The 144,179-nt window shown below is 42.6% G+C and overlaps 6 protein-coding genes and 1 pseudogene across 10 annotated transcripts in view; 4 read left to right on the top strand and 3 right to left on the bottom strand.

The window, feature by feature from the left end:
* slka (STE20-like kinase a) overlaps nucleotides 1-24,181 on the bottom strand; it is a 30,626-nt gene extending 6,445 nt beyond the window's left edge. The window contains exons 1-13 of one of the 3 annotated variants that reach the window (XM_053621562.1): nucleotides 23,193-24,181; nucleotides 15,088-15,252; nucleotides 12,256-12,304; nucleotides 11,171-11,320; nucleotides 10,735-10,807; nucleotides 10,367-10,561; nucleotides 8,713-8,794; nucleotides 8,507-8,635; nucleotides 7,228-8,388; nucleotides 7,017-7,147; nucleotides 6,473-6,596; nucleotides 5,866-6,045; nucleotides 3,795-3,887 (exon numbers count right to left, since the gene is read on the bottom strand). In XM_053621562.1, coding sequence (XP_053477537.1) covers nucleotides 3,795-3,887; nucleotides 5,866-6,045; nucleotides 6,473-6,596; nucleotides 7,017-7,147; nucleotides 7,228-8,388; nucleotides 8,507-8,635; nucleotides 8,713-8,794; nucleotides 10,367-10,561; nucleotides 10,735-10,807; nucleotides 11,171-11,320; nucleotides 12,256-12,304; nucleotides 15,088-15,252; nucleotides 23,193-23,342 — 2,682 coding nt within the window. In that variant the 5' untranslated portion in view covers nucleotides 23,343-24,181. Of the gene's footprint in view, nucleotides 1-1,570; nucleotides 1,643-3,794; nucleotides 3,888-5,865; nucleotides 6,046-6,472; nucleotides 6,597-7,016; nucleotides 7,148-7,227; nucleotides 8,389-8,506; nucleotides 8,636-8,712; nucleotides 8,795-10,366; nucleotides 10,562-10,734; nucleotides 10,808-11,170; nucleotides 11,321-12,255; nucleotides 12,305-15,087; nucleotides 15,253-23,192 lie in introns of all 3 variants that reach the window. The other 2 variants (XM_053621563.1, XM_053621564.1) reach the window with 2 other exon arrangements.
* A 1,410-nt stretch (nucleotides 24,182-25,591) lies between these two features.
* Nucleotides 25,592-27,611, top strand: si:ch211-223p8.8 (dual specificity protein phosphatase 13A family protein). Of its 2 annotated transcripts, XM_053621567.1 has the most exons (4): nucleotides 25,592-25,985; nucleotides 26,074-26,159; nucleotides 26,261-26,291; nucleotides 26,413-26,801. In XM_053621567.1, the coding sequence occupies exons 1-4, from the start codon at nucleotides 25,834-25,836 to the stop codon at nucleotides 26,435-26,437; spliced, it is 294 nt and encodes a 97-aa protein (XP_053477542.1). In that variant the 5' UTR covers nucleotides 25,592-25,833; the 3' UTR covers nucleotides 26,438-26,801. The 2 variants fall into 2 exon arrangements, with proteins under 2 accessions (XP_053477542.1, XP_053477541.1); XM_053621566.1 differs by having other exon boundaries at nucleotides 26,074-26,291; nucleotides 26,741-27,611.
* A 382-nt stretch (nucleotides 27,612-27,993) lies between these two features.
* Nucleotides 27,994-32,695, top strand: zgc:153981 (dual specificity protein phosphatase family protein). The gene is made up of 3 exons (XM_053621559.1): nucleotides 27,994-28,473; nucleotides 28,721-28,938; nucleotides 30,735-32,695. Exons 1-3 carry the CDS (start codon nucleotides 28,349-28,351, stop codon nucleotides 30,944-30,946), a joined length of 555 nt encoding a protein of 184 aa, XP_053477534.1. The 5' UTR covers nucleotides 27,994-28,348; the 3' UTR covers nucleotides 30,947-32,695.
* A 2,183-nt stretch (nucleotides 32,696-34,878) lies between these two features.
* On the top strand, nucleotides 34,879-37,966 carry dusp13a (dual specificity phosphatase 13a). Its single transcript, XM_053621560.1, has 3 exons — nucleotides 34,879-36,235; nucleotides 36,804-36,932; nucleotides 37,319-37,966. Coding segments are annotated over exons 1-3 (357 nt in total). The 5' UTR covers nucleotides 34,879-36,233; the 3' UTR covers nucleotides 37,545-37,966.
* Nucleotides 37,967-44,001: 6,035 nt separating this feature from the next.
* Nucleotides 44,002-61,659, top strand: LOC128605802 (dual specificity phosphatase 29-like; annotated as a pseudogene).
* Nucleotides 61,660-61,865: 206 nt separating this feature from the next.
* kat6b (K(lysine) acetyltransferase 6B) lies at nucleotides 61,866-102,072 on the bottom strand. The gene is given in 19 exon segments (XM_053621557.1): nucleotides 61,866-64,065; nucleotides 64,067-64,170; nucleotides 64,173-65,767; nucleotides 65,883-66,177; nucleotides 68,827-69,048; nucleotides 69,814-69,973; nucleotides 70,200-70,431; nucleotides 71,088-71,181; nucleotides 71,462-71,623; nucleotides 72,312-72,453; nucleotides 72,544-72,650; nucleotides 72,746-72,867; nucleotides 73,150-74,072; nucleotides 75,486-75,618; nucleotides 76,143-76,224; nucleotides 76,332-76,447; nucleotides 77,311-77,419; nucleotides 93,535-94,405; nucleotides 101,297-102,072. Coding segments are annotated over 18 exon segments (6,165 nt in total). The 5' UTR covers nucleotides 94,156-94,405; nucleotides 101,297-102,072; the 3' UTR covers nucleotides 61,866-63,119.
* A 9,777-nt stretch (nucleotides 102,073-111,849) lies between these two features.
* The window catches only part of adka (adenosine kinase a), a 154,589-nt gene continuing 122,259 nt past the window's right edge, over nucleotides 111,850-144,179 (bottom strand). For both annotated transcript variants that reach the window (XM_053621555.1, XM_053621556.1), the window contains exons 8-11: nucleotides 131,658-131,693; nucleotides 125,909-126,023; nucleotides 114,972-115,058; nucleotides 111,850-112,566 (exon numbers count right to left, since the gene is read on the bottom strand). In XM_053621555.1, the coding sequence (XP_053477530.1) occupies nucleotides 112,442-112,566; nucleotides 114,972-115,058; nucleotides 125,909-126,023; nucleotides 131,658-131,693 (363 nt within the window). In that variant the 3' untranslated portion in view covers nucleotides 111,850-112,441. The remainder of the gene's footprint in view (nucleotides 112,567-114,971; nucleotides 115,059-125,908; nucleotides 126,024-131,657; nucleotides 131,694-144,179) is intronic.

Raw genomic sequence — 144,179 nt, 5'->3', positions numbered from 1 at the left:
ATGTAAGCCTAATATAATGAAACAGTAGGGTTGAAAGCTATTAGATCCAGCAGCTGAGACCAAATGCAATGTTATGTTCTTAATAGGTCATTAGGTTTGCTTATCTATCAAATGCATATTTATCATAATGAGCTTTCATGTTGAGCTCTCATGTTAATTGTAGTAAATTTAAATTACGTGCTTTCTTCATCTGCACAGTGGCTTAGTGGTTAGTTCGGCTTTCGAATCCCACCTCCACCCTGTGTGCATGGAGTTTGCATGTTCTCCTTGTGCGTCTGAGGTTTCCTCCAGGCACTCTGGTTTCCTACACGAGGAAACCCTGGTTCCACCCCCTGACTGCTATTTCCAAATTGTCCATAGTGTGTGAATGTGTGTGCGCGATTGTGCCCTGCAATAGGTTGACAGCCCATCCAGGGTGCCCCCACCTTGTGCCCAGAGTACCCCGAGATACCCTGTGTAGTACAAGCAGTACGGAAAATGGATGGATGTTTCTTTATCCATGAATTGGAGCCATGTAACCTTACAGCTTGTGCTGCATAGCTCAAGTAAAACGATACACTGAATGAAATCAGGCAAAACAGGACGTGGATTCAAAACATTCTGGAGTTTGTAGGCGAGACATAAATAATAAGATAGTGGATAACAGAGCAGAAAAATAACATTATTAATCGGTAACAGACATTACAAATTAACGTTTTTGTTACGGAACAAATAAGGATGACTTATGGGTTTTTGTTTTCTTTCCTCAGAACGGTTCAGAGCCCTGGTTAAAACACAGGTCTACATTAAGATAGAGCATAAAGTATTTTATCTGAAAATACTACTCTCAATAAATCATTTAGTTAAACATTACTCTTTTATCTAAACTCTCCACCAAACATTGCATTGCAAAAGTACATATAACCACAATGAGAGAATGTTTTAGTGTTGTTACCCTACAATACAAGTCCTACTGTAACCACAGTGATGATCAGCTTTTCAATTTGTGAACACACAGCCCAGCGGCACAGATAAAAACAGTGAGAGTGAAATATACAGGAACTCGAATACATCTGGAGTAAATAACAAAGCACAGTATGTTGTATTCAAAGAGAGACACTGCACCATAACACAACAGCGACAGCACTCCAAAAAACAAGAGCACCACCCAGCTCACATGTGCCATCTCCAGCCTAATGCCGTACTAATGTGCCACTGGTTGGAATTCATGTGCAAGTGTGCAACATTCCTTGCTTAACACAAACCAGTTAGATTGTTGACTAGGGTGTGGAGCCCTAACAAAATGCCTACGCTTTTTGTGAGAGGAACACATATTACATAATAATTTTGTTTATTAATTGCTTTAAGCAAATATCACTACAATAAGGGAATACATTATATAATTGTAATATCTTTCTAAAATATATTTCTAAAAGCCATGTCAGTGGATGTTTGCAGTTTTGTAGTGGCCTATACATCAGTTATTCAGTTAAATAAATGACTTTCTCGAGCAAGACGCTTAAATGTTTGGTGGTAGGCAGGCACATATGAGCAGGGGGGTTGGACAGGGAGAAGAAGGGGCAAAACTTACATCCTGCATCTGAGCGTTGAACAGAGCACATGAGGACAACTGAAAAGACTGTATCATAACCTGGGCCACACCCTGTGGAGCGAAACACAATGCACTCTACCACGTCAGGGACAAGTCACTCACACAGTTGTGGCATGTTACCACCCTCCAAAACCCACACACGCATACTTTCAGATTCTCACACTCTCTTTCTCAGCTGCTGGTGGCTTAAGGTTCTGGGTTAACAATGTAAAACTGTCAGGTAGAATCAGTAAACAAGGATCTTCAAGGCTAACAGAGAAAAAGCTTGTTAAGCCATAAATGAGTTTGAAAGTCAGCAGGTGCTCGCCGGGCTGTTTCTTCATTAAAAGAGCCACAATGTCCTTCACATGCTTGTGGAATTGAAGCAAAAGAGCAACAATAGTAATATTTAGTAAGTACAAATTAGTCTGTTAAAACCTGGTCAGTTGATCTCGGACATCTGTTTGCTCCAAGAAGAGAGAAAGAAGAGATTTTGAATAGTATCATTTTATAGTATCAACATGCTGCATATGGAAACAGGCTCTGTTAATGGTGGAGTCTCGCTTTATATCATGTCTGTGTTACCTTCTGGCTCTCACTCTTAGTTATGCGGTCATAGAACAGTTGATAACTTCAGTTTGATACAGTGCTGTTTTTGTGTACATCTCATAATAAATTGTTTCATAAATGAAAACAAAATCTAAGATAAAACAAAGGCAACCTGAGTAAACACAAAATGAAGTTTTTAAATGAAAATGTTATTTATTGAAGCAGTTAAAAAAGTTTAAGTAGTTACCCAATTCTAACTGGGCCTGTGTGAAAACGTGGCAAGCAGCAGACCTTCTACAGTTCCTTCAAGAGCACAGCAACTACTCATCCAGGAAGTCACAAAAGAGCCAAGGACAACATCGAAGGACCTACAGGCCTCTCTTGCATCAATAAATATCACTGCTCATGACTCCACTATCAGAAAGACACTGGGAAAAAATGGCATCCATGGAAGAGTGGCGAGGTGAAAACCACTGCTAACCCAGAAGAACATTAAGGCTCGTCTGAATTTTGCCAAAACACACCTTGATGATCCTCAAACCTTTTCTGAGAATGTTCGAGGAGTTGAAAGTGGAACTGTTTGGAAGGCAGGGGACCTGTTACATCTGGCGTAGACCATACACAGAATTCCACAAAAAGGGCCCGAGCAACTTGCAATAGCTGAGGGAAACACAAATTCTGCTCTCTACCAGAAAATCCTAAAGGAGAAATGTCCAGTCTTCGGTCTGTAAGTTGAAACTCAAGCACAACTGGATTATGCAGCAAGACAATGATCCAAAGCAGTAAGTCTAGGAATAAGTCCACATCTGAATGGCTCAAAAAATGCTAAATTCAATTTCTGGAGTGGCCTAGTCAAAGACAAATTGAGATGCTGTGGTAGGACCATAAACAGGCAGTTCATGCTCAAAAACCCTCCAATGTGGCTAAAATTCCACCACAAAGACTGATCTATAGTTATCAGAAGTGTTTGGTTGCAGTTAGTGCTGCTAAAGGTGGCACAACCAGATTTTAAGTTTAAGGGGCAATTAGTCTTTCACATGGGTGATAGGTGTTGAGTAACTTTTTTTTTGCTTCAATAAAAAAATTATTAATTAATTAAAAACTGTATTATGTGTTTACTCAGGTTGCCTTTGTTTTATGTTGTATTTCGTTTGAAGATAACTTTTTAGTATGATCTGTACAGAAAAACTGAAGAAATCAATCACTTTTTCACAGCACTGTATCAACTCTAATGATGCTCATACTTAAGTTCATTTTAACACAATTTGCATGACTTGACTCTATAATATACAGCTATTGGAAAAACGCTTTATAATCGCACTGTCCGGTGTCACCCAGTAGAGGATGGGTTCCCTTATGAGTCATATTCCTCTTGTTTTTCCTTGCCAATGGAGACAATGCCCATTGTTCAAAGCGCAATACAAATAAAATTGAATTGAAGCTTATGTTTACAAATGGGAACAAGTTTATAATACAAGCCAGTGAGCTAAATAACCACAGAAACAAGGAACAGTATGGTTTACTATTGTCTGTTATGCCCTTTGTAACCAATGAATTCTCAAATGAAGTTACCTTTCAAAACTTGTTAATTGCTGAATTCAAAAGCTTGTTCTGTCTGTATAAGATACACATAAAAACACATGTAACGAGCATGTGATGACATACGAGTCTTTACCTCTTCATGCTGAACAACAACGAGGTCTTCCTTTAAGCGTTTCTTAAGCTCTTTTCTCATGTGTTTGGGGGATTCGCCGATCTCCTGTTTGACCTACAGTGTACGAGTATGCAGATGGTTGGGAATTTTGCTGTGTTGAGCACTGAGCACAGCTGATATTATGTATTAGTGGCAGGTCATGCAGTAATAAAGTTTACCAGTGTGATGATTAGTACCACTGAAGCGCTAACCAGAATCAAGCATCTCATGGATGATTTAGTACAGATTTATATTTGAATGGAGATGTCCCAGAAACCTAAAGAGGCAGTTCTCTGACTGGTAAGTTGATTCTGTTAACAAGAAATGGATTAGATACCAGAGTATGTATAAATCAGACACCGTGGTAGAAATCAGATGAGTAGCAGAAAAAGAATAAACAAAGTTTTAAGAATAAGAGAAGGTTTTGTATGTACTGTTTAACCGTTACCCCAACTATGTTATTGGAAACACTTGAAATCTCTAAAATGATGCACACTGCAATAGAAATGAAATTATATTAATCATTTATACAAGGAAGGAAAGGGGGAGTGGTACCCAGTACTCTCCAGTTGTGAAGGTAGCCAATTGAGTCTTGTTGAAACCTTAGCAGGCAGATTTTTGCATCCAGAACCTTAATCAAAGTTGTAGGACACATCTCTGCACTTTTATTGCATTTTTACTTGGCACGAGAACCCTTTTTTCATGACTGGCTCAATTGCTGCCTTTGCAGTTATTCTACAACAGAACAGACAACAGAACCAGTCAATTATCACAAAAGGGTCCTGAGGTTAATGAGACAGCATTTACTCACTGAAGGAAATGGGCTGCTACAAAATGTGAAATATAGTAGTGTGTTACTGGGTTTATTGGCAAAATATAGTCTAGTGCGACAGAATTCATATTCCCCAATATACAATTTCACAATACTGTTTAGTGAGCACCATGCTAGAGATTGTTATAAATTCTAAACAGAAACTTCATCTATTATAATTATATCAAAGTGAGGGGGGTGGGACGGAGGATTTTACTATTAAACCATGAACCAGCTGAAGCCCTCCACCACAGCACCAAGTCCCACACTTGCACATTCACACAATCAACATCATTAGTAATATTTATACATTAATAAATATGTACAAGGTTAACAAAACACATTAAACATTCCAAATACTGTTTATACTTTGTAGATGACTAAAGCCTAAATCATCTTTTACACTGCTACAATAATCTGTAAATATGAAATACCACTCAAGCTGAACATAGTGCACTGCAGTTAACTGCCATATCTGATTAAAGAATGGCCATGCAGATGGAACGGAAGTTCAAATATCAGCTTAAAAGTGCAAGCAGAGCACCAGCACTAACAGTAGATAAAACTTAAGGCTTACATTTTTTCCAACTGGGTTAATTTAACACAATTTTAGCATCATGCCAAGGCTATGGTGGGGCGAAAAAAATAGTGCATGCATGAACCAGATGGAAAAACCACCAATGGGTTTATAATAAAAACACCTTTAAATATTTTTCAGATAAAGCCAGGAACCATTTTCAGAAAGAAAACTTTCCCTCTAGATGATGAGCATGAATAAATGAAAATGCAGAAAAAGTTATAGAAAAATGATAGCGTAGTTAAATTCAAAACTGAGGAACAGTTTATGATGATAGTTTAGGCTAAAAGTTGGAGCAGAACAGAGCCAAAGTGTAAAATGACTAAAGAGAATCAGCATTTTGTTCTGGCTGAATAAAGTAAAAACACAAAGACGAATGCCAAAAAAAATAAGCAAGATGACCTTGAAGACAGTTTCAAAAGCAGCTGCAATAAGCAGTCCCTGTGATCTGAAACAAAGCTGCAAATCTATATTTATTGTAGAAACATCCTATGTATGCAGCTTTTGTGAGGGTCACACACCGCAATAAAGAATGTAGAAAAAGCTAATATATGCAGCACAGCCCCTCCACCATACAAAAGCAGACCAATATGGCAATAATTTTTTAGCATAACTCTACACTGACATGTTTATAGTATTAAATATGACTATGCTCTCCTGCTCACCTCTTTCTTGCGATTCTTTAGCATGTTCTGGAATTTGGAAAGCTCCTTGTCTTGCTCAGATTTGATCCTCTTGGCTTCATCCCTCAGACGATTGGTGTGGTCTTGTTCTATACGCTCAACAGACTGCTTCTGCTGCTTCTCTAGGTTCTCCACCTCTTGGTCATACTGACGCTTCTTTCCCTAAGACAGAGAAAGAGAGAGAGAGAGAGAGAGAGAGAGAGAAAGAGAGAGAGAAAGAGAGAGAGTACACTAAACTAAAAGCCAGTACCTTCCAGGTAACCCGAAGCTCTCCGAATTGTGCCTCTTGTATAACTGAGGTCACCTGACAGTCTGTACTTCCAAATGAAATTGTTCAGAATATTTTTTTTAAAACCTCTGAGTGAAGTACCCTCACTCCTCCGACATCATTTGATGTGTAAATTTAAAAAAAAAACAACTATCTTTTCTTTAATTGCAGTGTCACAAACTCCAATACTGCTGCAGTGCCCAGTCCTGATTCTACACTTATGAAGGGAAAACACTGAATGCTATAAACGTTCACAATTTTATGTTAATGATCCTGTTGCAAACTAACTAATATGTACTGTAAAGATATGAAGACACTAACGGTCATCTCCTGCTCAAAGCGCCGGAACAGTTGCTCTTTCTGTTGCTGCAGCTTATTGCTGAGTTGTTGATGGGCTCTTTGCTCCTCCTTCTGTAGAAGCCTCAACTCCCGCAGTTCCTGACGCCTACAACAGCACAAGACATCGTGTCACTTAACGCAACACGGTGCAAAGCTAAAACAAGCCAAAACACACAACACTACTAAATCTAAAAAATCAGCCAAGCACTGACAACACAGAGACAATGATATAAAGAACTTATGACAGTCCCACATGAGGACAAAGCCCCAACCAAATGAATGGAAAAAGTTTGGATCAGTAACTGAACAAATCCACAATGGAAAATACACAGTCACCCAGACAGGAGAAAGTGCTTAATTTTCTGGAAATGTAGAATCATGTGAAATATCAGGCATCATGCATATATAATACTTGACAACATTCAGTTCTGTACTATTCACTCTTGGTTAATATGAATTAAAAATATAAATGTAAAAAAATTCCCAGATGCTTAATAACTGTGATAGAGGTCACTTAAAATATTACCTTAAAAACCGCAGTTCTTCGTTCTTGGTGTCATTATCAGTAACTATCTTCGAAGTGGTGACACTGACCTCCACCCCATCCACCATAAACTTGCGTGTCTTTTTCAGAGTCTTCTTCTGGCATTTGGCATCCTGTGTAAGTACAACCTCCTGAACATGAGCAATTTTATAAAAGGTGAATAATCAATCAGGGTGCATTGTGATCTTCTTACCTGTACAGAAATCGATCCCTCTTTACTTCTGGAGAGGAAGCTGGAGATAGAAAGGTTCATGTCAATGCTGTTGGTATCTGCTGCAGAGCTGCTTCCTGAATCCGAATCCTTCTCAATATCAGGTCTGATTGCCACAGCTCTATTCTGGTCTACCTCATCCTTTGTAGCTGCTTCAGGAGATGTAGCTTGGTCACTGTTTGGTTCTCGGGTTTCCTTTGACATATGGTCTACCTCGTCCTTTTCTCCATTAATGATAATGACAGGTGACACATCCACAGAGGTCTTACTTTCATTCACCATTTCCTCGGTCTCAGCAGGAATATCTTTCACAACTTTACTGGTCACTGACTCAGTTTCGTTTTCCACTTGTATAGACTCCTTAGCATCTACTTCAGATCTAGGTTGGTCCTCTTCGGCTTCTGGTTGTAGCTTCTTTTCTTCCACCTCCTCTTTCTTTTTCTCCTGTGCAGGCAGATCAACACCAGTTTCTTCACCCACTTTCTCCTGCTGCACATCCTCTTTCCTCTTCTCAGTCTCTCCTTCAGTCTCAACCACGTTCTTTGTCTTTCCTGTGTCTTCCACACACACCTCAGCCTGTTCGGTAACAGCTTCTTCAGGTTCGGTTATTTCGACAGGTTCGGTACATTCCTCTGCTAAGAGTTTTGGCTCCACTTCCTCTTTCTTCTCCAACTGATGATCTTTTTGTTCATCCACCATTTTCTTTTCCTCCTCACAGATCTCAGTAGGTTCCTTCGTCCTAATCTGCTCCTTCTCCTCTTCTCCAGTCTCTTCACTGACGGTCACGGTCTTCTGGACAAGATCTTTCTGGGTCTCTGGAACGTCAGGAATCTTCTCCTCAGCAGCACTTTCTGAAGTCTGGATTTCTTCCTGGCTTGACACACTCTTGTCTCCAGCAGGCGAGTCTTTAGGACTGAGGTCGGCCATTGCAGCTGCCTTTCTGCTCGCTCCCTCTGCATGGTGAGGCTCAGAGAAATCCAGAACCACAGCTGAGCTCCTCTTACTATCATCAGCTGTTTTGGGTTTTGCCTGTGGCTCAGCATTCTCAGTGACTGATTCCAGCGTAGACGCATTCTCAGAAAGCTTCTCGTCCTCTAAGCTGCCAGTGCTGATTTCAGACAGCGCACGCTTATGTCCCCGCACCTCCAAAGAAATGCACAAAGAAATGATGATAAAATTGTTGTGAATAGTATTCTACATAAGAGACAAGGCATTAAATGCACCAGACAATAACTGTTTACTAGTTAACGAATACACATACCAGTGGGTCCGTCTCCTCTTCTTCCTCTTCTTCTTTGCCTTCCTCAATCTCCTCAAACACTTCTGCTTTAGCCTCAGCAATCAGCTCACGCAGAGGTTTGTTATCAGTTACACTTAAAACAAACGGATGCTGAAATAAAACAAGAGAAAATATTATGCCCTGTTTTATTATTTAAGGGCTCTTTTGATGCTTTAGGGATAAGCTACCTGCAGGAGTTGTGTCGCGCTCCATCTATGGTCTACATTCTTATCCAGAGCTTTCTTCAGGAAATCACTGAACTCTGGAGACCTGTTCGATGCAACAAGGAATCAAATCAAATCAAAATGCATGTCTGAACTAAAGAATACCCAAATACTTCATGAAAAAACACAACAATCAAGTGAGCTCTGTGCACTTTCATGCTCCCCATATGGAGATGCTCTGGGTGGGCGACTGCTGAACTGATTCATCATTACTCATTTCAGCTGCCTGCACACATAATTATGTCAGAGATTCAATGATCTTTTTTCTTTTTAAAAATCATAATTTTTTTTAAAAGAAAAGGAAAAAAAAAACTACTTGTTGGCTAATGCAACACTGATATTACTATAATAGTTGACTAAAAGGCTCTGGCAAATGAATACATGTGCAATATTTGTACAGCAAAAAAGAAACGCCCTCTCACATTCAACTGCTTTTATTTCCAGTAATAAAAGGTTACATGTAATTTTCCACTGCAAGGACGATCAGCTGTCCTTCCTGTCTCCCTGTAGCACTGTCTTAGGCGTCTTACATGACAGACATTGCAGTCTATTGCTCTGGCCACATCTGCAGTCCTCATGCCTCCCTGCAGCAGGCCTATGGAATGTTCACGCAGGTGAGTAGGAACCCTAGGCATCTTTCTTCTGGTGATTTTCAGAGTCAGTAGAAAGGCCTCTTTAGTGTCCCAAGTTATTCTAACCGTGACCTTAATTACCTACCGCCTGTAAACTGTTAGTGTTTTAAGGACTGTTCCACAGGTGCATGTGCAATATTTGTTTATGGGTCACTATTAGCATGAACAACATTTTTTAAGCCAAGTGTGTTCCACAAGTCCTGAAAAGTGAAGCCAAAACGTTTTGATCGCCCCAGGTGGCTGGATGCAGTATAGGTCATAAACCCCGCCCTCTCCATGTAATCTAACGGCACCCGAGATAGTTTCTGTCATTTTAGGTAGTTTTTATCAGGCTGGTGTAAGTTCAACTGTTCGTTTTTTTAAATAAGTTTGATTTTAGTTAGATATTTGATGATAAAAATGGGGATGTGACATCATGATTGACAGCTTTGATTGACAGCTTCTCTGAGTAGTCATGGAGGCACCAACTGACTTTTTTCAGGATATTCGCAGGGAGACTGGAGCTTTAACTTTCATTTCTACATTTCCATAACTGTTTATTTCACACTGACATAATGAATTGAAAAAATTCAGGGGTGTGTGTTTGCAATTGATTCTGCGGGAGTGTGGGCAGGACTTTGATAGCACGGCTCCACTTCACGCTCACTACTGCGCAAACTCGGGCTCTAAGATGTCAGTGCCATATTGGGACATTAGCGGCTTCAGTTTTCTACAATGGAAGGGTGTGAAGGTGCTTCGTCTATGGTTTAAACCTTTTCCAATAAAGACCTGTAAAGGTTATTTGGATTTAAATTACAGTCTCCTCAAAAAGGGACATTTCTTTTCTTTTGCTGAGATATATATATATATATATATATATATATATATATATATATATATATATATATGTGTGTGTGTGTGTGTGTGTGTGTGTGTGTGTGTGTGTGTGTGTGTGTGTGTGTGTGTGTGTGTGTGAAAAAATCATTGCTGTGATTCTGCAGCCATACCATCGGGAGGGCTGCATGAGTGTAGGTGGCTCAGACTTGGCTATTTTGAGCAGGACTCTCATAGGGTTCATCTCGTGATTGGGCGGCTCAATCTGTGCCAACTCTATCAATGTGACCCCAAGGGACCAGATGTCCGCTTTGTAGTCATATGGTCTGTCTTTTGATGTCTCACACATCACCACTTCAGGGGCCATCCTACAAACAAAAAAGAGAATGCACAGGAAGAAAAAAAAAATAAGACTAACTAATGTCTTAACAAAGATTTTTTAAATGGTCTTGTGTCCTTGGCATTACCACTCCTCTGTTTAAAACATAAACCATATTCAAAAAAATATTTGTCTTGGAGTTTTCCAGAACAGATGACTAACCAGTATGGAGTCCCAATGAAAGAGTCTCTTCTTTGTAGAGTCCTAGTGTTTTTCGCAGACACTCCAAAGTCAGCTAAGTGGAGACATTGACCCACATTAGAGATACATGTTTGACGACAGGTAAACTGGAGGCAACAAGACTTAAGAAAGAAACCTTTTTCAGAAGATGCTGTTGTATTAAATTTAATGATCATTGTCCAATGAATATTAATCTCTCATTGAAGCCTATATATATATATATATATATATATATATATATATATATATATATATATATATATATATACACACACACACACACACACACACATACACACACATACACACACATATATATATATATATATATATATATATATATATATGCGCTCAGCAGAACCCTAATAATTTATAAGCGTGAACACAGATGGGGAAAAGAAAAAAAAAAAACCCTCACCCAACTTGACATCGCCATCTGCAGAAACCAGAATGTTTCCAGCTTTCAGGTCTCTGTGGATGATCTTATTCTCATGAAGATAAGACAGTGCATCTAGGGTCTGTTTACACACTACACGGATCTGTGGCTCGGTCAGTGGCCGCTCCAGCTCTGGATTCATGTGCACAAAAATATACATTTTATTTTATACAGTTCAATATAATTTTAGATACTTATAAAAAGGGTTCATAAAAACTGCTTTTCTAGGAATTCATGAAGATATCCTGTTAGGGAAAATACTTAATGATCATGCTATTTCTGAGGTTTAACCTAATTTACCAGCTGAAGCAACGCCGACTCCTAGGCTGAAGTGTCTAGATTAACTGAACAAGAGGTTGGTTTGTTTTGAATCTGGAACCTCATATAGGTTTTTGACTACAAAAAAATACTTTTTCTTTTATATTTTGTTTATAAGTCGAATTATCATCTTTTATAATAGTCTGTTGCCCTTGGGTAGCTGATAACACTGCACCCTTGTGAAGGATCTTTCAGGTGAAAGATGAAGAAGGGGGGGATATGAAAAACATAAAAGCATAAGACAAAATGCTGTATGTTTAATTAATTGTGCAATCTGACCTCTGATGTGTATAATTCTTTTTTAAATAATGACCATAATTTACTGCAATACATTGCAGACTTCAGACACGGCAAAGAAATGACTTAATTTAAAATAAGAACATGATCCATTAAATGTGTGGCTGATTGTGATTGCAATGCTTCTGAGAGGCATAAGGAACAATCTGTCTTTCCATTTTTCAAGTATAATATACTTCCAAAACATTTAGTGGAATTTTGTGAAAGCCTGTGCACGAGGCTTTAGGAACATGTCCAAATAATACAGCAGAAAAAGGCTGAATTGCACTCCTTGAAACAGCAACTGCAATAATTACATGCTTAGACCTCAGTGCTGAAGTGAGCTTAGCCTACTGTGTGGCACTGAGGTTCAGTGGAATGGAGCATAATTTATTTGAGAGTACAGTTTAAATGATTCAACAGTTCTGAAATGTCTTTTTACCCTGGTATGAAACAAAGAAAATAAAACTCACCCAGCATGACAGCATCGACCGCACCTCCTGCACAAAACTCAATAAGTATCTATAAACAGAAGGAGCAAAAAGAAACTTTATTACAACCCAAAAAAGTTGGAAGAGTATGGAAAATGCAAAAAAACAAAAAAAAGTCATTTGAAAATTCACCCTGTACTGTATTGAAAACACATTATTTGATGTTTTACTTTATGAATTAAATTTATTCTTGAAAATATACACTCATTTCATCTGATAACTACAACACACTCCAAAAAAGTCGGGACAGTTGACTGTTTACCACTGTGTAGCATGATCTTTTCTTTTAATAACACTTAAGTGTTTGGGAATGAATAAACCAGTTGGTTAAGTTTAGCAAGCGAAATTTTCCCTCATTCATCTATTATGCATTTCTTCAGCTGCGCAATTGTACAGGGCCTTCGTTGCCTTATTTTGCGCTTCATAATGCGCCACTAATTCTCACTCGGAGACAGGTCAGGACTGCAGGCAGGCCATGCTAGCACCCGAACTCTCTGCTTACACAACCATGCGGTTGTAATCCGGGCAGAATGTGGTTTGTCGTTGTCCTGCTCTGGATGGCAGCAAATGTTGCTCCAAAATGTGTACATATCTTTCTGCATTAATGTTGCCCTCACAGATGTACAAGTTACCCATGCCATGGGCACTAACACACCCCCATACCATGATGGACACTGTCTTTTGGACCTGACGCTGATAACAGCTTGGATGGTCCTTTTCCCCTTTGGCCCGGAGAACATGACGGCTGTTTTGTCCAAAAACTATTTGAAATGTCGACTCGTCGGACCACAAAATACGATTCCACTGTGCTACTGTCCATATCAGATGAGAACGAGCCCAGAGAAGTTGGCGGCGCTTCTGGACAGTGTTGATGTATGGCTTCTTCTTTGCATAGTAAAGCCTTAACTTGCGTTTGTGTATGCAGCGGCAAATGGTGTTGATGACAAAGATTTACCAAAGTATTCCCGAGCCCACGTCAGGATATCCATTACAGACTCATGACGGTTTTTAAGACAGTGACGTCTGAGGGATCGGAGAACGCGCATTCAGAAGTGGTTTTCAGCCTTGCCCTTTACGCACAGAGATTTCACCGGATTCCTTGAATTGTTTAATTACATTGTGCACTGTAGAAGGTGAAATGCCCCAAATCCTACTGATTTGTCTTTGGGGAATGTTGTTCTCAATGTCTTGGATTATTCGCTGATGCATCTGTTGACAAATTGGCGAGCCTCGACCCATCCTTGCTCTTGAAGGACTGGGCTTTTTTGGAGGCTTCTTATATACTATGATTAAGACGACTGCTTCACCTGTTTCACATCACCTTCTTATTTCAACTTGTCGCATCGCTATTAATCCTAACCCGCCCCATCCCAAATTTTTGGAACGCGCTGCATGCATCAAATTCATAAAATACTTTTATCTTCAAAAAACTACACAGTTGATTATGTAAAACATCAAATAGCTTGTCTTTGTATGTTTTTTGTTTAAATATAAGTCAAAATACATTTACAAATGACTCCTCTTTTGTTTTTATTAGCATTTCCCATACTGTCCCAACATTTTTGGAACTGGGGTTGTACAAAATCAACGGTGATACATACACTTCCCAATGATTAATTCATCTAATCAGGAAAAAAAAATTTTTATAACAGCCACAAATGAATTACAAATACTAAAAAGATTTTGACAAAATAGGTGCTTACAATCATAGACATAGTCAGAGAAAATGCCCAGATTTCAATCCAGATTTAATGCATTCCAAAATCTAACACATTCAGACAGATCAGGTCCTCTGGTGATTAACTGAGACAGCTACTATTCAATTATGCACCATTATATGGAATTGCGGTCATTTGCAAGGTATAAAATTGCAAACTTTTGAAAAAGCTTTGTAATTTAAACCATTATGTCATTCTGCCAATGGGCTTCAAATGGTATGAACAAAATCAATATAAATTGTGTATTATGTTCCTTTAGTATGAACCAGAATGAAAAGGAAATAGGGAGAACTGTTGGCCTGATTGGCTACAAAACTATCACAATTTACAAATCAGTTAAATATTATTGTTTTTCCCCCCGCTTTGAGGCTTATACGCAGTACAACTGACCAGCTCACAAGAGTGCAGATTTTGCTCATGGTTTCATTAATATTTTAAATCGTTCTCACGGATACTGAATGCTATGGGAACCATTTTTCAGTGCACTTAAAGCTTTTAACAGCTGAGTGACTTGAGATCCTTCTCCAAGTTTTAAGTAAACATGACAGTGTTTATGGGAGTCGTGGATTAATCTCCTCTGAAAACCCTGCAGAAGCAAACTGGACTGGTGTATAACTAATTCATGAGCACTTTCTTTGCTCATTTGTAATGGTATATTATCCTCCTGTATATACCGAGCATAGAGGGGGCGCCATCTGAAACCACCTGCACCTAATTGCTTTGGGAGTTCTGAGGCAGAATGAAAAAGATCCACACATGAATGTTTTGAGAGCAGTTAAAACCAAACTGAAAGACCATCACCCACAAAGAGCGAATTAAGCAGCAATATGCATAAAAATGCAAATTCAAGAAAGAAGTAAACAGCATGATGAGCTCACTTATTGATTACTTATTGACTGAGGATTTCTGCATAGTGAAAACTGCTGTAAAGTTCTCTACTCTTAAATCACATCTAACGTTAAGTAACAAGGCTTTCCACTTCCTCCGCATCTTGAAGCACGTGCACATTTAAATGTGTCTGTATTTATATACACAGCTCACATAACTTGCGCATAATCACTCAAACAGACTTCATCTCAAAACGAGAGCGACTTACCCATAATTTGCTCTCAAAGTAGAACGCATCAAGCAGCTTGACTATGTACTGATGGTCACAGGAAGCAAGGATATCTATCTCAACCATGTAGTCTTCCAGCTCCTCCTCTGTCTTGGTGTCAATCACTTTAGCAGCTGCAAGTGCGCCTGTTTGTTTGTTCTGAGCCTGAAACAAAAGGGAGGGATGGTTCAATAGACTGCAAAGAAGACCAAAAACGTGTAAATAATCTAAACGTGTCAACTGCATAACAATACAGAACACAGGAGGAATCTGTCATTAAGAACAAAAAACAGGTAATTAAAAGTAAGCTTCAAACATACAGTATATCAATTAATAGCATGTAGATCTTTGGTACTACAAATATTTTATGCGTTACACTGCAATATAGGTGCATGTGCAAAGTTACTTATAATTACATACGTTCTTATTGACTCAGAAGCTCACCAGGTGATTCACAGGCTTATTTACTCATTCCTTTATTTACAGTCTATATTTATGCTTCTGTTTATAATTTTACAATTAATGTGACTAAGGAACAGTCTAGTCTGCGTCTGATTGAAAGATTTTTCATCTATAACTCTATTATAGCTTCAATTATTGTTTGCGTTGTTTAAGGCATATGGTTAGTTTAGTTTTTATCCTTCACGGCCTTTATAACAAGGAAAATGTCAATGGGATATTTTGCTTCATCTGACCTACCTTAATATGTATCCACATCAACTGATCTTTAAATTTAATCAACCTGTAGTGTTTCCCACTGGAACTAAAATCGTCAGGGCTATCTTAACATATTTTTAAGTTGAATTTAAAAGTGTGTTTCAAAAAAAAAAAAAATATGCTGCTCAATTGTATATAGTTTTGCTCATTAAGTGTTCTAATAGTGTAGAAAACGTAGCGCTTAAATGTGGAGTGAACCAGAAATCTACAAAAACCTGTTACTGAATGACCATACAAACAACTCAGAATAACAGTGAATAAATGAAAAATAATAATAAATTAGAAAACCCTACATATTCATATATTTTTGGGCTAAAATGTAAAGCTATGAAAGAATTTACAGTCGTGATTTGCTTTTTCCATGGCTCTCCAAGATAAGGTGTATTTTATAGTAAGTCGCTGCTTCAAACAAGTTCTAAATCAATAACAATACGCAAGACATGATCTTTCATGGTGTGACTGATATCAAAGACTTTGCAGCATGGAGTCAACAACATATCTATGCTTAAATAAAAAGATTTAAATCACCACATCTACAGTTGCAATCACAATTATTCAACCCCCATTGCAAATCCCCTTGCAATCCCATTGCAACCCCCATTGCAGAAGTCCTGGAAGATCCTTCAGGGCCATCACAGTCACCTGACAAGAACCCCATAGAAAATCTCTGGTGGGATTTGAAGGCGGCGGTTACAGCACGCAAACCCAAGAATATTACTGAACTGGAGGCCATTGCTCATGAGGAATGGGTTAAGATTCCTCAGGAATGCTGCAAGAAGCTAGGCATCTCATTTGCAGCAGGTCAGAAAAACAAAAGGGTGCTCTACTAAGTACTAAAGATGCTTGGCATGAAGGGGTTGAATAATTTTGAAATGGGAGAAATCATTATAAGTTGCATTTTCAGCTGAATTTGGGAAACCACTTGAAGCATTCATTGTGTTGAATTATTTCAATTGTTTTTGTTTGATTTGTTCATTGCAAACAGCTGAAAGTCTGTAAATTTTTACAATAAACCTGATTTGCAATGGGGGTTGAATAATTTTGATTGCCACTGTATTTGATCATATTTGCAGGATCATATTTACTGACTCTTAAGCCTAGGTATTTAAAAAAAAAGAAAAAAAAGAAAGAAAGAAAAAAAAAACAACAGGTGAAAATAAGCACAGACCTCTAAGGGTTAATCTAAATAGCAAGCATAACATCTCCTAATATTAGAGCACTTAATCATTGGACTGTAAGGGTTAAACATGCAGCGAACCACAAACTTACTATTAGTCTGACTTTGTCAATTTAAATGTATATTAAAGGTACAGCAGTGTCACCACCCCAGCAACAAGGAAATGTACAGTTTGGGACTGAGATTGTTGTACACAGAAATTCAATTCAATTTCAATTAAATTTTATTTGTATAGCGCTTTTTACAATGGACATTGTCTCAAAAAAGCTTTACAGAAACATATAAACACAGGATACAGATTTTAAGTGTGTGGATTAATCCCAATTGAGCAAGCCGGTGGTGACAGTGACTTTGTCTCTGTAACTGCTGCGGGTTTAAAATAGCATCAATGTTCAAAAAAGCAGAACAAAAAAAGCAGAAACAAGGCAGAATTACCTCATCAAGAGGTGTGGCACAAAACTGTTTGAGAAAGCACTAGTGACCTCACTGTACACACTGTGTTTGAGCACAGACTAATCATCTATGCTCGTATATTCATTTCACTCCAGTCAAGTGAAGATTGATTTCAGAGTCAGTTCATGTACAGTCTCTGATAAAGAGTGTGTACCTTCAGCAGTATGTTATAGCACATCTATTTTAATGGGAGGAGTGACACAATTCCAATCAGTAGTTCCTACACAGCTGGAAGTGCCAAGCCTATTTTGGAAAGAGCTTCAAGTGTAATGTTTATGGATACGAAAAACACAGAGCAGTGGACAGAGAAAGGAACAAGGGAAGTGTGTGTGGCTCAGACTTTCTATTTACACAAAGCTTTTCGTCATACATTCTCACACTGCTTTTCTTTGTACTAGCCAACACCTCTCCCTTCAGTAATCTTTAAGGAAACGGATGCAGCTTTTACGCAACTTAAAAGCCGACCTAACACAATATTCTGAACACAGACTGCATACAGCATGTACAGTATACAGTACTGTGCAAAGGTCTTAGGCACCCTTTTTATATATATATATATATATATATATATATATATATATATATATATATATATATATATATATATACATACACACACACATACATACATACAAGCTTTGTTATAGATTTTTATTTTACAACTTCTACATTATTGAGTCAGTACAAAAACATTTTAGATTTCCAAACATTAGTTTTCCAGCACAAAATTGACAGGAAAATGTTTGTATATCAGTAAAGAAACCAGCATATTAAGTACTAGGAGACACTTTTCACACAAAAACCATAATGAAGGCTGCTGGATTTTGCTGCAAAAATAAGTCAAAGTCTCCAGAAGAAGAGTATATGGTTCTGCAAGATGCTCAATAAAACTTACAGCTCATTTCATTATTCATTCATCAACCTGCACTAATTCTACCTGAGACCACTTTTTTTTTTAAGCAAAGGGTCAACACACCAAATATTACCTTTGCTTCATGTATTACTGTTTACTGCTCTTTATAGTGTTTTTTTTAAATGGAGAAATATTTCATTTCATTATTTTGAAGGCATCTTTGCTCTACAGCATTTTTTTTTGCATGTGCCTAAGACTTTTGCACAGTACTGTACATCAGCTAATTTTCTGAATATCGTTAGGTTAATAAGGATAGTATTTGCACTGCCACTACACTTTAAGGCTGTTTCACCTAAGACAACATCCAACATAAGATACTAATGTTAAACATCCATCATCATGATAGCGATTACAGCAGCCTGTTCGCTTTGAAACTGATTCAGTGTTTCAGCTAGCCTAGTTCTGAGCCTACTCAAAGCCTGGTGTTTGCATTGAGGGTGGGAATGTCATAAGGAAAAATCCTCTGGTGTGACACATGCTTACAGTGTTCTCTCACACCCATCCACCTCGCTCTGCTCTGATGTAAAGAGTATGGAAAGGGACACTTGCTGAGAAGCCTCCTCCACTGATCCATCTGCTGAATCACTATGTGCATGTTCACACTTGACTACACCTTTATATGAAGATGAAACATTAAAACAGAGTGAGTGAGTTAGAAGCTGTAATGTAAGAGTATCCTACTGAACGTTGTTAAAATCCCTCGTGAGGATCACACTAAAGCAATGGCAAACTAACTGAATCAGAAATTAACCACCAGCTGCTTCCTCAAGGTTTTTTTTTCCCCCGCCAGCTGGTTTGGAGACTCGTATACAACTGGTTAACAAAATGTATTAAAGTTAAAGGCTGTGTCTGAAATTGTTCCTTCACTCACTCATTCAGTCATTATTTACTATATAGACCAGAGGTATTCAACTAAAATTTGTAAAGGCCCAATGACACAAAATTAGGGCTGGGCGATACATCGATATAATATCGATATATGAGACATTATCATGTGACACACTTTTCTGAGATATCGCTTTTTTCTATGTTTTTAATAATTACAAATTAAACCGTACTGAACAGATGCTGTTGATTTGATGCAATTTTTTTAACTTCGTTGTCCTTGTAGGCATTAAAGAAAAGTATCTTCAAACTCAGTTTAATGTTTTTTTGTTTCTTTTACTACTGTATTGCAGACTGTTTGTTATCTAAATTATTTTTCGTGATATGCACCGTGTATCGTATAAATGTCCTCAAGTCCAGCCCTACACAAAATTCCTTGCTTACAAAAGGTCCACATAAGTAACTAACACGACTGAATGGTGACAACAGCTGTCTTTTAAAGCTTAACCTTTAGTGATTAGTTCTTGGCTATGAACAGACCAATCAAAGTTACTACTTTCGAGGAGAATAAATGCATGCTTCTCATCATTTGCCCTTTTAACATTCTGCCTTCACAGTCAAGATAACAATATCATTATATTGCCAGTAATGATATGCCATAGCCATATCATTACTTCACTAATCAGAACAGAGAGGGTAAATAAAAGGAAAAATCTAATAAAATCTGTGATAACGCTTCCCATTCTGAATGAACGTCCAGTAGTGAGTCTCTGGTCCAATAACCTGAAATTTGGCTAAATTATTTACATAAATGTAAGTGATTGGATAAACTGCATCAAAGGATCTTCTACAGAAGCTACCATGATTGATGTTTAGAATCAGTGAACAATGGCCAGTATTCAGTTATACCTGCTTAAATATTGGGTTTTTTGGCTCTGTATCAGGCTCGTAATCCTCCAGTTCACAACCCCTGATATACAGTGTTCTATATGGAGGCAACCATGAGGAAGACACTGGGCTGAATCACTTATGGTGATTTTCCACTGCGCGTTGCAACTCGACTCTGCTCGTTTTTTTGGGGCTGTCCAATGTGGATAGTACCCGGTACTTTTTTTTAGCACCACCTCGGTCGAGGTTCCAAGCGAGCCGAAACGATACTAAATGTGAGCTGAGGGAGTAAGGATTCTCCTTAACGAGTGGTTCTGTATTGTACCTGAATAAATGTGTGTCATTTAACATACTTTGCGTATGGTAATATTCTAATAATAGAAAATTCTGTATCATTTATCTCATTACAGATAAAATGACAACAAAGGTTTCTGTCTTAGATTTTTACATCTCGCTTGTTACAGATTTCCAAACAGGCATTTATTGAAGTCACTCCTGTCGTGACTGAATCGAGCTTAATCATATCGAGCACTACGTCGGTTCTACAACGCTGTTATTCTACATCCTTGACAGGGTCCATGTTCAGTGTACAGGAAAGGTGTTTGGAATACGGCCTGACCGTGTATTTGTACAAGGCTTTGATAATACAACATTATTCCTGCATGAAGGCGAGTGGAAGATGGCACCTACGTCGAGGCAGCACTAAACTGCAGTGGAAAAGCAAGCTCAGAAAAGTAAAGCGAGTCGAGTCGTACCGTGCAGTGGAAAAGTGGCTTTACTAGCAAGTCCACCAGAAACATATCATCATCGTTATTTAAAAAGATCTGAAGTTACGGTAAATCACATAGTAACAGGAAACCACAAAAATATACAAGGATTAAAAGTGATAAGTCTCAGTATTACATACCACACTAATAAGTACCTGATGACTTTAGAGACGGTTAAGCAACATTCTGATTGATATTTATATACATAGTTGCATGCTATAGTGTAATTTTATAGTATAATTTCAAGCTAAGGGAAATCTCTACGCATTGTGGTACTTAGTGAGCAAGTAGCATGTACAGGCTGTACACCGGATTTATAGTGCATTATGGGTAATAATATAGTGCACTATCCAGGAAATATGATTTCCACTGAGAAGTTAGACATCACTAGATAAAGTGCACTATTTGGTGAATAGGTATCAGATCCAGACAACAAAAATTCACCCTCTGGTCTTGGTTTTAAAAAATAAACAGGAACACCCCAGCCAACCATATGGCAAATGTGTAATGCATGCCACGATAAGGTGCAGTAACAAGACGATCTCCCTGAGAGTACTGACTCTGTATAACTGAGATTTAAACTGAACTGTCTTTATGACCACATTATGACCAATAAATTATCATGATTATTATTTCACCCATTATTATGCAGCCCACAAGTTTTTCACTTGAACGCGTATGGTTAGTTCATTTTTTAAAATCCATTACACACTGCAGCGCTTATCTTTAGAAGGCGAGATGTTAGTGGGAAAGTTTGCTTTCTCTGACCTCCTTTAATACATATCTACATACTTACGGTATCACCTCAATTTATATTTATCTGGAATCTAACACTTTGGTGACTAAGTGTTGTAATAGTGTAGGAAATGTGCTTAAATGTAGTGTGAACCAGAAATCCTACATGGCTTTAAACATACAGAGAACCACAAACCGTTAACTAGTTTGAATGTGCAAATAACCGCAATGGCGCTGCACGCTTAAAATAGCATCAGTGTCCAAAAAGGCAGAAGAACAAGAAAAAGAAAAAACAAGAGGCGTGGCACAAACCTGTGTGGTCTTTATGACCCTATGATCACAAGTTCACTTGTACCACGTATCGTACTACAGATCCAACTGTTTTGTCTGGTAGTACAGTTGGACCCTTGTCAATAGTCTTTTGTGTCTTACACATATAATAGGGGATTATAATGCTGGCAGCCTATTACATTAATGAATGCAGGAGTCATCAATACCAGTCCTGGAGAGCCAGAGTCCAGACTCGCTGGTGATTTCGAAACACACCCAGCTCCCACTTTTTCAATACAAGTCCAGTATCAGAACCCTGCATACGCAATGCTGATCTCAGAAAGCTTTGGCTGTCAGATTGTGCACAATGTTACAGGTACAAAGGTGACAATTTGAGCTAAATCCAATCAGATTGTGATCACATCTCAGGATCACACGGATCTCCTTTGAACAGTGGACTAGTTCAACAAACAGACTTCATATAAAACCATAATGAACTTTCCTTTGCTTTCACACTATCCGTTGTCACCCAGATGAGGATGGGATCCCTTCTGAGTCTGGTTCCTCACAAGGTTTCTTCCTCATATCATCTTAGGGAGTTATTCCTTGCCACTGTCGCCACCGGCTTGCTCAATTGGGATTAATCCACACACTTAAAATCTGTATCCTGTGTTTATATGTTTCTGTAAAGCTGCTTTGAGACAATGTCCATTGTAAAAAGCGCTATACAAATAAAACTTAATTGAAATTGAATTGAATTTCTGTGTTCAACAATCTCAGTCCCAAACTGTACATTTCCTTGTTGCTGGGGTGGTGACACTGCTGTACCTTTAATATACATTTAACTTGAAATCCTGTCTATTATTCAAGGTGCATAACTGGACATTAAAGCTTTATACACCGCATGCACCTTTCCAAGTAAAAGATTCCAGGTACACAACACGTACCAACCCAGTGACAAGGGAAAGTAGTGTGGTACCTTCGTTTCTGAAAGTGTAACAAGCCCATTGTTAAACTGGATGTCTTTGTCCAGGGTATTCACCAATTCACTGCTCTGGACTCTGTTCCTCCAGGACGGGAATTAAGGATCCCTGCATGAGGCTGACATATGATCAAAATAATAAACAAGCTTGCAAACTCCTCCACAAATCCTGTGCAAGACTATGCAGTGAGTCAGAATGATCAACAGATCCAGACGCAAAGACAAAAATAAATAAATAAATAAATAAATGACAAACGTCATGGCAAAACTGAGTTGAGCAGGCTTGACCAAAACACTCGTGTGGTTGGAAAGAAGGGGCTAGGTGGTGTCGGTCTCTAATGCACAACTGACAACACAAACACAATCTGCCATCTTTACCTTGTAGACCTTCCCGAAGGCTCCATCTCCGAGCTCTCCCACAATCTCCCACACTTCCTCCGGATTCACGTCTCGATGGACGTGCTCGTACTGCTTCTTCTTTTTGTCCATGCCAAGCTTAAATATCTTCCGCAGGTTGAAAAACGACATCTTTACCGCTCGAGAAACTGTGAAATAAATAAATAACTAAAACTAACCCTATCAGCCACCGACTTTAATTCAACTAAGTTTGCTAACTAGCTTTTCCCACGCATTTAATAATAATAATTATAATTGTTATTATTATACGGCAGTTAAAAGCACAAGAGTAATCTCTACTTTATGTTGGATGTGCCGGAAATTACTAGCCTACTGAGAACTGAGCAATAAACTGTGTATGCTCTAAACATAAACATGTCCATAACGGTACTGGAGAATAAGTCGACCGTAGATACAAAATAGTAGTCCTCTCCTTTAGTTAGCTCTTCTGGCGCTCCTTCTGTTTATTTTCTCGGGTTTAGCAGTCAAATGAGAGCTGGTCCTTCTTCAAGAAAATCAGCTTTTAAAAGAAATATCGCTTCAGCTCGTCAGAGAGTAGGTGAGAAAATCAATAAAACTGTCTATTCATCCAACAAATATTAGGAGTCCAAACAGAAGTAAACGGAAGCTGAAGTCCAAACTCCTCGGAAAGCTGCTAGCTTAGCTTACAGGCTCAATGCATACAAACGGTCACGGCCCAGCCGCTCGCTCGCTCGCGCGCGCTCTCTCTCTCTCTCTCTCTCTCTCGCTCGCTCAAGCCTGTTCCTGTTTAAAGAAAGAAAAGAAAACAGGCCTAAAACAAGAACCCGCACTACTCTACCCTATTGCCCGGCAGAACAGGTTGTTGTATCGTGTTTAAATTGTCCGGCCTCGTTTACAGAAAAGCTCATTCTGTTTACGTCCAACTTCTGAAAAAAGATGAGGAGCCGTCGCTGGATGGAGAAGGCGCTTGCACAACGATGATTTAGAAAGAGTGTGCGCATGCGTACTGCAGCCGAACAGTGACGCGCTAGTTTAACAGGAACTAGAGCTGTTCAAGTGAACAGTACGTAATTGAATGTTGTGAGGAGGGGAAAACAATCTGTAAAAGTATTATCAATCAGTGCCAAAACTTAATATCTGTAAAAATGGGGGGTTACAAAAAAACTAATAAGTGTTGAATTTTCTCAATAAAGTCTGATCGAAAACAGTAATGTGATAGATCTATAGACTATATATAACTTACATATATATACACATATAGATAGATAGATAGATAGTAGTAGTAATAGTAGTAGTAGTAGTAGTAGTGGTAGTAATGGTAGTAGTAGTAATAGTAATAGTAGTAGTAGTAGTAGTAGTAGTAAACCCAGGCCTGCATTCTGCGATCTTTAAAAATAAATAAAAGTGGTTTGGTATAAAATCAAATAAACAGATCATACTCCAAGCATTGAAGGAAGGCAATTTCAAATTTGGGAGTCCATATGATACATATTACTGTCCTCATTCATACATTAGTACAAGTACACCATTTCATACTTTTCTTTTGGGTGTAAAGTTCTAGCCAGTTGCACTGACTTACAGCGGAAACGACTGTAGACTAATAACATTAAAAAATCATCAAATAAAGATGTTGCGACAGATTTTCATAAACAGAGTTATGTCCACTGTTCATCATACTGCGTGCTGAGTTTTATAAGCAGTGTGGTTGAATGAATTTGACAGGATTTGAAAACAAAGTGATGGGATTGGACTGGAATAGTCACTTTTCCTATAGAGAGAAAGAAAGAGAGAACACATAAATATGTGGTACAACAGGAATGCTAAATTAGTCACTGCCCATCTAGCTCATCCCCTAAACATCTTTCTCCTATTGTGAGGTTCCACCCAAAACCAGGCTATAACACGCTTTACTGTTCGAATTTTAATAATAATTTAGAAGAATTAAATGTGTTTTTTGTTTGTTTGTTTGTTTGTTTTTACAAATATTTGCTTAACTTTTTTTGGCCTACACTCAATAACAGCTCTTTTCCAGACATAGCTGGTCCCTTGTGGTTCGGTGTAGGTTTTAACACATTCTTTCTGATGTTTTGTAATGATTCAGAAGTACATCACGTAACTGCAATGATACACTTTCTCTTGCCAAAACACACACACACACACACACACACACACACACACACACACAATGTACTTTAAGCAGTTCCATCAGTGTCTGATTAAATATATAAAACTTTATTTAAAGTCCCATCCTCGGTGTTCCCATGACAGGTTCCAGATCTGCTGCAACCCTGACCAAGATAAAGCGGTTAATGATGTTAAATAAATGAATGAGCTTCACACACATTTTTTTCATTGTTATAATTACTTAAAGAACTTAGATCAGATCACAATGCCTTCTGGGCTCATTCCACTACTGAAGTCTAAAGACATGTTGAGATAATACAGTAACGTAACAATCATTAAGATGGAGATAGTGATTGTCCCAAAGGAAAATGGTCAAGGGAAGTCGATAAGGGCATGTTCAAAACAGTCTGAGAACGTAGGCTTGGATGAAATGCAAATACAGTGACATCTACTGGAGACTAGGAGTTAATACAGTGATTACACACCTGGGCATGTCATTCAGTGAGCCAACACAAAGATGGTGGATTCTCCTAAAAGCACAAACGAAAACAGTATTTCCAGTCTATGTGACTCTCCTACTGTTAAGCAGCTGGAGGAAATCCTGCACAGAGGTCAGTTATCATGTAACCATGTCGATGAAGTGTGGCCCAGTCTGTTTCTGGGAGACATGTAAGTCTGTTTATGTTTATTATATATTACTAAAGCTTGCATTATCAATAATCTCTTATTGTATAATATATTTCTGACCTTTCTACAGGTACATGTCTCATGACAGATATGGCCTCTGGAGACTTGGTATTACTCATGTTCTGAATGCTGCTCATGGGAAAATATGTTGCAAAGGTAGTGATGATTTCTATGGTACCACAGTGCAATACTATGGTGTAGCAGCTAATGACCTGCCTACATTTGATATTTCACCTTTCTTCTACCCTTCTGCACAGTATATTCATCATGCTCTCAGCACTCCCAGAGGTACAACACACTCATTTGTCTGTCATACCACATTGTGGTATTTTAATGTGGTAAATTCTGTAATGTCACCATATAAAAATTTAATGAACGCATACTAATATTCTCATTCCTGTTTGTTCAGTTCTGTGGATTGCAACGTATTATGAATTTCTTATTTGCATACTTTTGAGCTTTTGAAATTGTTAATAATGATTTAATAAATTGATCGTTTATATGCTCTGTGGAAAATATCGTCTTCTGAATTTTGCACCTACACAACCTTTGTTCCTTTAAATATCTGGATGCTTTGTAGTTTCCATGTTTTGGAGAATTGATGCAGGATAAATTCATATTTACTTGTATAGACTTTGTATCAGTTTATTCCGCTTTTAATATCCTGTGTAAACTGTTCGAGCTACAAAGACAGTTATCAACTCATTTTCTAATATTTAATATCACTTTTTCCTCAGCCAAAGTCTTTGTGCACTGTGCTGTTGGTGTAAGTCGTTCTGCTGCCCTGGTCTTGGCTTATTTAATGATCTATCACAACTACACCTTAGTGGATGCTATCCTGAAAGTTAAAGAGAAGAGGTGGATTTTTCCAAATCGAGGATTTCTCCAGCATCTTATAAATCTGGATTCTGAACTAAAGAGTGAATCTCAACGTGACTGTCCTGTGCATGGAGAAAACTAATGACAAATGTATTAGTACATGTAAAACAGAGAATAGGCAAAGATGCTTGAACAGACATATGACAGCATGTAGAATAAGTATATTATTTTTGTCAAAAATCAGCACTTAATAAATATATACACTATATGGTCAAAAGTATGTTGACCATCACACCCACATGTGGCCCTTCCTCAAACTGTTGCTACAAAGTTGGAAGCACACAATTGTACCAAATATCTTTGTATGCTGTAGCATTACAGTTTCCCTTCACTGAAACTAAGGGGCCCAAACCTGTTCCAGCATGGCAGTGCACCTGTGCACAAAGTGAGCTCTATGAAGACATGCTTTGCCAAGGTTGAAGTGGAAGAACTCAAGTAGTCCTAACCCCAACCCTCCTGAACACCTTTGGGATGAATTGGAATACCGACTGAACCCCAGACCTCCTCACTCAACATCAGTACCTGATCTTGTGGCTGAATAAGCAAATCCCTACAGACATGCTCTACAATCTAGTGTAAAGCCTTCCTACAAGAGTGGAGCTTAAATATAAATATATGAGCTGAATATATTAATATATAAAATCTGAGATAAATCAGTGTTTTTTATGCGTTTCTAACATTCATTTATTTGTTTGTTTATGTATTTATGAATTTATTTACTTATATTGTAAAATTATAATTTTGTGGTATTTATTGCCGTTTAGCGTCTTAATAACATGTTGATGCAGTACCACCTATAGCCACTGGGGGGCTGCAGGTCACTGGTTCAAGTCTGATCTCATCGCTGTGCCTAAACGAAAAATATCATTATCATACCTAATTATCATAGAAATATGGTTATAATAAAATAAATGAATACATGAATGAATTAAACAGTAGCCTAAAAATACAAAAATATGTTTTTTATTAAATAAATCAATAATTCAGAATTAAATCTTTACAAAAAATAAGCAGAAATGATAAACCCATGCATATAAATAATTATAAAAAAACAAAGCCAAAATGCATTCATACAGCAGTTGTGTGATTTTCCTACTGTATGAATCAGCTCTGTGTTACAGCACAGCTTTGTACAGCAGGCTGTAATCATAATAATAACAATAGTGCTGTGATGTTAGAAATAGGGCAGGACACTCTCAGCACCAGGAGAGGGCGATGGAGAAATGAGCAGTGATGTGTGGGGTAAACAGTGCCTCTGCCTTGTCTCTGACCGCCTTGTTCTGCTCTGTGGAGTCTGATTATATATAACTTAAGTGTGTCGGATGACTGAGTTGGATACAGAGAGAGCTGCACCTGCTCGCGCCCGTCACACTGTTGCAGCACGCGCAGCTCGAGATCCCGCTGTTACAGCGCCTGCGGTCTATTTAGACCTTATCCACTGGTTTTAACCGCTAATTCAGAGAGAGATGACATCCCAGAAACATAAACAAGGACTCGCTGAAATCAGAGCGCTGGAGAATATTCTGGACGGATGCAAACTTGAGCTCAGCGCCGTCGATGAAGTCTGGCCGAACTTGTACATCGGCAATGTGTAAGTGTTACATAACTGATGTATTTCAATATCAGTCTAATAAAAACACTCTTATAGTTACCGTTTATATGATCCTTACACTCATACCACTTAGACCGAAATAACACAAGAACATGTCTATTGCTTCTGATTTATTTTTGTGTTTTGAAACATAAAGCAGGTTATATCTGCACACACAGTTGTGATGTGTGATACTCTGGGTGAAGCTGAGACTCAATGTAGACTAAATGTTTTCTCTTTTTTCCAGAGCTTTCGCTCAAAACAGAAGTGCTTTAAAGAAGCTGGGCATCACCCACATCCTGAACGCAGCCCATGCCAAACAGGGCAGTATAGGAGACGAGAGTTATTACGGTACTGAGTTTGTTTATCACGGTATACCAGCGGAAGACTCAGGCAAGTTTGACATCAGCGTGCACTTCCGGTCAGCGTCTGACTTTATTCACAAAGCCCTCAAGAAGAAAAACGGTATGAAGTCTTTCCACTGTGGATTTTTATTTTATTTTATTTTATTTTATTTTATTTTATTTTTGCTTAAGGAAAAACAGCCACTGTTTTCCTAAGGACCAAAAAGTGCAACTTTTGGGTCTTAGGTGATTTGATTATTATTGACTAGCATAACACATATAGTACAGATATAGTACTAATTACTATTACAGATTAGACAGATATAGTACTAATTACTATTACAGATTAGACAGATATAGTACTAATTACTAGTACAGATTAGACAGATATAGTACTAATTACTATTACAGATTAGACAGATATAGTACTAATTACTAGTACAGATTAGACAGATATAGTACTAATTACTAGTACAGATTGGACAGATATAGAACTAATTACTATTACAGCTTGGACAGATATAGTACTGATTACTAGTACAGATTGGACAGATATAGTACTAATTATCAGTACAGATTGGACAGATACAGTACTGATAACTATTACAGATTGGATAGATATAGTACTAATTTCTGTTACAGATTGGACAGATATAGTACTGATAACTATTACAGATTAGACAGATATAGTACTAATTTCTATTACAGATTGGACAGATATTGTACTAATTACCAGTACAGATTGGACAGATATAGTACTAATTACCAGTACAGTTTGGACAGATATAGTACTAATTACCAGTACAGATTGTGCATGTCTTGGACATATACAGTGGGGTCCAAAAGTCTAAGGCCACATTGAAAATCTGTGATTTTTTTTCTATTTAAAATTGGAAATAAACAGAAGGTTTTAGTATTTTTAAATATTTAAAAACAAAGAAAGTAAATGTTCAGTAAATGTTGAATATCTTGAACAACAATTTTTCTAGGCTATTTAAATGTAAGCAAATTTGTGATAATGACCATGTTAACTGCTTTGTACACAAGATAACATTTTCCTGATGTCTAATCTTTTCTATTGAAGCATTTGAACTAAAACAGATCATAAGGTTTGTGGAGTCCATGCCAGCTCGAGTGCACACTGTCATTAAAGCAAAAAAAGGGACGTGCCAAATACTAAGAAATTCTGTAATGTACCCTCAAAGGTACAACCTTGGTCTTTATGATGTACTTTCACTCTAAAATTGCTGAGTTCACAGTAACCCAATTTTAGTCCATTTCCAAACCCCAGAGCTGAATACAACATGGACTAACCTAGCATGGTTTGTTTTGGTTACTGTGTTGATTTATTTATTTTTTTAACTCAAATTGTGGGTAAAGATGGGCATTTTTATATAGCTAGAAGTGACACTAATAGTTGTTTAGCAGCCCAAAATAAAGTAAGGTGACCTTAAATATAATTATTTAACAATTTAATATAATGTTAAACATGTTCTTAGAAAAATACCAATTTATGTTAGCTGGTGTACTTTTTGTCAGCAAGCTAAAACCAACTGCTAACAAAAACATACATTTCTCTTGAAACTTGAAGCAGTGTGCTGTTCTCCAGGTCCCCAGTTTCTCATTATCAACCCAATTTGGGTCACATTGGCCCAACTGCCTGCCCCAACAAGATGAACCCAGCAACTGAGTTGTAAAAATAACCCAGCATTTTTTTTATAGTGTTCAATTATATTCCTCTACAGATACATTTCTCTAGGGCACTTCTAGAGCGATATAGACTTTAAGTGAACATTATGTATGTAACTTGTTACTGTTTTAATTATACAGATAGAAAACACATTTGATGATGGTTTTCAAGACACATTTCGTGTTTGCTTGTTTTTACTACTTCCACTGTGTTTATTTTACCCACAGGAAAAGTGCTTGTGCATTGCATTATGGGAATGAGCCGCTCGTCTACTTTAGTCTTGTCCTACTTAATGTTACATCAGCGTCTCACTCTCCGTGCTGCCATCCAACAAGTCATCCAGAGGAGACCGATTTACCCTAACAGGAACTTTCTGGGCCTCCTGCTTGAGCTTGACACACAGCTGCAGAGAAAACGAACGATGTGTCCAATTCTCTGACAGCACAACACTGTCACAAACTTTACAATGTGTGTTGTGACAAAGACTATTCTTTTAAAATTGTTTTTTAGTAAAATAAATAAAAAATAAATAATAATTCCTACACTATGTACAAATAGGATTATTGCAATTTTTAAATATCTAAATGAAAATCCATGTGGATATGCGCATATACTTGTATGTGTACATGTGTACTTACATACATATATGTGCAGTACATGTTTTATATATTTCTCATCTCCTTGCATGTGAATCTAAAAAAAACAAACAGGCTGGATATTTCAGTACATGACAACACAGCCATGACCACTGACCAGGTCTTATTCTTAACAGCAGTTATATTTATAGCAGAACAGATGTAATGGCGTAATGACCTGTGTGTCCCTGTAATTCCTGGATCATGATCCTCTCTGCCATCTAATCTTCAAACCCACCAATAGAAATAATCAATTTGAAAAAAAAAGTGAAAAGAAGAGTGCCTTCAGGCTGGCTGGCAACGGTCTGGGATGTTAAGACTATAGCTCCCCTGTTTAAGCGCCAACTGTGGAATTGTGCATTCTGCTTCCTGATGAGGAGATGTTCGAACCATCTTCAGTAACTGCTTTTATCCTGGTCTGAGATGGATCTGGAGTCTATCCTGGGAACAGTGGGCATGAGGACATGATGCAGGAATACACTCCATATAGGAGGCCAGTCCACCACAGAGTCACACACACATATTCACAAATAGGGGCAATTTAGAAACACTCACTGAAAAATTCACTTTATTGGCATGTTTTTTGGAGAAACCCAGAAGAAACATACATGGACATAGGGAGAACATGCATAGAAACTTTAAACCAAGCTCAGGATCAAACTGAGGACCCTGGAGCTGTGAGGAGAAGATAAGGCTGATCAGTGTGTTACCAAGATGTCCTTATTCGAGAGAGGTGGATTTTATTCAAGCATGTACAATGGACACTAAATTATTAGCGACAGGCTGTGGTGGTAAAGCATGACAAAATAAAGTCATTATATACATTATACATCATCATGCACATCGTTAAGGACATATACATTGTGGTTGTGTAATTATCCTCAATTTATTTATTTGCCATTACTCGGATCATTAGGGATTCTAAAACAGCGGTATTCAATCTTCTCTGCAAAGAGCCGTCGTGGCTCCAAGCTTTCATTCGAACCAAATGGGATTCTCAAAATAGTCATTTGAGGACCAAGCTCAACTGATTAAATGGGTGGAACCAGGAGTGTTTCTGCTTTTCTGAAAGGAAACCTTGAGCCACACCGTCCGTTTGCAGAGAAATCTGAAGATCCATTCTCTATAGACTTGTACATGAAATGCAGATAAGGATCGATTATTGTTGTACTTTATATTATAATCATGTAATTGATTTGAAATATTTTATATATACTTTGTCAATGAACTACATTCTTGAAACGATGTGTTTAGGGTTAATTGATGTGATTTCATCTATTTCAGTGAATTCAGTTAACAGTCGTATTTTGAGGTGGGGTGTATGCAATTTTGAAAAACAACTGTGAACCCATTTCTAAGATCAATATTTTGAACTGATATGTGATGGATGAATGAATTAAATGTTGATTAATACTCTTAAAGAGTAACAGTTTAAAAATGTCATTGAGTTGTTAGATGTAACAGAACTTTCTAACAGAATAATGACTGTTTCCAAAGGAGGACAAATTGCTACTATTGTACAAACCAAGCGAATAAAGGTTGTTTACACAGTCTGAGACTGAAATATCATTTGTAAAATAAAGTAATTTTATGAGGAATATGATTCGGCCGTCTTTGTTGTTAGGATTAAGCCCCAGAGCTCTCACATGCCTGTTTTCCTGACAGTGTAATATTTTGCTTCATAATGGGAGCACATTAATAAGCTATTAGAGTCAACATCAAGGTGGAAGAAAGACTCCATAATATATTTAACACAGACACTCATATCCTGTTGGATTCATGCTGTTTGCGAAATGATCCTTGCAAGAAAGAACGGCCTCAAACAGGGTCGATAATGAAATTAGTTCTTCCTGTTGGAGACATTGACTCCATTCTGGAGTCCATCACCAGGCCTGCAGTAATCCTCAGGAGAAATATGTGTCCTAATGGGCTTTTATAATCTGCTCCCCTGAGGACTCTAATCCACAGGCGGATGACACAATATGAAGCAGGAATGAACACTCGCTTAAGTGGGATTTTCAGCACCATGAATTACTTACCATGGAGTATTTGTGAGTTTAAATGCTGGATTGATACAGCTCTCTGGATTTCATGCAGTATAATATCCAGTGATGTAGGAAATCTGCATTGCAAAAAGATTGATTGATTCTTATTTGACATCTCATTAGATATTTTCTTTCTGTACTTAGTGGCTATTTTGGCGCAGATATGTGTTGTTCATTGAAGTTTGCTTTTCAGTTGTAATTAGAACAGATGCTTATTGTTTATCTATCATGAGCAGAATATATCCTGGCATCTCTGATGGCCGAAAGGTCGTGACATTCCTTAAATCCAGTGGTCATTACATATTAAAATGATAACAGTCTTGACCACAGCTCCTTGTGCTACTGTATATCTGCAGCAGAGGGCGGCGCGTCTCTATAAACCAGATGTGAGTGGCATCTCCTTTACAATATCTACAAGGTCTTGTGAGTGGCTGGTGATTATTATTTCCTCCTTTAAACTTTCAGGATCTATTAGTGTGTTCAGTCACAGTCTACACACCTTTGCTATTCATTTCATTGTAGTTTCTGACAAATCTATAGTAATTACTAAATAACGTTTTATAACCCTGAATGACTTCTCAATATTTAGAATCAATACATGGACTTTTTTTTTAGTTTAAACATCTTTTATTAACATACTAGTGAGATATTTTCACATTATGTTTCCCACATTACCCACAGTGTCATTCCACTACAGATAGTGGTGCCAGTGGAAATTCATCTCTATCCTAATGAGACCAATGCGGCAGTGCTTTAGTATTTCATTCTGTCCAGCTCTCTCACCTCCTCATCTGTGCACTCTGCTCAATCACATAATGTTTCAAAAGCTTCACCTTTCATGCTAACGCCATCATGCTCATCATCTCATAGATTGCTAGCAAGCCAGGCCTAGTCTCTGCTGTTACTCTGGTGGAGTCCCCACTATTTCTAAGTTGAATTTTTCATTTATATGACATGGAATATCACAGGAAAATGGTGACTGGGAAAAGAAGCTCTTAGGTTTTTAGTAGCTAACAGTGAAACGTGACTATTATCCATTATGTTTGAGATCAGTGAAAATAGTTTTTTTCTCCTATGAACACCCATTGTTGCTGCTCTAGCATGTCAGAGCAACACAACCACACAATTCTCTCATGAATAGCAAAAATGCATTACTAACCAACAAATTAGCAGCATTATCGCTAAGCACTTTATTTCAATATTAACATAGCTAATGTGTTTCAAGTTGGAGTATTCCTTTATGTGTACTGAAACTAATTGCAAAACCAGCAGCATTCAGAAGCAGCAGGTATATGTTTGCCTTGATTCCCACCATGCTTCTGGAGTGTGATGGGGTAATATTAAGCAGAATCAGAAGATGCAAGCCAAGAAGCCAGACACACACCAGTCCTCGGATACACATCTCCTTCGGGGAACATCCGACTTCCTGATTAGTCGCCTGGCATTCAGTGCATTCTGATAAATCATAGTAGAGGCAGAGAAGTAGGGAAGTGAGGAGAAGACAGTAACTGCACTGAGGCATCATCTCACTGTATCCCAGGCCAAGTTTTCCTCCCTGGCCTGCCTGCATAGGGAACAGAAGACACTAAAAGGACACTGATCATGGAATTAATCTCCCTTGAGTACTTCTGGCAACGATTTAACTGCTTTAGCTCCTTTTTGATCCGGAGAAAGCAAATGTTTGAATGTCACGTTTTTCTATATTACAACATAGATGTTTACTGAGGCACAAAATCATGCAGCTATGAATAACATTTTTTTTTAACATTATATTCATCTTCAGTAAACTCTTTATCCTGGTCAGGATCACGGATCCGGAGCCTATCCTGGGAACACTGGGCATGAGGTAGGAATACACCCTGGCTGTGATGCCAGTTCATCATCCACACACATGTTTATACACTCTTTCACACCTATTAGCAATGGAGAGTGTCCAATCCACCTACTGGCATGTTTTGGAGGTGGGAGGAAAGTGGAGAACATGGAGGAAACCCACGCAGACATGCAAAACTCCATACAGACAGTAACCCGAGCTCAGGATCATTGAAGTGACCCTGGAAATGTGAGACGACAATGCTAAGTGCTGCACCATGCCATCCTTTAATTATAATTTCATAATAATTTACTATTTTTAATAAGTTGCTCTGCTGCCCTCTGCTGATAGTGAGTTCTATTTCCAGACTGTCACGGTGCAATAATACTGTAGATACACATCAGTAGCATCAGCCATTAAGATAAGTGAGCCTATAAATGCTTCCTATGGGTGTAATGGATAATTACCACTTTGATAAAGTGTGTGTATACACACACACAGCTGCTATATATGGCAAGGGCTCAAATAATAAATAAATGGAAAGATAGTACAGTTAGCATAGGCAACTGTTTAACATATCGTGTTACAGTCAAAGCAGATCCTGAACAGAAACAGGTTGGTGTGGCTTTCACACCCAGGCTGTTAATTCCCTTTTATTGACTTCATAAAGTTGTAATTACTGCAGACCTTCAAGCCTCCTGCACTGGCAGACAAAGCTGCTCGTGGTAACAGCAGGTGAAAAACACAGCTGTTAATGAGAACTATTTATCCCAACTGCTTGATTTGGGGAACCCTGCAATAACACAAGGAAAAATAAAGGCGTAAAAATGACTAATGCATGGCCCCAAACATTACACACAAACATCCTCATAAAGCTCGAGAGCAACCAGAGCTCAGACAGACAGTTTGGCAGCAAGAGAAGTTCTACTGTACATATTTTGCACATATTCATGATCACAGAAATGCTCACACAGAGCTTTACAGGCTAACACTAACACCACTGAATAAAGTCAGAAAGAGAAAGAGCACTTACAAGGTTTCTAAAATCAAACCAGGCTACCCGCTAAGAACTGCAAGGGGCTTTTGTTGCCAGTGAGGTTTATAATTATCCACCATTTAAAAAAGGAAGCAGCCTCCAGAGGCATATCTGCGGACTGGCTGTCGACGACGTCCCTGACCAAGGAGAAAAGAACTGACGACCTGAGAGAGGAGAAAAGAGACCGGAGCTGAAAAATGTAAGTTCACTCAGGTTGAGAATTTTTCAGCTCCAGAAAACTTTTAAAGAGGCCAAGCTATATGAAACGCATGCATTTTTATTTTGGCATCCACGTTTTTCCTCTCCACACAAGCTGTAAACGCGATCCGAATATGACCACAGTCGATGAATCTTGAGTGGTATGAGCTCCCGGAAAAAAAGCGATCTCGATTCTTTGAAGACTTTGAAGCTGTTGAGAACTGAGTGTCACCAAACACTCAGCCTCTTAGAAACAGACATGTTTCACAAGCCTTGGCCTCAGGTGGGCTTAACCAGTCTGAAAATGGTAGTTGAATGAAAATGTGCTTTAGTGGAAAATCAAGAATGCTAGCAGGTAGACAGGAGGCCAAACAGGGCAATGTAGCCTGTCCTGTTACTTGGGAAATAACTCATGCTGCCATTAGGTGCAACATACAACTTTATCACAGTAAATTTAACCAATGCCTCTTGTACACATACTCAATAAATCTTTGAATCCATTAATATTAAAACTCTAAAACATTAAAAGCCCAAATGGAAATATAAATCAATGTATGTTTTTATACTAGGTCGTCTCTTAAGGAGCTCTGCGAATATGAAACACCATCCGTTGCTGAACTGCAGGACTTCCTGTTGGGTGACAGGCACCCCACTGGACATATCAACCAAGTGTGGCCCAATGTGTACATTGGCAATGAGTACGTACCAGGCAGCAGGCCGACCATTCATAAGGCAAATTCATGGAGTAACAGGCTGAGTACACAGCTGAATACATGTGTGTTTAGTGTCACATAGGGCTATGAGTCAGCTGCTTTACAGAGATGTTTGCACTTGTAGAAGATTAGCTCCCAGTTCACTCCTTCTTAAGATGTTGAAAAATGAACACGACCAAAGCATCAGTATAAAACTATTGAGTCATGAGGGTAGAGTAAAAGTAAGTGTGGTGTTGCAGTACAGTCCTTTGCTACTAGAAGTAAAGTCAGTAAAGTAAATTATTGACCATTCCAAATCTGTCTTTTTTTTTTTTTTTTTTTAAAAAAAAAAAGCTCTCCCACTGGAAATTAAGTTTGTATTTTGTCTGCAGAGTTGCAGCCCGTGACAAGTCAATGCTGTACAGTATGGGGATCACCCACATAGTCAATGCAGCCAGCGGCCCCCCTCATGTAAACACTGGACCTCGCTTCTACAGAGACATGGCTGTAGATTATTATGGGGTGGAGGCAGATGATTCTACAGACTTCAACATAAGCGTTTTCTTCTATCCAGCAGCAAGATTTATAGGCGCCGCATTGTCCAATAAAGGCAAGTGACACATTAAGACATAAAACAGGTAACAGTTGATCCCTAGTGAATCCTAAATGATTTCAAATGAATTTCCAATTCAGGTGTCACATCACCTTTTCACACCCTAGATAAAACGATTTTATTTACTACTGACAAACTCTTCCATTTCAGGGAAAGTGTTTGTGCATTGCTTGATGGGGGTCAGCCGCTCTGCCTCGCTCGTCTTGGCCTTTCTTATGATCTGTGAAGAGTTGACCTTAAAGGAGGCAGCACAAGTTGTTCGCCAACACAGAGACATTTGCCCCAACCCTGGCTTCCTCAATCAGCTCCGTCACCTCGACATGCGCCTCGTGCGCGAAAGGAAGAGGAAACTTGAAGCTTTCAAGCTATAAATAAAATAAAAACCTCACAATTCAACAATGTGACAAAATCTATTTCAAAAGTATGTACCCTCCAGCTTTCAGGCCTGGTGTTTTGATCCATGGCAACAACTGATTTACTCGTTTACCAATATTCCTTTCATGACGGTAGCAAAGTGGATATAGGAGGGACAATTGAAGCCTTTGCCCATAAATAGTTATTAACTTCCAAAGACTGCAGGGTTGCAAAATAAATGGCAGGTTTGTTTTAATTCCTTCCAGATGGCACGTACTTTGAACTTATTCCAAAAGTAGCCTATGAGCATGTGTTGTTTCTTTTTAAACTCTTGTGAAATGAGATGGTTGTGGCCTGCTTTTTATCATATGAAGGTGGAACAGGAGAAACATGCACGGCTGGATGTCTTGAAGTCCCGATCCCCTGCAGAGACTCTCTAATGGGTATCATATGCTCTAATATGTTTATAGGTTCCACACAAAACAATGTGACCTGATCCATTGATTTTAGCCATGTAAAATAAATAAATAAATAAATAAATAAATAAATAAAGATTGCTTTCTGAATTAATGCATTCATAAAATATATTAAATACACTTACTGTCCACTTTAATAGGAACACTTGTCCTTTCTTGAACTACATGAATGTGTTCCATTGTAAACATTTTCATTATATCAATTATTATTTAATTTCTTATGAAAATATGCATTAATACTCCCACTCATACTCAATTCTGCAGGTGAATTTGAGGTTTTCAGATTCACAGTTAAGATCTGTTCCTGAAGCTCCACCCAACAGACACAGTATGAGACAGCATCTATATCTGACTTGTGGTGTCTGCTATGGACAAACAGCCTGCCTTCCAGTGCTGTCAGTCATGTTTGGCACAGTAAGGGGGAAGGAGATGACTGAGTTATGGCCTATCGCACAGTGTTTTAGTGTTCATCCAACCCTCTGCAAACAAACATAGTCTGAGCATCAGGACTGTCCAGGAAAACACCACAGAACTCCCACGGACATATTCATAGACAAATAAACACAGCGTCATTACAAGTTTTGAGGAGCAGGAAACTAGTTTGACATGACCGTATGAAAATAAACACAGTAAACACGGTCAACTGCAGAATCATGGAAATGAATAACACGTGCAGCGCGTGAGTGAGTGGTCATTTGAACAAACATGAGGAGATGCTGTGTAGTGGCGCATTTTTCCTGTAAAACATTTCAAAAGTTTTGGCAGTCCCAACATTTTATATTTCATGAAGCATCCCTTTGAGAGAATAGCAGAACTGACCTTCTTCATGCAGAACCATTGCAAAATTTGATAACTTTTTATGATGGTGTGGAATAGCTAATTAAAAAAACTTAACAACCCAAAGAAATGGCAAATTCGGAAACTGTGATCTTTGTGCCACACCATCCTAATCATCAAGGAGGGGTGGGGTGGGGAGGGGTGGGGTGGGGTGGGGTGGAGGGTTATCCATGTTCATGGTTGATAAAGAGCTTAGGGAAATGGGAATAGATGTTCAACTGGCAGCACGGCAGGTGTTCCTGTCTCCTACCTCCAGGGTCCCCAGGTTTGATCCTGAGCTCGGGTTATAGTCTGTGCAGAGTTTGACATGTTCTCCACACGTCTGTGTGGGTTTCCTCCGACCTCCATGGACTGGCATCCCATCCAGGGTATATTCCAGCCTCATACCCAGCGTTCCCAGGATAGGCTCTGCTTGGTTGGAATGAAAACCTGCACCCACACCGGCCCTTTCTGGATAAGATTGGACACCCCTGCTCTAGATCCACCATGAGCCTGACTAGGATTAAGCATTAACCGTAGAATGAATGAGAGAAATCAGAGAAACAATAAGGCAAAAGAAGAACACTGCAATTTCAGTGTGTGATAAAGGCATAGACTGTGAACTGAAGATCACACACTTTGTTAATTCAGATGATGGGATCTTACACACCATGTCCCTTTAGGCAGGGTAATAGTTAACTCATCCAAAGTATTCCACTCCTGAAGCCAAGGCTGTCATTACACAAACTGGAAAGTCTGACATATGTGACTTTCAACATGACTGCAAATCTATTGTGATTAGACAACTGAGTAAGACAGGGTGATTGGGTAGTAAGCTATTTTGGTACGTGAACCAAACATGATCTCATTCTCAATATATTTCTCCTGTCTTATATAGGCCAACTCGCTGTCATCTTTCCTCGTGATGTGTTAGCGCCTCAGCCGTTACATCACTGTCGAAAAGAGCAGAGCTTTCTGCCAAACTTTCTAGCAGAAGTTGAAAAAAAAACTTAAGGGAGCTAATTGAAAACAATAATTATAACCACTGACTGATAGTTCAATACACTTGACAAATTAATTTGGAGCTTTATGGAAAACGTTGGATCACAACTCACCGTTGGTGTAAAGAATGACTCAACTCCTCTGTACACTGCGGGGGCTGCTGTGGCCGCAATACACATTCTGAAGAGCGGCTGGCTATTAATAACCTCCTCTAGGCTGTTATCTCAGGTGCACACTATGAATAACACCTTCCCATCTCATAGCACGTACATTATCCCCACACATTCTCCACCACCCTCACGCTGGTTACATTTTATTTTAAAAAGCACAAAGCATTATGATGGAAGTGTGGTGCTAAGCGTTATTTGTCCATAATGGTATGATTTTTGATTTATGAAAATTTAGACAGGATCTCACAACCGAAGCAGCACAGTTACATTATTTGTTGGGGACGGAAAAAAAAAGAAAAGAAAGAAATTTCAAGGTTGAAGGCGTAAGTGAACCTGACAAAACAATAAAAGGAATCCAACATGACCAACTTAATGACTCCCCTGTCAAGGTGAGTGATGGCAGTGAGCGAGGATGTGAGCGAGAAAAACACACACACACAGTGCTGATGGCTCTGAACACTCTCTCTCCAGAGATGATTCATGTGTCCTTTTCACATATCTGGGAAGCGAAAAGCAATTACCATCCCATTTGCAGCGGCCAAGCTCGCATTACAGACACTCCGTTAAAGTCTGCTAAAAATAAATAAATAAATAAAAAGCACAAAAAAAGCACATTTTTGGATTAAATTACAAAACCTGCTCTGCTGAGATTTCCTATTTTTGTCAAATTGGACTCTTTTAGTCAGTGGGCCCCAGGAAGGACAGCTGCCTGTAGGAGGGCACAGGCGGTAGTGTGAGGAGGGAATAATTGGCTGGTGGAATTGAGCCCAGGCTGAGGCGTCTCCTGCGGGACTGCAGACACACTCCCTGACCTTTTAGCAGATTTTCCATCTCCATGACTCTGATTTGATCTGTCATAAGCCAAAAACACGTTCTGTCTCAATGGATTCGAAATACAAAGCCTTTCATATATATACTTTGAGTGAACAAAACATTGAACACCTACAATAACACATACAGATATGTTTTATAGGAGTTAGGAGCAGAGGTGGGAAAAGTACTTTAATCAAGGTAAAGTGCAATTATTCATGTACATAAATACTTTGGTAAAGGAAACTGAAGTACAGGTTTAAATCCTTCATTCACGCTAAAGTAGATTTTTTTTTCATTGCTTGAAAAGTACAAGAAAATGTCTGTCTCAAATCACACACTGATTTTAATGACTGATGCTGAATTAGTTCCCCTTTCACCACATGAACCAAGGAATGTGGGGAAACATTGGCTGAGGCTAACTAACAACCACTTCACTAACTACCAGTGTTGGGTAAGTTACTTCAAAAAAGATTAGCCTATTAAGTATAGCTTTATTAGACCTTTAAATACAAAAACGTTAACAAATAATACCAATAAGAGCTACTACTTCAGAGTAGCCGAGTTAAATTAGAAAACAAATTTTCTCTTTAGAAGATGAATTTAGATTTTAAATTACAGAATGGTTGAAAGTCTATACACATGCATCATAAGCAACTGTAATTGAATTACTTAAATAAAATAAAAAAAAGAAGAGTAATCCCTTACTTTACTTTTTCTATCAATCTATTTTCCATAACGCTTATCCTACATTGGGTCGCGGGGGAGCCTGGAGCCTATCCCAGGAGACTCTGGGCACAAAGCGGGAGACACCCTGGACGGGGTACCAACCCATCTCAGGGCACACTCACACACAACAGACAATTTGGAAATGCCAATCAGCCTACAACACGTCTTGGAACTGGGGGAGGAAACCAAAGTACCCGAGGGAAACCCACGAAACATGCAAAGTCTGCGCACGCGGGCGGAGGCAGGAATCGAATCCAACCCCCGAGGTGCGAGACAAATGTGCTAACCACTAAACCACCATGCCAATTTACTTTTTTCAGCTACTAGCTGAATGCTAATAGCTAGCTGCCATGGTATAAACTGCCTTGATAAGTTCAAAGTGTGCATAGAAGATAGATTACAGTGATGGGTATTAGGTCTCCTTCTTGCTGGAATATGAATCAACTCTCTTTAAGATGATGCTTTACAAAATTCATGATTATAAAGATTTTTCTTTTGAAATGTAGAATGTCAAAGTCAAAAGTATTACTTGAAAGAAAAACATAGGTAAAGTAGAGATGCTGAAAAATCTAACTCGTACTCTCATCTGGTTAGAAGACAGTAGAATTATAGTCTTGTTTGTACTGGTCTCTTAGAGGAAAAGTTTGATTATTTTTTTCCTCAAATCTTAACCATCAACAACAAAAAAAACCTCGTTATGCAAACAATTATGGGAATTACTGAAGCATACTTTAACCTTATGGAATCGATAGACGCATCCAAATCAGTCACATCATTATTATTCTGGTGAATATCAAGCAGGTAGAAACAGGGAAAAAATGAGGCCTTCATTTGAAGAGATTTAGTTTATTTGTCTATTAAAATCAATGACTGATAGACAATACTAACATCAGGTAGGTTTATGCAGGTGGGAAAGGCCTGGGAATATAATCGTATATTAAGGAGGAGAAATGAGGTGTATTTTAAAAGTACAGCCAGGTCCTCACATTATGCACTGACACAGTTCATTTATATTTCTTCATTTGCAGACACTTTAATCCAAAGTGTCTAACAAGTGAGACAGGACCTAATCCACACACAGAACTTAAATACTTTTGTTTAAAGGTGCAAAAGTGGCTCTCTGGCAGTTCTTGGGTTTGAACTAACAACCTTCTGGTCATTCCTGCAGAACCATAACCACTGGTCATCATAAGTTTTAAACGCTAGCATACACAGTGTGTATTCACCCACCTTGATCTTTACCACAGTGTCTAGTGTTACAACCTGGAACTGAAATGGACTTGGGATTGTGTCATGAATCTACACAAAATAGTCCATAATATTGAAGTTTCCATAATTAATTTACAAATAAAAACGTTTTTAAAAAATGTGATTGCACAAGAATTCAACCCCTAAATTAGATCTGGTGTATCCAGTTACCATAAGAAGTCATATAATTAGTTGTACAGAGATCACCTGTGTGCAATTAAAGTATCAGATGATCTCAGTATAAATACACTTGGACCAAGGAGTTATGGGAACATGTCTGGAGAAATATCAATCAGGTTTTTGATCAAATAAATAAAAATCCCAAACTTTAAACAGTTGGTGGTGCACAATTAAAACTGGGTAAAAAGAGAGCATTTGCCAGAGAAGCAGCAAAGTCCATTTCAGTTCCAGGTTGTAACAGTACAGAATGTGGGAAAAGTTCTCAGGGGGAATACTTATGCAAGGCAATGTAGTTATAAATGAATTTATGCAAGTTTATGCAAAACCTGCAGCACCTGCTGCGTGGTCAGAGAGGTTTTTCATTAAAGAAACCAACAGAGACCTACCTGATTTGCACAGAGTGCGAGACACTAAACAGCCAAGGAGCTTCTGAACACCACTGGGGTCTCAAAACAGGTGTATTACAAGCCACAAATCTGTGCAGTACATGAGATGGCAGCCTTCATGGCATAAAGAAGCCATTCCTAATGTTTAGTGCACTTTAATGCGGTCTGCAGCCTCAGTCATTTCCAAATATAGAAGCTTATCATCGAGAGACTACTGATCCTCTACAAATGCTGCAGTCAGCATGAGCAAATTGTTCCTGACCTTCTGACATCCTCCACAAATCCACGGCTATATTATCAACACGACATCATGCCTCAGTGATGAAATGAAATGTCTACAGAATTTTTGAGGGCTTTTTTGAGTACCTTCTCGCTCTATTATTCATTCATTCATTCACACATTCATACATACACACACACACTGATGTTTCTTCTTCCCATCCTGGTTTCTTCTGGTTTTTTTGTGTATCTCTCATACTAAATTGTTTCAGGAAATAAAACAAAATCTAAGATAAAACAAAGGCAACCTGAGTAAAAACAAAATACAGTTTTTAAACGATAATGTTATTTATTGAAGCAAAAAAAGTTATCTAATACCAACTTGGCCTGTGTGAAAATGTAGTTACCCTTATTGTTACTAATTCCCCAAATCTATGAAGCTGCATTCATAATGGGGTTCAGCTGGACTAGACACAACCAGACCTGATTACTGCAAACCCTGTTCAATCAAATCAACACTTAAATAGAACTTTTTCAACAGCATGAAGTTGGTTAAAAGGTCTTATGCAGTAACACACTGCCAAAATTGAAAGAAATTCCAGAAACTATGAGGAAGAAGGTAGCTATTTGAAAGGCTCTGGGACTCCAAAGAACCATAATGAGAGCCATTCCTGCCCAGAAGTGCCCAACTTTCCAAAATTCCTTCAAGAGCACAGCAACTACTCATCCAGGAAGTAAGAAAAGAGCCAAGGACAACATCAAAGGACCTACAGGCCTCTCTTGCATCAATAAAGGTTACTGTTCATGACTCCACTATCAGAAAGACACTGGGCAAAAATGGCATCCATGGAAGAGTGTTGAGGCGAAAACCGCCGCTAACCCAGAAGAACTAAGGCTCGTCTGAATTTTGCCAAAAACCACCTTGATGATCCTCAAACCTTTTGGGAGAATGTTCTGTGGACTGATGATTTGAAAGTGGAACTGTTTGGAAGACAGAGGTCCCATTATATCTGGCGTATACCAAACACAGAATTCCACAAAAAGATCATCATATCTACGGTCAAACATGGTGGTGGAAGTGTGATGGTGTGGGGATGCTTTGCTGCTTCAGGGCCTGGACAACTTGTAATAATTGAGGAAAACATGAATTCTGTTCTCTAACAGAAAATCCTAAAGGAGGATATCTGGTCTTCAGTCCGCAAGATGAAACTGAAGTGCAACTGGATTATACAGCAAGATGATGATCCAAAGCATATAAGTAAATCCTAGTCCTAGAATTAAGTGAAAGTCTGATCTCCAGTTATCGGAAGCATTTGGTTGCAGTTATTGCTGCTATAGGTGGCACAACCAGATTTTAAGTTTAAGAGAGCAATTAGTTTTTCACACAGGTGATAGGTGTTGGATAACATTTTTTGCATTAATAAAATAAATAGATAAATAAATAAAAACTGTATTATGTCAAAACAGTGACAGTAAGAAGACAGTCACAGTCTTAAACAGCAGGCAAAATAAAATGCACTCTAGCTCTTTGTACTCTTGTGTGCCAGGACTATTCTAGATACTGGGGCAGAGGTCCACACACACACACACACACACACACACTTCCACCATCAACCCCTCCTTCATGCTGCTAAGTGCAAACCTCGTAACTCAATGGCCTAAAAATATAATTTGGGGTCTGGTGTGTGTTATGGACTTACCAGACATGTGCAGCGTGTACTCGGAGTGAACATCAGACAGATTGTGTTGACGGTAAGCACTTAAATATGAATGTATATTGATTTACCATTTCCGGATCAAGTGTGGATTCATAACAGCAGTTAGTGTCAACCGTTATTGACTGTTACCAGAACTGGAAGTGTGTGTTGTAACTGAAATCTGGAAAGGTGCAACAAAATATGAATTTAATATAAAATGTGGTAGGGTGATTTCATGACTAGGATACAATTTAGCCCTTGTAACTCTTAAGTTTTAAATTTTCATTATTGAATGTAAATGTGTTAACCCTCCTCAGGCAAAAATAGCTCATTTATACAAGGTTTCATTTATACAAGGACAGTGGATGCATTTTGCTCTAAAATGAGTAACAGGTTGAACGTTCGGTAAAAGAGTTTTTTTTTTTTTTTAATGACAGAATTAGCAAATAGAACTAGCATCCATGCTAATGATTAATTAATTCATTCATTTATTCATCTTCAGTATCCACTTCACCCTGGTCAGGGTCACATGGATCCAGAGTCTATCCCAGGAACACTGGGTATAAGGCAGAGACACACTCTGGATCAGATGCCACACATTTTTCACACAGTCATTCATACCTGGGGCAGATTATCTTAGCCAGTCCAGCATGTTTTTTGAAGGTGGGATTTAAACCAAAGAACCGGGCAGAAACCCATCACGGTCAGGAGTGAACACTTGATTTGAACTGGCATTTAAAACACTTTCATGAGCAGTGCCTAAATCTTTTATTAAGAAATATTGGAGAATTCATGAAAGGCTTTTGAGAGAGAACATCAACCCTTAATGATCATTATTAGTCAGTTGATTGAGACACAGTGTAGATGTAATTTAGTGGTGGCTGCAACAAGAACTATTAGACATCCATATGGGCAAAATGTCTGTTCTGTGCTCACTCTATGAACATTTTCAGTGAAAGAGGAGGAATGGACAACAGTTAATTGATTAGCTGCCAATATTTTGTTATACAGCAAATAACCTTGAAATGTAATAAAAATTTAATAAAAGTGTAAGGGCAGACTGTGTCTGATGAACAGATATACAGTGATCAGCCATAACATTAAGTACCTGCCTAATATTATGTAGCCCCTTCCCTCTCCCTTGTGCCACCAAAACAGCTCTGGCATGTCGAGGCATGGACTCCATAAAGACCTCTGAAGGTGTGCTGTAGTATCTGGTACCAAGACGTTAGCAGCAGATCCTTTAAGTCCTGTAAGTTGTGAGGTGTTATCTCCATGGATCGGAATTTTTTGTCTAGCATGTCTCACAGATGCTTGATTTGATCGAGATCTGTGGAATCTGGAGGCCAAGTCAACACCACAAACTCTTCGTCACTCCTAAAACCAACTATCCATCCATCCATCTATCCATCTTCAACTGCTTACTCCTTTTCAGGGTCGTGGGACTCCTAAAAACATTCTGAACAATTTTTGCAGTGTGGCAGGGTGCATCAACCTGCTGAAAGAGGCCACAGCCATTAGGGAATACTACTGCCACAATGGGGTGTACTTGGTCTGCAACAAATGTTTAGGTCAGTGGTACATGTCAAAGTAACAGCCACATGAATGTCCAGATCCAAGGTTTCCCAGCAGAACATTGCCCAGAGCATCACACTGGGAAGAAGGCAAGCCGGCTGAGGCATAGTGCATCCCGGTGCCATCTCTTCTCCAGGTAAGAGACACACGCACCTGGCTGTCATCAGTCCACCTTTTTACATTGCTCCATGGTCCAGTCCTGATGCTCACGTGCCCATCGAAGGCGCTTTCGGCGGTGGACGGGGCACTCTAACTGGTCTGCAGCTACACAGCAAGCTGTAACACAGTGTTCTCATACTTTTCAATCATAGCCAGTATTAACTTTTCAGCAATTTCTGTTACAGTAGCTCTTCTGTGGGACCAGACGAGACAAGCTAGCCTTCTCTCCCCACGTGCATAAGTGAAGCTTAGGTGCTCGTAACCCTGTCGCCGGTTCACTGGTTGTCCTTCCTTGAACCACTTATGGCAGGTAGTAAGCACTGCATACCAGGAACACAGCACAGGACCTGCTGTTTTGGAGATGCTCTGACCCAGTCATCTAGCCATCACAATTTGGCCCTTGTCAAAGTCACTCAGATCCATACACTTGCACATTTTAACTGCTTCCAACACATCATCTTTGAGAACTGACTGTTTACTTGCTGCCTAATATCTCCCACCCCTTGACAGGTGCCACTGTAAAGAGATAATCAATGTTATTCACTTCACCTGTCAGTTTTGATGTTATGGCTGATCGGTGGAAGTCAAGTGTGACAGCCTCACGACTTAATATTGATAGAGGCTGGTATTAACATCCAGCCTGCCCCACCAAAAATCTCTGGCCACAAGACACTGCTGCAACTTCTATTATCTATATCTTGCAAAAAGTTATTAGTACTTCAGAACAGTGTAATAAATGTAAATCTGACTACCACTTTACTTTGAAGGCTTTAAAATAATTCATCCAGCTGCCATATTGGTTTCATAAATAAGACATACTGGAATATTCTGCATAATTATGTTAATGCAAATGGACCTCACGAATTGGGGTTAAAATATTACAGATACAAACAGCCTCAGAACATTGACCCACAATGGTAGGGCATTACCCCACCCACCCCTCAAGAAAAGAAGGAAAAAAAAAAAAACCCTTAAAAAAAAAAAAAAAAAATCATCACAAGGGGTCTAAAATATGCCTCACAAACCCTCCAGTACTGTTTTATAAAATATTGATGCAATGCTTATGCGTGTTAGGCACAATGTAAGTACCTGCCACATTGTGTTAAACTAGAGACACTGCTACTGTGCCACCCACAGTGGTGCAGCAGGTAGCATTGCTGCCTCACAGCTCCAGGGTGTTCAGTTCATTCAGCGCTCAGGTTTCTGACTGTACTTCCCATGAGTTTTTCTTCCCAAAAACATGGACTGACTACATTAAATTGCCCTTAGGTGTAAACAAGTGCATGCCCTGCAAAGGACTAGAGTCCCATGCAGGCTGTATTCCCTCCTCAGGTGTTCCCAGGACAGGATTGGGATCCACTCTGAGAAGGACCAAGTGGTTACTGAAAATGAATAAACACTGCCACTTCACAATAATTGAATTCCTTCCTCCCTCTCTCTACATTATATATATATATATATATATATATATATATATATATATATATATATATATATTATATATATATATAAAATATTATATATATATATAAAATATTATATATTATATATAAAATATTATATATAAAATATTATATATATATATATATATATATATAAAAAATTAATTATATAACAACCAATTCTGATATTTGAACACCTGCCAAACATCTCTCTTAACTTCTCTCCAAAGGCAATAACTCAAGCTTCTGGCTGATGAGCATGGAGTTTTAAAAAGAAGATGAAGTCCAACACTTCAAAACAGAGCCAAATCAAGAATATACAGAAGGCAGTACAGTGTGACCCAGACAGTGAATACATCACCCCCGAGCTGTTTGAGCTGCAAAAACTCTTCTGGCAAGGCACAGGAGCAGCTTACACCCACGTCAACGAGGTCTGGCCCAGCGTCTACATCGGTGATGAGTAAGCAAGATGACTAAAAGAGCCGAGTCGTTTTATTATTTTCTGCTTAATGAAATTCTGAACACTTGGGATGGATCCTAAGACTTCATCAAGAGAGACACCAGTGTTATTAATCTCCATTTGATACAGCGTGTATTATTTGATGAATGCTCATGAACCCTAATTTTCACTAACTGGAACCTGAATAATAAGAGGCATATGGTAACCCTATTTCACAGAAAGACAGCGCTAGAACGCCACAATCCGGGGAAGATGGGGATAACGCACATCCTCAATGCAGCAGAGGGAAAATGGAACAGTGTTGCTACAGGTCCCGACTACTACCATGGCATGAACATTTATTACTGTGGAGTGGAGGCAGAAGACATCACAGCTTTCAACCTTGCACAGTTTTTCTACCCGGCAGCTCAAATTATTGACCATGGACTCAGCAATCCAGAGAGTGAGTAAAGAGACAGACGAGCTATGAGAAATATATTTAGATAAGAGAGTCTCAGTCTGTCTCTCTCCACCCCAGTCCCCCACCCCAGTTTCCCTCCCTCTCACTCACTCTCCCCCCAGTCATTCTCCCCCTCTCTCCCCCTAGTCTCTCTCCCCCAGTCTCCCCAGTCTCTCTCTCTCTCCCCCCGTCCCTCCCCCCAGTCATTCTCCCCACTCTCTCCCCAGTCTCCCTCCCCCCCAGTCATTCTCCCTCTCCCCAGTCTCCCTCCCCCTCTCTCCACAGTCTCCCTACCCCCAGTCATTCTCCCCAGTCTCCCTCTCTCTCCCCCCTAGTCTCTCTCCTTAGTCATTCTCCCCCTCTCTCCCCAGTCCCCCTACCCCTAGTCATTCTCCCCAAGTCTCCCTCTCTCTCTCCCCAGTCTCCCGTCTCCCCAGTCTCCCCCCAGTCTCTCTCCCCAGTCTCCCTCTCTCTCCAGTCTCCCTCTCTCTCCCCCCCCAAGTCCCTCCCCCCAGTCATTCTCCCCCTCTCTCTCCCGTCTCCCCAGTCTCCCTCTCTCTCCCCCCCAAGTCCCTCCCCCCAGTCATTCTCCCCCTCTCTCTCCCGTCTCCCCAGTCTCCCTCTCTCTCCCCCCAAGTCCCTCCCCCCAGTCATTCTCCCCCTCTCGCCCCAGTCCCCCTACCCCCAGTCATTCTCCCCAAGTCTCCCTCTCTCTCTCCCCAGTCTCCCTCTCTCTCCCCCAGTCTCTCTCCCCCAGTCTCCCTCTCTCTCCCGTCTCCCCAGTCTCTCTCCCCAGTCTCCCGTCTCCCCAGTCTCCCTCTCTCTCCCCCCCCCAAGTCCCTCCCCCCAGTCATTCTCCCCCCTCTCTCCCATCTCCCCACTCTCCCTCTCTCTCCCCCCAAGTCCCTCCCCCCAGTCATTCTCCCCCTCTCTCCCCAGTCCCCCTACCCCCAGTCATTCTCCCCAAGTCTCCCTCTCTCTCTCCCCAGTCTCCCTCTCTCTCCCCCCCAAGTCCCTCCCCCCAGTCATTCTCCCGTCTCCCCAGTCTCCCTCTCTCTCCCCCCAAGTCCCTCCCCCCAGTCATTCTCCCCCTCTCGCCCCAGTCCCCCTACCCCCAGTCATTCTCCCCAAGTCTCCCTCTCTCTCTCCCCAGTCTCCCTCTCTCTCCCCCAGTCTCTCTCCCCCAGTCTCTCTTCCCCAGTCTCTCTTCCCCAGTCTCCCTCTCTCTCCCGTCTCCCCAGTCTCTCTCCCCAGTCTCCCGTCTCCCCAGTCTCCCTCTCTCTCCCCCCCCAAGTCCCTCCCCCCAGTCATTCTCCCCCCTCTCTCCCATCTCCCCACTCTCCCTCTCTCTCCCCCCAAGTCCCTCCCCCCAGTCATTCTCCCCCTCTCTCCCCAGTCCCCCTACCCCCAGTCATTCTCCCCAGTCTCTCTCCCCCAGTCTCCCTCTCTCTCCCCCCTAGTCTCTCTCCTTAGTCATTCTCCCCCTCTCCCCAGTCCCCCTACCCCCAGTCATTCTCCCCAAGTCTCCCTCTCTCTCTCCCCAGTCTCCCTCTCTCTCCCCCAGTCTCTCTCCCCCAGTCTCCCTCTCTCTCCCCCCCCCCCAAGTCCCTCCCCCCAGTCATTCTCCCCCTCTCTCTCCCGTCTCCCCAGTCTCCCTCTCTCTCCCCCAGTCTCCCTCTCTCTCCCCCAGTCTCCCTCTCTCTCCCGTCTCGCCAGTCTCCCCCAGTCTCTCTCCCCCAGTCTCCCTCTCTCTCCCGTCCCCCCAGTCTCTCTCCCCCAGTCTCCCTTTCTCTCCCGTCTCCCTCTCTCTCCCCCCAAGTCCCTCCCCCCAGTCATTCTCCCCCTCTCTCTCCCGTCTCCCCAGTCTCCCTCTCTCTCCCCCCAAGTCCCTCCCCCAAGTCATTCTCCCCCTCTCTCCCCAGTCCCCCTACCCCCAGTCATTCTCCCCAGTCTCTCTCCCCCAGTCTCCCTCTCTCTCCCCCGCCGTCTCCCTCCCCCCAGTATGCCTCTCTCTCCCCCCCGCCGTCTCCCTCCCCCCAGTATCCCTCTCTCTCCCCCCTAGTCTCTCTCCTTAGTCATTCTCCCCCTCTCTCCCCAGTCCCCCTACCCCCAGTCATTCTCCCCAAGTCTCCCTCTTCCCAGTCTCCCTCTCTCTCCCCCAGTCTCCCTCTCTCTCCCGTCTCCCCAGTCTCCCCCCAGTCTCTCTCCCCCAGTCTCCCTTTCTCTCCCGTCTTCCCAGTCTCCCTCTCTCTCCCCCCAAGTCCCTCCCCCCAGTCATTCTCCCCCTCTCTCTCCCGTCTCCCCAGTCTCCCTCCCTCTCTCTCTCCTGGCAGTCTCCCTCCCTCTCTCCCCCCCCGCCAGTCTCCCTCCCCAGTCTCTCTCCCCAGTCTCCCTCCCAGTCTCCCTCCCAGTCTCCCTCCCTCTCTCTCTCCTGGCAGTCTCCCTCCCTCTCTCCCCCCCCGCCAGTCTCCCTCCCCAGTCTCTCTCCCCAGTCTCCCTCCCAGTCTCCCTCCCTCTCTCTCTCCTGGCAGTCTCCCTCCCTCTCTCCCCCCCCGCCAGTCTGTCTCCCCAGTCTCCCTCCCCAGTCTCCCTCCCTCTCTCTCTCCTTCCCTCTCTTTTTCCCCCGTCTCCCCCGCCTCCCTCCCAGTCTCCCTCCCTCTCTCTCTCCTGGCAGTCTCCGTCCCTCTCCCCAGTCTCCCTCCCTCTCCCCCCCAGTCTCCCTCCCTCTCCCCCCCAGTCTCCCTCCCTCTCTCTCTCCTGGCAGTCTCCCTCCCTCTCTCTCTCCTGGCAGTCTCCCTCCCTCTCTCCCCCCCCCCGCCAGTCTCCCTCCCCAGTCTCCCTCCCTCTCTTTTTCCCCCCGTCTCCCCCCCCTCCCCAGTCCCTCTCCCCAGTCTCCCTCCCTCTCCCCCCCAGTCTCTCTCCCTCCCTCTCCCCCCCCCCGCCAGTCTCCCTCCCTCTCTCCCCCCCCCCCGTCTCCCTCCCTCTCTCCCCCCCCCCCGTCTCCCTCCCTCTCCCCCCCCCCGCCAGTCTCCCTCCCTCTCCCCCCCCCGCCAGTCTCCCTCCCTCTCCCCCCCCCGCCAGTCTCCCTCCCTCTCTCCCCGCCCCGCCAGTCTCCCTCCCTCTCTCCCCCCCCCCCCGCCAGTCTCCCTCCCCAGTCCCTCTCCCTCTCCCCCCCAGTCTCCCTCCCTCTCTCTCTCTCCTGGCAGTCTCCCCCCCCCCGCCAGTCTGTCTCCCCAGTCTCCCTCCCCAGTCTCCCTCCCTCTCTTTTTCCCCCCGTCTCCCCCCCTCCCCAGTCCCTCTCCCCAGTCTCCCTCCCTCTCCCCCCCAGTCTCCCTCCCTCTCCCCCCCCCGCCAGTCTCCCTCCCTCTCTCCCCCCCCCCCGTCTCCCTCCCTCTCTCCCCCCCCCCGTCTCCCTCCCTCTCCCCCCCCCGCCAGTCTCCCTCCCTCTCCCCCCCCCGCCAGTCTCCCTCCCTCTCTCCCCGCCCCCGCCAGTCTCCCTCCCTCTCTCCCCCCCCCCCGCCAGTCTCCCTCCCCCCCGCCAGTCTCCCTCCCCAGTCCCTCTCCCTCTCCCCCCCAGTCTCCCTCCCTCTCTCTCTCTCCTGGCAGTCTCCCCCCCCCCGCCAGTCTGTCTCCCCAGTCTCCCTCCCCAGTCTCCCTCCCTCTCTTTTTCCCCCCGTCTCCCCCCCTCCCCAGTCCCTCTCCCCAGTCTCCCTCCCTCTCCCCCCCAGTCTCCCTCCCTCTCCCCCCCCCGCCAGTCTCCCTCCCTCTCTCCCCCCCCCGCCAGTCTGTCTCCCCAGTCTCCCTCCCCAGTCTCCCTCCCTCTCTCTCTCCTTCCCTCTCTTTTTCCCCCGTCTCCCCCCGTCTCCCCCGCCTCCCCCCGTCTCCCCCGCCTCCCTCCCAGTCTCCCTCTCTCTCCCTCTCCCCCCCAAGTCTCCCTCCCCAGTCTCCCTCCCTCTCTCCTTCCCTCTCTTTTTCCCCCCGTCTCCCCCCCCCTCCCTCCCAGTCTCCCTCCCTCTCTCCTTCCCTCTCTTTTTCCCCCCGTCTCCCCCCCCTCCCTCCCAGTCTCCCTCCCTCTCTCTCTCTCTCCTGGCAGTCTCCCTCCCTCTCTCTCCCCCACCAAGTCACTCTCCTCAGTCTCCCTCCCCAATCTTCCTCCCTCTCTCCCCCCCAGTCTCTCTCCCTCTCTCCCAGTCCCACTCTCTCCCCCCCAGTCTCCCCCACCAAGTCTTTCTCCAGTCTCCCTCCCCAGTCTCCTTCCCTCTCTTTTTCCCCCAGTCTCCCCCCCCCTCTCTCTCCTGGCAGTCTCCCTCCCTCTCTCTCCCTCTCCCCCCCTCTCCCCCCGCAGTCCCTCTCCCCAGTCTCCCTCCCTCTCCCCCCCAGTCTCCCTCCCTCTCTCTCTCCTGGCAGTCTCCCTCCCTCTCTCCCCCCCCCCGCCAGTCTGTCTCCCCAGTCTCCCTCCCCAGTCTCCCTCCCTCTCTCCTTCCCTCTCTTTTTCCCCCCGTCTCCCCCCCCCTCCCTCCCAGTCTCCCTCCCTCTCTCCCCCCCCGCCAGTCTGTCTCCCCAGTCTCCCTCCCCAGTCTCCCTCCCTCTCTCCTTCCCCCCGTCTCCCCCCCGTCTCCCCCCCTCCCTCCCAGTCTGTCTCCCCTGGCAGTCTCCCTCCCTCTCTCCCCCCCGCCAGTCTGTCTCCCCAGTCTCCCTCCCTCTCTCCCCCCCAGTCTCTCTCCCTCTCTCCCAGTCCCACTCTCTCCCCCCCAGTCTCCCCCACCAAGTCTTTCTCCAGTCTCCCTCCCCAGTCTCCTTCCCTCTCTTTTTCCCCCAGTCTCCCCCCCCCCTCTCTCTCCTGGCAGTCTCCCTCCCTCTCTCTCCCTCTCCCCCCGCAGTCCCTCTCCCCAGTCTCCCTCCCTCTCCCCCCCAGTCTCCCTCCCTCTCTCTCTCCTGGCAGTCTCCCTCCCTCTCTCCCCCCCCCGCCAGTCTGTCTCCCCAGTCTCCCTCCCCAGTCTCCCTCCCTCTCTCCTTCCCTCTCTTTTTCCCCCCGTCTCCCCCCCCCTCCCTCCCAGTCTCCCTCCCTCTCTCCCCCCCCGCCAGTCTGTCTCCCCAGTCTCCCTCCCCAGTCTCCCTCCCTCTCTCCTTCCCCCCGTCTCCCCCCCCTCCCTCCCAGTCTGTCTCCCCTGGCAGTCTCCCTCCCTCTCTCCCCCCCGCCAGTCTGTCTCCCCAGTCTCCCTCCCCAGTCTCCCTCCCTCTCTCCTTCCCTCTCTTTTTCCCCCCGTCTCCCCCCCTCCCTCCCAGTCTGTCTCCCCAGTCTCCCTCCCCAGTCTCCCTCCCTCTCTCCTTCCCTCTCTTTTTCCCCCCATCTCCCCCCCCTCCCTCCCAGTCTCCCTCCCTCCCAGTCTCCCTCCCTCTCTCCCCCCCGCCAGTCTCCCTCCCCAGTCTCCCTCCCCAGTCTCCCTCCCTCTCTCTCTCCTGGCAGTCTCCCTCCCTCTCTCTCCCCCTCTCTCTCTCCTGGCAGTCTCCCTCCCTCTCTCTCCCTCTCCCCCCCCCAAGTCCCTCTCCCCAGTCTCCCTCCCTCTCCCCCCCAGTCTCCCTCCCTCTCTCTCTCCTGGCAGTCTCTCTCTCCTGGCAGTCTCCCTCCCTCTCTCCCCCCCGGCCCAGTCTGTCTCCCCAGTCTCCCTCCCTCTCTCCTTCCCTCTCTTTTTCCCCCCGTCTCCCCCCCCTCCCTCCCAGTCTCCCTCCCTCTCTCTCTCCTGGCAGTCTCCCTCCCTCTCTCTCCCCCACCAAGTCACTCTCCTCAGTCTCCCTCCCCAGTCCCCTCCCTCTCCCCCCCAGTCTGTCTCCCCAGTCTCCCTCCCTCTCTCCTTCCTCTCTTTTTCCCCCGTCTCCCCCCCCCTCCCTCCCAGTCTCCCTCCCTCTCTCTCTCCTGGCAGTCTCCCTCCCTCTCTCTCCCCCACCAAGTCACTCTCCTCAGTCCTCCCTCCCCAGTCTCCCTCCCTCTCCCCCCCAGTCTCTCTCCCCCAGTCTCCCTCCCTCCCTCCCCCCCCTCCCTCCCAGTCTCCCTCCCTCCCTCCCCCCCTCTCTCCCAGTCCCCCTCCCTCCCCGTCTCCCTCCCTCCCTCTCTCCTGGCAGTCTCCCTCCCTCTCTCTCGCCCACCAAGTCTCTCTCCTCAGTCTCCCCTCCCCAGTCTTCCTCCCTCTCCCCCCCCCAGTCCCTCTCCCCAGTCTCCCTCCCTCTCCCCCCCAGTCTCTCTCCCCAGTCTCCCTCCCTCTCTCCTTCCCTCTCTTTTTCCCCCCGTCTCTCCCCCCCCTCCCTCCCAGTCTCCCTCCCTCTCTCCTGGCAGTCTCCCTCCCTCTCTCCTGGCAGTCTCCCTCCCTCTCTCTCGCCCACCAAGTCTCTCTCCTCAGTCTCCCTCCCCAGTCTTCCTCCCTCCCCCCCCCCAGTCCCTCTCCCCAGTCTCCCTCCCTCTCCCCCCCAGTCTCTCTCCCCAGTCTCCCTCCCTCTCTCCTTCCCTCTCTTTTTCCCCCGTCTCTCCCCCCCTCCCTCCCAGTCTCCCTCCCTCTCTCCTGGCAGTCTCCCTCCCTCTCTCTCGCCCACCAAGTCTCTCTCCTCAGTCTCCCTCCCCAGTCTTCCTCCCTCTCCCCCCCCAGTCTCTCTCCCCAGTCTCCCTCCCCCCCTCTCTCTCTCCCAGTCCCCCTCCCTCCCTCCCAGTCTCCCTCCCTCTCTCCTGGCAGTCTCCCTCCCTCTCTCTCACCCACCAAGTCTCTCTCCTCAGTCTCCCTCCCCAGTCTTCCTCCCTCTCCCCCCCCAGTCTCCCTCCCTCTCCCCCCCAGTCTCTCTCCCCAGTCTCCCTCCCTCTCTTTTTCCCCCCGTCTCTCCCCCCCTCCCTCCCAGTCTCCCTCCGTCTCTCCCCCCCTCCCTCCCAGTCTCCCTCCCTCTCTCCTGGCAGTCTCCCTCCCTCTCTCTCGCCCCACCAAGTCTCTCTCCTCAGTCTCCCTCCCCAGTCTTCCTCCCTCTCCCCCCCCAGTCCCTCTCCCCAGTCTCCCTCCCTCTCCCCCAGTCTCTCTCCCCAGTCTCCCTCCCCTCTCCCCCCCAGTCTCTCTCCCCAGTCTCCCTCCCTCTCCCCCCCAGTCTCTCTCCCCAGTCTCCCTCCCTCTCTCCTTCCCTCTCTTTTTCCCCCCGTCTCTCCCCCCCTCCCTCCCAGTCTCCCTCCCTCTCTCCTGGCAGTCTCCCTCCCTCTCTCTCGCCCACCAAGTCTCTCTCCTCAGTCTCCCTCCCCAGTCTTCCTCCCTCTCCCCCCCAGTCTCTCTCCCAGTCTCCCTCCCTCTCTCCCAGTCCCCCTCCCTCCCAGTCTCCCTCCCTCTCTCCCAGTCCCCCCTCCCTCCCAGTCTCCCTCCCTCTCTCCCTCCCTCTCTCCTGGCAGTCTCCCTCCCTCTCTCTCGCCCACCAAGTCTCTCTCCTCAGTCTCCCTCCCCAGTCTTCCTCCCTCTCCCCCCCCCAGTCTCTCTCCCCAGTCTTCCTCCCTCCCCCCCAGTCCCTCTCCCCAGTCTCCCTCCCTCTCCCCCCCAGTCTCTCTCCCCAGTCTCCCTCCCTCTCCCCCCAGTCTCTCTCCCCAGTCTCCCCTCCCTCTCTCCTTCCCTCTCTTTTTCCCCCCGTCTCTCCCCCCCTCCCTCCCTCTCCCCCCCAGTCTCTCTCCCCAGTCTTCCTCCCTCCCCCCCCAGTCCCTCTCCCCAGTCTCCCTCCCCTCTCCCCCCAGTCTCTCTCCCCAGTCTCCCTCCCTCTCCCCCCAGTCTCTCTCCCCAGTCTCCCTCCCTCTCTCCTTCCCTCTCTTTTTCCCCCCGTCTCTCCCCCCCTCCCTCCCAGTCTCCCTCCCAGTCTCCCTCCCCAGTCTTCCTCCCTCTCCCCCCCAGTCTCTCTCCCCAGTCTCCCTCCCCTCTCTCCCAGTCCCCCTCCCTCCCAGTCTCCCTCCCTCTCTCCCAGTCCCCCTCCCTCTCTCTCGCCCACCAAGTCTCTCTCCTCAGTCTCCCTCCCCAGTCTTCCTCCCTCTCCCCCCCCAGTCTCTCTCCCAGTCTTCCTCCCTCCCCCCCAGTCCCTCTCCCCAGTCTCCCTCCCTCTCCCCCCCAGTCTCTCTCCCCAGTCTCCCTCCCTCTCCCCCCCAGTCTCTCTCCCCAGTCTCCCTCCCTCTCTCCTTCCCTCTCTTTTTCCCCCGTCTCTCCCCCCCTCCCTCCCAGTCTCCCTCCGTCTCTCCCCCCCTCCCTCCCAGTCTCCCTCCCTCTCTCCTGGCAGTCTCCCTCCCTCTCTCCTGGCAGTCTCCCTCCCTCTCTCTCGCCCACCAAGTCTCTCTCCTCAGTCTCCCTCCCCAGTCTTCCTCCCTCCCCCCCAGTCCCTCTCCCCAGTCTCTCTCCCTCTCCCCCCCAGTCTCTCTCCCCAGTCTCCCTCCCTCTCCCCCCCAGTCTCTCTCCCCAGTCTCCCTCCCTCTCTCCTTCCCTCTCTTTTTCCCCCCGTCTCTCCCCCCCTCCCTCCCAGTCTCCCTCCGTCTCTCCCCCCCTCCCTCCCAGTCTCCCTCCCTCTCTCCTGGCAGTCTCCCTCCCTCTCTCTCGCCCACCAAGTCTCTCTCCTCAGTCTCCCTCCCCAGTCTTCCTCCCTCTCCCCCCCAGTCTCTCTCCCCAGTCTCCCTCCCCCCCTCTCTCTCTCCCAGTCCCCCTCCCTCCCTCCCAGTCTCCCTCCCTCTCTCCCTCCCTCTCTCCTGGCAGTCTCCCTCCCTCTCTCTCACCCACCAAGTCTCTCTCCTCAGTCTCCCTCCCCAGTCTTCCTCCCTCTCCCCCCCCAGTCTCCCTCCCTCTCCCCCCCAGTCTCTCTCCCCAGTCTCCCTCCCTCTCTTTTTCCCCCCGTCTCTCCCCCCCTCCCTCCCAGTCTCCCTCCGTCTCTCCCCCCCTCCCTCCCAGTCTCCCTCCCTCTCTCCTGGCAGTCTCCCTCCCTCTCTCTCGCCCACCAAGTCTCTCTCCTCAGTCTCCCTCCCCAGTCTTCCTCCCTCTCCCCCCCAGTCTCTCTCCCCAGTCTCCCTCCCTCTCTCCCAGTCCCCCTCCCTCCCAGTCTCCCTCCCTCTCTCCCAGTCCCCCTCCCTCCCAGTCTCCCTCCCTCTCTCCCTCCCTCTCTCCTGGCAGTCTCCCTCCCTCTCTCTCGCCCACCAAGTCTCTCTCCTCAGTCTCCCTCCCCAGTCTTCCTCCCTCTCCCCCCCCAGTCTCTCTCCCCAGTCTTCCTCCCTCCCCCCCAGTCCCTCTCCCCAGTCTCCCTCCCTCTCCCCCCCAGTCTCTCTCCCCAGTCTCCCTCCCTCTCCCCCCAGTCTCTCTCCCCAGTCTCCCTCCCTCTCTCCTTCCCTCTCTTTTTCCCCCCGTCTCTCCCCCCCTCCCTCCCAGTCTCCCTCCCAGTCTCCCTCCCCAGTCTTCCTCCCTCTCCCCCCCAGTCTCTCTCCCCAGTCTCCCTCCCTCTCTCCCAGTCCCCCTCCCTCCCAGTCTCCCTCCCTCTCTCCCAGTCCCCCTCCCTCCCAGTCTCCCTCCCTCTCTCTCGCCCACCAAGTCTCTCTCCTCAGTCTCCCTCCCCAGTCTTCCTCCCTCTCCCCCCCCAGTCTCTCTCCCCAGTCTTCCTCCCTCCCCCCCAGTCCCTCTCCCCAGTCTCCCTCCCTCTCCCCCCCAGTCTCTCTCCCCAGTCTCCCTCCCTCTCCCCCCCAGTCTCTCTCCCCAGTCTCCCTCCCTCTCTCCTTCCCTCTCTTTTTCCCCCCGTCTCTCCCCCCCTCCCTCCCAGTCTCCCTCCCTCTCTCCTGGCAGTCTCCTCCCTCTCTCTCGCCCACCAAGTCTCTCTCCTCAGTCTCCCTCCCCAGTCTTCCTCCCTCTCCCCCTCCCTCTCTCCTGGCAGTCTCCCTCCCTCTCTCTCGCCCACCAAGTCTCTCTCCTCAGTCTCCCTCCCCAGTCTCCCTCCCTCCCCCCCCCCAGTCTCTCTCCCCAGTCTTCCTCCCTCTCCCCCCCAGTCTCTCTCCCCAGTCTCCCTCCCTCTCTCCCAGTCCCCCTCCCTCCCAGTCTCCCTCCCTCTCTCCCTCCCTCTCTCCTGGCAGTCTCCCTCCCTCTCTCTCGCCCACCAAGTCTCTCTCCTCAGTCTCCCTCCCCAGTCTCCCTCCCTCCCCCCCCCAGTCTCTCTCCCCAGTCTTCCTCCCTCTCCCCCCCAGTCTCTCTCCCCAGTCTCCCTCCCTCTCCCCCCCAGTCTCTCTCCCCAGTCTCCCTCCCTCTCTCCTTCCCTCTCTTTTTCCCCCCGTCTCTCCCCCCCTCCCTCCCAGTCTCCCTCCCTCTCTCCTGGCAGTCTCCCTCCCTCTCTCTCGCCCACCAAGTCTCTCTCCTCAGTCTCCCTCCCCAGTCTTCCTCCCTCTCCCCCCCAGTCTCCCTCCCTCCCTCCCTCTCTCTCTCCTGGCAGTCTCCCTCCCTCTCTCTCGCCCACCAAGTCTCTCTCCTCAGTCTCCCTCCCCAGTCTCCCTCCCTCCCCCCCCCCAGTCTCTCTCCCCAGTCTTCCTCCCTCTCCCCCCCAGTCTCTCTCCCTCCCAGTCTCCCTCCCTCTCTCCTGGCAGTCTCCCTCCCTCTCTCCTGGCAGTCTCCCTCCCTCTCTCTCGCCCACCAAGTCTCTCTCCTCAGTCTCCCTCCCCAGTCTCCCTCCCTCCCCCCCCCCAGTCTCTCTCCCCAGTCTTCCTCCCTCTCCCCCCCAGTCTCTCTCCCCAGTCTCCATCCCTCTCTCCCAGTCCCCCTCCCTCCCAGTCTCCCTCCCTCTCTCCCTCCCTCTCTCCTGGCAGTCTCCCTCCCTCTCTCTCGCCCACCAAGTCTCTCTCCTCAGTCTCCCTCCCCAGTCTTCCTCCCTCTCCCCCCCAGTCTCCCTCCCTCCCTCCCAGTCTCCCTCCCTCCCCCCCCCCCAGTCTCTCTCCCCAGTCTTCCTCCCTCTCCCCCCCAGTCTCTCTCCCCAGTCTCCATCCCTCTCTCCCAGTCCCCCTCCCTCCCAGTCTCCCTCCCTCTCTCCCTCCCTCTCTCCTGGCAGTCTCCCTCCCTCTCTCTCGCCCACCAAGTCTCTCTCCTCAGTCTCCCTCCCCAGTCTCCCTCTCTCCCCCCCCCCAGTCTCTCTCCCCAGTCTTCCTCCCTCTCCCCCCCCAGTCTCTCTCCCCAGTCTCCCTCCCTCTCCCCCCCAGTCTCTCTCCCCAGTCTCCCTCCCTCTCTCCTTCCCTCTCTTTTTCCCCCCCGTCTCTCCCCCCCTCCCTCCCAGTCTCCCTCCCTCTCTCCTGGCAGTCTCCCTCCCTCTCTCTCGCCCACCAAGTCTCTCTCCTCAGTCTCCCTCCCCAGTCTTCCTCCCTCTCCCCCCCCAGTCTCTCTCCCCAGTCTCCCTCCCTCTCTCCCAGTCCCCCTCCCTCCCCTCAGTCTCCCTCTTCATAATGTTCCGTTGCTCTGGTTTTTGAAGAGAATTGGTTAAAAAGACAAACATTGCCTTTTTTACATAATAATTAGCTATGACCTCTTGTAGTTTATCTTAGTTTTAACACTCCTTTAACTCCCTGAACGTATTAATTCACTTATATTTATGCATTTACCCCAGAGCAAGCTAATCAAATTGCAAAATCGGCAAAACCCTGCAGTGTCACTCAAACCATCAAACAAAATGAGCAGTGTCTCACAGTAATTTGCTTCTTGTTTCAGGTAAACTGCTGGTGCACTCCATCATGGGACGAAGTCGATCGGCTACTTTATTTTTGGCTTATTTAACGCGTTTGAACACGTGAAGAAGCAGCGCTGAATTTTACCCAACAGGGGATTTCTAAAGCAACTCCGAGACCTGGATATTCAGCTGCAAGAGCAAAGGCACAAGACACAATCTAAGAATCCAGACAACACAGGCCGAGACTCGCATCCGAATTCATCACGTGGCGCACAAGTTTGTGCCAAATAAAATGACGCACAGAACGCAGAAGCAGGCTATTTTTACCCGTAGCATACCTCAGGAGATTTTTGCCTAATTACATATTTAAAATCAAAAAGCTCATTTAAAAAAGCTTGAATCCAATTGTGACTCCTACGATTGGAAAGAGCTGAAATGATGCAAGCATGAAGTAACAGCACACAGGGAAACAAACAGTTCAGAGTTGGGCTTAAGTCTGTCAGTGGCTCATCATAATTTATTTTCTGCTAAAATGTACAGCATTTAAGTGACTGACTAAAAAGGTAACTCATAAATACAGGACTGTTGCTCCATTAATTAGTATAGTCAGGATATCCCTCTTACATCAGACTGCCATTCTGTACAGGTACAAAGGCTACAAAATAAGCTATACAAACAGACACCAATACAATTTCTCTTTATACATGCCATCTGTTTTGTCTATTAACAAGGCTACTGTTCTACATTTCAGTAAAATATAAATCAGATGTTTTATAAAGATAAAAAAATTTACATGTGGAATGAAAATGCATGTTTAAAGGCATTTCATAAAAGACCAACTTTGGGAGTAAATTGACAATTTTCTGAACTGCCCTGTGAAAGGTTGTCCCCCCCCTTCTTTTTTTGCATTCCCTTCCATTGATTTAGAATTCTACATGTACAAATACTGACATTTACTTCTATTTTGTCTGAAATTGCTTTAGTTTGTATAAAAACAAAGCTGCCTCAGGTAAAGAAACTTGTTAAAAAGTAACAAATTATACACAATTAGCGATAGAACCTTCGAAGCTGAACACCCAAAAACATGACAACGTTTTTAAAATCTTTTCAGTATTAGAAACAACAAAAATATAGTTTCATTTTTCCTTCCATAAGAGGGAAACCTAACCAAGGCCATACATTTAATATAAAATTGCTTGCTTTTAAGCACAACACTGTACAGTACTACTCTGATGCACTGTCACTAACAAAGACATTATAGCATGCTAAGTTTCACCTTACACTTAAAAAAATATATAAAATGTAGACTTACAATAATTTAAATAATATGAAGGCATGAGTACAGACTTGGAAACATAACCTTGCGATTGTTAAACAGGTACATTGAAAAGGCTTACAATGCAGGCACATTTAAAAAGGTTCCATGAAGCAAGTCCAAAACAAAATAAAGGGGGGGAGGAGAAAAAAATATTTATGCAATCATAAACTGCAATGCAGCTTGAAGAGATTTACATTTAAACGTTACATTAAATTTTGATGATGTAAGGCTTCCCATAAATAGGGAAAAAGCTAAAGATTAGCCATTAAACACAACTTTTTTGCATTCTTACCAAGTGCTGGTTTTTTAAGAAAAAAAAAATAAATCCATAAAAGCGAACAATAATATTGAAAATGAACACAATAAAAACTACCTCAAGTCATCAAGCTGACTTTCATTGTCTGACCTTTTGCAGGACAGGGGTCGTTAGCGATTATCGTCTCATATAAGGCCCGTTTAAGGGTTGTTTGGGCATGCCAGTGTTCACGTAACTGTGATGACCCGCGGGACTGTACATCATATTGCCATGGGGAGGAGCCTGCATGGGCTGCTGTGGGTAAGGCTGAGTACCCATCATGCCCATCTGCATAGAGTACTGCGGAGATTGGTTCATGTACGTTGTGCTGCTATGGTAACTCCCATTCATCATGGGCTGGGTCACACGGTACGTGTTCATTGCGTTAAGTGGCGCCATGTTTACGTTCATCGAGTTGACGTTATATCCAGGAGCGGGCATGAGGTTCACACCCATGTTCATGCGAGGCGCCATGGCTAGCGTCCTGCTTGGAGCCTGCATGGTAACGGCCTGTGGACTCCTGCCGTACATCTGCTGCTGGTGGTGAGGAGTCAGCGGTGCCGATTTAGAGCGGATTGACACGGGATGATGATGGTGATTCTTGGGTGCAATTTGGGTCTGCAGTCTTTGGGAGGGGGGCAAGTTCATGTTAGTCGTGCCCATGTTGCGCTGCACCATCATAGGTGGAGGAGTCATGTTAGGGGGTGGAGTCATGGTGGCCTGTGTCTGAGGGCCTCCGCCTGTGACCGTGTGTGGAGGCTGAGACAGAGGCACCAGAGCGGGGTTATGAGGGCCGAGCTGCGAGGGCAAGGAACCGTTGTTGTTGGTGTAAGACGTCATGGGATGAGATGCAGAGTGGCTAAAAGGCAGAGGATGGTCCATGAGAGTATTGGTAAGCTGCTGGAGCTTAGCCAGGCTGAAAGTAGCTGAGGGCTGTGCATAGTGCCCGCCCCCATACTCACCCTGGCCCATCCTCTCATACAGCCCCAGATTCGTGGAGGGGTTGTTTGACTCGGGGAGGTCAGAGAGCTGCATGGGTGCAGGAAAGCTGCCAGGCATAGAGCAGTGAGACAGAGACTGCTGGTGGTGCTGATGCTGATGGTGTTGGAGTTGGTGTGGGTGGTGTTGGTGTGGGTGGTGATGGTGGTGGTGGCCATGGCTGTGCACGTGCCCATGCCCGTGTCCATGCCCGTGTCCAGGCTGCCTCTCTGGTACACAGCCTTGTGGGGATTTGACGCTGCAACCCTGTGGCGAGCTCATGCTGTTCTGCTGGAGCATGCTGCAGGCACCAGTATTGTTCACCACAGGGCCGGCCATCTGCTGGGACACGGCACAGCTGCTCTGTCCATGGCTGCCACCGGAGGAAAGGTTGCCATAGGAACAGCTGCTCTGGGAAGAGGTGCCAGCGCTGGCTCCTGTGGCACAAATGCTGCCACCAAGCGTGGAGTCGTAGCTGCTGGGATTCTCATAGTTCTCTGTCGTGCTTTCGATGCTTCCGAGGTCACTGAAGCCACTGTCCACTACCTGCTGGGAATGGTCAGACACAGAAGGGACATCCATCATTGGACTCGTCTCCATGTTATTATGAAGGGAGTGCACAGAGATTGCGCCTTGGTCTGGGCTAATCTGAGTGTAGCTGTTCTCTAGAATGGACACAGCCGGGCTGTTGACAGACCGCACTGACTGACTCGGGTGCGAGTGAACAGAGGACAGTGGACTGCTGTGGTCGGACTGCTGGCAGTCATCTACTGGAGTCATTTGGGGACTCTGGTCTACATGCACATATCTTTGCAGGCTGCGGCAGGCCTCCTGGGTCTCTGCACAGTCCTGGAAGTGCCGCTCTTGCTCAGCCTCCTGCGTTAGGGACTGAACCGCCTGGGCAGTTTCCATGTCGATCTCTGGACAAATACTGTGGTCCTCCTTTATTGCAGGCGTCAAAGGACCAGCATCTTTTTGGTCAACATTCTGACTGCTCTCCTCCTCTTCCTCTTCATCAGATTCAGAGTCAGGCTGATGGTCCGAGTCCACAGGGTTGTCCTGCGTGTCCACGCAAACTAATGCGCTATCGGAGACCAGCTCTCCTGAAGACTGCGCAGGAGGATCCTGATCCTTCTCTTCATTACAAGAGTTTGCCTTGGGCTCAGAGTTATCTGGAGGCTCTTTCTCAAGTACTGGTGTAGGATCCTCCTTCCTCAACTCACCAGAATCCACATGGCCATCATCCTCATCATCTGCATCATGATCCTCCACATGAGAAGGTTCCAGTTCTTCATCCTCCTCTTCCTCATCATCGCGCTCATCTGGGGCCTGGGGCTCACTACATTTATGCTCCTCATCTGGCTCCTGGCTTCTTTCCTGTTCTGTACTTTCAGGCGATTGTTCATCACAGTTCATAGGACCTGACGTAGTTTCCTGGCTCACAGCAGCACAAGGAGAAACGGCCACAGAATCGGGTTTATTTGCAGGCTCGTCGTCCTTGTGTTCTTCACCAGGTTCCTGTGGCTCGGTGATCATGGTGTCAGAGTGCAACTCTGGCTTCACAGACTCTGGTTCGTTTAGAAACACTGACTCTGAGCCTTCAGGAACAGAAACAGGACTGTCCACCTGCTCCTCCTCTGGTTCCTGCTCCACACTGACCATGGGCGTCTCAGGTGGTGTGTAGAGGTTGAGTTTGAATCCCATCTTTCTCTCTTTCTTTAGCCTCCATTTAGGAGGCCCTCGCTTCACTCCTTTGGGCCAGCCCTTTTTCCGCTTAACAGGTCGAGGATTGTCCTTTTTCACAGCATCTGTGTTGAGAAGATATTTTATTAATTAAGTGAATGTCCGAGTATGCCCTGAATAAGCTTAGAGAAAGTGTGCGATAATTTCAAACAAGCCTAAAAACGGACAACAAATAATTACCTTCAACGTGCTCTCCTTCCTGATGATTTGAATGATTGTCATCTTGTCTTTCCTTCTTCCTTGGTCTACCGGGCCTGCGCACAACTGTTCTTAGGCTGCTCTCCTCCTCCTCTTCTTCTTCCTCACTTACTTGCCTCCTGACGGAATGGCCGAGCTGTGGCGCAGGGCTCTCCACATCAGAGTTTTCAAAAGGCTCATCCAGCACCTCCGTTCTCTCCGAGATGGTTTCTGTGGTGACGCTGCTGTTGATGCGCACTCTCCTTCTGCCCCTTTTCCTCCGCAGAGGGCCTGCTCTCTGTGAAAAGAAACAAATCCAGTATGAGGGATTTGTTTAAGGCACTTTCCAGACTTTGCATCAATATCTGTCTAGGGTCGTTTGTTCACAAGTGGACAGCAGGACGGGTAGCCGGTCATTTGGTATTAGCATGCGTCTTGAATGCTCGCTCACTTTAAAACAAGCCCCCAAACAACTAGCCCATTTGCAAAACTCAAAGTGTTTATAATTTAGTTGGTGGGCAGTATTTCCTAATAAAACAGTCTGGTGCTTAGTCAATAAAAGCTTTACTTTCACTGTCAAAGGCTGACTGCATGGCATGTTGTACAGCTTTTGCTCTTTCTGCTTTCACGTTTTATTTATGCAACCACACCAATGAAAAGCAGCCCTTGGCTGAAAGAGAAGGAAGTAAAAACCAAAAGTAAAACGAGAGTCGCAGACAAATTTAGTCACTGCTCAGCAGGAGTGTGGGCATGCACCGTCAGAGATCAAGTTTAAAAACAGTCCTCCCTAATCCACGCTAATGCTAGCATTGCAGGGCATTCTGAACGTCCTAGAAATTGGAACTGTTTATTCGTTTATGAATCTTACATTACTGCAAAGACATTGCTCATTAACCTGTAGAGAGGTTACATATCTTTATAAAGGAAAGCCTATCACACTTACACAGCCTACAGCTACAGAGTCTACAGGGACTGGTCCAAATATATTCCTAACAGTGTGCCTGCACTGTAGTTAAACTTTTTGCATTTCTAGAACATTTCCAACAGATCGGTGTTTCAAGCTCTTGTCTGAAAATTTGTTTATACTGTGTCCCTTTATGCTATTTGACCTTATGGCTTTAATGGCAAATACTATCCAATAGTATAAATAACGTTTTCTTTAACCGTGTTGAATGATGGCTGCCAAAGTTAAATAAATAAATAAATAAATACATACATACATACATTTAATAAAAAAAAAAGCCCCTTCCACATCCAATACTGTCCAACATCAAGACCACCTTTAGAAAATGTGTCAATGTACAAATATCACACGATGCTACTTTTGAATATGATGCAGTATAAAAACAATGCCATTTCTTTAAACATATTTTTCGCCTTTCACCGAGGTTATAAAATGGACTCGCGTTAATTATTTAAACTTATATTGTCATACGTTTTATCTTATTGTCATAAATAACGAACAGCTATGAGAAAACTTACACAGATATGTTTATATGGTAACAACCATAATGGTTATGGAGAAGTGTTCATGAGAAGACTTTGGGTAGCTGAAACATGCACAGAAAAAGCAGCCAACGAAGAACAAAAAAACCTGTTTATCTTGGTCCCATGCAAAAAGCACGAATTTGCAAACATTAGTGACTAGGCAGTCTTTTGACGCTGATGATGCATTGCCATTCATAGTACAAACATAACGTGGTCTGAGAGATCCGATCACAAGATACATTTGACCCCGTTCACACCTTTATTTTTCCAATTGAATGGCCTGTGGCTCAGATACAGTGGTCTGAATGATGGAGCTTTGCATTTAGATCCTAAGGCATGGCATTCAGAATGTGGTCACATTTCCCTATGTTTGGGGCGGCTGTGGCTCGGGTGGTAAAGCGGGTTGTCCACTAATCGCAGGGTTGGCAGTTCGATTCCTGGCCCACACGACATGCAGAAGTGTCCTTGGGGAGGACACTGAACCCCAAGTTGCTCCTGATGGCAAGCTAGCGACTTGCATGGCAGCTCTGCTACCATTGGTGTGTGAGTGTGTGTGTGTGAGAATGAGAACCAGTGTAAAGCACTGTGTAGAACCGCTAAGATTTATATATATAAAAAAATAAATACATTTTAAAAAAGCGCTATATAAGTGCAGACCCTTTACTTTGGGCTGTCCGTTTATAACACAATCACTGAAATACCACATCTGAATGGAGACTAGGGGAGAATCCAATATACGTACAGAGTACAAGTTAAAGAGAGATAAAGTTTGTTAGACACAATAGTCCCTAGGACGCATGGCGATTCCCCCCCAAACTGACCCCAATGCACTCTAAACCAAAAAGAAGAGGTTTGGATGAGGAGGATGCAGTTAAGGATGATGCTAAACATAGGGAAATGTGACCACATTCTGAATGGCATGCCTTAGGATCTAAATGCAAAGCTCCATCATTCAGACCACAGTATCTGCGCCACAGGCCATTCAATTGGAAAGCTCTGCCAGCATGAAACCCCAAATGAGAGCAAGCAGGACCCAGCTCACCGCACGTCCCTCAAAACATATTCTTTACTGGACTTGGCTGACTCTTAGGAGACATTCTGGGGTTTGCTAATTCTACTGCAAATATCTCAACATCGCATAAAAACAGTGTTTTGTTTTAATGAGGACACGTTTACTTGATTCACACACGCCGATCTAAAATTTCAATATTGCCTAAACATAACTGAATGGAAAACTAGACTAGCTCTTGTCAGCAAAATAAATATATGGTTTGACTATTTCCTAAATAAACAGATACGAATATTTCTCATTCCAAGGGTGTCTATTCACAGAAAATATTTAGCCCGATCATATGAGGCAATGGTGCCTAGTCAATGCTGCAGATGGTGTATGCCGTAAAAAGCAGTGTTTAGCAACTTGCATCGGCTTGATGACGTTAACAGCATTCCCCATGATTACCTTTCGCTTGAGCCCTGGAGTAGACTGGGATCGGACTGAAGTATTGTCATCGCTGCTGCTATCTTCACTGACGTCCAAGTCCTGCTCAATGGTGCTAGTTAGCACTTGCTCTGGGTTCCGTCTGGTGTAGTTGTTACACTTGGTAAGAGGAGGTATCCTACTGCTCACCATTCGTGCTCGCTTCTCAGTGGCTGGGTCGCCGCATACTGCAAGATTTGCTTTCTAGTGTTCATAAGAAATACAAGAGGTGGTGTACGTTAGCCAGTCTGCTCGGACTGCAGGGATATAGAATGATGGGGCATTTCTGCGGTAAAGCGTTTACTTCCTGATTAGTCAGATCTAAAAGCATTTATTTTTAACCAAATGTGAATTATTTTTTTTCCCTTCTATGGAACAGCTTATGTGTAATGTAGAGATCTGATCTGGGTCACTCAGGAAGCTCAGTAGTAGTCTTCTTCTGTGAACTCAGTTTGAACTCTCAGAACTCCAGCTGGAAACTTATTATGCAGACCAGCACAGCAAGTGACCCACAGTTATCAGCAAATTTATAATCATGATATTACACAGCTATATAACATGCACGGCTGGTTTGCACATAGTGTAGCCATACCCTTATTAATGCGTTTCAGGCAAGGTTAGTGGACCATCAAAAAATATTGTCAAACAGTCCACAGACCACACAGTAACAGCTGACCACACTGGGAACAGGCAACCGTTTATGGTTTGGGGTATGGGCCAAAATATGTCCCTCTCCATGTTCAGTTTGTTATAAGAGGTAAATTTTATACTCTGGTTCAGCATGGGGGTGTTCAAATAAAAATGCTGTTAAGCCAAGCCAGACAAAACATAATCCGAACCACCAAAGTATTGGTTTGTTCTGAAAAACTACACTGCCACCAGTTAATGCTACACCAACAATAACAACCGTGTTTAAAATAATAATAATAAAAAAACAAAAACAAAAGAGGCAATGAAGCTGATACCTACCTCTATTCCTATTCTGTGCTGGCTCTCTGAAGGCTTTCTGTAGACTGATCTAGCAGGAGTCCAGACAAGACGGTCAGGGTCGACCTCATAAAGACGCGGTTTCTCTCGAAGCCTTGACATGTGGTTCTGGATCGTCTGATGCTTTCGAATGATCACAAATCTATACAACAGAACAAACCAGTGAGAAACCAAGAGCAGAGAGAAAATTCCATGCAGTCAAAAAGAACACCACACGTGGGCAATAACAGCTAGAATAAGCACAGGCTCCAGTTCACCCCAGTAGTTTAAAGGCTAGCGTTTGTGTGTTACAATGACTTGATCTATGGACTAGACAAAAGCCTGTCAAAAACTGTGTGTGAACAAGACAGCAAGGGAGGCAAACCTACCTGCCATCCTGCACATCAATCATGTCGAGCTGCTGGAGTGTGGTGGCAATGTCATGGGGACACATGCCTGTGGCTTTGCTCATTCCCTTGATGCTCACGCTCTTATCCGGGTGATTGTGCAGGTACTCCAGTATGACACTTTTCCAATACGCCAAGTAGGACAGACGACCCAGATCTGATAGAGGCTTCTCCGGGGACCCGGCCTGGCCCTCCCTCCTGGAGAGTAAGTAACCTGGCAAGAAATGGGGGGGGGTGTCAGGAAATCTGATGTCAAGACTAGTTTGACTCTATAAACAAGACATGTTGCTTCTTCTGCAGGACATAGATCTACATTTATTTCTCAAAACCTCATATACAAGTTCAATAGCTCCCCAGACACAATGCTGGCCTGCAGAAAAGAGAGAACTCCCCGGAATCAGGCTCTGGTGACTAAACAAAGAAAGATGGGCCTGATTAAAGAGCTTCTTTAGCCATGATTAGACATAAAGAGCTGCCCTCACGTTCTACTCTTTCATTAGTGGCCATCAACTTCATTAATGCAGCAACCTGGGAGGAGCTCTCAGAAGAGAGGCACAGAGCACTCACACCTCAGTTTTCTCCTTAGCCACCATGGAACAATTGTACACGGACATGGCACTAATAGATTAATAATAACCACTTACAGAAATTTACATTTTCACTTTAGAAATTTCAAGAGCAACAACCAGCACTAATAAAATGTTTGATGGGGAAAGGCATTTATAATATTCAAATTCTGTATTCAATTGCATGGCCTTTTGGCTGCATCTGTCTGCAAAATGCAGAAAGATTAGTTCATAACTCATGAAATACAACAAGTAAGATTTCAGAAACAGCAACACACAAAAAATTAAATAAAAGAAAACTTACTGAAATCAATGAGGAACCTCCCAAATCCTTGCCTTTGGTACTGGGGCATGATCATTATGCACGAGACGTTGTATTTCTGCTGGCAAAGCTTTTCCTGAGGGAGAAAGAAATAGATAGTGTATGTCAGAGCACTGCCAACGCAGGCAATTCACCGCACCTGCCGCTGTCCTCGACTGAACCAACCTAAACATGCAGAGAGAATGCCACTGTTCTCAAATTCAGAAAAACATGCATGGACAATACTGGTCAGGGCACAGCAATAAAATGGGTTAGAGGCTCAGGGCCTCCCCAGTTGTACCATAGTATTACAATTTATATACGTCAATAACTACAGGAACATGTTCATAATTAACAAACAGCATGTATTCTAGTACCTTTGAGAAGTATCCTATAAGATGGCAACCTTTTTCATCATTTCGTGATAAAACATAGAAAAGGAAAGGCTCCACGTCATAGTACAGCGTCTTATGGTCAAGAAAAAGCTTCGCAAGCAGACAGAGGTTTTGGCAGAAAATTTTGCTGATGTTTCCATCAACCTAAAGAAGACAGAAAAAGAGTGAATACGTTAACATGACACCTTTACATGTCGCAGAACTTTAATAAGCAATAACGAGTCCACCATGAAATTACCTACTAGTTTTATTCGGGGGGGGGGGGGGGGGGGGAATAAAAAAATCATATTTTGGGATCCATGTTGAAATCAAGAAACACGCTTTATTAAAAAGACAAGTTTTTGTTTAGTTGCAGACAAATTAGTAACGCCATCTTAACATACATCGAAAACCATTCAATTTGATACCACAATTAGCAAAATATCTGAATTCAAAGACCTCTCATGCTTTCAGACACTTCAGAGATTTTTTAATTCTCAACATCTGGAAAAACGAGATGGCAAAATACTACAGGTGTTAAATTACAGATTCTAATTTATGCTGATTACAGACCCTGCAAGCCATCTATGGATTTCAGTCCATATTTAAAGAGCTTTTTAAGTGCTCACAACGTGCCTGGTTGATTAATAGCAAATGTTAACCAAAATTAGTTAATGCACGCAGATCAAGTTGCCCTCCAAGCTCTTGGAAAAATGGGGGAGCCTGGCAGATCAATGCCCTTCATTTATGTATACAGGATGTAGCTCTATGCAGCATTGCTAATGAAGATTTGATTAAATTAAGATGCACACTCTTAGGAGACTGCACACCACACTGAAGATGCTCAACTGACCTCGAACACAGAAAGGTTATCCTTTCTGTAGATCTCATTAGCTGGCGGATGAAACCAGCCACACTTCTTTGAATGTCTTTGCAGAATGTCCTGGCTTTTCATGTACTTCAGACAGAACTCGCAGAGATACAGCTTCTGTAATCTGAGGGAAAGTTGGAAAGTGTATGTAAGTAATGCAGACTCTTCTCTGTTGAACTGTTGTCCATTTAATAAAGCAGAGCAGAAGAATTACCGGGAGTATTCTGGAGGATATGGTGAAGAGTACCATGTCTGGATTTCGTATTTCCCAAACTCTATGAGCGATGGGCCGTGATCACCGCCGCTTACAAGTTCAGTCCTCTGTTATTGGGGGGGGACACAACACATTAACTAATGATTAAACCAATAATTAAAAACATGTCTATGACACATGTTTACACAAAGACTCCATTCACCTTTGTGGTGAGCTCCTGGGTATGCTTGAACATCTTAATGTCCTCTTCAGTTACTTGGTCATTAGACGAAGGTAGCCTTGTTTCCTGAACTTCTCTTTTTAGGCATCTCAAGGAATTTAAGACTATAATAATAAAAAAATAAAAAGATGTAAGAGAAACATTATGAAAAATAATAGAAGAAGAAGAAGAGCAGGATGCTTTGTAAAGCATTTTGTAAAGCTGCCATGCAACATTAACCTCGTAATGGTTAATCTGAAGTGTTTTCGTGTACTTAATTTTTCGATTTAGAACTGGATTTAGCAATAACTACAAAAAGGCAACATTCATCAAAGAACATCTACAGTGGGGTTTTTTTGCATTTAAAAGAATGCCTTAAAGCCGATTAGGCAAGACCACCTGCTTACCATGATTTTGGTCAGACCATGTGCCATGGTTTTGTCCATGTGCCAGGCTGCTCCTCCCAGGTGTGGGGCTGCCCCTCTGTGGGGATGCCTTAAACCTAAACCTGCCTAACAACCTGTGCTTCTTCAGGAAGGGAGCTCGCTTAAAATGAAGTGCTGTCTTAAAGGGCCTTCCTCGCTTAGGCAGCCAGCCCGAGTCTGAGCAGGACACACGCGCTAGTTTGCTACTGAACTCTTCAATGGGCTTGTTACCATGGAGCTGCAAAGGCGTTGTGGGTGAGGAGGAAGCATCCCGGGTGGATTGGCCTCGTTTAGGTGGTGCATAGCTGGGCAGTCCCTTCTGCCGGGACTGTCCCTGAGTTGCGTAGATGTGAGAGAGCCCATCAAAAAGTCCCTTCAGCTGGCTGCTGCTTGCAAGGCTGCTGAGCGAGGGGGCGCTCGACTGGGACGAGGAGCTCTGAGGAGAATCAGACTGATTGGGATTCAGTGACGTTGGGCTGTGTCCTGATAAAGAGCAGGGGGTAGTGAGTGCACTACATAGGGCAGTTATCCTTTGGCTGGTGCCTGTAACCGTCGAGACGGAACGAGGATCGCACAGGCGTTTCCGGTAAGTCCGTTTGTTAGGCCTGTGTGGTTCAGAAGACGTGGACGCGTCAGCACGCATGCGTCGCCCCAAGGGAGAGGGCGTGAAAAATCTCGAGAGGCCATCGATGAGACTTTTGGTTTTCTTGTTGTACGGAGGCAGTGCAGGCGAGGAAGAAGCTGGGGTGGAGGTCAGGGGGATGCTGAGGCTCAAGCGGCTCCGTGTGTCTGAGCTGTACGAGACGGTGTTGGATGTGGGTGAAGTGCAAGTTGAACTCTTAGGACCCCGACCATGTTCCCCTCTCTCACACAGCTCAAGGGTTCGTGCAGCACCGCTGCCTGACCTGCGAGGGACACCAAATAGACATGAACGATTAAAACAGTCCAGAAAAAAAATGCTGTTCAAAAACGGTAGATACAAGAGTCTTTATTTAAAGACAAACAGCTCATATCAGCCGAGTAACACAACAGATTAGATTCATGGCATAATAACGTGTTGCCTGTCAGTGTTTCTCAAACTATTTGTAGCTAGGGACCCCTTTAACTGGAAAAATTTATTCCACAGATATACACTACAGGTCAAAAGGTGAGAAAGACTTATTCTTCATTTTTTTCTCTCCACATTTTGGAATATCAATAATAATAAAGCCATCAAAACTCTGGAATAACACAAATGGAACTATGGGAATTATGGTCTGATAACAGATCCAAAATAATTTACTATTTTAGCATAGACACCCTTTTCCCCTAGAATTTCCAGAAATGTATTCTTGGCATTTTCTCAACTGATTTCTTGAGGAATCTCCCTGAGATGCTTTTTAAACAGTATTAAAGGAGTTCCCACCTATGCTGAACTCTTACTGGCTGCTTTTTGGAATATTTCACTCCGAGTCATCCATTAAAAAAAAATATTTTTTTTGTAAATAAAATGTTAGTTTTCTAATGAAAGAAATGAATGTGTTGGCAGAGTTATATTTTTGTCTACAACACCAATTTCAAACATTTAAATCATACATCTTCAGATCAAAAGTTTTTTTTTAGATCACGAGAAACATTTCAGTTGAGTGTCTCCAAACTTTTGACTGGTAGTGTAGATTTATTTTTAAACATTATTTAAAACACACACACACACACATACATACACATACACATATATATATATATATATATATATATATATATATATATATATATATATATATATATATATATATATATATACACACACACACACACACACACACACACACACAAGTGTCTATTTATTAGAGAGCTTTCTGTTCCTGAACTTTCCACTGATATTTATGGGCTAACTTCTCTTACTATTTTTCAGAACTGTAAATATAAAAACACACAAAGACACGCACACGGACCACCCAGCTATGCTTCACCGACCAACGGGGGTCCCTGGGCCCCACTTTGATAACTATGGGTCTACATAGTACTACTGCTCCATGAGCCGATTCGCACTGGGTGCTTCAAGTGCAACTGTTATCATACCCTCTGAGGCCCGGTGCACACACACACCACAGTTAAAAATAGAACAGAATAAAATGCCCTTGGCTAAGAGTACACCGTTAACAACCTATAACTAAAGATGGTGTCCTAAGAGCGCTGGAGAAACGAACGTGGCGGAAAAAGGCTTTTTATCTACAAGAAAAAGGTCACAGATCAGCAAGAAGGAAAACACAAGGAGTTATAACCCTAAGCATCAAAACTAAGAACAAAAGAAAAGTGAGAGAAATATTTTATCATACATTATTTGATGCACGAGATTTTTCCTCGGCCTTCCTGGCTTTGCATATCGCCTCCTGATCTGCGCTGCTGTTTTGTGCAGCAGTCGTTTTTCCTCCTGCTCCTTTGGCCTGCATACTTGGCAGATCCACATTCCTAGGGGAAAGCCAGAAAAGAAAACGGAGGTGGGAGAAAGACGAAAGGAAAAAATTAAGAGAGCAGGCTTTTAGTTAAAGATCATAATTACTGAAGCAATTCTTGAAAAAAAAGAAGAAAAATATGCACTGCTGACTCATGGATTAATTTCTTTTTCTATGAGGAAGTTAATAAGTAGTACAACAATAAGAATATTTTTATATTCAGCCAACTTGTCATTAATATGAAACAGTTGGTCTGAATCTACAGAAGGAAAACTGCTGCCGGTTGAAAAGAGACTATGTGGGAATAAGAGAGGGGGGGAAAAAAAGCAACATCAGGAAGGCCATAGTTCATTCTTATTTAGCCAGAAAGCTGTGTGTAAACTGGTACTTTTAAACAGCTTTACTGCCTGAATGTGAATGCACTCACTTAACAGAACAAGCTGTGGGAGTGCAGAACTCGAAACATATCAGGCATGATTAATGTTTCGATGCTATCTACTTGATGCAAAACGGGCAATTTGGAGAAAAAGCCTCTCGTACCTTTTGGCATTCTGCAGAGCGGTGGGTCGCAACACTCCATATGAAACCCCCGATCACAGGAGTCACAGAACAGCATCTCATCCTACAGACAAGGACAGACGAGCTCAAACTAAAACAACTGGCGATTTACTGATATAAAAGAAATACTAATAATTAGTCTGGCATGACCGGGAGCGTAAACACACTTACAGCATTTTTCCCCTGAACTTGACAGGAACTGCACGTTTTACATTCGATGCATTGCCATCGTAACGCCTTGACATTTGCAGTCAGATCGGTTGAAAACTTCAGACAAGATGGATGGCCTGCAGGAAGAAAGACACAAGCACTTCAGTACAAGTAGCCAAATTTAATGAAGTCTTATTTCATTACAAATGAGTCATTTGGCAGAAGACCTTTATAAAAAAAAAAAAAAAAAAAAAAAAAAAAAAAAAAAAAAAGGACTCTGTCATGCATTTCAATAGATTGAAAGTCTCCAGAAAGAGTCACGTCACTTGTGTCAAAATTAATCAGGTCCAAACCTGAAACGGCACCGGGTCAGACTGGTCGAAGATCACCTTAAATATTTGCACATGAATAAACAACACAGTGCGTGCGTGCGTGCGTGCGTGTGTGTGAGAAGCCTCGGCAAGACTGGTGTGCAAATGCACAGTATTATCAAACACTTCTGAGTAGGTAATTAAAGATAATTTGATCTTAACGAGGCAGAAACATTGTGCACACACAACGTAATGGCAATCAATCCATTACAGTCATGTAAAGGCATGTCTGCCTCGATCTCAAAGGACAGCAGGCCAGCTGTGTTTTACAGTGTGAACTAATTTTCCGTACTTTCAGGAACACTTATTGAAAACCTCCCATGCTGCTCAGTCAAACCCAGCCATAAACAAAAAAAATTTGTCACAAGAAGCATGAGTCCTCAAGGCTTTTCAAAAATGATCGTCGATGCAAATTACAACAGAAAAAAAAGACGAGGTGGTTTATCAGGCAGCAACCTGGCAATTCTGATCCTGAGGAAAAAATCTAAGTCATGCAATCTACCCTAATGGCATGGAAAAACATCTTGACTACCAAAACGCGTTTCCTTCATCCACCAGTAATGACAGTAAAAGATCACTGTCACAGCTTGTCGTAATCAAAAACCTATTAAAAAGAAAAAAGGTCTTACCACTGCTCCCACAGTCTGCACATGACAGCAGTTCTTCTGGCGTCTTATCTCGATTAGACTCCTTTGTGCCCAAACAGAAGCTGCATATAGGTATCGGGTCAGCACGAGGCTAGAAACAAAAGACAAGAAGAAATGCAGTTAACACTTATTTATTCAGGGTTCTTTTCACATTTCAAAAAGCTTCAGAAAATTATGCAAGCAGTATATTTTTACACACACACACACACACACACACACACACACACACACACACACACACACACACACACACACATTTCAGAAAATCTGTTAAAACATAACACCAAATGAGCTCTGGGAGATGCTGAAAATGTCAAACGTCAAAGCTGGAGCGCAATTTAAATTCTCATGTAAAGCAGAAGAGTATTCATGCCTCATAATAACAGTCAAAATCAACCAGCTGCTATATTCTGGGAATTGAACTCCATAGCTGCAGAGCTGTACATATGAAGACGATGAATAATAATAGTATGGTGATAGTTATGCTACGTTGAAAAGCAACACTATATCTAAAAAATTATTCTGCCCATAATGTCAACACCACAAAGGTGAACAGTCATCACTGAGAGATAAAGATGTCAAAAACACAAAGGTGATGAAACTACTGAACAGTAGCATCAGCATCCTACAATGTTTGAAGAAAAGACCAAAAAAAAACCATAAAGCAAAGTTTCAACACAAAGCTGTAAACTCGGTGCTGCCGGCTTGTTAATATTTTTAGAATGAGGTAGCTAGCGGCATCGTAAGCTTTTAATGTTGGAGGTTTAGCGTAACGTGAGCACCTGTGTGAGATTTCGTGTATTTTTTTTCACCTGTGGAAGATATCCTGCAGTGTTTGAAGATTGAGTCATGTGTTGTGAGCGTGTAGTCAGGTGACAAGATTTCACTCCTCGTACAGTGTTCTGAACACTTGCCGGCTAGAACAGGTGTTTTGGGCCAGTGTTTATATTCTAAACAAAATATAAATTTGCTCTCTGAAAGACATCAATCGCAACTAGTTTCGTTCAGAATGTTTCATTACGTTAAATATACTTTGGTTAGTATAACGTTACGGTGTTATAAATGGCACCAATAACGGCACCGGTAACAAAGTGCTTAAGGGTTAAGCACAGTTCAGAGGGGGGAAAAAAAAAATGTCTAATGTTTTCATTTCTTCGCTAGCCCATTACATTATGCACAGCACCACCAAGGTATTACAGAATGTTCAATTGGGTGCTAAAACAAAACCAATTTTTTGGCCCTTCACATAGTCTCAAACTCTTTCTTCCCCAACCATTTTCTATTCCAGCAAAAAGAATAATACAAGTTTACACCAGCCTGAGGACCAGTCGGGCGGGGGGCGCATCTCTTGTGACACAGTGTCACAAGTTGAGAGAAAACATTTAGTTCATTCTCTCCCAGAAGGCTTTTCAACAAGAGTCACTCTGATCCATCAGGGGACTATAAATGAGATACAGATCAGGCATCAGAATTACACACCACCAAGTCTAATGCGGGGCTGCCATCTCTGGAGATCCAGGCAGCCTCAGCTTCCTGCTGTGCAGCATTTAGCCTATGAATATCAACTGTGTTCTGGTGAGAGATCTGTTGAGAGTAATGCAAGCCTAATTGTTTTATGCAACAGGCAACCAACCCCCTCAGAGATCTATTAATAAACCTGGCGGATCATCCATTTTCAGATGGGTTATGAATAACAAGGCTGGTTTTCATTCAAGTGACAGTCGAGGAGATGTAATCAATGCTCCCTCAATGGGACATGCCCTACTTCATACAAGTGAAGGGTGTTTAGTCGACACAAATTAATCTTTATTCATTGATGTAAAAAGCTTAACCCTCCCCATGGGCTGGCATGAACAAAAATACACACTAAATAAACCCACCATGCACATTACACATAACCTCACCTGCACGCCTTTCATTTTAAACACTTAACATTCAGCCAAAATTGGCTTTAGGGTAAAATTTTGGGTTGAAAAGCACCGATATTTCCTTTTATTTTAACTACTATATCATATAGCATTTTACAAAGCTTGTCGATTTCTAAAGACAATCTTAAAAAACAAACAAAAATAATAAATAAAATACCCCATGCTCTCCTGCACTACTCACTGTGTTCATAAAGCAGCAACAACTTACATTTTAATGAACTACCCAGAGATTTGGACTGGAAATATCCAGTAGGGCAACCCTTAAAAAGTTCTTTAACCTGCATCTTTCACTAGATTTGGACTACACATTTAACGCACACAATCTGTGTGTAAAAGCAGCCTTCTTAGCATGCAAAAAGCATTTGTGAAATATAAATGTTTCCCTAGACAAAGCCCAGTAAGAGCCATCGACACGAGGGGGCCAAAATAAGATCGTTATTCTTGGCCTAAAATGATAAACAAGTAGGATCGGATGGGGATAAAAGGAAGGGAAAATAAACTATACCAAAGAATATGTACAAAAAGTCTCACAAGAGCGGTCACAATCAATATGAATGAAGACAAACTATTTTAAAAAATTACAAAACATTACAGTGGTTAGGTTGAAGGATGTGCATAAATACCATTTTATACTAGAACATGTGTCAAATACGGATGGAGTGGAGCGTTCGTTTGTGTGAAATCTCGCACTCGTTTAAGAAATTATAACATGTCAATACCGGTAGTGGTATGTGAAATTAAACACCACGAAGTTGGGTAGTCCAATAAGACTTCTGACGTATCGATCCTTCATGAATGCATTTTAAACACATGAGCGCACGCTGCTAGTCGCTGAACTAGGGATGTCCCGAGAACCGATACTACGGTACCAAGTTGGTACCAACATTCTAAAAATGTGATGGTACTTGTTTTTCTGCAGTAGCGTAGGTATCATTGGTACCATAAACTACCTCCTACTGGGCCACCATGCATCGCCATTCAGCCCGTATCCTGTCAGCAAAATGTAGCCTAACGTCACTTAACATTTGAATAATTATGGTGTTAATGAATCTTTTTGACCTCCCACCATATCATTGAATTTAAAGTAATGCTTGCATTAAGAGTATAAGGGGTGTGTGTTTAGGAGTGCAGCTTAGCACTTGTAGCCTCCACTATTTTATTAGTCATTGTCAGACAGTGTTTGATAACTACAGTCTCTCTCTCCCTCTCTCTCTCTCTCTCTGAGGAGGAGGAGGAGGAGTTGGAGGATGTCCTCCAGGAGAGTTGTTGGTTTTATACCACACCATGGTATCGAGTATCATGTACTTTTGGTGGTATCGGTACCGACTATTAGATTTTTGGTATCGTGACATCCCTACGCTGAACTATATCTCGCGCCGTTTAGACTATTGACAAACTGCTGAATACAGCATGAACACAGTATTTCATAGCGTTTCCAAGTAGAAACCATGTCAACCATGCTACCTCAAAAACGCGACACTGATTAAGATGAGCTTTACTTCATACAAATGCCCAAGACACAGTCTTCCTAGCAGAAATGACTTCAGCACTAAGTAATAAACGCTCTCTATTGCAAATAAAAAGGTAGATGCTGTGAGGAGCCATCTGAACAAGGCTGACTACCTTTCCTTTAATTCATCTTCTTCCCGGGTGTCTGAGAGCGACAAGATTGAGAGATTATTACTTTAGATTTCTACATTTTAGAGAGTGACTATACAGGAAAGAACAACTCTCAACGAAGTGGTGCCAGTATACCAGTAGAAATGAGACATCTGAAAATGGGAAATATTCTTAGATAGAACAATAAATAAACAAATAAATACTATTTCTAACTAGGGCTGAAACAAGGGATTATTATTATTATTTTTTTTTTTTAGAACTGATTAAACATTTTTGTTAATCAAATAATCTAATAATTATTTCCTGCTGCAATAACAAAAAAAAAGACCAAATTAAAATACAAATGAGCTATTGGTAATTTTACATAATGGCCACATGTCTTTGCCAGTACTGTACTAAATCCATAGCCTACACAGAGACATGCTAATCAATCAACAATGTGAACAAAATTAAACACATTTAAGTGAAACAGTGGCATAGAAAAGTCATAGTTTAAATAACGTCATTTTAATCATGGTATGGTCAAAGTCATAAAAACATCAAGCTCTTCACCATGAAATATTTATGCAAGATGGCACAAGCAACACTGTAACTTTCTAATATCTAGTCTAGCAACTATGGTTTACTATTAAATCACTAAGTAAGAGCGTTGGTTTTAAACGTCCGTGCATCACTGAGGCCACGGCACGGCATTCTACTTGTACTGAGAGTAGAAAAACTCCTTACGCTTTAACGTTTTAGGCCTTGCCTTCAATGACTACCCCTCACTCACATCACTCAAGTTGTGTCTGTGTGACATGTGATTGCTTCATCAGGCATTGTGGTGTTTTACTCTTACACGGACCGTAAATGAAGACTGCAGAGCAAAGAGACAGAACACGGCTGACTATTTAATAACATTCCCTCATTTTCCCTGAAAGAAGGAAGCACGGCTCAATCATTTTTATTGGTCACACTGTGTGTGTATGTTCACCTTGATTAACCTTTTTGCCCGTGTTTGATCTGGTCGCCTCTGGCTAGTTATAATGTGAGAAACCGATGCGATGCAAGTTAAATTGTTAGTCTGTTTCTTGAGTCTATTCAAAAGGAAAATGTGTCTTAACAGTGTTTAAAGTCATAGTGTTTAATTTGCATATGGTGCAAATAAACAACAGAAAACCTGTAGGAACTTTGCCAGTAATAGAACACCTAAAAGTATGACATTTCCTATGGAACACAAACTATACCAGGACATCAAATGGGAAAACTGTAAGACCTTCATACCCATCTTTTTCATATACTGTGTCATTTGGGTGACAATTACATGCTCTGTGAATATGTAATCCAACAGTCTTTTCTCAAAGGCACAGGGAACTCAACAACTAGGTCATGTTTGGTGTCACACACATTGTAAAATCAATACTGCTTCCACCACCCCAGGTTTCCAACACCACTTAATGTGCCCATGAACACATGAAATTAAAATGGAAGATTTATGGATTTTAGTACAACTTTGTTAACCTTAGGTTATCTAGAGGCTAGTGTGCTCAAACAATGACATTCGCATGTAGAAGACCCGTGCAAGCAAAATCTACAGTCACTCTCTTCCACTGATACGGATCAACAATTTTGATGACATCACTCTGCACTTCAGATTCTCTGTCTCGTCAGATTTTCTGTCCAATCAAAAGCTCTCTAGAAGTGTATCACCCCCAAAAATGATCAAAATCGCCTTGCCGACGTGGCAGTTACTGAGTGAGAGAAATCATATCAGTAAGCATAGGTCAAAAATGTGTCTTTGGCTGTTCAAACGTAAATGTTTTATTCAGTTTTCCAACTGCAAATTGGTTAAGAAGGAAATGGCTTGAATTCATTCACGTTGAAGAAGTAGGTATTTGTGACAGGCAGGCTCGAATCCATGGTACTAACCATCAAGCATGGCTTAGCCCGAGCTGTGAGGTAAGCTAAATGCTATTGACTATTTAAACAACAACCAATCAGCAGCACTGGATGAGGAGGGACAGGAACACCGACCTGCCGCAGCACACGTTACAAAGTCCATAAACTCACAAACATCAGCAAGATGGACATTTTTTCATCCACCTAGATATCTGATCATAGGAGTCGGTGTTTTCAACTCTTAATTCTGTCCGATTTCGCCTGGATCTCAGCCACGTCTCTACTGCTGCAAGACAGACGCAGAAAAACTTTGGCCCTCTGTGAAGCACTGTTCTTACAAAGTCACAAAGGACTTGTCCATGATCCCAGGAAAAAGCTAGCTAAACTATGGTTATGGTTGGACCATCTGCGTGATTTGCGCTGAAAGCTGCCGTAGACAGAATCACAAGCCTTCCTCCACGATCCCTGGAGAAACAGATGCATCGCTACGCCTAGAAGTTCAGCAGGATCTCTGCTGCGTTGTGCCTCACTGAGGACGCTTTCTCTGCAATCCTCCACTGATGCAACAGCTGACTAGACTGAAATGCCTTCACAGATCAGAACCACCATTGAGACATCATCAGAGTCTAATGATAAAGCTTCCCGACGTACCTTCTTAAACTACTAGCAGGGACATTTAGCCGGAATATTACTACAGTAAGTAGATCCACTCTTTTGCCCATTTCACATAAGATCTTAACAGTGTATCTGCCTTTAAGCTTCATTCCACTCACTATGCAACCGTCCATCAATTACTTCCACTGCATTTATACACATTTTACATTACCATATATTTTGCATAATATTAATCCACACCTTTCTTATTACTAACTATGTTTTACATCTGCTTGATTTTCACTCGTCGTAACAAATTATTACCATTTCTAATCTAGGTGATACAACCACCATTAAGTCGTTTCTCATACGAAAGATTATTTTGTCCATTGGACTGGTGCCACATTTGATAGATTTATTATAATTAAACTTTATAATAATTTCGAATTGAATAGTAATAATTTACACACATTATATACCCTATAGCACACAACCCACAACAGTTTCAGCAAAACGTTACACTCGACATATAAATAAAGGCCTGTGAACGTTCCCCTTACGTTTTTGTTGTTAGTTAAGTAAATGACACAGGGACAATAGAAAGCCACGCAGATATATTTTCATAAAATCAACATGGTCAGTTTTTTTCAACTAAATCAGCTCAGCCCTAGTTCCTATTCATGGTTTAGCAACACTACAAAAGCAACTTTAGCATTTCAGTGAGCGGGCTATTCCGTTTCAGGCATCACATCAAACCAGCGATCTCAGATCCACGCGGCAATCACAAACTGAAGAGCTGTTTAGGGGGAAAATGGTGCATCATTGGTTTTTACATTGGTCTATTATTAAACCCAAGCTTTTATAAAAAGACACTACAAAAGAGGAGGAAGATTTCACAGCTGCTGCACTGAAGAGGGAATTAAAGCAGAGCTCTGAACACTATGAATACAGAAGTCTGATAACTAATGATGGAGACAAACATGCAGCCCTTGGTGCTAACAACCGCTGGACGTTCATACACAGTGCAAACTTCACAAAAAGACCAAAAAGAGGAAAGCGGTGATGGGGCATACTGAATGAATAGTAGCGCTACATACTGTAGCTTTATTAGACACTGATGCGAGAAACTGATCTGGTGGGAAACAAATGTGAGACATGATCCATGTGTTTATTGTTTGAGATGTACATAAAAGTCTTCATGGAAACTTCTTTCAAACCAACACAGGAAAACTTAAGTGACCGCAGGCTGCGTCAGGAAGTGACATCATTACATAAAGAATTTAACAGAAATGGAAACGATCTGCAGGCAGAAAAGTGCACAAATATTTAACCTATTGTTGTCATGTTGTCTAGTTAAGCCGGTTTTTTTTCCTCCCAGCCACCTCAGACTGCTTCTAACTGACCTGTGCTCAATTAGTAAGGAGCTGCGGAGCTCATGCTGCTCTTCATCAGGAGCCGAAATAGTTCCTCTGCCGTGAGAGCCATGATTTTGTCTTGGTATACGTGTTGCTTTAGATTTTTCTCAGGGCCTCCCTCACATTAGTTTGTGCCTGTACGCTAGTAATGTGGCTTTGCCTCCACTCTGTGGAGCAATCGGAGAGAATGGCAGTTTATTTTACACAGATCTTTGACAGAAATATTCTTCGTTAGTCGTACGTCCAGGAACGGCATGAAACCCCACAGACATAATGAACTCTTACGCTATACGTGCAAAAATACATCCTGCACACTCAGACCTCTGGGTTGGGGCCGATTCCCAGTCCTGTGCCTTCACGGACTTCCTCTTTGTAACCATGACGATTCTCTGCACACGTCTGTTGTTAAGTTATGTGAGACCTCAAAGCAGGCTGCCATCTTGCTTTTAAGACAAGTCGTGTCCTGTCGTACTGAGGTATCGTCTGTATTGTCTCAGCAAACACTGAAGGCTTTCACAGCACGGCGTACGTCCGTGGATCCATCTCTACATATCTTTAAAATCTCTAGAGAGCAAAACTTTTGTGACAGGAATACGGATAAGGAGCTTCCTGAGCATGAGTGAAGAACAAAAACAGACCTGTTTAAAGATTTTAATGCCATTTTAACAGTTCAGTCCATTTCAATAGCAGGATGTTATGCCTTGTTGGTTAAATGTCTTAAAAGTAAACATTCGCAAGCTCGATCATGTCGAGAAACACTTTAAGGCAGAGGTAGAGACAACTTTCTATGCTGGCCATCAAGAACAATCAAAAGGTATGATAGGTGGGGGAATGAATGCATTTGGGCAAGCTCTTAGACAGGTTTTATTTACGTTTTGAATGGGGCTATACATCATGAATGATCTGCTTACGTTTGCTCTTGATTTCTTTTTAAAAAATATGAGTAAAATTTGGATTTAGGAGTACAAGTACAAAGTCCAAAATTTGACCCGTGTAGTATACCACTGACATTTACTTGAGAAACACATTTCAGGTCGATTAAAAAGCTTTTCACACAGCAGATGGCTCTGCGCTCTGCCCGTCTCTCCACGCTCAGTGAATGAAAAGTCAGCGGATATGTTGGCTACGATACATTTGTAATGGTGGCTTAATCAACGTCTGAGAAAGGTTACTCCTCATATGAGTATTTTTTGCTTCTGCAGCAGCCAAATATGTCCACAAAGTTAGCAGAGGTTAGAAACGTTGGGCAATGCCGAGGCCATGTCGCAACTTCAAAAAGATCTTTTGTGGGGGGTTTGGAGACTTGCTGCCATTAAGTTTTGTTGTGGGTGCAAACATCTCAGGCTTTATAACAGTTGTTGCGAGATTCTGGTGGAACATGCGATTTTGCATTATTCAGTAAACTGATTGAATCAGGTCTCTTTGCCACGTTAAATAGCTACTGAGTGGCGAGAGAAAAAAAAGGTAAATAAATAAATAAATAAATAAATAAATAAATAAAGCTCACAGCTGCCAAAACAAAGAATCTATAAGCTACTACTACTAATGCAACATTGTAGACAATGAAAATAAGACAGTAAAAATCATTTATTAAACATTTTAAACAAAATATCAGCTAGCTGATCCAGGTGCAAGTATTTTAGGGCACTTATTCAAAAACAAGTTAAAAAGTGAAAGTTTCATGGGAATGCATTCACTGATTTTTCTGTGTGCTCCATGGCAAAAAAACAAAAACAAACCAAAACCCTTACCATACAACTCTAAACTCAGGAACACACACACATTCTTCAGAGAGTAATTTTTAAATACCTACACACTCATATGAAAGTTCTCTACAGAATGTGTAATATGTATTGACTCCCTCATCAGCTGCTCTAAACAGCCATTATGAGCAGGTTTAGAGTGAACTGGTTTTCATACCTTGCTCAGTTCAGTGTAATGTGTCCCAAAGTGTGTACAACCCCAAATCTGAAAAAGTTGGGACAGTATGGAAAATGCAAAAAGTCATTTGAAAATTCAATTCACCCTGTACTGTACTGAAAACACATTATTTAATGTTTTAATTTGTGAATTTAATTTATTTTTGTAAATATACACTCATTTCAAATCTGAAGAATGCAACACACTTGATACAAAAAAGTTGGGACAGTTGACTGTTTACGACTGTGTAACATCATCTTTTCTTTTAATAACACTTAAGTGTTTGGGAATGAATACACCAGTTGGTTAAGTTTAGCAAGCGGAATTTTCCCCCATTTATCCTTTATGCATTTCTTCAGCTGCACAACTGTACAAGGCAACAAAGGCCCTGTTTTGCGCTTCATAATGCGTCACACATTCTCAATCGGAGACAGGTCAGGACTGCAGGCAGGCCATGTTCGCACCCGAACTCTCTGCTTACACAACCATGCGCTTGTAATCCGGGCAGAATGTGGTTTGTCGTTGTCCTGCTCTGGTTGGCAGCATTTGTACTCCAAAATGTGTACCTATCTTTCTGCATGAATGTTGCCCTCACAGATGTGCAAGTTACAAATGCCATGGGCACTGACACACCTCCATACCATGACAGACACTGGCTTTTGGACCTGATGCTGATAACAGCTGGGATGGTCCTTTTCCTGGTTGGCCCGGAGAACATGACAGCTGTTTTGTCCAAAAACTATTTGAAAGGGAAAGTGGTAGCTCAGTGGTTAAGATGTTGGACTACTGATTGGCAGGTTGCAAGTTCAAATCCCAGCACTGCCAAGCTGCCACTGTTGGGCCCTTGAGCTAGGGCCTTAACCCTCAACAGCTCAGTTGTATAAATGAGATAATCGTAAGTCGCTCTGGATAAGGGCGTCTGCCAAATGTTGTAATTTAAAATGTTGGCTCATCGGACCACAAAACACAATTCCACTGTGCTACTGTCCATCTCAGATGAGGCCGAGCCCAGAGAAGCTGGTGGCGCTTCTGGACAGTGTTGATGTATGGCTTCTGCTTTGCATAGTCAAGCCTCAACTTGCATCTGTGGATACAGCGGTGAAAGGTGTTGACTGACAAAGATTTACCACAGTATTCCCGAGTCCACATCAGGATATCCCTTATAGACTCATGACGGTTTTTAGACAGTGACGGCTGAGGGATCGGAGATCATGTGCATTCAGAAGTGGTTTCGGCCTTACCCCTTACGCACAGAGATTTGACCGGATTCCTTGAATCTTTTAATTATATTGTGCACTGTAGAAGGTGAAATTGTGTCTTTGGGGAATGTTGTTCTCAAAGTGTTGGATTATTCGCTGATGCATCTGTTGGCAGATTGGCAAGCCTCGTCCCATCTTTGCTCTTGAAGGACTAGGTCTTTTTTGAAGGCTTCTTATATACTATGATTAGACCATTGCTTCACCTGTTTCACATCACCTTCTTATTTCAACCTGTCACATCGATATTAGTCCTAAATTGTCCTGTCCCAACTTTTTTGGAACGTATTGCATACTTCAATTTCAAAATATACGTTTATCATTTGGGGGGAAAAAAATATGCAGTTGATTAGGTAAAACATCAAATACCTTGTCTTTGTACATTTTTTCGTTTAAATACAAGTCAAAGTACATTTAGAAATCAATTCTCTTGTTTTTATTAGCATTTTCAATACTGTCCCAACATTTTTCAGAATTGGGGTTGTACTTTGTTCGTCAGCGATGATTTCCGATGGTGCTATACTTTATCTTTTCCCTGTGATGATGAGTGACTGAACAAATTACTTAGTGTGCAAAGCCTGTTCAAGGCAGAACTGCTTTCTTCTCATCAGGCTTGTTGAGTGGAAGGAGCATCATAAGGATGGCACTCCTTTTAGTATTAATTAAGAAAAACGTCTGTGTAAATGAAGCCGTTTTATTTCCTGCATCAGCACTGTTCTATAATCGCATTTATTTTTACCATTCTGATGTAAACATTCTGTAATGTGTTGAAGAGAAAGGCAGCCCCAGTTACAGATTGTGAAATCAGTGTTAATGTCACTAAACTGGCTCGAGCATCTAATACAATAGTGTGCTTTATCCTCAGCCAGAGTAACCTGGATCAAGTAATGGTAATGTAATAGGCCTCCAGACCTTGTTAATTCTTGTGCTGTTGAGGCTTGGATGAGCTAATGGAGCTGTTGGAAAATGTAATGGGACGAGACCCGGGTCAGGAAGAGAGCGTATCTGCTCTACATTCCTCTCTCACAGTCAGCCATGAGACATTCCCATGCTTCATACGGTCGATACCATTTATTGCTGGGACTATAGCTGCGATGGAGCCAGAACATCATCTGGGCACAGTCCCAGTCTTCTATCTGCTCTAGAATCTTGGAATTTCTATTAAGATGAGAAAAACAACGCAGAGTTTTATGTGGGACGCAAAGTAAGTTTACTTTGGCCCTGTTTACCCTCACTAACTGATGCCTGAGATTTGTCAGTACAAGTAACCATCAAATCCTTCTCTGTTAACGAACCATTCATCAGCAAAGATCTCTTTCTCTGCCTTTTTATCAGTGGGAACAAGTGACAAACTTTTGTGGACAACTTTTTTGTTTTATACTTGTATTGTGGTTATAGCTTCCATATAGATCAGAGTGGTTGATGTGTATGTTTTTGCTGTTTGAAATATATGTGAAACAGGTTTTATTAACAAGGCTCAATAATAACTTGGAGATCGGCCTAATTTGTGGTTGTGCGTAATCATGAAGTAAGCAATGAAGTTCCCAAGTTTCCACCTGATGGACTGCACAAAAATTGTAAGAAACAGGAATTGTTTAACTATCACGCTTTAGTGTTAAATAATTTATTTATTTATAACAAAACTACATAAGAACAGCTTAGGATATTTACTGTTAGACCTTTACTGTTAGAGTTTAAGGCTTTAGAGTTTAATTCTGTAAAACTGTTTATATTAAATGATTTACACAACACCTGCTGCTAGGCTTCCATTAGAAATGAGTTTAAGGTTTTCTGTTCTAGTCTAAGTAAAGGGAAATGTCACACTTACTGTCTGAAAGCTAATACATAGGTCACACATACACACTATTAATGTGATTGAGTTTAGGAGCGCATATGAAAAAGGGGGAAGAGAAAAAACAACAAACTAAAAAAAATAAAAGCCAACCTCTTGCTCAGGATTCAATAGTGATGGATAGTTTATTCCACCAAACTTAATTCCATGAACAACAAGGACAAAATACAAACGTTTACAAAAAATAAATAAAAATCCAGCTGCCTCCATCAGTAATCCAAGAGGTAAATGTACAAGTGTAAGTTAAACCTTACAAACTGAAACAAAGTGAAAATGGCAGTCAATGTGTGAAACCCAAAAGATGTCAAAAGTCTCCGAGCCAGAGAATGCAAATGTGGGGTTTAAACACAGAATCATTACCTTTAGAGCTGCGCAATAATGATTTTAAATGACAAAGCCATACCTACACTGGTTTATCTACTAATTAAGTCCACGTTTAGGCTTTATTAGCAGGAAGAACTCTTAACGTTCGTCCATTAATCCTACTCGGGGTGCTTACAAAACTTTCTACCGCATCCCACATGTACTAATATTTATGAGCATTCTGTAGAATATCTTCAGTATCTCAAGTGCACACTACAAGCCGGACATGCCGATCTTTAGCCACACGACACGTTTTAAGATCATAGCAATGTGTTTAATCATATGGTTTAAGCAGTCTTTGTGGTTTATGTTCCTGAAGAAAACAATTTAAAACTTTAATGGAATGTGTGGAGATCAAACGTTACAGAAATAACAGTCTTAAAATAAAAACATGACACTGCTTTCAACAACTGTGCGTTAAAGCCACATACAATCCAAAACAATTCAACAGCCATTAAAAGACCGGAACCGAGAAGTGGACGTCCACGAACATCCACTGATGAAGGAACAACCAACGGGCTACACTGTAGCAGGTTTCTATTAGATAGTGATCCTCAGTATGGGAAGTTATCCATAATCTTCAATATGGTCGTTACATAAACCACTACGCAAACCACACCAAATTTGATTGGCAAAATTACATACGGTTTCGTTTCCATATGAAATTTGAGTAGTATTTGCAGCTTATCAAGCCACTATCCGATAACCTCCAGAGAAACACCTCCTACTTTCATGGGTAGAGTTACACACACACAGGAAACAAATAGTCCTGGGGTTCATGTTCGTAGTAAAAAAAAAAAAAGGCAACTGACTGATCACCAACTCGGTCATAGCTCATTACTAAAGAAGGTGCTGATCAGCTATTACTAATTGACTCCACTTCTTTTGCTATTAGAAGCAGTCATTTAACAGCACCAAGAGCAAATCCACTCTCAAATCTGCACCCCCTCAGATAAAACAGAAATCTGACATTTCTGTTCTATCGTATGCACGCTCTGTGTACAACGTGCGATTGTGTAAAAAGAAATTTTTTTTCTTAAGTTACTTCCATCCGATTAAAATAAATCTGGTGACTAACTATCTGAAATGATTTCCACTCTCCATACTGTTTAATTGGATGGATAGCACAATGATGTAGTGCTGGCAGCGCGTGAAACAAACCCGTCTTCACGTGTTGCTGTTTTGCATACTTGTGAAAGAGATATATGCTTTTGAGAGTGTAAATAATTATGTAAGGACATGATATTTTAACAGACTAGATACAAAACTGAGAGCGATAGTACATAAAGAAAATAAACAGCTGATGTAATAAGCTGTATTGGGAATTCAGAACTCTCTTTTGTCAACATGATTCAGGTCTAGACCTCCAGTCTGCTCATGCTTGCCAGAAATCTGATTACTTGATGCCTAAGCTTCAATAATGCATTGTGTAACAAGTAGAGCTATTATGGTAGCCACAGCTGTAAATCAGTGGCCCAGCACTCTCAACAAAAAAAATAAATAAATAACACTCCCCCCCCCAAAACTGATATAATCAGCTTTACTTTAACAGACCTTCATTCAATTACTGCGTTTCATGCAAGGAGTTTTAAGAATGTCTAAAAGGAAGCCAACCAAGAGATCTAATATACCTTCATCACTACAAAATCTGATCCTGCCAGCAAATGGCACAAAAGAGGCCAGGTTTAGCCTCTCTCCTTTCTCAAATTTTAACCCCTAGCAGCATATGATAAAGAGACTTGGAGCAGCTGCACACTGACCAGTCCCCAAGCACACAATTAACAACAAAAGAGCCCTTTTAACGCATTGAGCTAATCAGTGGCCGGCCCACCAGTGCTGGCTCCCTAAACCATCTGCGAGATGGCAGACCTTCTCCCTGATTGTGGGGGGAGAGAGAGAGAGAGAGAGAGAGAGAGAGAGAGAGAGAGAGAGAGAGAGAGAGGAAAGAAGAAAAAAAAAAAAAGAAGACTGGCACTATGCTATCATGTCCTAGTGTCAATGAAAAACACATCGCTTAGCAACAGTCAAGCCCCCGTGCCTGGAAACCAAAAGCTTTTGCTTTCAATGAACAACTCAACAAGGAGCAGACGAGGGAATGTGCTTCAAGATTTGATTACCAAATGGCCTCCCATTGTTAGTAACCCATGGCAAAAAAATGAGCACTAAGAGCCAGGGCCAGGCTAAACACGACTTAAATGACCAGCAAGATCAGAACAGCTTTAAATAACAATCCCCTGACGTTCTGAGCAGTTTAATGTAGAAGAAAACGACTACACCTTTAACCACAGTTCGACAAATCCATTCTGCATATTTAAGCAATATTAGACTAGTCAAACTTTTCCTTACTGAACTTGAGACCCGTCTAAATTAAGCTCAAAAAAAAAAAAAAAAAAAAAACTGAAATGATTACCTTGGCAATATTAAATGAAGGAAAATTATAAGCCTAATAATTATAGCCTAATGAATAATGAATTACTACAACTTTTAATTTCTCAATAAAGCAGCAGGTAGATGAGACACACACTGCTTTTCACTTGCTAGGATTTCCAAAAGCTTACTTTCCATAGATCAAAACCTCTGAGCATCATACAAACTGAATACAAACCCCCATACTTAGATCCTCATAGCAATCAAACCAAATTCCCTACATCGCTCTGGATTAACGTCATGCGTTTCACATTAGAAAACACAGATTGGATCAGAATACGTCTAATCTGAGCGTTTCCAGATGCATATCAGATCAATGCATCCTTACTTTCGTACACCATCTTATGAATTAAAAAGATTTACATACTGGTCGACTAAACCAGGCCAAAAACCAGACCATGAACATGAAATAAAACCCAACCAAACCATTAGGCTACACTTTTTTGTCATAACGCTTGCTAGTCGTCTCCAAAAGCACAAACTTGGCCAGAGACATGTAACTGCGCCCGTTAGGGTTCCACAATTAGTGCCTCTGTTCAAATACAACAACTTGTGTTACATTTACAGTTAGTGTTCCGCTGAGGCACCAACAACTTCATGGATTTGAAGGTCAACAAATATAACCATCACTTAGCACAGTGGTGCTCAATTCCAGACCAGGTGCTCAATTCCAGACCACGTGCTCTGCACATTTCAAACTCGATACACAAATCTTCAGCTAATTATAAAATTCACTGATTTAGGTGTGTTAAAGAAAGAAAAACAGTACAATTTGCAGACAAACACTGGAACCAAGACCCTCGGGTACATGCATTACCCAATACTCATCACCTAATTTCCTGAAGCTTGATGGACTACTACATCCACCACTACAATATACTTCTATGGAGGCAAAAATGTTTTTGCACAAAAATGTCTCTTGCAACAGCCAGCATCATATGCAATATCCATACCTGCTCTCTCTCATGTGGTAGAAGCGTTACAGGTGGGAGGTCCAGTGCCTGTCCAGTGCTGCTCCTGAAGCCGGTCTTTCCGCCTGCACTGCCGTTTCTCAGCCTGTAAAGCGGCCCATCCTTCAGCAGCCTCCCATTATTCACGGCACGCTTAGCAGCCAGCCTCAGCCTCTGCTGGAACCTGGGGTTAGCCACCACGTTCTCCAGGTCATCCTGGCTCCTTAAGAAGCGCTCTATGTTCCTCAGAGATGAGCCAGCAGAGGCACCCAGGCCCTCAATAGCCCTCCTGAGGACCTTATTCCAATCCAGATGTCGCAGATCTCCTGCAGGTACCACAGATCCTGCCGATGAGGGAACCGGGCCTAAAGGCCTGATCGCCGCAATCCTCCCTGGGTTATCCGGATCTTTGTATGAAGCGCAACCTTTGCTAGTGACCTTAAGGATGGATCCATCCTTTACAGCTAGCTCCAACTGCTGCAGTACGGTACTCTTGTCTAGTCCGTGCAAAGTCGATACAGCATGGCAAATTCGCTCCTCCGAAGGCCGCTGCTTCTGCCTTTTGATCTTCTGAATAGCCTCAAGAATCCACTCTGTGTACAGGGGATTGGCCAGTTTCACCATGGTGAAATTATTTGGTGCATTAAGGCATAATCCATGAATACATTCCTTATTTTTATGAGCAAACAATATGCATCCAGAAGCAAAAGTCAGCCATCAGTACACCATGGTGTGCAAGATTACTGACAACTCCTTATGCCAGGTTGTCTCTACATTTCCTCAAAATTTCCTCAAGAGACAGTCAAAAATATAACTCGGTAAATCCAGGCAAAGTTTTCCCTTGCAAAATCCTTGCAAACTTCACGATTCGAACCTGAAAAACAGGGAAAGAAAAAAAAAAACAGATTTACAAACAAACGAAAACAAACAAACAAACAAACAAACAAACAAACAAACATGTATGCATACATTAGGCTCCATTCAGACCTGGTATGAACAACTGTCTTAGGTAGACAGTGCTAAATACAAGTCTGAACAGGGTTAAAGGCATCTGGTGACTTGATCACTCAGACCACTTGCACAGATTACCAGATTACAACTGAACCATCAACAGCAATGCATCAAGGCCAAAGACAAAGTCACTAGGGTTCGGCAATGATTTAGACTGAGAAGCAAAAGTGAATTCAAACTCATGAGTTTGGATGAGTTCAGGTCACACGTCAAAACACTAGCGGCTGAACTGGACACCCGATCTGTACTACTACAGTGAAGGAAATTGTGCTTTGGAATTTTGATTTGACTAATAAGTATATATACCCCTTACTAATTTAATGTGTTACTGGTCTCCAACCACGTTGAGCACTACCTGTACTAGTATCTCATTCAGCTCCTGTCTCAAAATGAGTCCCAACATGCCCTGGGCCTTCACCAACAGTTGGACAAAAATCAAACGGTCTAGTCTCCAAAAATCTGTGGGATACACTGGAGTAGATAAAAATCAGTAGCCCAGGCACCTGAGACAAGCAGATTTTGTGTCCAGGCTATTTATTTTTCATTTGCAGTTGCCTGGAGGACAAGTTAGATCAGTAACAACAGAAAGAATAAACCCTACTCCCTAGTGACTTTTTGCAAACCTCAAGTTTTCAAAATGTGTGCATGTTGAAACGCAACACGCTTCGTGGCGTGATGCGTCTCAATACTGTAACTTCAGCATCAGCTACTCGTTCTGAATCCCGCTGCACTGCACTACACACGTCGGCCGAGAGTCTAGTTAACAGTTTTTACTAGGCGGATTAACTAGCACACAAGGATGACAGACTTGGGTATCACAAGGTATCACATGGATGATATCTTTTCTGAACCAGAATCATTGATACAACTGAACAAAATGAAATGGAATGCAAAGCGGTCACATAACGCTCCTCCCTGCTTATTACATAAAGTCAATTCAAAGTTAAACAAGTCGTTAGAAAATTTAAACACTAGCCATCTTGAATATCTGTGCGTGATTCGATAACAGAACACCACAGCTCATAGCGAAATGCTGACCTATACACTTTTCTGAAATCTTTTTTGCCAAAGTTGCACACGCTGCATAGAAGATGGTCCGGACATGGCTACGCAGATTCGTCCTCACACTAGGAAATCATACACTCATCTATTTTTTTGGCTTGGTCTACATTAATGCGCTCAACTATCTTGCTATACCAAAACACAGACTAAAACAGGGCACTGGGCCACATATTGTAGCCGTTACTTGCTTGGTGGTCTAGCTAATAGCTTGATCATGCGTCCCACCAATATATAATGAACAACAGAGCTTTTTAAGCACAGGGCATCCCAAAAATCTCCACACACAGGGGACTAGGTTTGGCAGTACCACTCCGTTTGTGCCTTCATCAGCGGCTGTTCGTGAACGTCCACGTCTCGGTCGGTCCGCAACACTTTCAGTCTTTTTGAATTTGTTAAGTTTGGCAGCAGCGTCGTGTGTGAAGTGCTTGCCATGTTTCCTGTTAAACGCCATCACAACCTTGTGACAGTTTCCTTTCAATACGTTCTTCTATTGTCAAATGCATTCTTAAAGGCTATCTGAAAAAATATATAATATAGACTAAATATGAACAATTTTGGAAGACATTTTGCTAAAAAGTGTTAATTTTCCATATGTATGGAAACTTTTGGGATACCCTGTAACTTGTTATTAGTAAGTTCAAATCTAATCGAGCTGAATGTCACACTAAAGGTCTAACAAACTGGCAAAAAAAATTTAATGAAAAATAAATATTGGTACTAGGAAACTGAAATGCTGGACTGACGATTAAAACTCCAATGGCTAAAGTTAGAAAAGAAATCAGCTGAAAGTGGTTGCCAACAACAAAGCAAAAGAAAACGGTAGTCTGGAATAAGCACAGAAACAGTGTGCTGTGACGAGCACGAAACTAAATGGAGAGAAGATTTGGAAGTTTTGTAAAAGAGAAATAAGTCACTTTTTTTGACGAGCTCCAAAAAGAACCAACGCTGCCATGAATGAGTGTACTTTAACTTTTTCTTTACACTTCCTGATCAACTTCAGTAATTTGGTTACAAAGACGCGTCGTAAATATTTAGCAGAACGGGTTTAACGTCATACACGTTACTGACCGAGGCTGTGATAATCAAACCCCAAGACTTTCCTACAAGTTCCTATTCTACTCAGTCACATGTTCCAACTATTCGTGATTCTTCCCCCATTTCTGAAAAGCCTTAACCAGGTGTTTTTGGGAAGAAGTAAAAATGGTGTGCGATCTCAGATTTAAGCGGTGGTCTGGGGCACGGCTGTGTGAACTGTACAGAATAAAACAGCACGGCGTGACAAACCCACAGGACCAAAGAACAAACGTGTGGCTGAAAATTAACACACCAGACATGCTCAGACTTCGGAAAACAAAAGTCTGAGATACACGAACAAAATGGACATCAAATGAGTGTAAGGAGGCAATAAAATGATCACAAGATTAAAATGCACACAACTGACTACTGATGGCATTACTTGATTCGGTCCCCCGCCCAAGAAGGGGTGGGGGGGGGGAAATCAATAATACCATCCTGGCAGAACGTCAAACTTTCAGTTCGACTTTTTCCACGGCTCACCTTTTAGTACCAATGACAAACTTTTCCTGTTCCACACACAGGACTGGGTTAAACAGTCTGACCGCATGATGTCCCTGCTCTTATATCAAGAACTATTCAGGAGCTACTATCGGGTAGCTACGGTCTCTTGTGAGTGACTCGGCTGACAGCGATACCTGTTCTGTGGCACCAGCGCCAGATGTTATACTTCCACCAACAGCCGTTATCATTAAACCGGTTCTGAGAAACTTCAGGCAGATTTTCTCAATGTGTTCATTTACTCTTAGAGGGGCTGTATAGCACATCAAATTAAACACACACACACACATCTATTTTTAAAGCATTTTATTTCAGAAACCTTGAATCTACATGCAAGTGCATTGGCAGCCTCATGGACATTGATCCAACCTCCTGGTGCACAGGGAGCCAATAACATGCATTAAAAGGTCGTTTCCACACGTACTCAGAGATCCATAAAGACAGAAAGAAACAGGACTAACCTAATACAAACACTAGAAAGTGTTTCACCCACACGATCGCACCATCATAACTGAAAAGCCCACGTTTGTGTTACTGCAATGTAAATAAAACGGATTATTCCTCATTACTGTAGGAAACGATCCTAATAAAACCTCAGCCGAAATATAGAACAACGGGCTGCATGAGAACATGTGTTCTCCGTGTCCGATAATACGATGAACATCTAATGAGAGATCTGTGATTAAAGAACATGACTATGTTCCACTTACACCATCAATCAGCCAGATCTGGGCTCGTGCAGAAAAGGGCATGACATCAACAGAAACATTCTTGAGGTAAGAAGGGGGAAAAAAAACCTTCTTTTATCAGTCCTTTTATCAGTAGCTAAGACCACTGAGCCCAACTCACAAGAAAAGATCTTTGTGCTGTGACAAAACTGTACAGCTTAAAAGCCATCTTAACTTCCGGTAAGGAATAAAACACAATGGGGCGTGCTGTTTTGGGAAAATAAACCAAGCTCAAAGTGGATTAGTTTCCTATAACAGCATGCCACAGTGTTTTATTCCTCTCTGTAACACAGGGATTTGCCAATGATAACATTTTTTAAACGTATTCACAAACAAATCATACCTTTTAACCAGTAATAGCTACATTTAATGCTGCCGAACAGCCGCAAGAGCAGGTACTGTGATTAGTTACGTAACAGCACATAGAACATTTTTTCTCTTGCTTGACGTTAAGAAGACAAAAAAAAAAAATTAACCTCTGTCTCGAAAATTGGCCTGTGGTGGAGAACATACTGACCATTACAAAGCACAGACTCCAGAGACTCCTTCCATAAACATTAAATAAAAACGTCACCATGTCAACAATTACGCCTACACTAGTCCGTACAGGATTTTGCAGTTGTTGTGTGATTACTGGTCACAAATGCTTGATGTTATGCTGTGGATTTTTTTGTGTTCAAGTTTTTTTTGCTGAAAACTACTTGAATTGGTTAAATTGCAATTCTACAAAATTGTTTTGCACGGTCGCACAGTGACATTCGTTGGTAAACGAGACCTTTTTGCTGTACTCGTGTTCAGCGCGCGTGAATCGAACAGGGCTTTGACTGAACGTGCATTTTGATGACGTCACGTGATGTGTCTTGGGCCAAATCCGCAGTCATTTTTTTTTTAAAAAACCCCAGCAAATTCCTCTGAATATGACTGAGTTTGCTGATTTTACATTAAATAACATTAAGTTAAATAACATTTTAATCTGCTTAATGTTGGCCTTAGATTCTGTAGATTGTACGCCATCCATTTCCTGTGAATGAGCTGTTACTCGAGAAATGACAACATGGGAGAACGAAGGTGTCATTTAAAAAAAAAAAAACGGGTTGGACGATATGACATCTATATATCGTGATAAACGAGTACGCGATACACTGTTCTGAGATCTTTATTTGAAATATGTTGACTGCAAGTGATTAACCACGGCAACTGGGGAAACAATCCTGTCTTGATATCGATATTGCTTCCATACAGGGGGAAAAGAAAAGGAAGCACATACACACAATGTTTGAAACTAGCTGGACCAGTGCAACAGGGTTAAGAATGAACAGAGTGACTGTTTACATGGACAGCAGTAATCTAATTATTGACCTTATTCTGAATAAGACAATATTGTGATTAAGGTGTTTACATGAGTTACTTTTAGAATATTCCTTACATGTTCCCGTTTTACATGTTATAGAACATAGATTGATTAACGGCACACGTCATTACGTCACCACACCACGCCGTCCGACGTCCCTCCAGAATTTCACATATCAACATACGGTTGGTCTTTGTTATGGTACCGTATACAGTTTTGGGGGTTTCATTTTAAATTACACGAAAGCTTCAAGTGCAGATAATTATTTGTCATGCTATACGGGCTAACAGACGACTGCTTGAAGCTATGGGCTGCGTCCGAAACCGCATACTTACCTACTATATAGTACATGTATTTCGCCTACTATATAGTAGGTAAGTATGCAGTTTTGGACGCAGCCGTGCTCTCTTGTTTGCCGTCAAACGGTTGAGCACTTCCGTGTGTGTACGTGTCCTGTCGCAAAATGCAGCGAAAACTCCCACAACGTTAATAGTGTGATTACAGTGTGTACATGTCCATAATGCGACTAAAATAGGAATTTTCTCCACGTCTTAATTCGATTTGTCTTTACGAGTATGACTTTAGCCGGAATAAGGTAATTAAAAAAAAAAAAGAAGATAGAAATTTAAAATAAAATGCTGTTTCACTGTAGCGTCTTAATCCGAGTATCGTCTCGATCGGGTTAATATCGAAATATTGTTGTCCATGTAAACGTACTGACCTATTGAGTGATCGTTTGTGCATGAACAACAGAAACAGACAACACTGGTGTTACATCACGTGAACAACAAGAGTCCAAAATCAACTCGACTAAATATTCAGCATCGAGAAGTAAACGATGCATTAATCTATGCAAGAACAGACATGATTAAAGCAGGTTTAATGGGTAAGATAGTGAATGAATAAATAGATTAATAAATAAATAAATAAGATGAAGGAGGAAGAACAGTGCAGCGAGCAGCCAGCAGGTGACACGCATTGTACAATTTCCCCAGAATTCCTCTGCTCTCAACACACACACACACTTCTACCAGCGATCTAAAACAAGCACGAGAGAAAATAGGACTGATTTAATCCTCCGACATCTATAGAAATCAGATGCAGGCTCTGATGGTGTAAGATGGCAGACATACCGGCAAAACACTCCAAGCAAGTAACATTAACATTCATGCGCCAGGTGGCGAGCAAAGTTCTTCACCAAACAACTGTTAAGCGGGAGGTCAGTGCTATAAATAATACAAAAATATCATCATCATCATAATAACAATGCGTTTTTGAAATAATACTCGCGTCTCCAACAAACTACACGATGCATTTCGTGCACGCTTTAAGAAGCAGCTGCCATTATAAATAAAACAATATAAAACCATATCACAGCTTCATGTAAACCAGTGTTTTGTGTGTTTTATATCAAACTGCCAGTCAGGATGCCTGCGCTCACAGCGAAATAAACCCTACCGACTGGTGGAGGGGCCACGAAATAAATAAAAATCAATCAATCAAAAGTGTCCAGCAATTTATTTACCAAAGTATCACGCACACATTCATCATCGGAGACTTAACAAGCTTGGCTGCACTTTTGCAACGAGTTAAGTCTTTTGAAAAATAAATAAATAATTAAATGAATAAAATCCTATCAACTCTTGCATCCGCTTCGGGAACATGATAAAAAAATTCCCGAGACAGTCAGTGTTAAAAACTCAAGTTTTTTCAAGAAAATAATACGATATTAGCGAACGTGCTAATATGCTAAGTGCTATTAAGCCAACTAGCTTAGCAGCGCAGCACATCCCCATACAGAGCTAAGCAGCAGCAGCTGGCTAAAACACACACACACAGCTAGTCAATAGTTGTAGTTCAACGCTAACATTAGCCTGCTAGCAAAGAGGCGCTCTGGCTGCTAGCGGGCTAGCAAGCTAGGTGGCTATATTAGTCTGTGTTTTATGACTACTTCCGACAGATGACTATCGATAATTTATGATGAGAAGCACAAGCTTCCCATCGCTCCGCGCACAGAGACTACAGTGAGAATACACACCTCGCTCGCCAACTCCGCGCGCTCTTCAGAGGACGAGTGACTGCGCTGCTGCCCGGTCGCGTTACTAAACAGACGCCATTTTGTTACAATGTTGTAGTTTACATGAATCCGACATGACACTGATTACAACCCAATGGAGCCTCATTAAACCTCGCCTTCTTATCGACGGGTCCTCCCAAGAAACTTTCATATTGGTTAGGAAGGGCAAATGCCGATCTCTGGTTTGATAACAAAAGTGTCAATCAAGCAGAAGGCGTTCGGCCCCTGGAGAAGTCGATTGGCTCCATGATCTGTCAATAATCACTTGACCCGCCTTTTAAGGTGACCACTGTTCCCTGTCTGCGCGTGACATATCAAATGGCACACCTGTAATTCTCCAGCGTGCGTGCACAAAATCCGACGTGAAAATATCACTCGTGCTCACGTTATTATCATCATCATCATTATCTATATTTAATCGACCCAATTAATCGATATTGAACTTAAAATCACAACATGCTCGCGTTCTACCTTTAGACAGTCCGCTATTCAGAATTAAACTGAAGGCATTAGCGCACATCACCAACAGCAAGACATATTTCCGAAATGTAATGATCATGTAGACTAATTAACCAAATTGTAGCCTGTCTGGATGATTTGTAGCATGTCTCATCAGGATATATAGCCCACAATGTAGTCTAAACTCTGAAAGACGAGTTTGCCTGTAGTGCGCGAGCACGCTGCTTTAAACGCTTTCCTTATGCACTATTTTGGACAAGGTTCGAAATAACATTTTAAACATGCACAATAAAAAGTCAAAGTCCTACGTCGCGAGTCGGATCCGCGTTCATATCGGTTCTAATGCTTTCCGATCGCCAAATCAAAAGCGCTTAAAGTGCGCGGTGATGACTGCGCCCCGCATCCAGTCTTAAATCAAACCAAGCACGAGCCTTGAGCTAACGTCCGCTCGCTCACTCGACATCAAGCTGCTGAGAATCGGTGCGATCTGGAACATTCCGTCTCTGCGTGTCGAGCACTTGATCGCTGCACTCGATCAAGTCACATCACTCACAGCAAGTTGAACGAGCTAAAACATTTATGACTAATTAACAACTCTAAACACAGCTCGGGTATCGCGGAGCTTAAATCCAGAACGTTTCCGTTACCTCAAGTTGCTCGGCGGTCGCTCCGCTCCCGGCGGAAGCACTTAATAAACGGGTTTATTTGAAGCGGAGTAAAAAAAATAATTATTATAAAATAAATCGCGTAAAGGGGGTCAATTAAAATCCAGCGGGTCCCGTTTGATCCAGCGAATAAAAAGCGCGGTGGAGGCAGAGGGAACCTGATATAACAACTAATTGAAAGGTTAATCTACATGAGAGTGTGTGGCAAAGTAGTACCTCCCCTTTCAGCACTTCCATCAGCCACAGAGGAGAGAGGACTCGCTGCGAGCGCCATGTGACATCACATCGGTCACTGTAGAAAACAATGTACATTACTGCACATCACACACGCCATGGCGGAGAGAAAAATGAACACCACTCTCATGTGGGGATAAGCGTATAAAAGGAATAAAGAAAACACGGTTAACTTTCAAGGAAGATGTCCATAATCCAAATCATGACATTGCACTATACACCATTAAAGAAAAAAAAACAAAACATACTGAATGTCTGAGAGAATATAAGAACATGCATATAATTCGAGACAAATATACTGTCAACTTTTAAGGAATATCCGAGTTATGACACTAAGCGGATTAGTGGTCAGTACTGTCGCCTCACGCCGCCAGGGTCATGAGCTCGAATCCCACCTCCACCATGTGTGCATGGTTTCTTCTGGGTATTTCGGTTTCTTCCCCAAGTCCAAAGACTTAAATGCATTAACTGGCATTCCCTAATTGTGTGAATATGTGCGATGGGTGATGTGCCCTGTGATGGCCGGGGTGGTTGCTCCGAGTTCCTCTGAGGCTCCAGGCTGCCTGTGACCCTGTGTAGGATATGAGGTACAGAAAATGGATGGATGGACGCTAGCCTATCACTCACATGCTGCATGCACTCTCAGAAAAAAAGGTACTAAACTCTACCTTTCCTTGACATTGGGATGGAACGCTCAAAAGGGACACCTTTAGTGTGTATCTTTTACCTGGAAACGTGCATGTAGTGTATCTTTAATGTGTTGCTCAATCTCTCATTCACTTTCAGTAACCGCTTTACTTTATCCTGGTCAGGGTCATGGGGAATCCGGAGCATATCCCAGAAACACTGGGTGTTGTAGCAGGAATACATCATGAATGGTATGTGCACACATCACACACTCATTTTGGCACAATTTATATACTATTTACTTCTGTTTAACAATTCACATACTGGAATGTTTTTGGCAGGTGGGAGAAACTTAGAGGAGAACTCCGAGGAAACGCACACAGACACAAGGAAAAAATGCACAGATAATCCACACACATATCCACAGACATTAACCCAAGCTCCAGATTAAAATCAAACCCTGGAGCTGTGATGCAGCAACGCTACCAATTACACCACCACATCACTTAGTATATTACTCTAAAAGCTAATTAAAGGTACAAGAGTGATACTTAAGGTCCAATTCCATCCATGCATCCATTTTCTATACCGCTTATCCTAGAGAGTCGAGCAGAACCTGGAGCCTATCCTAGGGAGCATCGGGCACAAGGCGGGGTACACCCTGGATGGATGCCAATCCATCACAGGGCACAATCACATACACATTCACACACCCATTCATACACTATGGACAATTTGGACACGCCAATTAGCCTACCATGCATGTCTTTGCATGAGGAAACCCCCGCAGCACGGGGAGAACATGAAAACTCTGCACACACAGGGCCATGGGGGGAATCGAACCCACAACCATGGCAGTGTGAGGTGAATGTAAAACATAGTGGTGTAAAAAAAAAAGTATTTGCTGATTTCTTCTAGTTTTTCTTCTGCTTATTTGTTATACTTAGTTATTACATATCTTCAAACTAAATATAATACAACACAAAGACAACCTAAGTAGACACAAATATGCCTTTCAAATAATAATTTCATTTACTGACAAAAAAAAGTTATCTAAAACCAACTGGCCTTGTGTGACACAGAATGTAATGGCCCCTTGGTTAATCAATTGACTAATTGACCAGATTAGGCTAGACACACCCAGACTTGATTTCTGCCAGCCCTGTTGAATCTAAACATTACTTAAATAGAACCTTTCTATCAATGTGAAGTAGGCTAAAATGTCTCAACAAACAGCACACTATACCATAATCAAAAGAAATTCTGAAAGAAATTTGAGAATGTTATTGAAATATATCAGTCTGGAAGGCTCTGGGACTCCCCAGTGAGAGCCATTATCTCCACATGGAAAAAACTTGGAACCATGGTGAATCTTCAGAGAAGTGGCCGGCCTACCAAAATTCCTCCAAGGGTGCATCGAAGACTCATCAAAGAAGTCACAAAAGAACCATGATAATAAAATATAAGGAACTGCATACCTTTCTCACCTGAGATAAGTTCAGCATTCATGATTCCACCATTGGAAACAAGCTGGCCAAAAATGGTATCTATAGGAGGGCTGCAAGGTGAAAACCACTGCTAAACAGGGAATAAAAGGCCAGTCTCACATTTTCCCAAAAAAACATACTGATGACTTTAAAGCTTGTTCTATGGAACGAGGAGTCAAAAGTGGCATTACATGCGGCATAAATCTAACACTGTATTCTACAATAAGAACACCATACCAACAGTTAAACATGGTGGTGGTAGTGTGATGGTGTGGGGATGCTTTGCTGCTTCAGGGATCAAGTGACTTGCCATAACTGATGGAACCATGAATTCTTCTCTCTACCAGAAAATCCTTAAAATAAAAATAATGTTGGGTCATCAAAAAAGCCCACCTCAATGCCTCAAAAGAAACAAAATTAAGCTTTTTGACTGGTTCCTGACTTGAACCCCATTGAAATGCTGTGACAAGACCTTAACAGGCAATTCATGCTCAAAAGCCATCCAATGTGACTGAATTAACGCAATTCTGCAAAGAAGAGTGGGTCAAAAATGCTCCAGAGCAATGCAAAAGACCGGTCTCTAGTTATTAGATGTGTTTGGTTGAAGATGTTGCTGCTAAAGGTGGCAAACCCAGATATTATGTTTAGGGGGCACTTGCTTTTCACGTGGGTGATCTAAGTATTGCATAACTTTTTTCCTTAAATAAATGTTTTGTGGTTCCTCATGTTGTCCTGATCTTATATTGCATTTTGTATGAGGATCTGAAACCATTGTGTGACAAATATGCAAAAATACCGGAAATCAAGATGGGGGTAGGGATTGCACTTTACATTTAGATTGCCACGTAATAAATAGAATAGAATCTGATAGTACCACCCCTTTTTGACAAAGAAAGAAACTACTTAGTACTTTATTTCCTGAGAATGTGGCTGAGAGAATAAATGGATACATTTTGAGATAAACATAAAAATGAAAAAAGTAAACATTTAAGTAAGAGGTCCACATCCAATCATGATACCGCTTTGCAGCTCATAGGCTAGAAACTACTGATACACTCACACTGTACACTGGTGCTTGAAAGTTTGTGAACCTTTTAGAATTTTCTATACATCTGCATAAATGTGACCCAAAACATCATCCGATTTTCACCAAAAAGTCCTAAAAGTAGACAAAGAGAACCCAATTAAACAAACGAGACAAATATATTATACTTGGTCATTTATTTATTGAGGAAAATGATCCAATATCACATATCTTTGAGTGGCAAAAGTATGTGAATCTATAGGATTAACAGTTAATTTAAAGGTGAAAATAGAGTCAGGTGTTTTCAGTTAATGGGATGATAAACGGGTGTGAGTGAGTGCCCGGTTTTATTTAAAGAACAGGAATCTATCAAAGTCTGATCTTGTTTCTGGAACTGTATCATGGCACGGACAAAGGAGATTTCTGAGGACCTCAGAAAAAGATTTATAGATGCTCATCATACTGGAAAAGGTTACAAACCGTCTTTAAAGAGTTTGGACTTTCCCAATCCACAGTCAGACAGATTGTGTACAAATGGAATATTGTTACACTCCCCAGGAGTGGTCAACCAACAAAGATCATTCCAAGAGCAAGACGTGTAATAGTCCACGAGGTCACAAAGGAACCCAGGGCAACGCCTAAGCAACTAAAGGCCTCTCTCACATTGACTAATGTTAATGTTCATGAGTCCAGCATCAGGAGAACACTGAACAACAGTGGTGTGCATGGCAGGGTTGAAGGAGAAAGCCACTGCTCTCCAAAAAGAACATTGCTGTCCGTCTGCAGTTTGCTGAAGATCATGTGGACAAGCCAGAAAGCTATTAGAAAAATGTTTTGTGGATGGATGAGACCAAAATAGAACTTATGCCTTAATAGGTGTTATGTTTGGAGAAAGTAATACACTACATTCCAACCTAAGAACCTTATCCCATCTGTGAAACATGATGGTGGTAGTATCATGGTTTGGGCTAGGCTTGCCACGATAGTCATGTTCCCGGTGTTACACGGTGTTCAGCCGCACATCAATTACATCACTTGCCAACCGTGGCACCGCCCCCCTCTGTCGTTTAGCTTTTTTATAATAATAAAACTCATTTAGTTCAGTTAGAGAACGGATGCTACAATTAAAAACTGAACGTGTCTGTTCAATTTATCATGACCCGAATCAGTCAGTCACAGCACAGATCAGATTTCATTTATCACGTAACGAGAGTGAGGCAAGCTGACTGACAAGATGATGGTGGAAGATTTGGTTTCAGAAGTTCTATGTTTAATATAAGCAAGTTTGTCATTGTACTTTTTTGTTGTGTTTTTCATTAATAATAATAATTGTGAATAATGGTACAGGTATTACCGGTGTAGTCACAGGTTGATTAACCTGTGGGAAAATTTCCTCACTGTCACATCCCTAGTTTGGGCCTGTTTTGCTGCATCTGGGTCAGGATGGCTTGCCATCGTTGATAGAACAATGAATTCTGAATTATACCAGGAAAATATCAGGACATCTGTCTGTGAACTGAATCTCAAGAGAAAGTGGGTCATGAAGCAAGACAACGACCCTAAGCACACAAGTCGTTCTACCAAAGAATGGTTAAAGAAGAATAAAGTTAATGTTTTGGAATGGCCAAGTCAGACTCCTGAGCTTAATCCAATAGAAATGTTGTGGAAGGACCTGAAGCAAGCAGGTAATGTGAGGAAACCCACAAACATCCCAGAGTTGAAGCTGTTCTGTACTGAGGAACGGGCTAAAATTCCTCCAAGCTGATGTGCAGGACTGATCAACAGTTACCAGAAATGTTTTGGGTCATATTTCTTCAGAAATGTAGCAAATTCTAAAGGGTTCACAAACTTTCAAGCACCACTGTACATATTAATACCTTGAACAAACACAGTTAAAGGAAAAATCAACTTCTTTCTTTAAATTTATTTCTTTGACACTTTGGCTGATTTCACTTTGGTTACTGGTTTCATCCATTACCCACATTACCCACAATGCTGTTTGACTTTCTGCTGATAGTGGACTCTTACCTCCTTATCTGTACGCTCTGCTCAAACAGATCGAGTTTCAAAGCTTCAGCTTTCATGTGAACACCTCCATCAGCACCATCGTGCTTGTCATCTTGAGTATCTGCTATAAGTCAATATGACTGTTGTATAGCTGCATTGCATTCTGGAACTTTGAGTCCAACGTTTGTTGTCTCCACTACTTCTATGTTGGATTTCTCATGGACATTGACACTTAAAGAAAAGAAGCACTTGCTTGAAATTGATGACAGTTTCTTTTCTATTAAATGCCATTTTGAATGTCCTTGTGTGAAGTCTGTGTGCCACACACCTGCTCACTTTCACACGAATAACCAAAATACAGCATTGATTAATAAATTAGCACCCGAATCACTTAACACATCACAAATATATCAATATACACAAATCAGCCATAACATTAATACCACCTGCCTAATATTGTATAGGTCCCCACTCCTTGTGCTACCAAAACAGCACTGACCCATCGGGCATGGACTCCACAAGAAGGTGTGCTGTGGTATATAGCACCAAGCTGTTAGCAGGAGATCCTTTAAGTCCTGTAAGTTGTGACGAGGGGCCTCCATGGATCATCAGACCAGGGTAGCCTGGGCCTTCTGAGCAGTCTGTGGTTACGTGGGCCCATACACAGCAAGCAGCGATGCATTGTGTGTTCTGACACCTTTCTATCAGAGCCAGCATGAACTTTTTCAGCAATTTCTGCTACAGCAGCATGTCTGTGGAATCAGACCAGACAGGCTAACCTTCGCTCCCCACTCACATCAATGAGCCTTAGGTGTCCATGACCCTGTCACCGGGTTCACCGATTGTCCTTCCTTGGACCACTTTTGGTAGGTACTAACCACTGCATACCAGGAACACCCAAGCAAGACCTGCTGTTTTGGAGATGTTCAGACCCAGTCATCCAGCCATCACAATTTGGCCCTTGTGAAAGTCGCTTGGATCCGTACGCTTGCCCATTTTTCCTGCTTCCAACACCTCAACTTCAAAATGACTGTTCACTTGCTGACAGTGTAGCGAGATAATCAATGTAATTCACATCACCTGTCAGTGGTTTTAATGTTCCGGTGTTTCAGACTTTTCCTTTACGTTAGGAGCGGAATATCGACATGATTTACAACTCCTACAAGTGTGTCTTGTTCCAGACTTTCAATCAGACAGACGACTTCTTGTCTCGATGACAAGCATTACCTCATGATAGCGGCATTTGAAAATAATAATAATGCTGACAGACCGCTATTTCCTCTGCCTTAACCGAAGATAAATGGAATACCAATTAAAACCTGAGGCATATGGAAAACAGTTACAGTTTGGCAGCAGCCTTCATTAGCTTTCAGCAAAGCTCAATCATGGAGATCTCACACAACGTGTTTGTCTTTGTGTGTGTTCTAACTCGAACACGATCCACATTTCAGCAAGTTTGATTTCTTTGTTGCAAACATTCTGAGCACAATTATACCTATACACACTTAATCACGTTTCTTTTGTGTTCATTTTGCCTGTGAGAAAGGAATCAGAATTACTAGAAGGTTCTTTTCAGCATGTGTGATTAAAGGTATTGGCTGCTGCTGGATATCGCAATAAAACACAATTATCTATAACATATAATTAGATCATTGGATTTTACTGCTATGTGGCACCAGCTTGACTCTTTTCCACAACCTCTCACTGAATTAAAGCAATATTTCACTCAAATATGCTAAAACTGCTATGAATGAATGGAACTCTCTGCAGGGTTGAATTATGCTAATGTGACCATGCTAGCTTTCTAGCTGTTCTTCAGTGTTAGCCACAATCATTCAATACATGATTTCAAGGTGTCTCCTTCTCTCTCTTTTATTTTTTTAAATAGAGAATGTAATCTTTACTTATTTGAAACATGTTCTCAAATATGAACCCATAACCTAATAGTCAAACGTTTAGCGTGTCGTTATTGATGTTATACTGCTAATGCACCAGCTGTTTCCCATTCATTTATTTAAAAAAAAAATCTGAGCTCTTGCTGAACATGAGTCAGAGAATCTGGATTAAAATTAGACAACAATTTTTGCTGAATGAGTGTTTTCACTTGTACACAGTCGAGGACTAGAGCAAACAAACACTTTCAAAGGATGTAATCAGCAACACAATGGTGTCATGGATACGGTGGAAAGTTGAGCGACTTTGAGCGGACAAATTACAACTGTGAAAACGTATATGAAATACCTTTTCAATATGATTCAAGGTCACTGTTCAAACATGTGCAGGCAATACTACTGCCTGGAAATGAAGAAAGCGGTGTGTAGAAATTGTACAAAGTCATTTTTATATATATATATATATATATATATATATATATATATATATATATATATATATATATATATATATAAATATAAAGTAGCCCTCTCTCTCTTCAGCATCAGCAGTAAAACAAAATGCTCATCTTTTACTTCTAGGATGTGCTGTGCATGGTTTTTACATTTGACCTAGAGTTATAGGCTCTGTCTGCACACGATGAAAAGTCATCCCAATACTTGGAATTCGTCTTGAAAAAAATGAACTACACTTCACAGACAACTTTCTTGGATCTTGAGAACACCCAGCTGCATTGTAAAACAGGCAGACTGCTGGAGAGAAAAAAAAAAACCCCACCCCCCCCCCCCCCCCCCGAAACGGTGTGAGTGGGTGGAGGAGGTGTGTGCAGATGTGCGAATAGAATTTAAAACGACTTCGCCTTCGTTGTGGGTCAAAGTATGTCGATGATATCACAGGTTTTGTTTAAATACACGAACAGTGAGATCAGACGCTATTGCCGTGCTGTGTACCTGGATTTGCAATGAATGGAGTCACCAGCTACACCCAGAGAGGGACAAAGGGACAGCTGGATTTTCAGTTCTCCCTAATGATGGCCATGAATAGCTGCTACTAATCCCATAACAGAGATGACCTCTTGCAGTGTTGCCACTATAATCAAGAGGACAACAGCTCCAACTGCACTATTAGCCAGCTAAGAATGTGTAAAAAGCACACTCAGGAGAGCAAATGTGGAAAGCAAGACTTTCCAAGAAGGAAAAAGTTTGTGTCTATATGGGATTTCTTAAAGGTCCTGTGCAGAACCCTTTCCTTATATTACATTACACAGACACCCTTATCCAGAGCAACTTACATTTATCTCATTTATACAATTGAGCAGTTGAGGGCCTAGCTCAAGAGCCCAACAGTGGCAGCTTGGCAGCACTGGGTTTTGAACTCACAACCTTCCAATCAGTGGTCCAACGTCTTAACCACTGAGCTACCACTTTCCCATTCCCAGCTTCCATATATCAGAGGAAGATGAAAACTCTTAACTACCCAAAGAATCCCCCAACATGACAATACGATCATTTGTCAGCATAATGCTGTGGTTCTTCTCACCCTCTGGAGCTACCCAATTCATCCTGATACTACTACTTCCCAGAGCTTTATGCACTTACTGCTGTATGTGGATCATCCTACATGGATTCTCCCAAAAAACTGCACTTCACAAAACGTTTATGCCCAAGCCTCACCCATTCTTCACTGAATAATTTCCCTTACATACTGTTGACTTGTACCCAAGAACTGCTGCTGTAATCATAAAGACTTGCTTGTGCTCATCTCAGGTCTCTAACACACAATCATCTTTTCAACACACTTAGTACTGTTTGGCTTTATAGTATATGACTGTAGAGGAGTAATGATTTATAATCGCACTATCCGGTGTTACCCAGAAGAGAACGGGTTCCTTTTGGAGTCTGGTTCCTCTCAACTTTTTGTCCTTGTGTCATTCTCAGGGAGTTTTTCTTTGCAGCTAATGCCTCATTATGCATCTATCGTTACACCCAGATTTCTATAAAGCTATACAAATAAAATCGAATTGAAATACATTTTCCAATATATCCAAAGAGAAAAGGTGACTTCTACATCTTATAATGTGCATCAGTTCCTACCAGAAAACATACGCAGACAAGAAAGTAGCTTGTGATAAAGGCAATGCATTTTAATTTTTCCAGTTGTTTTGGTCAGTCAGAGAGACTGTATAGATCACTACATACACACACATGCAGGCATATTCCTTTTTCATTATTACAAATTTAAAAGCGAGCAGAAAAGAGACTGGCCTTTAAAAACACTTGATAAAATGAACTGAAATAACCCCAACTGTTCAAAACAAGACATTAAGGCTGTGGTTCTCTGGCAGGTGTTTAAACAAAAACTATGCAATTCTTTCCTGCACAAATAGAGACAAAGTGGTCATTATCATTGCACATGACTTCTGTGTAGGTTTGAAGCACAGGGAACAGAAAAAAGTAAAAAATGTTGCTATTTATAGAAACGGTCTGCTGCTTCTGTTGTAAACATTAGATTGTTATTAAGTAAAAGGTTTGGATGATTACATCATTCTATGGCACTGGCTGCTGTGAGGCAGAGGCACAGAAGTCTGAATGCGTGAAGGGAAACAGAGAGAACACGGGACCAAAGGAAGAGGGGGAAAAAGATAGTCAATTAAACACTGAGAGGAAGGCATCAGTCCCATAACACTTGGGTGGCAAAGTTCACTTGTCTCTCAGTGGAAGTCTGGCTTCTCTGGAAACGTACAGCCCGAGTGTCTAATGATGACGTTAGCAGCATAGTGTCCAGCACGGATACACTGCTCCAGAGACTTATCCTGCACCAGCTCAGACAGGAAACCTGTACGCACGCACAGAGCGAGAAAGCGAGAGAGCGAGAGAGAGAGAGAGAGAGAGAGAGAGAGAGAGTGTGAGTGTCAGAGAGCTTTATACCATGAAACTGAAAGAAACACAATCTGCTACAGGAGGGTGGACAATTTTAAACATAATTACACGTCTTTCTACACACGCTTACACACACACACACACACACACACACACGTGTGTTACAATGAAACTAATCTCATATTGTGAAGGGAAATGTGAAATATGTACAAATGCACAAATATACACAACCCAGTTCAAGTACATCTAGGCAAGTATGTGGTCAGGTATTGACCTTTTTAACCATATGTACTTTTGTGTGTGAAGAGGAAATAAATCAGGCTTAGCAGGGGGAAGAAAGGTGCTGGGGAGAGCCGTCCTCAGTGATGTACAGAAGTAAACTCCTCCAGCAGCCCTCAGGCTCTGAGCCCTCCCACCTAGATCTCTACACTCTGCAACGCCACCGAGCCACACTGTAAAACAGCTGGCAAATTCATTTTCCAGCATGGTGGAGCGATGGCCTACAACCTCTTGTTGGTATGGATAAATGAGTTAGGAAAAAAAGAAAAAAAAGAAAAATCAATATAATGTTCGTGCAAACAAGCCCATAGCTCTGTCAGTGTCAGAATTGCATTGGATGAGTTTCAGGAAAGACAAAGAGACAATAAAAGCTTTGTTTATTTATATAAACCTACAGGGACCACGGTGATGTGGCAAGTCCCTGGTTTGATTTTGAGCTAGATGCGTGGGTGGGCAGATGGATTGATTTTTTTGTGTGTGTGTGTGTGTGTGTGTGTGTGTGTGTGTGTGTGTGTGTGTGTGTATAGTCGGGTGGATAGATGGTCAGATGGTTGGATGGTGAGTGTATGGGTGAATTGGCTGGATGGGTGGATATATGGATTGCTGGGTAGAGAGATCGATTGGAGAATGGGTGGGTGGATAATTGGGTGGATAGATGGATGGATTGGTGGGTAGATATGTGGATTGGTGGGTTTTTAGATGGGTGGATGGGCTAGATAAATGGGTAGATTGGTAGGTGGGTAGATGGATAGATTAACGGGTAGATAGGAGGATTGGTGGGTGCGTGGGTTTATAGATGGGTGGGTAGATAGATGGGTGGGTATATGGGTAGATTAGTGGGTAGGTGGGAGGATTGGTGTGTAGGTGGGTGGATAGATGGGTCGGTGGGTGTATCGGTGAGTAGGTGGATAGATGAATGGTGGGTTGGTGCTTGAATGGTTCCATCCACAATGAAAGAATGAATAAATTCAGAAACCTAACGGTGCCGGAGAACCAGAATTCCAGCCAGCAGTACTTCTGGTTTTGCATGAGGACTAAAACGAGTGGGATGGGTGACTTCAGAGCTCAGGTCAGGTGTAGACATGCACACCGGCTGTTTGAAGTCTGAACAGTACACGGTTATTAAGTGAAGCTCACAATGAGTTGAGAAGCTCTATTAGTCCTCCTTGAAAGAAGATCCTTTTTATCCCATAAACAAGGCAGTCTACTGTACTGTTACTGTAGTCTGTATATACAGTGAAATCAAAGCCTTATTGAACTGGCATTATGCTCAAACAAACTTAAAAAAGAAAGACAGAAAACACTCGAATTGTCTATAAAAATAATCAACAAAACTATTTTACAACTGAAACTATTTCTCTGACTAAAATGTCAACTGACTAGTATGGTTAAGATCATTTATACAGTTTTGAGTGATAACAGATAGTGTGTTTGTACCCGGGTGAAAATAGCTAACTAGCTAATATTAGGCTCTACATTAGACTATGTAATAAAACCAAGTACTAACAAGCACTTTCAGATTTTGTACTCAAAAAGAGAAGTTCTTCATAAATGAAAACTGATAACAAGCTGTACAGCCAACAATTCACTGTTGTTTTTTTTTTGTTGCATAAACCTAAAACTGTTTATGTATCCAAGATCGCTAGTGAGCTAGCTAACATTAATATAAACTGAAAACACTATATATAAATAAAGTCTATTATTATCATTATTAATAACAAGCTTGCTAGAATTATACTATCATATTGTGTAAACCTGCAGCAAGGGTTGCTAGCATGCTATTAGGCCAACTATTGTGTAATTAAATCTGCTAGCAAGATTCACATGCAATTATGTAACATCAGTCTAACTATTTGATTTATGTACTTAAAATGAATAGCATGATTTGCTAATAGGTTAATCACCATCAGGATAACAATTTTATTGCATTAAGTAGTAGCCAAGTTTGCTAGCCAGCCCTCATGCTAACAGACTGATGTGATACATGGAGACCAAGCTACAGGGTGGAAATCTTGCCATGATTAAACTGGGTGAAAAATATACATTTCTGTTCAACCCAGTTAGATGCCTTTGGTACCATACCTCCCACGAACGCATCTCCAGCTCCATTGGTGTCCACAATGTCTTTCTGGTCAATCTCTATGACGGGGAACGTTTGCACCTTTTCACCTGTGAGCAAACAGTTTCAGGTTAGGTAATGTTTACACGCAAGCACACAAGACTGATAATAAACTACTAACACTAATGCAATGTCACTAATACTTGTAGCACCTATATGACAATATAATACAGATATCATGACAAATAATATACATATTGTTTTGTTTAATGCAAACTTTGGAAGGAACTGATTTGATGTTATGATTTTGTACTGAATCTTGGAAATTGCAAAAAAGAATTCCCAATTCAGGAGGTTGTATAGCAGGGCTCTGACAGCACTTCTGACTATCATAAATGATAGCTTTATATGTGCTCGTTCTGATACATTATTGTTTATATAGTAACATGTGACTGATCTGTTGTTGTTTTTTTTGTTAATTTAAATTGTGAAAATTACTACAAAATGTTTGTTTTATGTGTCATTTGATAGTGCATCACCTTTATTAACAGGCAACGTTTCAAAGAATCAAATGTTTGCTTGTCCGAATGTCAAAAAAGCCAACAGTTTCCATGGGGCGTACTTACTTTTACACACAACTCTATAAAATCATTGATATGGTGAAATCTTCTGTTAGTACAAGTTTATTTTACGTTAAAGGAAGGAACTTTGGTTGTCAGTGCTTTGTAACGGTCAGTAAGTTGTCCTACAGAGGAATGTGTGTTTTACAGATTCTTGCCAACATCACAAGCTGTGGTGGTGTTTTTTTTTTTTTTTTTTTTGCATTATTAACATCAAGGTGGAATTAAGAGAGAAGCTGTTGAGGTATAACGTAAGTGATAAAAGGAACTAACTTTTCTTGCAGACATTCCATAACAGTACATGTAACAATAAATGGTTAAAACTTTGGTAAAAACTAAACTTTGCCTCACACCTCCAGGGTTGGGAGTTCGAATCCCGTCCCCATCCTGTGTGTGTGTGTCTGCGTGCGGAGTTTGCATGCTCTACCCATGCTTCGGGGGTTTCCTGCGGGTACTCCGGTTTCCTCCCCCAGTCCAAAGACATGAGTTGTAGGCTGATTGGCATTTCCAAATTGTGAGTGAATGTGTGTGTGTGCGATTGTGCCCTGCGATGGGTTGGCACCCCGTCCAGGGTGTCCCCCGCTTTGTGTCCCTAGTTCCCTGGGATAGGTTCCAGGCTCCCCGTGACCCTGTGTAGGATAAGCTGTATGGAAAATGGATGGATGGCCAATGGATGGATGAATTGTTGGCCAATTGCTGTGGTATAACACACAGGAAAACACACTCTGGGCTGTGCTGTTATAGGAAAATACCACCCTGAAGTAGTGGTAATGGCCCGCAATACACAACAGTATAACGGTATAGCACGGCCCGTCGTGTGCCATGCCTAACAAATTACTCAGCCTCAGTGGCACCTAATGTGTTTAATGCATTATAAATAACTTCTCAAGTCATTTATAGCAATCCACACGAAGTAGTTGGATGAATGTAACCAGACCTCGTCAGTCAGTTGGTGGCATTAGTTCTGAGATTAATTTACACACAAAAAATACAGTGTGCATGCTAATAATCAGGGGCACAGCAGAGGCACAGACAAGCTTGAGCTAAAGAGCTAATGAGAAATCTGTGGGGACAGTCTGATTGACAGACAATGAGAACCAGAAGAACGGGCCATTTTCATGAGCCAGAGCCTTGTACCCAAGGAGAGGCGATAGTTTCGCTTGGCAATGCACAAAGCAGAGCGCTTGTACGCTTAAAATAAAATTTAGCACAATCCATCTTAGCTCCACATTCAGTTTTAATGATCTTCCCGGTGCTCTGATTCAGACTAAAACCAGTATGTCGGCAGTTTATAGTACATCCCCTCTATAAACTTCTTTCTTCTTCTGTTCCCTCTCAGTGTCTCTTCGCGTACATCCACGGATCCGAACATCGCTGTTTTATTTATGGCATTATCAGCCATTAGAGTGAAATGAGCCTCACTGAGTCAGAGGATATCGCTGTAACTTTGAGGGCTTTGCAGTAAGAGAACACTTCAGCGAGCCTAGTCTTTGATGCTGCCTGCCATTTTCAAGTACACTCTGAAAACACCATTAACAGCGAGGCTGGAAGCCAGCGCCAGCGACGTGACTGATTTACCTTCGGAAACGTGGCTGTTTACAGAACTGTGTACTCCGACGTCTTCAATGACACTTCAATAAATGTGTGAACCCTGGCACGTGAATTAAAGAAAAAAAAAAAACGTATAGAAAAACACGGAACACAAAACGAGCTGGCGTTAGTTTAAGCTTGTGTTTACTCAGCTGATGATAAGCTCAGGATAATTTTTTTTCCAACAGCGCGACATTGAGCTGTAACTATACACCTAATTGTTCATAGTTGGAGTCAAAGACTACCATTTTGTGTGGAAAACTGTACCGCAAACCTGGCAAACAAACAGCAAGGCTTTAAACCATGATGCAATGGCAGGTATTCGAGATATGTCTGCTCTGCGTGCGTGAGTAGTTTTTCCCTAAACGAGGCAGCCGATTGTGTCTTTGATAATTAATTACACAAAAAAGCAGATCCTTTTAGAATCAGCTAATTAGCAGCAAAACGACTTTGCCTAATTAATGCAGGCGATGAAGCATACTCACCCGCCTTTCTCCTGAAATGATTAACTAAAAGATCTTACGTGTGAATTAAGTTCGATGTAATTCATGATCTGTCTGTAATTTCGCAATTGAAGCTTCAAATAATTGCCGTGTAGGTAAAATAGGTAAGGCCCCTCTGATTAAAACAGCAAAGATAGAGAGTGCAGTTCAACTTCACTTGTGTTATTCTGTGGTTTGCCTTGTGTGACCAGACAGTGAGTGTATGCTACATGAAACTGTATGTGGTTCTTTCCTCTGTACTTGATCTGACCTGATTCTACTTCCTTCTATGACTCAAAAACAAGAAGGCTGAAAAAAAAGGAAAGGAAAAGAAAAAAATATATTAAAAAAAAAAAAAAAAAAAAAAAAAAAAAAAAAAAAGGCCACCGTGCAGTCTCGCAACATCCCGAGGATTAGTGAATAACAAACCTTTGCAGCACATCCTGGGATTTCTATACAAGTTGATGCAATTGTTTCTAGTAATGTAATATTTCAGGAGGAAAAAAAGAGTAGTGAGATTGGCAGCAGAACAACTGGGCAGTGTGAACTCTGCCCTCGTGTACACACACACACGCATGCTAGCACATGTGTGCACGTGCACACACGCACACGTGCACACATTCACACACGTACACGCACACTTCCCCTTTCATTAATATTGAATGCAGCTAATTAACGAGCTGATACACTCGTAAATAAAATTTGTAATAAAACAAAAAAAACAACCCCAAAAAATGTCAAACAAGTTCAAAACTCTCAGATATTCCTATCCTTGTGGGAATATTTGGTCCCCAGAAAGATATAAAAACATGGCCACACACACACACACACACACACACACACACACACACGCACACACACACACACACACGGCATGCTGGAACATGCCTCCTGGAGGTGACTCATCAGGAATAAGAATGATTCTAAGAACCAAAACATTACAACACACCGGCTAACAGCTAACACCCACAGCAGTCGGCATTCACAATAAAAACAGATTAGGCTCACAACTCTTGCACAACAAAACAGTACCTTTACAAGTCAAAACCGTGCTGATTTTATGCAAGCGATTGCCAAATGCAAAGACACATTTAAAAAAAACAACAACAACAACAACAAAACCCACAGACAATAAAACCTCAGTGACTAAGGAGGCATCTGAAGTTAATTTGGGGTGCACTGTGAAGCCTGTAAGCTGTAGGGGGAATGAGCTACACGCATTGCCCCTCTTCCATCTTGGTAAACAAGGCTGAACTTGCACATGTGCACGTCCCCCCCGCATTGATGTTTAATGGTGCATGGCGCTCTAGGTGGTTCCCATAACCTCACTTTGTCTTCTACAAGCTGCACCAATTGATATGATAATGGGAGGAGGACATGAGAAACTAGAGGGGCTGAGCTGAAGGACATGCCGCACTCTCTCCGTGGCGTCCATCCACTTGGGTGCCAAATGGTGTCCAGAAGCCTTTCTCCACTCTCAATGGAGACAATGGCAAGAGTTTCAGCGAATGGAGGCAAGAAGCAGATGCTTTGGAGGGGGGAGGAAAAAAAAAAAAAAAGCTACCCCCTATTCCCTAAATCCAGGCCACTAATTGATCCAAGAGGATGTGTTCAAACCAGCTCCTCATGTTCGGTCAATAGGCATATGAGCAAAAAAATAACAATATAGAATTCTTAATACCATGTCTGTATATGGCATATTGTTTTTAGAGATACACCAGCATTTAATCCAAGTCCTAGTTTGCTAGAAATGTGCAAAACAATATGCCAGTTGTGGCCTTGAGGGGATATAGAGTTCACCACAGGGAAATAAAATGATTATATTGTGAAGATGAATCACTTTGGAACTGTGGGTCTACACAAGTCGTGGCTCAACGTGAATGAGAGCAATTTATTCAAGCACGCGAAAGATAGAGCAAAACTAGGCCAAATACAAACAGAGAGGAGAATTCAGGGGAAAAAAAAAAAAAAACCTGTGCTGTAAACACCCCACTGCCTCACACTGCTCTGATTTTCCTCTAACCACCAGTGATGGACATCCTCCTTCATTTCATCAGGCTGGAGGCTACACATCGCATCTTTATTCAAAACAGATTATTGAACTTGGCCATGAGCATGCTGTTTTGGTTAGCCTGGGAGAGTTCCAGGACCAATTTCATGTTAATGTATAACACAAAAGAGGCCATTGGCAGGGCTCTTTAATAGGCATGGCAATTAAAACTTTGCTGCCAAAAGTTGTCTTTGTTGTTCCTGGCTTGTGGTGCGTCCTGTAAACATCGTCTTGTTCACAAGGAGTTCCACAGCTTTTGCGGTTTTGCCATTCGTCCATTTTTTTTTCTTTTTCTTTACAAACCCAGGCAGAATGTGAACGGAAAAGGAAAAAAAAAAAAAATCAATAAAAAAACCCCAAAACTTTTAGTGACTAATCAAGGAACCGAAAATGTGCAACAAAATTACACCTCAATGGCTGTGAAGTTGTATTAATAGCTCTTCCTTACAGCTGTTTCTTGATAACAGGAGCATGCCTTTGTGTTCTGTGTGCATGTTTGTGTGTTTGGTGTGGACCTATTTGGGTCAGGATGAACCCAACACCCTTCTTCCATAACGGCTCCTGGAACCTGCTCTATAAATGTGTGGGACTGCCTCAACATTATAAAAAAGAAAAAAGCAATGACAACACGCACAAGAAATTCTGTTTATGACTATTTATAGAACCCGAATAGCAGACGTGGCCATCATAATATTTACAACATTGTTGAGATATGGCAATGTAATGCAATAAAGATTCGTGTTATCATACAATAAGCAAACCCACACCCAAGGTCATGCGACAATTAGAATTTCTATATCTCAACAACGTATCAGATTGATGTGCTGTGGAGCTTTACATGAAGAGACGTATGAAGAAATATTCAGGACTTCTGAGAGCCAAGTAGAAATGTTCAACTGGTCCAATACAAACCTGAGCCTTTGAAAAACCGGGAGAGAAATCCACCCCTCACCTACTCCTCCATCAACAAACCTGAGGAAGCCGGAGTCCACTTGCTGTTCGCGAGCTCCAAACGGGTGAGAAAATGATGAGCGTGACCAACACGTTTACCAGCTAATAAACAGCTGCACCATGCAGAGACAGACAGGAAATAACTGGCACAAACAATCGGAGGTGTGGGCTGGACAGAGCTTTAAGAGGCCGCTTTGCCCTTTTCAAAGCGAGACACTGATTACTTCCTCTCACTTCCTGGCCATGCTAATCATTTTGAAGCCAGAGGTGATGTCATGATCAATAGCGGGGAGTGATAGCCCCCTGTGTCCGTTCTTTCACGTATAACAGGTAACCTGAAGAAACACACACAGTGTGAATTGTGTGCATGTGGGGTTAATGATCAGTATTCGGAGGCAAGAGTGCGGGAACTGGCCACTCTTAAAAAAAAAATAAATAAATGATCACAGTAAATGAACACTCAATAAATCAAATATTTTCAGGCAAACAAAGTCGACATTTTATCAATAAAAACGCCTTAGTCAAAGCAAGCCATTCATGCTGTTTATCACATCTTGTTTCTTAACCTCTCTCCCACGCTGTAGGCATATGAAACCCAGACCTCACTTGCTCGCTCGCTTTAAACATTCTCTGCTCTTGCTCAGTCGAGTGTGGGTTTATGAGTGCAAAATGACCTTTGCTGAAGGCTTACAGAGGGAGAAAAACAGAGACTAAAACGCTTCTCTGGGGACTTCATTAGGAGCAGGTAAATCACAGCAAACAACCGAGTATTAGACAGATTCCCTAAGAGCAAGTCCAATTCCAAGGTGAGCAACTCTTTAAATGCAACACGGAATCAATAAAGGAAAGGCAAATAAGATTTATATGCTCAGGCTTGTTTTAAATAAGGGATAAAACATCGCAGGGTGTGCTGTTATAGGACAAATAATCAACACACGGTCGCACGATTCGTCCCAGTGCAAAGCAATGGCGCTCTTTATTCGTTTAGGAATGGCACGCGTTTTTTCGTTCGCTTATAGTTACGTTGAATATCGTCGAATGTCAGCGAGACACGTTAGTTACTGTTATATATTACATTATAACAGCTATAAACATTGTTCTCTCACCAGTCACTCGAAGGTAACGAGACAGAAAAATGCACCTTGTCATGCAATGAAAAACTTAAAGTTGCAGATTTACCTCTGACACTGGAGGCTCCTTCCAAAAAAAAAAAAAAACCCAAAACAAAACCCCTAAATAACATCAATAATTACACACTTTTTGAAAAATAAAAATCTGTTAATGTGTGGCATCTGGTATACAAGCCCCTGTGGAAGTTGTTACTATAGAAACGACATATTGAAACATATTGAAACGAGCGCATAATATAATATAATATAATCCTTGCAGCTATACGGAAAATTACCAAACACCTTCGGACCGATCCGAATCGAGAATTCAACAGTGCTTTTGTGTAAACGTTTATACGATCACAGTGGAAACTACCATGACTTCATATTCCCCTTTTATAGGCCTCGTATCAGGCTGTCAGTTTCACTGGCGGTGATATAAAATGGTTGGTCAGTTACAGGCTGCTGTCACACATTTCCAACATGATACACTATTACTCCTGGATTATTGATAAATCAGTGTCAAAAATGACAGAGTTCCAGAGGACTTACTCGGTGTTTACACTCCAGTGAGCCGATACCTTATCAGACCAGGTTCTACCCTCAGTCGGTTAGCTTCCCACTTCCTGATTAATGTGTGTGCAGTCTCTGATGCTTGTTTGCTCATGAAAGAGGAAGAAAAACACTACTGTAATATACCACAGGCTCCCTCCAGCACCATGACACAGCGAAGCCCTTTATCGCTGCAGCAGCCGCTGGATGACCTTGCACACTCGGTCGTCTTTAGATCAAAGACTGCGGGCTTGGCCGTGTTAATTTGAGCCTGTAATAGGTGCGTCAGCAGGGTAAGGCCATGTTCAACAGTGTCACTACGGTGCTTCATTAAGGGCTCGGCCCTGGCAGCTTTTATTAAGGCAACTAATGTGAAAGAGCGAGAATGGGTCATGCATTTATGCCAGGAGAGGACGTAGGAGAGAACTTTATACCACAGCTCTGCTGAAGTCTTCAATCAGAATTTTCTAGTACAGCATGGCTCTCGCAGTAGTTCTAGCTGTAACGGAAACGACATGTGCGCTAGTTTTAATATGCCATCATTCCTATTATTACAGCTCATACACTGGGACTTGTATGGCAGACATGCCAGGTGTAAAAATAATAAACGAATAATAATAATAATAATAATAATAATAATAAAAAAACCTGACAAAGGATGTTTTCTTAGTAACACAAGAAGCTAATTTGTCTCGTAGCCGTTATTCATTAACATGTTTAAAATTGTAATTATTAGAAACGAACTGTGGTTACAAGAGAAATGATTTTTCCTATAGCAGCATGCTCCGTTACATCTCTTTTTGAGCATCACCTCCAGGGGCCCATCATCTACAGCCTTCTTCATCATCATTAGAACAACTTCATCGTGACATTCAGAGGCCGCAGAATGATCACATCCCCGCGCTGAGAGCAAATTGCAAATGAAATGTTGGGGATCAGACGGCATCCGAGTGCAGCCTCTGGGAGGCTGAGTAAATCTTTAATTCTCTTTTATATTGATGTTTATTGGCGGGGGGCTATGGGGAGCAATAACAATATCCTGCTCTCTTTCTGTCGCCCTGGCTATTTGAACCCACTTATTCTGGGCCCACACCTCGGCTGACATTTATCAAGTTTGCCATTTTTTTTTTTATGAGCAACACCCTTGTACATGCACTCGGCGTGCTCCTAACATTCATCACACGTTTCATATCGGGTTCACCAGGGGCTGCCACTAACCCCACAGCTTCATATGAAAGGGCTGGGAGAGGCTAGCCCAGGCAGCCATTCATCAGCTGTGTGAAAACTGCCTCCAGGAGGGTCTCTGGTCTAAAGCTCAAACTTAGCTGGAGTCTTTTTCCAGAACAGAAGCGAGAACTGGCAGTTCTGCAGCAGAGAGAGAGAGAGAGAAAAAAAAAGAAAGAAAAGAAAGAAAAGCGGAGGATTGTCTTGTAGCACTTTCCTCTGATGAGACTTTACAGGAGTAGCAATTGCTTGAGCACCCTTATCAGCCCAGAGGGACTAATGCTATTAGCGTTAGTGTGATAAAGGCAGCGTGGTGGAACCGATACAGACGGCTTTGCAGCTTTACTCTGGTAGCATGTTGTGGAAGTGGTAGAAGGCAAGAGCTTCGCTTTCAGCTGTGTTTCAACACCACTTTGATCCTGTAACGTGGAATTTGGAACGAGATTAGACCCGGAGGCCAACAGCAGCGAGCATAGACGGCATACGATTTGAGCTCTCTGGGAAAAACTGGCATCTCTGGTGTTGTTTCGCCGTCAATCAGTCACATCCGGGTGTGTGAAGATGATCCAGCGTGGTTAAAACTGAAGCCATCAGTAATAGATTTGAGGCAAGAGGACACAGAAAGAAAGGCCGTATTGATCAGGGAGAATAAAAACTGTTGATCATGCCGGTGACGTGAAACAGCTTTTCCTCATTACACGTTGCAGTATGATAATACAATTCCATTTTGGATACAACCTTCATTTACCAGATATATAACCAGATACATCCTTCATTTACCTGATACATCCTTCATTTACCAGATATATATCCAGATACATCCTTCATTTACCAGATATATATCCAGATACATCCTTCATTTACCTGATACATCCTTCATTTACCAGATATATATCCAAATACATCCTTCATTTACCAAATATATATCCAGATACATCCTTCATTTACCAGATATACATCCAGATACATCCTTCATTTACCAGATATACATCCAGATACATGCTTCATTTACCAGATATATATCCAGATACATCCTTCATTTACCAGATATATATCCAGATACATCCTTCATTTACCAGATATATATCCAGATACATCCTTCATTTACCAGATCTATATCCAGATACATCCTTCATTTACCAGATATATATCCAGATACATCCTTCATTTACCAGATATACATCCAGATACATGCTTCATTTACCAGATATATATCCAGATACATCCTTCATTTACCAGATATATATCCAGATACATGCTTCATTTACCAGATATATATCCAGATACATCCTTCATTTACCAGATATATATCCAGATACATCCTTCATTTACCTGATACATCCATCATTTACCAGATATACATCCAGATACATGCTTCATTTACCAGATATATATCCAGATACATCCTTCATTTACCAGATATATATCCAGATACATCCTTCATTTACCAGATATATATCCAGATATATCCTTCATTTACCAGATATATATCCAGATACATCCTTCATTTACCAGATATATCCTTCATTTACCAGATATATATCCAGATACATCCTTCATTTACCAGATATATATCCAGATACATCCTTAATTTACAAGATATATATCCAGATACATCATTCATTTACCAGATACAACCTTCATTTACAGTATATATCCCACTGGAGTCTTTATAAACACCCAATCCCACTGTCAACACAGCTCAGGCGCTCGATGAATCAAATGACAAAAGGGCAATATAATGAAATTGTGCTGAACAAATAGGATTCATATAAATCAGGGTCGGTGAGAAAGAGCAGTCGGTGTACCAGGTGCAGAAGGAGAAGAGCAGAAAGTGCTCACACACCACCTACCCCCCCACCCCTTCCACCAAACCCACCACCTTGCTTTGAACTGTAAACCCCGCTGGCTTAATCAGCTACAACTGTGATGCTTTCTCTACTATTCAGTTAAACTTATCAACTCGGCTGAAACCAACCCCCACCACTCAGTTACCATAGCAATGTCCCAGACTGCTCCAACCCTCCGGATTCGAAATTCTGCATCTGAGAGATAGGAGGTCACTGCCAAGGGTGAATTCATTTCACACAGTGCAACAGCGAAGGCCGCCAGAGAGAATGGTGCACTATTCTCAAGATGACCTTGTTTGGGGCTATTCACAAATGTTTACAGAGGAAATCTATCAACATCATGACTACTGTAAATGAGTAAATGGATTTAAAAAAAAAGCAAAAAAACCAAACAAACAAACAAAAAAAACATATGGTGCTTGTCCCTCACTAATCCACCCACTCTGATTTTATCCATTCTGATCCAAGGATTCTTGAATATGTACTTAGTCATGGCTCAATACCAGAGTCCGTGAAGGTTAATGGTACATACCTTTGGCCATTACGGTGCCCTCCTTGCCCTGAGTAAAGACCACAATTCTCTGCCTTTTCTTGTTCTCCTTGGGTAAGCTTTGGGTCTTCCTGGCAATCTCCTCAATGTCCTCTGTCTGGGGAAAAAAAAAGCATTTCCCCCCCTTCATTTCAGGGCACATTAAGTACAGAAAAGGACCAACAAAAACACACCAATAAGCACCTAAATTAGAAAATATACATGGAAGAATATATGACAGTAATTTCAGTAACACATTGCCACACAAATGACTTTCTACACATTGTAGTAATACTTATGTTAAAATTATTATCAGAACTGTTGTAAGTACTAATTTAATACTGGGACTGTTAGACCAGTGGTTAAGGTGCTGACTCTGACTGGCATGGGTGAGTTTGAAACATGGTAACAGGCCTTGATTGGACATTTCCCAAACTTAATCCATATTTCAGGTCAGAACAATATTCCACGTTTAACTCAATCAATCAATCAATCAATCAATCAATAAGTAAACTTTTCTAAAATAACAGCAAATGAGAAAATGGAGAGAGTGAGTAGACCTTTAAAAAGGAAAAGGTCTGTGTGTGTGCGTGTGTGTGTGAGAGACGTTTAGGGAACTGGGTGAGATCATCTGCATTTCCTAATCCTCACACCTCCCAGCTGGCACTGGACAGAAGGAGCTGAGGGGGGAGGGGGGTGAGAGAAGGTGGAGGGGGGTTTGAGAGCTGGTGGCTTTCATGCTCTTCTTTCTCACACACACACACACACACACACACACACACACACACACACAAAGCCCCAGTCAGAGGGTCTGAAGCAGTAAGGCCTTGCCAAAGCTCAGAGTCTGTCACATGTCCACTCGTGCCCGTGCCAGGAGCAGAGAGGAGAAGCTGCTTGGCCATGGCAGCCAGCAGGCCCTGACAGTTTTGTTAAATGGAGGAGTGTGTGCGGTTTCCCAGGCAGAACCAGCTGCTTCCACACCTCTACAACCCTCTCTTGCACCTACGGAAAAACACTCAGCTTTCTCCAAAGCCTGGCCAACCTTAATTAGCATGCTAAAGACCAGACTCAATCAACCTACTGCAGTGCTGCCGAACCCATCGACGCTCACGCTGGATATTGCCACTACACAAACAAATAACAGTTATTGAATTCAGTATGGGTTCACCAAGGGGGTAGTTTTTTGTTTCAGAAGTGGTGGGGGGGATAATATGAAGTTGGAACCTTGGATCTTGAAAAGTGGGAAGGACATGTCCCTCCTGTCGCTTGGAGACAATTACGCTTATGAGGTCCGCCTGGATAATTAACGTTATTTCACTCTTTGATCTTGCCAGCCGAGGTAAGCAACTAAAGGTAAAGTGGTTTTAATGGCAACTAATCCAACAGAAATGATTTAATGAACTGTCAAACACGGGCCTCGGCGTAAGTGACAAACCGCATGAATTGAAAGATTTTCCTGGGTGTAAAGTGCCTTCATAAATATGGATGGAATCATTAACAGAGGCTGCTTTCGGGAAGGTTAACACGGTGCTCCGATTAGGACTGTATAGAGAATCTGAAACCGAGTAGATGATCAGAACTGCTGTAGAGACGTTCACACTAGACAGAACAAACCAAAGGCAAGAGCCATGCTGCGTGGTTTCATTTGGTATGAATTTATAAATTTTTTTTTAGTATTTTTATTTATTTATTTTTTTACCAGTTCCACAGGCTCAATAAAAAAAAGTTAAAGTTCGAGTTTTAAAGCATCAGCTGACTTAACACAATAAATGTGTCACTAGCTGTAGGTCTACAGGGTTCTGCTGACTGGTACAATCTCACACTTGGAAATAATACCTCCATCAAAATGTGATATCAGGTGGAATCTATAGGCACGCACACACACACACACACACACCCCAGTAGAGTGGTAAATGATGGCGACTTATTCAGGTGGAGATTCAAAACTGCTACAATTTGACACAAGCTTCGAACTTCGCCGGCTGCGCAGGGCTGGCAAGCACAGATTAAATGTCCGACAGGCCTGGATAAGATTACTCATTCATTTTTCACTCCCTTTTCTTGGCCCCTCCAATACAATGCAAATCAGAAATGCAACTCGATGTCCAACAGCTCTTTCCTGAAGAGAGAGAAAAGACCAGGGGTGTTTCATTACACACACAGGGGAGTCTGCATGAGAGAGAGCAAGGGATTTGATCGCAGAGCCACTCACTGAGCTTGTAAAAGCAGAGAGGTCTGTTATATGTATTCAGGCTGAGGCAGTGAAAAACAGATGTTTTGTAAGAATCGCTAGCCGGAGCTGCATAAAGGCGTCCCTTAAGAGTTCGCTGCTACCACCACTTTTTATGTGCATTCATCCAACATCCAAATATCTTTTCTTTTCCCCCTCCACTCCCAGTCTTTAACACGGCTTGACGAACGTGCGAGTGTGATTGAAAAACGAAAGGCTTTAATTAGCAGAGCCGAAACATCTCTGTCGCGCTCTCGAGCAATCCCGTCTAAAGATCTCGGTTCATTTAGCGAGCGGCGCGGTGTTTTTTAATGGAAAGGAGGAGCGGAGATGCTGTAGGTGATGACTGTTTGCGTTTTTCCTTCCCACCTTGCCTTCAGACACTTATCTCTGCACAGCGCCGGCGTGAATGCACAGCATACGCCTGAGGGACTGAGAAAAGCTCTGACGTCTGTTTGCTTTGATCTGAATATCAGCTGTCGGAGCTCCTCTCGTAATTAACCCATCAAGGCGCAGTGCAAACCGGATCCTCCAGACCAGCGTGAGAAAAAGGAAGTGGGAGTGGAGAGCTTCCCAGGCAAACCTTTCTCCGAAGACAGGTGGCTGGTGGATACGCTAAGGGAGTACGGATTGGCTGCTTGGGGAAAGAGGACCCCCCTCCGTGCTGCTGTTTTCCTACTGATACAGGCTCTCGCAAATTAAATATGGTGTGGGGTTTAGAAATTATTTCCCCAAACACAGGCAATAATCAGCCCCGAAGAGGTTTAAGGTTCCAGAGCCTGTGGAGAAAGAGTAGGTGGTTGGCTTTGAAGTGGAGCGGAGTAAGACTGCAATGGCTTGCAGGATTTCGCCAAGCCAATTTGTCACTGAGGCTGAATTTAAAACTAGACAGTATCACATCCAAGGCCCAAGAGCGCAGTAAAAAAAAAAACCCCACACACTGATCAAGACTGCACTCATCAGCTCGCTCCGTTTCCGTATTGTTCCGACGTGGCGAGATTAGCCGGGGCTTTTGTGCTTCTCTACATTTCGATGTGGTGCAACAGTTTCCTCGACACATGGCCAGACTCGAGCAGCCCATCTACACTCCCTATCCGCACAGCCTTGGCAAGGTCTTGCACATATGATCATATCCATTCAGCTTTCTACCCCCCCCCCCCCCCAATAGGTTTCTATTCATTAAATCAAGGAGGTGGCTGGGCAAAACGTCGACCACAAAAACATTCAGCATGACTTAATTATGCTTATCCATATCCATGATACCCCACTATTCAGTGGTTTCTCTCAGTTAATAAAAACCCTTAAGGATGTGGTCAGTGATAATCACCTCATTTAATAACCATGAAAGGAATGATAATAAAAATTAGGAAAAAGTCTGTGTGAGTGTGTGTGTGTGGGGGGGGGAGACGAGGAATATCCAGCCTGATTCTGTATCCATATTAAAGCTAATAAAAACGACTCCTCCGCTGTAATCTGTCGGAGGAACAGCATCCAACAGAACGTTCAATTAGCCTGCGGCGGATTCAACATCTAATGCTATTTAAGCACAACAGATGAGGATCGGATCACAGTGCGCGCCTGGTCTAATGACGGTTCAATACAGGAGAAACATAACATGCTCTTATCTACCTTCTTGAGATGTAAATTGATTTATTACCAAGCCTCCATCTCAGAGCAACAGGGATTAGACAGAAGCGGAACACGCGCGTTTAATTTTTTTTCACTTGTCTTAGACTCTGGGATTTCATCCTCATTTCTCACAATTGACCTGGCCACCGCAGAGGATGCTGGAAACACCTCGGGGAAGAGTTGGATCTCGCAGATGCGAATCTGTGGAGAGGCTGTATTTTCAAATGTACTGTAGCACTGCAGCAGATGTTACAAGGACTATAGGTGGCACGTTGCGTCGCGGTTTAAGAGAAGAAGGGAAATGCACTGGGAACTGAAGCACAAAGAGTCAATCTGGTGGTGTCGGCGTGCACGCTCCTTAGCCATTTGCCTGACTAGCTGCTGTGGAAAAGCAACTGATGTGTGGAGACGTCTCAGAGAGCAGAAATTCATTGGGGGGGGGGGGAATACTAGTTGAGAGAAATGTATTCTACGTGCATGTATTTCTCCTTGTCCGATTTCTGATGTGGGTTCGCAAGAAAAAAAGTAGCTTGTGAGGCGTTTTTTTTCCCCTCTCATGAGCCCTAAATCAAATTGACGTGCATGACATCAGTGAAGAGGTACTCACAGTGTGTGACAGTGCTTGCCATTTATATATTTACTGTGTGCAATGCGAGCTCCCCCCCCCCCTTCTTCCCTCGCTCTGGCTCACCAACCCTTCCTCGCCTCTTTCTCTCCATCTCTCCCGCCCTCAGCCTTTTTCCCCTGTATCTCCCTCTCTCTCTCTCTCTCTCTCTCCCTCTCTCTAACTGACTCTGCTGCTCTGCATTCCAGTCACGTCGATCGCACCTTGAGTGATCCTGGTGAAGACAATTATTCATACCGAGAAGAAACACATTCGGGCGGATAGCTCTGCGCTTGAAAAAGAGATAAGCCACTTCAATTATTTAAGCATATCGTTCTTAAACTCACATTTACTTTCCATATGAATTTGCATTTTACGAGCCCAGGACAGGGCCGACACCGCCTTCCCCGTCCCATCCTCTTGTGAATCCAGTAGGACGTTAACATTATCTGCTCTCACCTATTCACTCTCTCATAACTCTTAATATTCCGACATGTAATGCATTAACACAAACGATCACTCTGTTTACATATTTGCCTGAGAAGTGATCCAGTATTTATGAGGGAGGGGAGAACAGCGGGAGTAGGAGGTGGTGGTGGTGGTGGTGGTGGAGGTGGTGGTGGGGGTAGTATGATGGGATGACAGCGCTGCATAATTGAGGATAATACCACAGCTGAGCAGAGAATCCTTATAGCCTAATGAAGCTAACAAGGTGGGCTCCTTAACAAAGCCACCTGCCAATCGCAGCCTGTGCTCAGCCTGCCCCTCAGGACTTCTCTCTCTCTTCCCAAGAGCCTTCTCAAAATTCAATAAATAACATCTGTAGGCGATGTTGGGTGCAGGCCTGGGAGGAATGCGTCATAACAGAAAAGGAGACAGAGGGGAGAGGTGTGTGTGTGTGTGTGTGTGTGTGTGTGTGTGTGTGTGTGTGTGTATATGAGGGAGCGGTGGAGAGAATGTGTATGTGTGTGTCTGTGAGAGAGGGAGCAGAGGAGAGAATGTGTGCGAGTGTGAGGGAATAGAGGAGAGAATGTGTGTGGATACGTGTGCATATGTGTGTGTGTGAGAGAGAAAGAGAGAGAGAGAGAGAGAGAGAGAGAGAGAAAGCGAGCAGCAGCACTGGCTGAACAAAGAAACCATGACGACTGCCAGGTTGCTATGGCGACTGCTGTGAGGGGGCCAAGGGAGTATAATAGCGCATCAATCACTGTCCGAAAAAGAACTTCATTATCAGCTGAAAAATAATCCTTTAGGATGTGTTTAGTGCGTGCGAGCTGATGTCCACTCACCTCGAAGCCCTGCTCGCGCGCGAACGTGGCAGCCTCCTGCAAAACAACACACACACACACACACACACACACACACACACACACACACACACACAAACAAACACAAAAACACACACGCTTAATTACACACCGCCGCAGTGATAGCATTTCACTTAGCCCACACACTCCCGTCTCCAAAGCCCGCTTCCCTCGTCATATTGCCTCGGTACGCTGTTCAAATTTTCCACCCTCATAAGAAAAGAAAGACATGTCGAATGAAGATCCAATTTCAAAATGCTCTGCTGTCTTTACATAAGCAGCAATACCACTACGTTAAAAAGAAGAATAAGAAAAAAGCAGCACAGTGGACACACACACACACACACACACACACACACACACACAAATAAATAAATAAAATTCTACAACCAACACTGCTAGATGCAGAACTTGGATTAAAGCATCTACCGAATGAATAAATGAAAATGTAACTAAGCGTTCAAGAGATCACAAGTGGCATCTGAAAGAAGGATATTCGCACTTGATCCCGAACAATAAAAGCATTAAAGCAGCCCCGTGATGTGATGGAAAAATAAAGCCAATTACGTGTGTGCTAGGTCATGCCCTTTGCTTGGCAGCATGACCCCAGGGAGCAGTTGGAACATCGTGGCTCTTTAAAGGATGGAGAGGAGGGGCATCCAGCTACATGGCTGGGAGGGCTGAGGGTCCCAGCAGGGCTACACACAGTCTGTCTGTCACCAACGCTGGATAATAAACACAAGACGGGTCCATTAATCTAGTCCCCACACACACACACACACACACACACACACACACACACACACACACACATCTGACACATGTATAGAGAATAAGGAAAGGCTACATGGCTCCATCTAAGACGAGAACAAAATCCTCCAAGCGCTACGTAAACAATATCCTTGTGTGACATTTAGTTGTTTGTGTTTGGTTCCAGTCCCAGGCTTCAAGAGTCTTTTCAGGTTTCCGAAGCTGCACGTGTGTGCCTATTTACGTGTACACTGAACATGTGTGTGGCTCAGAGGTTAAACGCATCAAGGTTAGGGCTACAATTCGCACCAATCCTAAAAATGAGAAAATCCTAAATCCCTGCAGAAAAGCGTCCAGGTTTCATGGCACCAATTACAGCTCAACAATCTGATACAGCAGCCAACAAGCGGCCAAGGTGAACTACACTTTTATGGAGAGTGATTAAACAATATTATTTCAAGATTCACTCCTGGAATTAAGCAGCAATTCGGCTGCGTTCGCAAAATCGAAACGGACACTCTTCACCGGTTGAGACGTCCGTGCCACGCTACACGTGCCTTAAGTGTTACGAGGCCCATCATTATTTAACTACAAGGACAAAAGGACAAATCGGTGATGAAACCGTGAGAACATTCTTCATGCACAGTTTCACTGAGAGGGTCATAAGCGGAAATAAAACAATGCTGCTTTCCCCTGTTCGGAAAGCCGTGCTGATTATTTGCATCCACAATGACTCGGAGTTGGAGCATGAAAACACCGCACGTTCATCACGGCTTCTTGAAGTTTTACTTCTTTTCTTTTAAACGAGTTGCACAAGTTGCATGCAGTGGTGAAAGGGAAGGAAAAAAAAAAACGCTTACGAGACCTTCTCCACCCTCTGTAATTTATGGCTCATGGGAAAGGTCTGGAGAGAAGGCAAAGAACAAAGACGTGCAGAGCCGGAGCCAGAGAGAGACAGAGTGATTTAATGAGGAATGATAGCTAAGGGAGTGCGTCTGTAGCCACTGAACAGGATAAACTAGCATTAAGCGGACAGGGTTAGGCCACTTTGACAACCGGCCAGGCCTGACATGGGGCTCTGAAAGTGCCAGAAGGCTGAAGACACCCAGATACCCATTGCGTTCACTCCATCAGATGCTTCGCATAAAATAAACAAACAAAAACAAAAACAAAGGAAAAAACGAAATGGCTGAAAGGGTTTACACGGAAGACGGAGCGGTTTTTGGCCAGGCAGGTTTGCGGGTTCAGGGTTAGCTAGAGCACTTATGCTTGGCAAGATCTGAGCGCAAGTGCAAGCCAGTTCAACCAAACCCAGGATTTTCAAAGCCAAAGGGAGAGGACTCGTCTCTCAAATCATCAGCTAGCTGCGAAACAGACTAGCCGAGAGGGGCACGGTCTGACAAACGCGCTCATGAGATGTTATTTCTCACTTTGTTATGGGCTGGATTAGGACTGCTGGGATATAGCAAACACTGATGTAGCAGCCAAACAATGGTGGCATTGTAGGATACAGATGAGGGCGATTGAGGTATAATTTCATAATCGCAGCCTGCGAGTCGCACACACAACGATTCGAGTCAGTGAAGGGCCACGGGCCTTTAGAGGAGGCCGGCAGATGGATATCAATAAAGTAATCTGGGCAGGGGAAAAGAAAGATTAGGGGAAGAAAGCGAGCACTGCTGAGGTGTTAAGGTACTCCCCTGAGAATGCAGCAGGCCAAGTGGAGCGTGACGGGCGACAAACAACAGCGAGCGAGAGAAAGAGAGAGAGCAGGAGAGAGAGAGAGAGAGAGAGAGAGAGAGAGAGAGAGAGAGAGATGTTTGCTGCAAAGAGCTTTTCAGGAGAAATTTATTTAAACCCTCTAATCCTTTATTTACCACTGCCTCCTGCAATTACCACTTAAGACTAGCTCACTAGTGGACCCTGTCGTCCATGCCTTATGTAAATCACGACGTAAAACAAGAACACAGCCACTAACAAAGCGTTAAATGGGACCAGATCAATGGCTAATCAAATGAACACAACCCTCCGTGACAACCTGAAACCACTAACGGTGCATTCGGTCTCATTTCCACACCCCGGCCTCTTTCATTAGAGGCGCTTAATGTATCATACTGTACAACCCCTGAAGGTGCTCGAGTGTTTGTTAACGCTCATTTGGGATCGGCTCCTGATGGATGTTGTGTTTTTGATGTGGTTATAAAATGGCAGGTAGCCAGTCAGACTGTAAGCTGCAGAGAGAAGCGGCGCTCGATTTTCGTTGTGGTCCTCTGTGGTTGAACTGCTCTGTTCCATTCCCTCCGCCATGTGCACAACTAGCATGTGACACAGTTCGAAGAGAAAGGAAATATCCACAGGGCAAGCTCTTAAAGGAAACGCTCAGTGCTGGCGAGGCAGCCGCAATAATGAGGTCATCAAAACATCCTGGCTGCATGAAATGCGTGTGAAGTAGGGAGTGTCCACTTCAAAAAACAACAACAACAACAACAACAACAAACAAAACAATAACAAAAAAAAAGAAGAAAAACACCCTTGGCCTTTTACCTAGCGGTCATTTTGAGATGTTAATTCTACTTTCTGTTTTTTAAGGATAAAAAGACTGGAGGGCTCATGAAAAAAAAAAGGTGTTTCCCCTTGATCTCCTTCCCCTCATTTTGGCTCCACTTGCAGTGTACTGGCAGCATGTGAAAGCTCAGTCTGGGGATTGAGCGGAGCACTTCAAACGCGCCTTTGTTAAACAATGCATGAGAAGCAATTGCTCGGCGTAATGATATCATTACCAGAATCACGGCCGCTGACTGCTGTCTCTCCTGTCCTGTATGCTGGAGAGGAGATGAGAGTGTGAGGGAAAACATTTCCACTTCAGCACATGTGACATCGCTCTCAATGACAGCCTTATTACCACACCGGAGTATGTTCTGATCACTTTCAAAGCCTGCCATTGTCTCTGAGCCCATCACGGAAATGTACGTTTGCATGTAAACAAGTTTGCGGGCTCCAGACTCCAGCTGTGGCTCTGGCGTGATAAATAAACTGGCTAATGGCTGTGTGTAAATATAGTGGGGCTTAAATGCACATATTCACGAGCAAGCGTGCCGAGCTGCATTCCAGTCAAATGCACACATGCACACACAGCTAGGCAAGATGCAACACATTGTGCGCTGCAGTTAAACTTAACACTTTCGTGTGTGATATCTCAAAAACTGTAGGGCTAGCAAGACAATTTTTAAAACATTTTCGTAGTCGGAATGGTTGAACTAGAACACAGCAACTTGCCATGATGACACGATAATGGTGAAAGCTAGGATCTCTCTTTTCAAGGGAAGCTACTGGAAGTATACAAGGGACCATTTACCTCGGGGTTACAGAGCATTATATTGATAAAAAGGGAAGACTATCACTTTAACATGCTCACAGAAACACTATGCTAAAGGGACTGTCGAACAGTTAATGGATGAAGGAAAGCGGAGGAACACTTATGAAAAAAATAAATAAATAAATAAATAAAAAGTTAAGGCTCTCAGCATAATGATTGGTTGTCGCATACGAGTTCTCCAGTACTGCAGGTGGTGCTGATAAAATAATAAAATCATGACAAGTTCCTTAACTAGAGGAAGATGGCGGCAGAAGAACTATGGAAGAAAATGGAAGAACTATGTCGGTGAAGTTGTTGGACGTACATAACCAAATGTTAGAATGCAAGGAATAAGGAGAACGACTTATTTCGCGTGCTAGTGAAACATACGATACGTGCAATGAATCAGCTTGGACACACTTTGTTTGGAACAATCATTCAGAGGCTTGGTTGCATGGTGTGTTCGTCTGCAGAGTTCGCCCAGCTGCCACGTGCAAGACATAGCGTGCGAAGCCTCCACAGAACGTCCATTTTCTCCCCCACTATTGTTCATGGAAGCCAGGCAGAAAGACGAGTGGACATAGAATGCATCTTTGCGAGAACTGAGTTGTGCTATGAGCTTCCTGTTGCGCAATGGACCGTCCCAGTACATTTCAAGTAGTGGGACAGAGTCCTCATCTCCTCAGTGCTCACTGAGTAATCTGTTTCAGCTGGTTAATAGATTTACTGTAAACTGGCTGATTAACCAAAAGTTAATGGCGCATGTTTTAATGTAGTAAGACCTCACGTTAACTAAAAACTAAGCTAACAAGTTTACTGTTACCTCAGGAGGGAAGCTAGCATTCAATTAAAATAACTCTGAGGGATAAATTTGACTTTAACAACCTCATGTACAACCCCAATGCTGAAAAAGTTGGGACAGTATGGAAAACGCAAAAAAATAAACAAAATTGTCATTTGAAAATTCAATTCACCCTGTACTATACTGAAAACACATTATTAACACATTATTAACACGATTTGATGGTTTACCTTGTTAATTAAATTTCTTTTTGAAAATATACAATTTCAAATCTGATGACAACAACACACTCCAAAAAAGTCGGGACAGTTGACTGTTTACCACTGTGTAGCATCATCTTTTCTTTTAATAACACTTAAGTGTTTGTGAATGAATACACCAGTTGGTTAAGTTTAGCAAGCGAAATTTTCTCCCATTTTCTCCCTTCGTTGCCTTGTTTTGCGCTTCATAATGCGCCACACATTCTCAATCGGAGACAGGTCAGGACTGCAGGCAGGCCATGCTAGCACCCGAACTCTCTGCTTACGCAACCATGCGCTTGTAATCCGGGCAGAATGTGGTTTGTCGTTGTCCTGCTCTGGATGGCAGCAAATGTTGCTCCAAAATGTGTACATATCTTTCTGCATTAATGTTGCCCTCACAGATGTGCAAGTTATCCATGCCATGGGCACGGACACACCTCCATACCATGACAGACACTGGCTTTTGGACCTGATGCTGATAACAGCTTGGATGGTCCTTTTCCTCTTTGGCCTGGAGAACATGACAGCTGTTTTGTCCAAAAACTATTTGAAATGTCAACTGTTCGGACCACAAAATACGATTCCACTGTGCTACTGTCCATATCAGATGAGACCGAGCCCAGAGAAGTCAGTGGCGCTTCTGGACAGTGTTGATGTATGGCTTCTGCTTTGCATAGTAAAGCCTTAAATTGCATCTGTGGATGCAGTGGCGAATGGTGTTGACTGACAAAGGTTTACGAAAGTATTCCTGAGCCCATGTCAGGATATCCATTACAGACTCATGACGGTTTTTAAGACAGTGACATCTGAGGGATCGGAGATCACGCGCATTCAGAAGTGGTTTTCAGCCTTGCCCTTTACGCACCGAAATTTCACTGGATTCCCTGAATTGTTTAATTACATTGTGCACTGTAGAAGGTGAAATGCCAGAAATCCTACTGATTTGTCTTTGGGGAATGTTGTTCGCATATGAGATCGCATAAGAACGCATACGGAGAAAAATAATCTCTGTATGAAGAAGTATACTGAGGCCTTAAGTCTAAAGTACATGACTGCAGCTGCTGGTCCTTTTCCCATACGATCTCCACTGTCCACTCTCAGACACGAGCAAGACGCAAATTAGAGGTCAAATTCGAGAATAGAACATCATTCATCATGAACAACCACAAAATATAATTCATTTCTGCTCATTATTTTAACCATACTCTCTTCTGAAAAACCATACCATACTCTCTTCTGTCCTTTCTACAGTTAAGGATTAGAAGCTTTCAGAGTGCTTCTACTTGGAAACTCTCACTGATACATTAGTACAGTGCTATAAATGAAGAAGCCTTAAGGGATTTTAGACTGAACTTTTTTTCCCCCCCTAAGAGTGTTTGACATCCCTACAAACAAAGCATTCTAAATATGGAGGAAATAAAAAAAAATGTTCATGTAATAATTTTAACTAGTGGGAAGAATAAAAACCAACAATTCAAATTTCCTGTTCTCTCTGTAACACCATCTTTTGTTTGTTCTGACAGCTTTTTGGATTCGACAAATATTTCTAAGCACACACAGCTTCAGGTAGTTTCTTTTCTGTTACGTTGCCTACAAGTAACTCATGGGTGTTCAAAAAAAAAAGGGCCTTCAGCTGCATGGATTTTGTTAATTCTCTGGTCATGTATGACAGGTGAGTGCAGCAGCAGAGCCAGACGGGCATTGGGAATGATGATCTCATTAGAGAAATGACAGGTACTTCCCTGGAGACGCATCAGTCCTCCAGTTGTTCCATGACACGATATACGGGTGACAGCATGGACATGTGACTGTGTGTTTGTTCAAATGTGCATGACTGTGTGTGTGTGTGTAAGTACACTATTGTACATCCCAGGAATATGGCTGATAATTACAGTAACCATGAAAACACTAAATAAAAAAGAAGGAAGGAAGAAAGGAAGGAAGGAAGAAGTAGTCGTCTATATTTGTGGCATATACATTACAGCACAGTGAAATGTGTTTTTCGCATATCCCAGCTTGTCAGGAAGTTGGGGTCAGAGCACAGGGACAGCCATGATACAGCGCCCCTGGAGCAGACTGGGTTAAGGGCCTTGCTCAAGGGCCCAATAGTGGCAGCTTGGTGGTACTGGGGCTTGCGAATTACCGGAAATACTAGACGACTAACTAATACTAACTCAGAGCATGTCCTCAGACTTGTGTTTCTACACGCCAAAATGAATGCGTTTAATTATTATGTCGCCAACTGCAAAATACATCATTACAGTATTAAATCTCATTTTAATGCTATTGCTAAATATTGAAGAACACAGGAAGTGCGTCAGGAAAGAATGTGTTGGTGTAAACCTAAACATCTCCAACTCTGTGCTAGGTACATTAAACTACAACCCCAATTCCAAAAAAGTTGGGACGCTATGTAAAATGTAATTGAAAACAGAATGCAATGATTTGCAAATCTCATAAACCCCATATGTTATTCACGATAGAACACAGAAAACATATCAAATATTTAAACTGAGGAAATGTACCATTTTAAGAAAAAAAAAAAAAAGGTGGTCATTTTGAATTTGATGGCCGCAACATGTCTATAAAAAAAAAAAAAAAATGTTGGGACGGGAGCAACAGAAGGCTGGAAAAGTAAGTGTTACTAAAAAGAAATAGCTGGAGGTTAATTGGCAACAGGTCAGTAACATGATTGGGTATAAAAAGAGAATCTTAGTGTTTTTCAGAAGTTTTAATTAACCTAATTAGTTGCAAAATGTTCCTCCAGCTGTTTCTTTTTTAGTAAGAAACTCTGTTTAAACATTTGATATGTTTTCTATGTTCTATTGTGAATAAAATATGGGTTTATGAGATTTGCAAACATTGCATTCTGTTTTCATTTACATTTAACACAGCGTCCCGACTTTTTTGGAACTGCCGTTGTATATTGTACGTTTTATTCTTGATATTGTATGATTATTCTTGCGTTCTTGCAGCGTTCAGGCGGTACAAGTCGGAGCTCTCTGAAAATTCCTGGTGTACGAGTCTGTACTTACGAGTCCTACGAGCACGTGAACGCTTTTCACAAGTCAGAATCTCCTAATTACGACATGCGCTGAACGCAGGTTTGAAGCCCCAGAAGTTAATAGAAATAAAATGTTAACGTGTTAGGGCTCCTAGACGGAACTGGAAATCGAAAACAGCAATAATCTCAATAAACCACCATTCCACAACTCCGCAAATCCGATGGGACGGACTCCAAGTGTACAGTCCCCCACGAGAGCTGCCAAAAGTCAAGCTGGCTGATATATAGTGCAGCAGAGCATGTTGCTGTTAAACGTCTCCAAATCATACTGGCAACAACAAGCTGACATCCTGCACTCAGATGCTGTGAAAGAAATACACCGGCCGTGGTGGCAGCTATTGATCTGCCCTCAGTGCCGTGTCTTCTCTTCCATCCATCATTACTGTGCTACTGCACACACAGGCTGAAGGCAGTGTGTGTGTGTGTGTGTGTGTGTGTGTGTGTGTGTGTGTGTGTGTGTGTCAGGGCCCAGACCTCCCTGTCCACCTCCCTTAGTGGAAAATGGCTTCTGTGGCTCGTGCTGAGGGATATTCTGGGCAAAACCCCCTGAGCTCTCAGATTATAGTTGTTAGGTGAACTTTCCCAGCGCAAACCCTACTGGAATCCCACAGCAACACGCAAACTATCGACTATCCCTCTGAGGTATGAAAAGTGCGTTCCAACAAACCACAAATCTAGTGAGTGTTGTCTGAAATGGCAATCTAGAGGACAATCTAGAGTGTGTGGCCTTGACATTACCGTCGGTTTGTCTACGCTTGTTATTTTATGCAGTGCAATATATATTATTACAGTTCTTTATCGAATAACACAAATACCATTGTGCCAGACATCAACGGCTGCTTTATTATTATGGCGCTGTATTGTTTAGCATTTCATATCTTTCAGGAACAATGTAAATAAAAAAAAAAGAATAAAAAAAAAAGTACAAACTCTTAGCTAATATTATTTAATCATTTTCATTTGCTACAAGATTTGATCATTCTACAGATTCTTTCTCTTCAATTATAGACATAGCTCTCTCAGGTCACTTTGAAATCATTTACAGGCTGTATATTAATCTGCAATCGACTTAACTTACAAGTGGAATTGAGTCCTTTTTGAGCTATAAAGTGTGTGTGTGTGTGTGGGGGGGTGCGTTTTGCTTGCAACAATCTAGAGCAAACATTTACTTTCCCAAAACAGTTAACAGTACAGTCAGTGTTCTAGATTTAACCCGCTAACGTGTCTATGGGGATTGATGTCAAAAGTACTCAGAACTCATTTAAAGTAGAGAAGTGATCTTTCAGTTACTGTTAATGGTGTGAGCAGTCATGTTGTTGTGACGTCATATGCTGAACCTGGGGTTGAGTAAACCGTCCTAGTAAGAATTCAGAGTTGAGTGAGCTTTTTAGTTGAATTTTCCTAGTCAGAGGTCCAGGGAAATGGTGGCTTAGTGGTTTGCCTCGCACCTCCTGGGTTGGGGGTTTGATTCCCATCGTCTGCCCTGCGTGCGCATCTTCTCCCTGTGTTTCAGGGGGTTTCCTTCCGGTACCCTCCCCCAATCCAAAGACATGCATTTCTAAATTGTCTGTAGTGTGTGATTTGGTGTGCGAGTGTGTGGGTTTGGACCCCAGTCCAGGGTGTCCCCCGCCTCGTGCCCCAAGTCCCCTGGGATAGGTTCCAGGCGCCCCGTGACCGTGTGTAGGATCAGCGGTATGGAAAATGGTTGGATAGTCAGAGCTCCAAGTCCAGCATTACACTGGAATCATCTCCCATTTTATAATGTTTTTTTAATTTTATTTTATTTTATTGTATAGTGCTTTTAATAACAGATTTCATCACAAAGTAGAGCAAACCAGCGGCGACCGTGGCAAGGAAAAACTTCCTGAGACAACACGAGGAAGAAACCTTGCGAGGATCCAGCCTCACTAGGGAACCTTCTGGCTGACACTGGATAATGCGAATATTTTGAAAAATATTTTTTCAGCTATTAAGTTTAAATAAGTGCTAGCAGCCCATTAAAATCCTTTTATATGCATTTGCTATGGACATGCCGATTGTTCCAAGATCTGATCTCTTAATATCCGCCGATTATCAGCAGCTAAGCTGATATTTATCCAAAACTGATGTTCGTACAGTAACCAGGCCTGCGCTCTGAAAACTAAAATCTGAACATTATTTTATCCTGAAACATCACAGGCATCATGATGGCACACTTTAAAACAGGTCCTGTGTTTACATGCACACAAAAACACACGTGCTCATGGCATCTCAACTAACAACTATCCGGTGTTACCCAGATGAGGATGGGTTCCCTTCTGAGTCTGGTTCCTCTCAAGGTTTCTTCCTCATATCATCTTAGGGAGTTTTTTCCTCACCACAGTCGCCACCGGTTTGCTCAAGAGGGATAAATTCACACACTTAAAATCTGTATCCTGTGTTTATATATTTCCGTAAAGCTGCTTTGAGACAATTTTATACAAATAAAATTGAACTGAATTGAATCTCGGCTTGTCCGACCCCTTATAGGAATACTCGGTATCTGATTGGTGCATGCCTAGCATATGAAATTTTTGAGAATATTGTTTCCAAACTATTGAGAGGTAACAAATTATTATATTAGCATCTGCTCACTTCACTACACTCACCTCCATCAAACGCTTTCAAGCTAGATTTAAAAATTTTTTCCAATAACGAGGAAAAAAATCCTGCTGAAACATCACCCTTATATAACCGACACAAGCACGTGGTAGTGGTGTAGGCGACTCCTGAATGATCATCAGGGCAGGGCAACCTGTAGGTATACACGATGCAGGTCAAAAACATTCCATTTGTGCAGAAACGCCATGTGTTATTATATCACTTGCAGAAATCTCGTATTCCACACAGTGTAGCCGAGCCTTCAGTCGAACTTACTAAACTGCTACACTAACAAACAAACCTGTGCTTGTTTTTGAGAATAAGCCCAAATCAGGAACTGCACTGACAACTAGTGCATGCATTCAGGAAAGTAAATCCCTCTCTCTAACAAGTCTAATTGTGTCTCTCACAGTGTCGCCTTGGCGGCCGTTCCACAGGAGGCGTATGCAGATAGTCAGGCTTTAATTGAGTGCTGTGGGTGATGCCATGGGAGACTACTTCAGTGTACAGCCTGCATTCAAGTTCCCTTGACAGCATCTTCTCTTATGCGTTTTTTTTTAATTACCTCACCCTCCGCCTCTCTCCACTTCCTTCCCTCTCTCACTCCCTCCCTCTCTCTCTCTCTCTCTCTCTCTCTCTGTCTGTCTCAGCAGTCCACAATGTTCACCTCTCTTGCAAAATAGAAGGAAATGCTTTAAAAGTTTGCAGGAGAGTCTTGTGGCTGCACTGGGCCAAAAAAAGAGGCTTGTGGAGGCTCAAAGCTTTAGAACCTGTTTGAATGTCAGTGAGCTCTGTGGCACTTGACATCTGTTTTCAAGTGTCTGTGTGTGTGTGTGTGTGTGTGTGTGTGGCTGGGGCTAAATCAGTTGTGGGATGCAGGCCTAGTGTCATGCGAATCTCTCGCTGCCTCAGGCTTCTTTCACGACCTGCCTATCACGTAGATGCAAACAGGAAGGGAAGACACAGTCACACACCAAAGCATGAGAGCTACATCGCCGCTTCAACCACATGCATGCGCGCACACACGCGCACACACACAAATACTCACGCACACATGATGAAAGCACAGGATTGAGTCGGCAATCAGTAACTCGGTTGTGACTAATATAAATAACACATACACACATAGACATACAAAGAAACACACACACACACACACACACAGATTGTGTAACAAAGTCCCAGTTTATCTGTACATCCCTCTGCTTTTGTCCTGGCAAATGTCAAAAAGCAACCCTCCAATTTCCCCTTTGGTCCGGACCAGTGGGGAGCTCAATAATATTATTCATGTCAGAGCTGGACGGGGCGGCGGAGGTCTTTGGGAAAAGGCCTTCGGGCAGATCTGCACAATGAGCCAGCTCTCTCCGGCTCTCCCTCGGCCCTCGTCTTGCTGTCTCTATCTCTCACGCTGTCTCATAAGTAGCAATGGAACAATTTCAATCATTTCGCAACCTCCCAGCAATCACAGCTTTAACTCCCCTGTTATTTAAAACAATCTGAGCTCTGCGCTGGAGTTAATCACTGCTTTACACTACATCAGTCAGGGTTATTCATTCTGTTCCAATTAATCATGACATTTTTCTACATTGTCTGAGCGCTCTACTGCACAAATTCATCCTTAATGACAATTCACATTGTTGAATTTTATCATGTGTGCTGGCAAATAGAGGGC

This window comes from Ictalurus furcatus, chromosome 3 (assembly GCF_023375685.1).
Source record: "Ictalurus furcatus strain D&B chromosome 3, Billie_1.0, whole genome shotgun sequence".
NCBI lineage: Eukaryota > Metazoa > Chordata > Actinopteri > Siluriformes > Ictaluridae > Ictalurus > Ictalurus furcatus.
Note: the sequence above shows the minus strand (reverse complement) of the source record. Positions and strands in the feature narration are given on the sequence as shown.

What these genes read in the sequence shown, in the direction of transcription:
- zgc:153981 (XM_053621559.1), top strand. Translation starts at nt 28,349, where the DNA reads ATGACATCCCAGAAACATAAACAAGGACTCGCTGAAATCAGAGCGCTG. An exon ending in AACTTGTACATCGGCAATGT is followed by an intron (nt 28,474 to 28,720) that starts GTAAGTGTTACA and finishes TCTTTTTTCCAG; the next exon opens with AGCTTTCGCTCAAAACAGAA. An exon ending in AGCCCTCAAGAAGAAAAACG is followed by an intron (nt 28,939 to 30,734) that starts GTATGAAGTCTT and finishes TTTTACCCACAG; the next exon opens with GAAAAGTGCTTGTGCATTGC.
- si:ch211-223p8.8 (XM_053621566.1), top strand. Translation starts at nt 25,834, where the DNA reads ATGGTGGATTCTCCTAAAAGCACAAACGAAAACAGTATTTCCAGTCTA. An exon ending in AGTCTGTTTCTGGGAGACAT is followed by an intron (nt 25,986 to 26,073) that starts GTAAGTCTGTTT and finishes ACCTTTCTACAG; the next exon opens with GTACATGTCTCATGACAGAT. An exon ending in TGCTCTCAGCACTCCCAGAG is followed by an intron (nt 26,292 to 26,740) that starts GTACAACACACT and finishes CTTTTTCCTCAG; the next exon opens with CCAAAGTCTTTGTGCACTGT.
- dusp13a (XM_053621560.1), top strand. An exon ending in AATGTGTACATTGGCAATGA is followed by an intron (nt 36,933 to 37,318) that starts GTACGTACCAGG and finishes TTTTGTCTGCAG; the next exon opens with AGTTGCAGCCCGTGACAAGT.